The 143,832-nt window shown below is 48.7% G+C and overlaps 1 protein-coding gene and 1 long non-coding RNA gene across 2 annotated transcripts; both read right to left on the bottom strand.

Annotated features, from left to right (window-relative positions):
- Positions 1–49,672: 49,672 nt before the first annotated feature.
- St3gal1 (ST3 beta-galactoside alpha-2,3-sialyltransferase 1) lies at positions 49,673–57,510 on the bottom strand. The gene is made up of 6 exons (XM_059247185.1): positions 56,656–57,510; positions 55,693–55,889; positions 54,316–54,495; positions 53,148–53,193; positions 51,687–51,806; positions 49,673–50,294 (listed from the first exon to the last, which is right to left on the bottom strand). Exons 1-6 carry the CDS (start codon positions 56,956–56,958, stop codon positions 50,121–50,123), a joined length of 1,020 nt encoding a protein of 339 aa, XP_059103168.1. The 5' UTR covers positions 56,959–57,510; the 3' UTR covers positions 49,673–50,120.
- Positions 57,511–73,023: 15,513 nt separating this feature from the next.
- On the bottom strand, positions 73,024–123,945 carry LOC131897196 (uncharacterized). Its single transcript, XR_009375588.1, has 3 exons — positions 123,781–123,945; positions 102,648–102,784; positions 73,024–73,080 (listed from the first exon to the last, which is right to left on the bottom strand). It is a non-coding gene; the product is annotated as an uncharacterized LOC131897196 (long non-coding RNA).
- Positions 123,946–143,832: the final 19,887 nt, after the last annotated feature.

The raw sequence follows: 143,832 nt of genomic DNA, 5'->3' as shown, positions 1-143,832 counted from the left end.
GGAGATCCGTGGTATCTATGTGCTGAAGGCTAAGGGTCCAATCTAAATTCCAGCCCCTATCCAGCAATAATAAGCTGTTGTCACTCAATGGAGGAAAATGAGGAGATGTCAATCAAACCAGAAGTGTTAAATGTCATCCAGAGTCTAACAATGTGAGAATGCTCTGGGTTCTTTTCTTAATCACTTATCAACATCTAGAAAGCATTTACACTAATCAATAACAGATAATCAACAGATACTGTTGCCAGCAGCAGAGGTATCAGAATTCTCTGGCAAAGATTTTAGAACAGCAATGATAAAAAAAACCCAAAAAACAAAAAATAAAAATGCTTTACCAGGGCCTCAGAGATGGCTCAGTGGATAAAGCATTTGCTGTTGCAAGGGTAGGGGTCTGGGTTCAGATTCTCCGAATTAATGTAAAGCTGGACTTTGGTAACATGCCTGTAATCCCACCATTCCCACAAAGATCCTGTCCTAAACAAGGTGAAAGGCAAGGACCCACACCACACCCAAGACTTCCTCTGATTTCTATGTCACAGCATTTGCGCTATGACACATACACATCCTTAGTCCCACACATGAGCATGCACACAGATATACACACATACACACAAAGACAAAGTTTTTAACCAGCAATTACAAAAACAATGGAAACAAACAAACAATAGAGAGCCTTTCAAAGCAGTGATTTCACGATGAGACAGAATATGCAGGAAAGGAACAAGTGGGAATTCAGAACTGAAAAATACCACAACTGAAATGAAGGGGCACATGGGTGGACTCAAGATCAGATTAAGGATGTGTGGTATGTGTGTGTATGTGCATATGTGGAGTGTGTGTATGTGTGTTGTGTATGTGTGTGTACGTTTACAATGTGTGTGTAGGTGTTTGTGTATGTATGTAGTGTATGTCTTGTGGAGGCCAGAGGTCATCACCATGTGCCTTCCTCAATAACTCTTCACCTTACTTTTTGGGAGACACTCTCACTGAATCTGGAGCTCCAAATTAAGCTAAATTGATCGGTCAGCAAGTCTCCGAGTCCTCCTGTCTCCACCTCCCCAGTGCTAGGGCAACAGGTGCGCACTGACATGCCTTATTTTATCAGTGAGTGCTGAGGATCAAACTTGGGTCTTTTTGATTGCACAGCAAACTCTACTGACTTAGTCACCTTCCCAGCCCAGGGACATAATTTTAACCTCAGGGTTAATCTCCCCTATATAATTCTGAGCAGGGTGGTGGTGGCCCACGCCTTTAATCCCAGCACTCAGGAGGCAGAGACAGGTAGATTTCTGTGAGTTCGAGGCCAGCCTGGGCTACAGAGTGAGTTCCAGGAAAGGCTCAAAGGTACACAGAGAAACCCTGTCTTGAAAAACCAAAAAAAAAAAAAAAAAAAAAAAAAAAATCTGAGATATCCCAAAGGGTCTGGAAACCTGAGAACTGAGTGACCATCTCTGCATCCTGAGGATCCAGACCCAGACCAGGCTCCAGGGCTTCTTGGAGTCTTAGTGGAATGTGGTTGGCTGTGAGGTCATAATTCACAGATAAAGTATATGCAGTGGAAAGCTCCTCATCCTGTGTCAACTTGCAAGGGGGCACAGTGCTAATACCTGGGTTGGGGACATGGTTTCTAATTCAGGCTGGCTGATCATGGGGTCATTAGAAGGCCTTATCTAACAGGGGCCTCCTCTAGGGGATGCCAACCTACAAAGAACAATTTGGAAGATACCACCTGCAGGGGTGGCTGAACCATCACAGAACCTCAAATCTGAACTCCATTTTTCATCCAGGAAAACTGAGGCACCGAGGGGCAGAGACTTAGCTCAGGGCCAGTTTGAGTGGGTGTTGAGAGTCAGAGTGAATCTAGGTCTTTGGGTTAAGCCTTCTCACCCTGAAGTAAATGTGTTACAGATTGGGCTGAGATTCCCAGTTTCTGGGACCCATCTTGACCTAGATAGAGAAAAAAATGGCAGGAAGCTGTCGCTAGCTTGTGTTGGCCACTTGCTCATGCTGAGTGCTACAGGAGGCAGAGACGGGACATGGGACGAGAAGTGAGGCTGGGTTATAAACTTAAAGGCTTCCCAACCCTGTGGCCCTCATCTCTGAAGGGTTGCACAGCTTCCCAGAACAGTGCCATCAGCTGGGGACCAGAGATTCGCTTACACAAGCTTGTGAGGGACAGTTCACAGTCAAACTGACTAGTTATCCAAGAGCAAACTAACAAGTGAAGTCTACAGAAATAACAGCTCAAGAAACAGAAACGAAATCGGTTCTAAGATCCATATTTTCATTAAGATTCCTAGCGTGTGTTTCTGTGGAACCGTTCCAAACCCCAGTGGCCTGCACCCAGAGACATTGGACGTGGTCCATAAGTCCATGGGTCAGTGGGCGGTTGTGGACATGGAGTCAGGCTTGACTGATCTTGGGTGAGCTTTCTGTTACATCAGTAGGGGGTAAGGAAGAGTCTTACTCACTGGGAGCAGGCTGTGCTCTACTCTGTTACTCCCTAAAACAGTGGATTTTCAGGATGTGGCTTGCCCTAGGAGACTCTTAGAAGCAGCTTTTGACTCCAGTTTGAAAAAAGAGGAAGACTGAGGCCCCTGGGGCCGGGACACAAGCATTACCACCTGCCCAGCACTACCCATGCAGCACAGACTGGCAAATGCCTCTCTCCTGAGAGTAGAAAGGGACCACTCTATAAATGTACCAGGGTGAATTGAGAGTATAATATAAGGACATGTGGGCATATTAAAATCCTAACTGGGGAACCCGGGCTGAGAACTTATTAGTCACACCAGACCACAGAAAGAGTGGTACTCCTTTGCTTGAGCCCTACAAAATGGTAGCTACTTAAGAGCCCTGTGAGAACACAGTGCCCCAACCTGATACCTAATGTGCTTCAAGGGCTGACAGACGAAGAAGACCTGTCTGAGCCTGGAGCTTCAACTTGGGTCCTGCTGTTGACTCAGCCTACCTGATTGCCTGTTTTCCACCCCTTAACTCATCTGGGCCTTAGTACAGCTCTCTCTCAGTACTCGCTTTAGGCTCCTCCTCTTGTCATTATAGATTCTGGTAAAAATTTTAATCAGCACTTTTGAGACTTTTTGAATTCTGCTATAGATTTTTAAGCTTGTATTTATTTTGTAAATTACAAGTATGCATGCATCTACATATATATGTATATATGAGAGGTTTATTGTGTGATATGTGCTGTATGATATGAGTTAATATTGGTAATTAATATTGGAATCAAAGGATCTGCATCTGTCTTGGCCAGATCACCGAAGTAGGTGGGGTTGTTTAGCAAATGGCTGCCATTGACAATTTAGCACCTTGTGAATGTACTGTTATCCAATCAATTCTGACACTGTGGAAAGATATAATGGTGGTGGTTTGAATGAAAAATGTCCCCTCTGGGCTCACATATTTGAACACGGGTCCACAGTTGGTGGTGCTGTGTGGGGAGCTTATGAACTTCTAGGGGATGTAACCTTGCTTCAGGAAGCATGCCACTGTGGGCAGAATTTGGGAGTTTATAACCCCACCTCTCTTCTGGTTCACTTTCTCTGCTCTCTGTTTGTACCTTTTTATTTATTTATTTATTTTTTGAGACAGGGTTTCTTTGTGTAGCTCTGGCTGTCCTAGAACTCTTTCTGTAGCCCAGGCTGGCCCCGAACTCACAGAGATCTACTTGCTTCTGCCTCCTGAGTGTTGGACTTAGAGGCGTGTGCCACTACCACCAGATACCTTTTTTTCTTCTTTTCTGCTTCCTGTTTGTGTTGAAGATGTGCTCTCCCAGCTTCCTTATTATTAGATTGCCTGCTGCCATGCCTCCCACCTTCAATTGTGGACTCTCTCTCTCTGCAACCGTAAACCCAAATATACTCTTCATTTCACAAGTTTCTTTTAATCGTGGTGTTTTATCACAGCCATGAAAAGTAACTAATACTGGAAACCACTGGGCCTTGGGAGTTTATCGTTATTCAATAAATTCTGACCTTGTGGAAAGATACAACTATGTTCGTTTATGTTTCTGACTTAATGTGTTCATGACACTCATGTGGTGGAGGTGTCGGGGTGACTGGACTGTCTATGTATCATTCTCCAGTAGTCTAGTTCAGGCTTCATGTTGGACAGGCCCTGAGGGGACAAGTGGATATGCAACAGTTCAAGGCCTCAGAGCCCTGTTTCCAGCTTCGCAGCCTCACTCTGCATATTCTTTTGGCCTCCCCGTAACAGGACCTGTCAAGACTCCAGGCATGGGAAGTCCATTCCACCTCAAGATGGTCAACTACAAACTTCACTGCCAAGGGGCCTGGATGCAGGGTGACTGACAGCTGTAGTTAGTTTTGCACTCATCCTGGAGCTGCTTCTAAAGACTTTGCTTCCCTTTCTTTCTGGTTCTCCAAGGCTGCGATAAATGCTTTCGTCAATAAGATGACACCTGCCACTTTTGAGTGAGACCCTGGGTGTGTGTGATTCCCCACATTTCCTTCTGCTGTCCATGGAGAACAAGGCCACAGAGGGGGTCTCTACCAGCCTGAGACCCTGAATGACCATGACATTCAAATTCTGTACCTCCCACACCGTCTCTCACATACATATGTTGTGCACGTAGTATTGGAAACCATTAATGAAAAGCTATTTTCTTCTGGCCAAAAAAAAAAAAAAAAAAAAAAAAAAAAGGAATCTGTCTGTCTTTGGTGAATGCATAAGATTTCAAGCTATGCAAACATAAGCGTTTGTGCAGCTAGGCCTGTCAATCATCTGGCTAAGAGACCATGCCTGGGGAAGGCAGATTTAACTAACACCATGCTAATGACATGCAAAGAATAATTATGCTTTTAATGAGATGATAGACTTTTCCTTCCCACAAGCCCTGCTTTGGTGGAGCTGCTATGGAGCTGCCATGAGGCCCTACTGGGTCTGCTCACCTATCTGAGTCCTAGCTTGGAAAGACGTGACCTTTCCTTTTTCTTCTTTTCCATCTTATTTCATTTCCTGGCCGGAACCTAAATATGCTTTCTCTGGGATTTTTTTTTTTTCACTGTTTATCTGAGGCCACCTCCCTTTTGCCATGGGGCTGCTTGCCAAACCTCAATGCCTAACTTAAAAAGACACGGCTTTCTAGCTTCCTCTTCCCTGTCTTTCTCCTCTGGGTGGCTTCTGGGGTGTACAGTTTGCCTGCCCTGTTGTTTTTTGTTTAAACGCTAATAAAATTGTGCCCAAGCCTTTTCTGAGTCCATTCTTAAAGGCTAAGAATATTGAAAGGAGACCCCAATTTCCTAGTAAGATGTAATACCCCCAAATTTCTGGTGACAACGTGACAAAGAATTCCTTATTGTTTTGAGTCTCTGGGATCTGAGGGTGCTTGTCACCGCTGCATATCTTAGTGTGTCCTGACTGATATAAACCCCGACCCTATGCTACACACCATTCACTCGCTGGCTGTGAAGGTTAAAAAGGAAAAGGAAAATCCTTGTCTCTTCCAGCTCCCATCCTCATAACGACAAAATGCAATAGAAAGTCCGTGAGCAAACTAATATGTCTTCAAATTGTGATTGATATGGTGAAGGAAAACAGTAGGACCTGGGTGACCACGCAACTTCGTCACTGGTTCAAGGCCAAGTTTCTGAAGGAAACATTTAAACCTAGACGGGAAGGTAGAAGGAAGGTCTCAACCATGTGGGAACAAGAACAGCCTTCTGGGGAGGGATTGGCATGAGAAGAGGGCTAAAATGGGCAAGGCCTAGCTCACTAGAAGAAGGGGGGGGCAATGTGGCAGGAAGAAGTGAGAGATGATCCTCTGAGAGTAGGGTATGTGCAGGGAGGATGTCAGACCACCAGGCCTTGGAGCTGTGAGAGCTATTCGGGCTTATTGAGACATCTGTGGGGCTCCACAGCCCAGCAATGTGCGACCCAAAAAGCTTCATATATCTTCCGAGGGAACAGGGCAGGTAAGGCTTTGCCTCCTTGGCATAAACACAGATTCTAAAACTTGGTCCTGGTGTTATGGGACCTCATAAAGGGAAGTGTGACTTCCCCCACAATGTTTACAGCAGGGTGCCGCTAACTCCTCTCTCTTCCGTTCTGAAGTTGGAGACCAGATTGGGGGCTGGGTAGGAAGGTATCTTAACGAATCCTGGTCCAGCCTGGAGCTCTCAGAGACTAAAAGGTGATGAGCTGTTTGCCTTTAGACGCTCACTTCAGGCCAGAGACGGGCAGGAAATGTAGGCCTAGCTGGGGGCAGGGACAGGGAAGAGCTAGGTCAGTTGGACTTGAGGGAACAACAGTGGGCCTGTTAATCCCACTGGATGAGACTGAGACCACTACCACAAGTTTTGAGCCAAAGCTGAAGCAAGTTTTATTAAATACTGGCCAGGACGATGGACACTGGCCAGGTCCATACCTGACGTTCCTAGAGAATGGCCACTAATCACATTAGTCTGGTGCTTATAAAGGCACAACCCACACTTCCCTCCTTCATCCCACCGGGGCAGGTATACATCATGACACATTTCCTGCCTACATACCTTCCACCTACATGTGATCAAGCACATCCTGTGCAGTTGGGGCAACCAACCTTGTTTACAGGGGTGAAAATACATGGCTTGTTATCTTACATGAACAACAGTCCCCAGCATTCCAGGAAGTTATAAGTGGGGTAAGCAGGTCTTACAGCTTGGAGGCACTTTGGTTTTATAGCTCTCTTAAGCACATCTCTTAAACACACTAACTTAAACTTAAAACATAACTTTAGCCCTCACAGGTCTTGGTTCAAGTTTTAGCTCTTCCTTCCTACAAGCCTGTTAGCAGGTAAGGGGAACCTAGCCTGAGAGACTCAGGCTACCTGCTTTGTCTTGTCTAGGCTGTTGGCTCAGTGGTTCATGAAGGATGCACATGGCCTGAAGTGGGCAAGGCCTGGTTCACTGGAGGAAGTGCGAGGAAGCCAGTGTGGCTGGAAGAAATGGGAGATGATCCTTCCAGGATAAGGACATGAAGAGGGAGGAGGTCTGACCATGGGCCTTGGGGCTGTGAGAGGGACTTGAGCTGAGCCTCCCTATTCCAGTCTGTTCAGATGCACACACACACACACACACACACACACACACACACACACACACACCATGTTTCCCATACTCCCATGAATTATACTAGATACATGCCATAGCAAACATGCATTGCACTCACATATCTTACACACCATACCACCCCATAACATACCCGTATCACATTTTCTTGTCATATCATACATATGATATATATTACACCAAACATGCACCCCACATTATACACATCTCATACACTCCACGAATCCACAAATGCACAAGCACCATATGAGCCACACATAAGCCATGTCATAATATATACCATATCATGCCATGCCACATCATACATGAATACATAGATATGCATACTATACATATATCTGACATGTATCACATGTAGCATATATCATACCACACTACTATTAACTACTACTACTACTACTACTACTACTACTACTACTACACACAAACAACTCTGTATCTCAGATATAGCAGGAGCAATGGAAAAATCAAGGTCTCTATAAGGACCTAGGGAGGGTTCTGAAGAGGACTTCAGGAGGGCATGGGGTGGGTACTGATTTCCAACAGTGTTCTTTACCAGGGAAAGCAGTACATTTTTAAAAACACAGTTCTGACAAGTGCCTGTGTTAGCATCAAGGGTTATCATAATAGATGCCCCAGTGAAAGAAGAATATTCTCTCCCAGCCATGGAGGCTAAGAGTCTAAGAGGCTGGTTCTGAGGAGTATCTGCTTTTTTGTCTCCAACTTCTGCTAGCCTTCTTTGGATGGTTGGACATACCCCTCGGAACACTGCCTCCATCTTCATATGGCACTCCACCCGTGTCTTCTTGTTATTCTAGTAAGAGTTCAATAAGACCAGAGTGACTCATCTTATAGCCATTAATTAAATCAGCAAAGATGCTATTTCCAAATGACGGCTCTGGGAGCATCCACTCAAACCATATCAGGTCACAGGCCTTTCTCAACTTCCAGGGAAGGTCTTTGAAGAGGAACACCATGACTCTGGTTCAGCTAACTGACTCTGTGCACTCACTGTGTCCCATCCAACTAGTTGGAACAGTAGGGACCCTCAAGGGTGACATGTACAGGGTTTATTACCTTGGAGAGCTTCATGGTTGTCTGAATTACTTTTCTATGACGGTGATAAAAAAAAAAAAACCCTATGGCCAAAAGCAACTTGGGGAAGAAAAGATTTATTTCATCTTATACCTCTCAGGTCACAATCCATCACTGAGAAAAATCAGGGCAGGAACTCAAGGTAGGAACCTGAGGCAGGAACTGAAGCAGAAGCTATGGAGGAATTCTGTATGCTGCTTATTGGATTACTCCTTATGGCTGGCTCAGACTAATTTTCTTATATAACCCAGGACCACCTGCCCAGGGATGGTATAGCCCACAGTTAGCTGGGCCCTCTTACATCAATCATTAATCAAGACAATAGCCTCCAGACTCACTTATAGGCTAATCTCAGTGAGGCATTTTCTCAAGAGTTTCTCTTCCAGAGGAGAGGGATTATATGAGCAATGGGGCGGGGGCAGGGTGGGGGTGGGGGCATGTCAAGATCTTGATGGGGAAACCTGCAGAGACAACTGACCCAAGTTCGTAGGAACTCATGAACTTTAGACCGACAACTGTGGAGCCTGCAGGGGACTGGACCAGGCCCTCTGCGTACAAGAGACAGTTGCGTAGCTTGGCCTATTTGAGAGAGCCCTGGTAGTGGGATCAGGATCTATCCCTGGTGCATGAGCTGGCTTTCTGGAGCCTGTTATATATGGTTGAATGCCTTGCTCACCCTTGATGCAGGAAGGAGGGGCTTGGTCCTGCCTTAACTGAATGTACTAGGCTTTGCTGACTCCCCATGGGAGGCTTTACCCTTTTGGAAGAGGGGATAGGGGGTGGGTTGTGGGGGGAGGCTGGGGAGGGAGCGGGAGGAGGGAAGAGAGAGGGATCTGTGGTTGGTATGTAAAATGAAAAAAAAAATTTAATTAAAAGAAATAAAAAACAAAAAAAGAGTCTCTCTTCCTAGATATGCCTAGGTTTGTGTCAAGTTGACCAAAACCAACTATCATAGGGCTCAAGGAGTGCCTGAGTTCTCTTCTGTCAACTCCCTTGGCTGACTGTGCCCTCTCAATGACAATGGGAGGTCCTGGTTACAATTGCCAACATTCCTGTGGACAGCAGAGGAAATAGAATGTGTGACAACCAACATTATGTTTTATTTGAATTACCGTGCCTAAGAGATCCATAAAACAAAAATGCTTCTAACCTGTAAGCCCCTTGCCCAAGGACAGATACTTCCTGAAATGCTGGGGGCTATTGTTTATAGGAGATAATAAGCTACAAGTTTTTGCTCCCTCAAACAAGCTTGTTGGACTTTACTACACTGGATGTGCTTGTTCACACATAGGCGGGAGCTACATAGGTAGGAAGTATGTCAGGATGTGTGCTTGTCAGAATATAGGAGGAAGGTATACAGGCAGTAAGTACATCAGGATATATGCTTGGCCCTGATTGGACCTGATGGGAAATACAGTGGCCTTGTGGTTTTGGCTTTTAAGCCACTGTAAAATGTGACTTGTGGCCATTTCCTGGGAACCCTGGAATGGTCCTGGCCAGAGCCCATCATCCTGGTCAGTATTTAATTAAAGCTTGCTTCCAAGTTGGCTCAAAAATTGTGATAGTGGTCTTCTTCTCGACTGGTGGGATTAACGGATGTCTCAGGAGGATCAATGGAGCTTTGTATTCTCTGGAGGGCACAGAGTTGAGGTGGGGCTTGCCTATTTTAAGGACTTGAAGAAAGAAAGGTCAAGTGGAAGGCCCTAGCAAAGAGATAACATTGTATCATCTGGGACAGGGCAGTCCTCACCCTACCACTGGCTCCTATCACATGACCATGTCCACCTTCCTGGAACAGAACTTACTTTCCGAAGAGACCCAATGAACCCTTCAGGCTGCTGACTTTCAGATGCGCAGGGCTTGCAACATCAACATCATCAGGCAAGACAGGGACAGCTATTACAGCCCTCTCTTTACCTTCGTAGCCTTCACAGTGTGAGTGTATAGTGTGTGTCAAAAGGCTATCAGAAGGCTCCATCTGAGGGGTCGGTCAGTAGTACCCCTAAGATTATTTATTACCTCCAGTGGTCCTTTCCTTCCATCCTTGTCTAATCTCATCCTTGAGAGTGTCACATGCCGTTTCTGCAATAAACTCTTGTCTTCTTAGTTCTGCGTCTGATCTGAATCCACTGGACTGAGGACCCAAGGAGGCTAGAGCAAATCCAGATAACAGTGTGGCTGTGAGTGAGGAAGGGTGAAGGCTGTGCCCCACAGCAGCCACCAGCTTGTCACACTGACCACTTGCGGCACACCAAGAGTCAGTCTGTCATTCCTCAAGATCGATGTGTCTGTCCTTAGGCGAGACAGAAGATCTTATACTATTGTCTTTTCATACCTAGGGAAACTGAGGCTGGCAGACCATTCTTACCCAAGTACACCCAGTTGGTAGGTTGACAAGGACAGAAACGCAGAACCAAGGCATTCAAATCTTTTCATAGACTCTGGTAAGGCTCCTTTGTTTTGGCTTGTCTTTTTTGTTTTCCATGAAATTCAAAGCTGGGTGGGTAAAGAAAGGAATTTGATAAACTCCTCTAGTCTGGAGCTCTTCCCAGAGGTCTGGGGGCAGAGAACCATGTTCTGCTGGCACACCTTCTCTGCTGGAAAAGCTTTTAAACAGCTGTCCCTGCTCTCTGGGTTTTTGTTCATGGCACTGGATAGAGGAAGCCTGCTGTGTGTGGTGTGTTCAGGAACCGTTTCTCCTGGATCCTCATACTCTGGACAGCCTGAGTCTTCCTGGATTCCAAGTGCAGAGGCTTCAGAGCAGAGTTAAAGAACCTGCTATACCAGCAGAGAAAAGGGGATCCCAGGATACAAAGTAACTTCTGCCAAACCACAACCAGCCTCCAAACAGCTTTCAAAATAGAGGTGGCCTTAGGATCAAGGGTGAGGAGCAGAGGCTAGAAGAATGGAGGCTTCTTGGACTCCAGACCTACAGAACACTTCACCTTTCCCCTAGTGTGTGTGTAGCAGCTTAAATTTCCAAACAAGAACTTCTCCCCAGGATCAACAACTCAGCCCTGCCCTCTAGAACTCTGCCCCAGGGAACCTCAGCCAGTGAGCAAAACAAGAGTCCATGTAACACGTTTGTTTTTATTGTTCCCTTTCCAAAGCTCCAAGGCACATTCAGCAGCTTGCTCCGCAGTTATGAGAGCTATTGACCTGGGAGGTCTTTACAGGGCAGCTCTTCTCTGGAAGCAGTGAGAATACCTTCAGGAAGCTCCAGGCTCGAGTCTTTGACTCATCACAGCCTTGTCCCATAATGGTGGCAAGCATAGTCCAAATTCCTCAATGACCTTCAAGCCTGCTCATTAAATAGTTGCCTAAACTTGTTGTCTTACAATTGTTATTCTGGTTCCTAGGCCATCTAGAAATTTCTTATTTAGGAATAATTGCTCAGATATGCACTTATTGATGATCTTGTGGGAAATACTACTCTTACATTTTTCCCTTTATTTTTATTTTATGAGTACAGGTGTTTTCCTGGCATGTACATTTGTGCACTGTATGTGTGCAGTGCCCTCAGAGTCCAGAAGAGGATGTTAGATCTCTTGGGACTAGAGTTATAGATAGCTGTGAGCTGCCACATGGGTGCTGGGAATTGAATCCAGGTCTACTGATAAGTAAAAGTAACTGATAAGTCTCTCTGCCGACGCAGCAATCCAAATCAAACCAAATCAGACTGAATTAGAAAAAGCCCTGGTTTAATGGGTAAAGCATTCCCAAGTGATTCTCTGTCCCCCACCCCCCACCCCCCAACCCCCAACCCCCACCCCAGAGAGGAGATGGGGAAGAGGGACTGGAAAACCACTTGTCTGTTTTCGGGGATGCAGCTTATATACCCTGTGGGAGTGGTCTAGAGCCTCTCTGGGGGAGGAGCTGTGTTTGGCGGGCTTTGAAGGGGCGGGTTTGGGGAAAGAGATGGGGGAGGGGAGTTGAGGTGGATCTTCCACCCGAACATTCCAGAGTCTTTGGGTATAGAGATGCCAGGGTGCCAGGGGTTGAGGTGGAGCTCTCATCACACAGTAACTGAATGAAAAAAATGAACTAAAAGAAGGAGGACACGACTACTCCTAAAGTATGGGAAGATCTTTATTGTAGATAGGAGGGAGAAAGCAGGCAGAGGTGCTGTGGGATGTTCTGTATGGCAAATGTGTTGCTCTGATTGGTCAATAAATAAATCACTGATTGGCCAGTGGCTAGGCAGGAAGTGTAGGAGGGACAGGAAGGAGAATAAAGCTGGGAAGTGGAAGGCTGAGTCAGAGAGACACTGCCAGCCGCCACCATGACAAACAGCATGTGAAGATGCCGGTAAGCCACGAGCCATGTGGCAAGGTATAGATTAATGGAAATGGATTAATTTAAGCTGTAAGAACAGTTAGCAAGAAGCCTGCCACGGCCATACAATTTGTAACCAATATAAGTCTCTGTGTTTACTTGGTTGGGTCTGACGGCTGTGGGACTGGCAGGTGAGAGAGATTTGCCCTGACCGTGGGCCAGGCAGGAAAACTCTAGCTACACAGAGGGAAGAGTCCAGGAGAAAGGAGAAAGGGAGAGGGAAAGTAACAGAGGAGTCACTGACCAAGAGAGGTGGCCAGGGCCAAGAGACCAGTGTGACCAAAATGGCTTACACAGGGCTCAGGCTGGGGGAAGGGAAGCGGAAGTCCAGCCCCTGGGAGGGAGAGGTTTAGAGTGGGGGTGGGGTGGGGTGAGAAGTGCTGGGAGGAGCCACGCACACTGAGACTCATCTTGCATTTGAGACCTAACAGTAGCCAGTGGTCTTCACTGCTGAGCCACCGGTCCATCCCCCAAATATTACAGTCTTTAAACCTCAGCTTTCTCCATTGAGCAAGAAGGGGTTCATCCAGCTGTGACCCTCAAGTCAAGGTGGCTTTTCTTATTTGTAGATACCTACAATGTCCTTCCCTTCCTCTTCTCTAGCTCAACAGCACACATGTGCCATCAGCGTCTCTGAAGACTAATATTGGTTGGCAACTTGACAAGACCTACACTCATCTAGCATGTGGCTGGCGGCTTCTTCAGCCATGTCAGTGTTTGCTTAATATACTTAGGGACTGTGGTAGTTTGAATGCAATTGACACCTGTAATCTCATAGGGAGTGGCACTAGTAAGAGGTGTGGCTTTGTTGGAGTGGGTATGGTCTTGTTAGAGGAAGTGTGTCACTGAGGGGGAGGGCTTTGAGGTTTCCTGTGCTCAGGATACTGCCCAGTGTTTCAGGTAACTTTCCTGTTGCCTTCTGATCAAGATGTAGCCAGCACCATGTCTGCCTGCACACCACCATGCTCCTTGCCATGATGATAATGGACTGAACCTCAGAACTGTAAGCAGCCAGCTCAATTAAATGTTTTCCTTTTTAAGAGTTGCTGTGATCATGGTGTCTCTTCACAGCAAAGAACACCCTAACTGAGACAGGGACCTTGAGAGTGGATACATAAATCTTTTTAATTGTTTTGGTTTCCTAGTGAATTGATCCCCTATTATACAGAGCCTTCTTTAGCTTATGGTAGTTTTGTTTTGTTTTAATAGTCTTGGTATATAATCCAGGCTGGCCTCAAATTTATGACCCTCCAATGACAGAGTCATGAGTGCTGGGATCACAGGACTGCACTACCATGCCCAGCCATTCTTGTGACAGTTTTTGACTCAAATTCACTTTGTGTGGGATTAACATAGTTATTCCTGCTTTCTCTGGATTACCATCTGCAGAGACTGTGTTCTGGCCTTTCATTTCCAGTCTGTGTGTCCTATATCTAAAGGGTTTCTTGTAGGCAGTGCCTTGGTGAATCCTAGGGTTTTTTCCCCAATCAACTACATTACACCTTTTGACCTTGGATCATAACATGGAGAGTGGAGTGGAGCCAACTTTGACTCTTTCTCTCCAGGGTTGGTGGCTTCCTCTTGGTGTCTTTGGAAACTTCACAGCTACTGCCAGGCACTGAGACCACTAGACTGTCTTATAGCTCAACATTCCATGTAAAAGTCAGTGGCTCTTTGCCCTTCCCCTGACACTTTGCAAATCATAGTGCCAAGCATGAAGAAGGAACTCTGTTCCTTCTCCCGAATGAATACTGTTAATGAGCATATTAACATTTATCAAACTCTTGCATTGGGTCAGGTGCTGTGTGACACATTTTGCTTCTGTCTTAGTTACTGTTCTGTTGCTGTGAAGAGGCACCATGATCAAAGAAACTTATAAAAGAAAGCGTTTAATTGGGGCCTTGCTTACAGCTTCCTAGGGTTAGTCCATCATGGCGGAGAGCATTCTGGCAAGCAGACATAGTGCTGGAGCAGTGGCAGAGAGTTTACATTTGATCTGTAAGTTACAAAGCAGAGAGATAGAGATAGAGATAGATAGATAGATAGATAGATAGATAGATAGATAGATAGAACAAGATTGGGCCCTGCATGGGCTTTTGAAACCTCAAAGCTCATCTCCAGTGACACACCTTCTCCAATAAGGCCATACCTCCTAAATAGTCCACCATGTTGGATCCAGACATTTAAATAACTGAGCCTGTGGGGACCATTTTCACTCAAACCACCACAGCTTCCATCATCTCTTTTCATACTTCCCACAGGTTGATGAAGTAAGGGTAATGATTAATGATTGCTTGAATACAGGAGAGTAAAGGAAATTTCAGTCTCTCTCAGCTGGGAAAAGTAGACCAGTATTCAAACCCAGGTATCCAAATCTGGTTACGACCTCATTATTGCCTCAATTAGTATCTCATTTTGTTCCAAGTGACAGAACACTCCAAAAGACTAACAACCTAGATCAAAAGGAAATTGTGTGTCTCTCATTTGGAAGAAGACTAAGACAGGCAGCAGAGATGGGCACAACAGTGGAGCAGACTCATCAGGATCTCAGTGTTCTGTTCTCTGTGCTCACCCTTTGGGGAAGCATCCATCTCTAAAGCCTCATGGTCAAGACAGCTACTGCAGTTCTAGCTAAAGAACACATACATATTCCAGGCCTTTGAGGCAACTTTTTGAAGTTTATACATGTTCACATATTTTCTTTGTGTATGTCTGTACTGACTAGTATCATGTCAACTTGACACAAGCTACAGTCATTGGAGAGGAAGGAGCCCCTTGAGAAAATGCCTGCATGAGATTGGGCTATAGGCAATTACTTAATTAGTGATTTATGGGTGCAGTGAAATAGTTCTCTTGTACACTGTAAAGATTTGTCACTCAAATTTTTTTACTAAAAAGCTGACAGGCAGGTAGCTGGGCAGGAAGTTAGGTGGGAAAGCCAAACTGAGATTGCTGGAAAGAAGAAGGGTGGAGTCAGGAGTTGCCAGCCAGACTCAGAGGAAGCAAGATGAGAATGTTGTACTAAGAAAAGGTACCAAGCCAAGTGGCTAAACATAGATAAGAATTATGGGTCAATTTAAGTGTAAAAGCCAGTCAGTAACAAACCTGAGCTACTGGCTGAGCATTTGTCATTAATATAAGCCTCTGAATGATTATTTGGGAAGCAGCTCCTGGCTATTTGGGAGTTGCTGGTGGGAGAGAAACTTCTACCTACAGATGGGGTAGGATCCAGCTCACTGTGGGTGGTACCACTTCTAGACAAATGGTCCTAGGTTCTATTAGAAATCAGGCTGAGAAAGCCATGAGGAGCAAGCCAGTAAACAGCACCCCTCCATGGCCTCTGCATTAATCACTGCCTCCAGGTTCCTGCCCTGTTTTGAGTTCCTGTTCTGACTTCCTTCAGTGATGAAGAATGGTGTGGAAGTATAAGCCAAATATGTTTTTTCTTTTCCTCCCCAAGTTACCTTTGGTCACAGTGTTTCATCACAGCAATAGTAACCGTAACCAAGACAGTGTACATGTACATGTTTATGTGTAGATGCACGTGCATGGTGCTTGTGTGTGTGTGTGCACATGCATGTAGAGGCCAGAGAAGAACTTCTGCTATCATTCCTTAAGCATTGTTCATCTGTTTTGGTTGTTTCTATTGTTTGTTTGGTTTTGTTATTGTTAAGACAGAGTCTCTCCCTGGCCTGGAACTTACGAAGAACAAGCTTGGCTGGCTGGTCAGGGAGCTTCAGGAATCTATTTCTTTTCACCTTCCCAGTGCTAGAATTGCAAGCATGCCCCTCCTCATCCATATTATTTGACATGGGTTCTAGGAATTGAACTCAGCTTCTCATGCTTGCGAGGCAAGCATTTCACCGACTGAGTTACCTCCATAGCCCTTAAATACACTTTTTGTTACTATACAGTACACAACTATCAACCTAGCAGCATAGAAAATACACAGCTATGACACCAATTTCCATGAATCAGGAGACTAAGCATGATTCAGCTGTCCTTAGAGCTTTATGATGCTGCAACCCTGGTGATAATGGCACAGATGTCATCAGAAGATGAGGAAAGTCTTGCTTCCAAGCTTGCTTGCCAGTTCAGACTGTTGAGAGGATCTCACTCCTGTATCTGGAGGAACAAGGGCCTCAGTCCCTAGCTATCCTTCAGGTAAAGCTGCATCATCTCCTAGTTAATGTGTAAGTCCTACCCTGTGGATTCCTCAACAAGGTCGTCTGTGTCATCCAGTGAGCAGGAAGAGACAGTCCCTGGCATGATGAGCCCTGTGTTCACTGAAATGTGCCCACCAGAGGTTAGTAATATTTGGATGGTTCTATCAGACTCCCATGACATCTCATACGGCATTTTTACTCTGCTCCTACTGGCTGAGACTTACTCATGTGGTTACATTAGACTCAAAAGACATTGGGACAGAAGTTCTTCAGTTCTTCTGCTATGTCCATTTAGAAGGAGGCTTCTGCTGCACGAACAGAGGAATATTCACAGCTGGAGTCACCTCCAATTTAGACAGTTCTGCTGTTTTCTGTGACCAAAAAACAAAACAAAACAAAAAAATGATGGATAGGAACAGCTTTTCTTTTTCTTAGGTTGCCTGTTGTACTAATCTTACAAAAACAAAAAAACAAAACAAAACAAAAGACTGAAGCAAAGTCATGCCTGCTGTTCTTGAGAAGTTTCTTGTATATATGTGTGTGGATGGATAGATGCACTGTTAGGACCCTGTACATGCGCGGCTCAGGATATTGCATCTTATGTCATCAATGGGCACTGGTGACTATGTACCCAACTCATGGTCATGCAATCCCTGCCTTAAAAAGCCTGACACGGACCTCCACCCTCTCTCTCTGTTTTCTGTTTTCTCTCTGCTCTGCTCCTTGTTTCCCTCCCCTACCAGGCCTGGCTCTCCTCTCTTTCTGCTCCATGCTTTCCCTCCTAATAAAGCTCTAAAACTAGCACTGGGTTCTGTTGGGACCATGACCTTTCCACGCAGTAACCAGCACTGCCACCAGTGCCACCAACCAGTGCCATTTATTATAACCATCATGTACTCATCCCATAGAGAACGTGTGAAGGCCAGAGGATATCTTGTAGGAGTTAGTCCTCTCCCCCCCAGTATGTTGGTCCCAGTAGTCAAACTCAGGTCTCCAGGCTTGGTAGTAAGCACCTCTACCTGTTGAGCCATCTTGACACCTCTTCTCTCTTACTCAGCTTTATTTCAGGTTCACTATGTGCTTTAATGTAAATTCCCATTACTCAGGAGTCACTAGGAGGGCTGGGATCCTAAGGAACACGTCGAGGTAATTAATAAAATAACAGAACATCTGTGGATGCAGTGTGGTCACTAGAGAGCTTGGTCTAATGACTGACATTTGCTACAACTTAGAACTCCAAGTATTATGAACCCAGCAGATGAGATAAAGTTAAGTGGCACGTGGGAATAGTGGCCGCCATAAAGTTTTTTATGATGTGTCTTTAGAAAAAGAAGTGCTCGAGACACATTAGATTTTTAAAGATGCAGGAAGGATAGGTGTGTGTGCATGAAACTATGACTTCTTCAATAATGTAAATATATGTGATGGAAATAATCACATAATTAGATTATAAAAATGTCGGCAGTGCATATCTTCAGCTGAGGAGACTCAGGAGAGGAGAACTCAAGTGACGGACGGGATCCTCATCAGCATTTTTGCTTTTGCACATTTTTGCCTCTTCTCTACTTTAGGAAGCAGACATCACTTCCAGAATCCCTTCCAGGGAGAAGTGCGCTTCTGCACAAGCACTAACGGGAAACACAGTCTCTCCTGGTTAGAAGGGCGTGGTAGGGCACAGATGAAGTGGCAGCTAGCTCTCTAGGGAAAGCAAGATGAAGCAAGAGGGTCCCCGATCCCTGCACTCTGGCACTTCTCTTGCCCCAGTCTCCAATGTCAGGTCCCAAAGAAACCCTGGACAAGCCTCATGCAGTCCCTGCAGCTCCTCCCTGCACTTCTCACCTTGCCCTCTACTCTAAACCTCTCCAGCTGGACATCCAGGATTGTCAGGAGTGGAGGAGTCGGAGGGGGTCTGGGGAAGCGATGGAGGGCACCTTCGGGCCCACGGAGTTTCCGTGAACTGACAATAGCATCCCGAGGAAAACCTAAGCATCCTGCCTGCAGGTGTCACTGCCACTTTCTTGTTCCTGTTTCCTCTGCCACCATATGCTTTCTCCTTGGAGCCTGCGTGTCGGCGTGAGCAGGAGCTGCTGGGGCCTGTGTTAATAATCTTTCTTTTTGCAGAGACATTGTGACAAAATGCCTGAGAAAGAAAGGGAGGGAGGGAGGGAAGGAGGGAGGGAAGGAAGGAGGAAAGTTGCATCTGTTTGGTTCAAGACTTAACATTACAGTCTGTCACAGCAGCAAAGGCACCAGCCACAGAAGGAACACGAGGAGGCAGCTGGTCACACTGTGGAGTCAGGAAGCAGAAAGAGAAGAAGGCTTGTGCTCAGTTCCCTTTCTTCTTTTTATTCGGATCAAGACTCTAGTCCATGCTGCTGCCCACATTTAAGGCTGATCTTCTATCTCCACTCCCTACACTCTAGGGAAACTCCCTCACAGATGTGCATCGAGGTGTGTTTCCATGGTGATTCTAAATCCTATCAAGCTGACAGTCAAGACTGACCATCACAGAGCTCATACATGGACCAGGCTGGAGAAGCAGGAAGTGGTAGGTCTAGGCCCAGCTCCCTTGTCCACCCTGTGTACACTGTATCACCTTCCAGCATGGTGATGGAGTCCCAGTGGTAATCTTTCCATCTCTAGCGGGGACGTGTCTCTTTATGCCTGCTTTCCTTCCCTTGTCCTACAGTTCTCGAGGTCATTTCCAGAATAAAATACCTTCTCAGACTCCTTTTAGTGTCCAAGTCTTGGAAAACTCAGCCTAAGGCATCATGTCTCTCCAAGCCTCTGCTCCAGCATCTGGAATATTCTTTACTTCTGCATCTTACTCCAGGGACACAGCAAAGCAATGATCAACACTCTGAGCATGGGTATGGAGGAGGTTTCATAATTAATATTAACCTCTGTGTGTTTGTTTGGGTCTGAACGGCTGCAGGACCAGGTGGGATAGAAACTTCCATCTGCAACCCAGGAGGTGGGAAAGGACACGAGAAGCATATGAAAGGCACAGACTTCTTCACCTTGCACAGTGGGAAATTAACAGATGCTTGTTGACCTTGGACCAGGTAAGAGAGCAGAAAAATCCCAACATCTTTCTTTTATGGTATACAGTCATGCAAACTGAACAGGAAGGGCATGTTCTGAAAGATGTGGCATTAGGGGGACTTCCTCATTGTGTGACTAACTTAGTGTGCACTTATATAAGCCCACATGGTAGAGATCAACCACTTAGTATAACCACATGATGTAATCAAAGGGATGCTGTAAACATGAGATGTGCAGTACACTTTAAAAATAACCCAAAAGCATGTGCTCTGACACATGATGAAAACTGTGGTATAGTGATTATATAAATCAGGGGGAATGTTAGCTTGATTGGATTGAGAAATGCCCAAAAGATCAGTAAGGCATACTTTAAGATGTCTCTGAAAGGACATTTACTGAGAGGATTGGCATGCAGGACAGCAAGAGAGAGGGACCCCAGAAACACAGACAGTACCAGCCTACAGGCTAGGGACCAGATGGGACAAAACAGGAAAGAGGAAGAAGCCCACTAGCAAGGGCTCATGGCTGTACTTCCTGCTCCTTGGCTGCCACATGGTGAACAGCTCAGCTGCAACACACCCTCCCCACCATGATGATTCTGCCTTGCCACAAGTCTTAAACAAACAAACAAACAAACAAACAAACAAACAGAAAATGCAGTGAGCCAACCATGGACCAAAACCTCTGAAATCATGAGCTATGGGGAGCAGACGAAGTCCTGACCTGAGCAAATGTGTACTGCTAACACAAGCATGTCTACGTCAAGGACTCCTAATAGGCCCAAGAAATATGCCTCTTGCTAATCTTTCTGGCGTCTGTGCCTCATTCCATACCCTTTTCTCATCTTACCCTCTGAAGCATTTATCTAATTATCCTTTATCAATAAAAACTCAGGAGTCAGATATCTGGGTAAGAATTTGAATGATCAGAGAAGTGGCTGAGAAGTGACCAGTGACCTCTCTATCTCCTTCCTTGATGTAAAAGGGCAGAGAATCTTTTTAACCCCCATGATACTACTTCCTGTGTCTCTCTATATGTCCTTGGTCCTCCAAAACCTCTATGGCTAATTTTGGTCAGCTAGTAGATAGCTCCACCATCTGATTCAAAGTAAACTTGATTGGCAGTCTTGGGAGTTTCAGAGTGCAATCAAAATATCCCCCAAAAAACCCTCACTATACCCCACAGCTCAGCATTCTCATACTGTATGCCTGCTCTCTGCCAAGTCCTTGACCTCTCAACCTCTCTGTTCTCTGTTTCTGATGTTGTTCCCATATCTTCTACAAAACTGCTTTCTCCTTGGTCTGATGAAAATGCCAATCTTCCTGCCAATAAGAACTGGTCCCTTCTGTCCTTTGTCTGCCCAGAGGCTCATGATAGTAGCTGAATAAGCATTCAGTACAACATGCTTTCCTCATGGTGTGGCATGGGACCTTCAGCTTTGTGTCCTAGAGACCTAGTGCATAGCCCTGTATGTAGATAATATATATAATATATATAAAATAGGGATCAATATTTTAAAGGTACAGTCTGTGTGCCTAGCATTGTTCCTGGATGCAGTCTATCCCTAAGATGTGCAGTCATGTCAATATATCTTTCCTCCTTTTAGTTGGTTTCCTCAGGAATTTTGTCAAAGCAACAAGAAGTGACCAACACAATTAATAACACACTTAATAATTACAACTATCCACTGTTATAGACTGTACATAACTGTATTGCTGTGTTTTTATGAGACAAACAGCACAGGACTTTTGTTTATGCTTACGTCACTACGAAAGTGGGAATGGATAAGAGCAAGGATGGATAGATGTACATGTGGAGGAAGAGGAGGCAGATGAATGATATAGTAAAGAGTGGATATACAAAGAATTAAATGGATAGATGGATGAATGTGCACTTGGGTAGATAGCTGGATGCTGAGTTAAAGAATGGAGAAAGATTAGTTGAATGAATGTATGGGATGCAGGTATGCATGCATAAATAGAAGAATGACCAGATGATTGTTGGAATGTATAGATGATGAGTAAAAGAATTCATGAACAGCTAGATGAGTGCAAGAATGGGTGAGTAAATAACAAGCTTTGGCTCTCTTTGGGCATACACTACAGTTTATACTACACTGTTCATTAGAAGTCTCCATGATTTAATTGTCATATCTTCATTTTATAAAGTACTGAGTTTTATAGTGGCATTTTACTACAAGTATATGATTTATTTATACCATGCTTCTCCATACCTCCTCACCCTTCCCCTTTCTCTTCACTCTCCTGTTCATCTCCTTCTTTCTTCCAGACGGTTCTGTTTGTACTTTCATGTCTTACATATATATGTATGACGGTATGTATCTACATCAATTCTAGGACCTACAAATGAGAGAAAGTGTCTCTTTTTGAGACAAACTTAATTTTCTTACTATGACTATCTCCAGCTATGTCCATCTTCCTATAAATGATATAATTTCATTCTTCATAGCTGAATAAAATTGCATCATGTGTTTCTTTTTTCTTTATTTATTCTCTTGTTGATGGACACTAGTCAGTTCCATAATTTAGTCATTGTTGCAATAAACTTAGATGTGCAATTATCTCTGTGACATGTTGATGTGGAGTCATTTGGGTAAGTACTCAGGAGTGATATAGCTGGGTCCTTTGGAAGATCTATGCATTAGTGGTTTGAGGAGCCTCCATACTGACTTACATAGTGGTTGCATCCTTACCAGCATTTATTGATATGTGTTTTCTCAATGACTCACTCTGACTGTGGTCAGATGGAGCTCAGTGTAGCTTCAATTTGCATTCCTCTGCTGTCTGGTGACACTGAACACATGCTTACATATTTGTTTCCATTTGTATTTCATCTTTTAAGAACTGTCTGTTCATTTCATTAGTCTGTTTGTGTCAACTAGAAATCTAACCATGTCACACCATCTTCCCTCCATGGTCTACTAAACAAACTCCGACATTTTTAGTGTGGCATGTGATTGGCTTCCTGAGCAGCTTTCTTCCTTTCTCCTTAGATTATTTTAGCATAGAAACTCACCCCTGACTCAGCGCCTTCTATATAAGTATCTGCATATTCTGAGTCGCAATTGCACTGAACCCCCTGCCACAGCCTCATCTGCCCACCTTGTGCTTCGACCTCCTTTACCTGGGACTTGCTGTTTCTTCATTTTGGTCCTCTTCTTCCCTGGACAGCATCCTGCCTCTGCACCTCAAGCTCTTTAATTTGTTTCTTTGCTCACCTGTTTATTTCAGCACGAGCCTGTGAGGTCCCTGAGAATCGGAGTAAGGTACCACACCTGGAAAAGAGTGGGTATTACTAAAAATATATGTTCCAATATGAGTGTGGTGAGGCAGGACAATGGCCTGTAAGGATCTGTGTGTTTTCTTCCCCAGAGCCTGTAGATATGGAGAGGGGACCTTGCCAGCATAACAAAGGGAAGGGTTCTGAGAGAGGGAGCTGGTCCTTGTAGATGAGACAGAGGCAGTCCTCAAAGTGCAGAAGCAGGTGACAAGAGAGTCAGAGATGGAAACGGGACATTGGGAGCTGGGTTCGGTGGGATGACCGCTGATGCTGGGGGTGGGTGACAGGCCACAGTTCATGATGCAGGCAGGCTCTCAAAGTCTGAAGAAGCAAAGAGATATACATCTCCTTGAGGCCAAGAAAGAGCACAGCAGCCAGCTGACACGTGATTTCAGCCCACCGAGTCCACGTTAGAACCTGCAGTAACAGAACTAACTGTAAGACTATGCACTGGGTTTGGTTTCATTTGAATTGGTGTGTCTGTGTGTTTCTCTGTGTATATGTGTCTGCGTGTGCATGATGTGCATGTGTATTTGTGTGCACGGAAATGTACACATGTGTGTATGTTTATATCTATGCATGTGTGTGCATTTATGCATGCGTGCGCGCGCGCGCGCGCGTGTGTGTGTGTGTGTATGTGTGTGTGTGTATATGTGTGTGTGTGTGTGTGTGTGTGCGCGCGCGCGCGTGTGAGACAGAGGTCAATCTTTGGTATCATTATTCAGAAACTCTCCATACTGTTTTTTGAGACCAGGGACTCTCCCTGGCCAAATGCTCACAAGTAGGCTAGGCTGGTTGGCCAGCTAGTCCTGGGGATTCACCTGCCTCCCTAACACTGGATTACAAGTGTACACCACTAGGCCTGGCTCTTTTAGATGGATTCTGGGAATTGAACTCAGGTCCTCATGCTTGTAAGAGAAGAACTTCAGCACCTGAGCCATATCACAGCCCTTGTGTGTGGTGGTATTATATTCCCCGAAATATTGTGCACCCTAATAAACTTATCTGGGGTCAGAGAACATAACAGCCACAATATTAAACATAGACAATAGGCAGTGGTAGCACACGCCTTTAATCTTAGCATTCCAGAGGTAGAAATCCATCTGTTCAAGGATACAGCCAAGCATGGTGACTCACGCCTTTAATCCCAGAAAGCGAGCCTTTAATCCCAGGGAGTGGTGGTAGAAAGCAGAAAGGTTTATAAGGCGTGAGGACCAGAAACTAGAAGCATTTGGCTGGTTAAGCTTTTAGGTTTTGAGCAGCACAGTTCAGCTGAGAGCCATTGGGATGAGGACACAGAAGCTTCCAGTCTGAGGAAACAAGATCATCTGAGAAGTTGGCCAGGTGAGGTTAGCTGTGGCTTGTTCTGTCTCTCTGACCTTCCAGCATTCACCCCAATAACTGACCTCAAGTTTGATTTTATTAATAAGAACTGTTAAGATTCCTGTTACACTTGTGTGATTGTTCCAGGAACCCTAGGATAGCAAAGCACATGACAGCGCTAGCCCTTACTGAACCTCACATGCTCACCTCCTCACTGCACTGGTTTCAGCTCCCAGGACAGACAGACAGAAGCAAAGCAGACAGAAGTTCAACCTGGAAGCTGTTGGACTCCAGTGCTTTACTTTCAGCCCCTCTGAAAGAAAACGCTGCTAGTGGCTTGCCCTCTGTGGTCCAGACACCCGGTGCTTGGTAACAAAGAATGCAGCGTGCCTTACTTCTTCAGATCCCAGAGGCAGGAAATCTCTGCTTCCCCTTCCATTTCTGTGGTCAGCTAAGAATACAGCCTGGCAGGGCACAGTGGCCTAGCCTGTCATCCCAGAGATGGGGTTGGGGTTTCAGGGTGGAATCAGGAGGATCAGGAAAGCATGGCCAGTGTTGGCGACCTAGTGAGTTTGAGGCCAGCCTGGGATACATGAGACCCTGGCTCAAACAAAGGAAGCAGCCGGGAGTGGCAGATGTTCAGGTTTAACGGAAGCTCCAGGAGCTTCAGGCTGCACCTCTGCCTCCATCTTTTCCTCCTACAGTCCTGACCTCCCACTGAGAAGAAGAGCCGGATCATTGGGTCATCATTAGGATGCCAAGTCAGCCTCCAGCACCAGCCAGGTGGGCTGTGGCTTTCCCAGAAGTCTTTGTGCTGTGCCAGATTCTCCTGGAAACTGCCTGTTCATGCTGCCAGGCAGATTCCTGTTGTGTGCTCTGATCTCCTCCAGGGGAGCCAACGGTGTGGGTGGGGGAGAGGCTGTGCTGCAGCTAGGGGGCAGGCAGCCAGGCATGACTGCCAGGGCAACGCCAGAGTCAGCACTCACTGGAGGTCTGCACCTTTGGCTCCAGAGGGCACAGAGGGCCCCCAGACAGAGACAGCAGGCTCCGGAGTGAAGAGGGAAAACAACACATCTTAGCTGTCTACCGAATCCTTGCAGCTATAAAACTTACCTGTGGGCACTTACTGTTCTCGACAGTCCCGAGACACGTTTTCTAAATGCCAGTTTACTGTTACAGATTGCTCTAAAAATGCCTTCCTTCTGCTCCACTCCCTACACTCCAGGGAACAAGACAGACAAACAAATAATACCAACCAGAAGAAAACAAAACCAAAGCAGCCATTTGGATCATTATTTATGTTTTAAAACAAGTATCACTGTAGGATTGTTTCTATGAATAAATTTAAGAAACAGTACAAATCAAATGGCAGGATATCGGATAAATGAATTTTGGTAATTCTGTATGCTGGTAGGCCAAACTGGCTGCAAGCTGAAGGTTTCGTGACATTTAAAACAGGGTGACAAGAAGCAAGAGGCAAACCTGTGAGACCGTGTGATTCAGCAAGGATGTGCGTGCAAGTGGACACACACACACTTCCCAAAGAATGCTCCAGAACACTCAGCATGGTTGTCTCTGTGGCTGAGGCATAGTTTGTAATTTTCTAACTTATAATTATCTGTGTTGTCTAAAATAACACGTTAGTTTATGGGTCCCCTCCTCCCCGCCAGGCAGGGTTTCTCTGTGTAGCCCTGGCAGTTCTGGAACTCACTCTGTAGACCAGACTGGCCTTGAACGCAGGGATCTGCCTGCCTCTGCTTCTCGAGTCTTGGGATTAAAGGCATGAACCATCACACCTGGCTATATGTTATATTTTTTAAAGGACTTTTTTTTTTTTTTAAACAGGTTTAGCTCTGTAGCCTGGGCTAGCTATGAACTCCAGCATCCTGCTACAGAAGTGGCTAAAGTGTTTTTGTAAACATTTATTTATTTGGTGAGTGAATATGTGTGTATGTGTGTGTGTGTGTGCACGTGTTCACATGCTCATGCCATGGTGCACGTCTGGAAGTCAGAGGGAACTTGTGGGAGTTAGTTCTTTCCTACCACCTCGTAGATACTGGGGACCAAACTTGGGTTGTCAATTTTGCTGTCCAGTACCTTCACCTGCTGCATCATCTTGCTGGCCCAAAGTACTTCTTTTGCAATGAAATAAACCCAAAGGATGTGCAGTGAGCTTGTGTCCTTTGCCGTGGACGGAGAAGAAGACAGCAGAGAACTCATGGCAGTGGAAGTCAACAAAGCCCAGGCTGGACCAGCCACCAGGGGCATTCTTCTGTAAACCTCTAGGGCTTGTAGACATCAGCCAGGGCACAAGGGCAGTCACGGATCTGTACTAAGTTGACTTGACCTTTCCCTTTTATGATGTCCCTCACCTTCTCTTCTTTAGAGGCCCTGGCTCTCTAACTCTTCTGCATGGATGCCCTTGAGCTCATGGGAGTGAGTGTTCCCTTTTGGGTACTTAGATAGTATCTCAGATTGTCTTATGTGTTTTCTTTCCATCCTAACACACATTCCACGTGCTCCTGGTTAACACAGTCCCCTGAGCTTATGTGAGTCTATCCCTCCAGATGGATTCTGGAACTCTTAGAGGCTGTTTGATGGTGATCCCAAAGCTAATAAAGTGAATGGGGCTTGGGCCCATGGCCAGCTGGCTCAGGACTAGGGAGGGCTTCTCTATGCAGAGGAGAACATGTGTTCTCAGGCAGGTCAGATCTTCCCCCAGCCCCAAGTCCCCAGGGAGCTGGGGCCTATCAGCTATGTTTATAAAAGGCAGGTGGAAGCCTCAGGTCCCTGGTTATTCATTACACTTTATGAAACGCTGATGTCTCAAACCCTCATAAATAGGGTAAGGAGCCATGAGTCACCCAAAAGCCAAACCAGACAAACGAGGCCCTTACTGATTAACCAGCCTTGCTGCCACCTGCCAGCTGCCTAGCAGCATGGAGGAGACTAGGGCCCATGACTTGCCAAGGTGGCCAAGGGTCAGAGGCTGCCCTTGTCTCTGGGGCGTGCTCATCAGGAAACTAGACATTGCCCTTGGATTTTGGCAAGTCTTAGGTTCTTTTATCATCTTAAAGGCCCAGAAGAGCTGTCGATGGAGCCCTGCCTTCCTGGACTCCATGAGGCCCATTATGGGGATATGGACATTATTCGTGTCCTACTAAAGACATCCGGGGACTTTGTCACCTCCCCCCTCACTGGGCTTAGGGCCTCACCTTGAACGTCTACTCTGCTCTTTAAGCTGAGGAGAAGTGGAGAGAGCAGGCAAACATTCTTGGGCACCGCTAGGACAGATCCAACAACTCTTCTCTGCTCAAAGTGTCCAAGAATAGTCTTTGTGCCAGAAACAGAAAAAGAGGAAGAAAAATGACCCCTGAGACCTCTCAGGGATGTGGACCACCAGGGACACGAAGTTTCAGAGACACCGTCTTCATTGATGGTTGGAGGTGGCTATAGTTGAAATGTAAAATCTCTCTCTGAACACTTGTTTCTCAGCTGGTGGTGTTATTATGGGAGAACACTGAATCTCTCCGATATAGAGCCTGCCTGGCAGATGAAGGCCATTAGAAGGCTGGTCTTGAGAGGTAGAGTCCATCCCTGGTAACAGTTTGGCCCTTGGTTTCTTAATACACCAGGATGTGAAGAGCCTTCATTACAGGCTCCTACTATCACAAACTCCATCAAGCCTTCCAACCGTGAGTGGCTGTACCCGTGGGCTAAAAACACACCCTTCCTATTCTTAAGTTGCTGCTGTCATGCAATTGGTAGGCATTGAAACTACTTGCCTCAAAAATCCAGAATAACCTCCCCATCTCAAGATCCTCAATTCAGTCATGCACGCCAAGTCCCTTTGGCTATGCTGGGTGAAGTCCTCCCTGATTCTGGGGATGAGAAAATGGCCATCTTTGGGGCTAAGCTCTTTCTGCAATGGTCAGCTGATGGATCCTTTGTTCTAACAATCCCCTAGTTTCCCATTAGCCCAAAGACATAGCATTTCAGATTTTTCCCCTTAGATCTTTCTCTAGGGCTGGTAGAACACACCCTGGGACCCTTAGGGTGACAAGGGAGGAGGACTTCATGCTATAAGGCTTTGGCTCCTTGACAGAGTCCTGTGGATACCTCCCATATTTGGATCCTGAGGGACCTTGGTTCCTCTCTTGGTTTGAGTTGGAAACCAGCCTTGGCCAAGACAAGGCCATGAGACAAATGTATTAATCACAATAGAATCTAATGATACCCCATCTCCATGACTTTTATGGGAATAGCCTGAAATGTTGGTTGGTTAACTTAAACACCAGGAACAGTCTCCTCGCCCCTTAAAATCAAGATGAAGTTCTAAAAACAGCTCAGATTCTGGTCCTCACTCACCCTATCACTGTAGGTCTTTCAACAGGTTCCTGGAATACATCCACAGGTAAGAGTCAGAGTCTCTTCTGAGGGATATGAGCTTGCACGATACCAGGCCCTTTCTAATCACAGCCCAACACATCCCTTCTTGGCTGTGAGGCAGCAGCTACACTGGCCTAAAGTTTATTCCTCAAGCACACCAAATGTGGTCCCCCATCCTGGAATATGTACTTGTTTTCTGCCCCAGAGAACTCTGCCTCATCCACTGGGCCAGCTGACTCCTGATTGTCCTTCGCCTCTTAGCCCATGCTCCTCTCCTCCTCCTCCTCCTCGGCCTCACTAGGAGTTACCTTTTGCACTGATTCTCTGTCTCCATTCCTTCTCAGTCTCCTTCCTATGCTCATCGCGTCCCTTCCTTTCCTGAACCTGACTGGCTCTGTATCCAAGATACGTGTTCAGTGGGCTGCAACCTGGGACTTCTTTGGGCCCTGGAATATGATGTGGCCTGTCTCTAGTCCCAGTTCATAGCTCTGAGATCTTCGAGCTCACCCTACTCAAGCAAGGTGTCAACCATCAGGGAAGACTATGGACTTCCTATAAAAGGAAAAGTCATGAGATGGTAGAGCCTGAACCCTCAAACGAAGGCAAGACCTCTGATAGATACCCCTGTCAGATTCTCTGTGACCCAAGCACACATTTCTACTGTGATTCCAGCATGGAAATTCTGGAGTTGTTGGTTGGTTGGTGTTTTCACTCTTCTTGGTTTGTTCATTGTCTTTTTTTTTTTTTTTTTTTTTTTTTTTTTTTTTTTTTTTTTTGAGACAGGATTTCTCTGTGGAGCTTTGGAGCTTTGGAGCCTTTCCTAGAACTCACTCTGCAGCAAACGTTGGCCTCGAACTCACAGAGATCTGCCTGCCTCTGCCTCCTGAGTGCTGGAATTAAAGGCATGCACCACCACTGCCTGGCCTTATCTGTCTTTTCCACAGAAATACAAATTCAGGAGGGGAGAGCTTGACTATCATGGTCTTGTTGGTCAGCACCAAGCGTGGTCTCTGGCCCATTGTAGGTGTCTATCCAAAGCTTGCCGAGTCAACAAGCAAGTCCAATGACCCAAGTCCCCTTTCTAAACTCTGTGGATGTCCACCCCCACCCAGACCCCCATCTCTCCAAATGCCCAGGGATTTGAGCCCAAAGGCTCAGAGCTCTGTTTTTATTTCCTTTTCTGTTGAATTCATCAGGTTCAAGGATTTTCATTCCATCTTTCTTCCCATTACAATAAATCACACATGCATCTTCATCCTTGTCTGTCACATACATAACTGTACCACAAGACACACACACACACACACACACACACACACACACACACACACACACACAGCGCTTCCTGAGGCCTTTGTGTACAGGATATTGAATGCAAGTTTAGGGAAGGGTGTTCACGCCACAGCAATGCCTAGCATTGCCAAATGAAATCACCAACCAATTTTCAGCTCCCAGGCCTGTTCGACTCCACTCCCCCACTGGCCTAGGCATTTTTACAGCCATTTCCTTCCAGTATTGTTCTTCCTGCAGGCTATTTTTCCTGTTCTTCCTTTTCCTCTTTGGCCTCCCTTCCACCCCCTCATTCCAAATATACTTTCTTTCAAGATGAATTGCAGCCCTGCCTCCCACCTTGCTCGCTCTTCTCCAGCATGACCCTCTTCTTTGTCTCCTTCCCATGGCTCTGATCAAGCCTGTGGCTGCTCCACATAGACAGAATAAGGAGAGAAGGGGCTGCCTATGGTCTCTGGGGCATGGCGGCTTCTTCCTGGTCTACTAAAATCCTGCTGCTATGGCTTCAGCGTGTCCTCCAAGATGTGTGCGTTGAAAGCGTAGACTGTAGCGTGACGGTACGGAGAGCTCAGGGCTGCCCTCGTGAGTGGCAGTGCGGTGCTGTGACTGAAAGGTTGGGTTACTTCTATCATCCTCAGCCAAGGATGAGTTTGGCTCTTGCCTTCCCCTTCCCCACTCCTTCCTCTTCACCTTTCTTTCCATAGTCTCCTCCCTCCCCACTCTCTCTCTTTCCTGTTCTCCTGCCTGTCTGCCTTCTGCCATGGGATAAAATATTAGGAAGACGCTCACCAAATCTAGCCTGATTTGAGCTCTTGACCTTTTGATTTCCCAGTCTCTCCCCACGGTGGTAAGAGACAAACCTCTATTTATTTATTCATTCATTCATCTATTTATTTATTTTGTGTGTGTGTGTGTGTGTGTGTGTGTGTGTGTGTGTGTGAGAGAGAGAGAGAGAGAGAGAGAGAGTTTACAGAAGTCAGTTCTCTCCTTCTCTGTCCACCATGAGTTCTAGGATTGAGCTCCAGTTTAACAGCAAGAGCCCTTTACCTGCTGAACCACCTTGCTGGCCCAAATCTATTTTTATTAAATGTTCTAACCTCAGATAGTCTGTTATGGTGACATAAGACAGACCACAACACTTTGTTTTGGAAACCTGAGCTGACATGTCAGAGCCCAGCTCTAGCTGTGGTACTGTGAGGAAGTTCTGGCCACAGGATGCTCCTTGATAGATATCCTGGTCACAAGCCCCAGCCAAAGCTCTCTCTGTGAAAAGGCTTAGTGAAGACACAGTTTGATGAATGATTTGGCTCATGCAACAAGCTGAGACCCCCAGACATCATGAGGCATCCCTGCCGGGCCCTGTCCTACTTCCTGACCCCCAGAATTTGTGAGCATAATGAAATTGTCCTTTGACGTCACTAGCTCTTTGGAGCATTTTCCTTTACAGTAGAACAGAAACCAAGAGGTCCCTTCCCTGTTCTCCACAGGCAGAGTGACTGTTCCTTTTCTTAAACAGTGCTGTGTGGTCATTTCTTTTGTTCTCTAGGCCCTTGCCCACCAGTCAGTCTCACACACTGCCCTAGGGTGACTTATCAAGATGTTTTCCTAAACAAAGCCCTCCCAGGGGTGCCTCTGATGCCAGCAATTAAAATAGCGAAGACTTTTTCCTCTGCCAAGGTTTTGAGTCCTTGGCACAGACACAGGGACACTCAATTACTGTTGGTTTTGTTAATTCCTGCTTCTCTTTGAACCTGAGGAGCAGGGTGGATAGGAGAGTGTGGGGTGAGGGAAGGACCAATGCTAAGGACTGCAGAAATATACCACTGGCTCACGTAGGCCAGCCCGCACGTCTCTCTGGCAGGATTCAGTCCTAGAAGATCTCCCACCAGGCAGCTTAGTAGGGAAATGCAACACAGATGAGCCCGTACAAAGCACTGGAGGCTCTGAGAAGCCTTAGGTGCAAGGTTGCCAGATAAAACACACGGGGCAGCTAGTTAAGATTCCATTGCAGACAAAGACGCGCCCCCCCACCACCACCACCACTTGAGCACTTGAGCGTGCACGAGCACACACACACACACACACACACACACACACACACACACACACACACACGGTGGCGGGGGGCGGGGGGGGGGGAGAGAGAGAGAGAGAGAGAGAGAGAGAGAGAGAGAGAGAGAGAGAGAGAGAGAGAGAGAGAAATGTTTGTCCCATGCAAATTTGAGAATGATTATACTTTTTAAAAAAAATGATTTCAGATTTGCTATTTCTCTCCATGCAAATGTCACCATAACAGAGTTTCCTGTATTTTCATTTGCTAATTTGGGTAACTCTGCTCTGGGGACCTACTGGGAAACCAGAGGTTAGAGCAGCAGGGAACTTCCTTCCCCGGGCTGCAGGATGGGTGGCGCCTGAGTTCAGGGACCAAGGGTGTCCTGTTAGGTGACCCAGGCAGGCACTGGCTGGCAAAATCTGGGATGAAGGAAGCACCACTGGTCTCTACGAGGGAGATGTTGCCTGGGCTAGCAACCGGCAGTGTAACTCAAAGCCCATTCCTGCTTCTTGCCCTTCTTGCTGCTGAAGCCAGCAGGAGCCACTGGCAAGGAATCCTTGGAAATGTAATTTGTAGAAGTGACTCCTGTGGGACCCAGCAGGGCACAACAAAGGCACTAATCTCTGCACTCTAAATGTTATTATATTAACGAAAACTATTGTATTAGATGTCTAAACCACTTCTTCAACCCTCAAGGTGTTTGCAACACTGTATTAAGCAATCTTAACACGTTCTTTCAAATTCTCCTTCACATTCATCAGGACTTCGAGGCTCAGAGAGATTAAGAAATCTGCCCCGAAGTGTACACAGAAGTAGGTGCGGGACCAACCCTTCTTACACTCAGCATGGCCGCAGGAGGGAGAAAGAGCAGAGGACAGGGGCCCACTGGCAGCACCATTCACCACACCAAGAGGGTCTAGAAAAGATGCTATCATGATCCCCAACCGCATACTTTCCTACCAGTGCACCAGAAATGGCCTCTTATCCTCACTCTTCAAAAAGCGCACTGAACTTTCGGGTTCTTCCTCCCCAGTTCTCAACAGGCATGTGTCGGCAGCTATGTGCGTTTTAGAAAAAGCATCAGGGAACCCAGTAAAGCTCGAACTGGAGTCAGGTGTCCAGTTTGGGTCCTGGCTGTCAGTTACTAGATCTGGACACTGGACAAGTTTCTAAGGTTGTCTGTGTCCCCAGTTCAGTTTTTTGTGGACACAACGGAGCTGGTATGACAAGGATGACACTCACGGTGATGATAATGACATCTTCATCACAGGCGGGCCCACCAAATGCAGCCATACTTGCACACAAGGTTTGGGTTTGTCTGTGCAGTGACCTAGCAGCTGTCCGGCCTGCTGATGTGAAGGGCTGATGGATGGACACATCCATAGGAATCCAGGCACAGTACCAGGCACCCAGTCTGTACCTTTAAAATATTGACTCCTAGTGTATACATTATAGAACATCTCTGTGCAGGTCTCCAGGATACAAAGCTGAAGGTCCCCATGCCACGTCATGAGGAAAGCATGTTGTCCTGAATGTTTATTGAGCTACCATCATGAGCCTCTGGGCAGACAAAGAACAGAAGGGACCAGTTCTTACTGGCAGGAGAATTGCCATTCACCTCAGACCAAGGAGAAGGCCATTTTTTGTAGAAGACATGGGAACAACATCAGAAACAGAGAACAGAGAGGTCAAGGACTTGGCAGAGAGCAGACATACGGCATAACAATGTTGAGCTGTGGGGTATAGTGAGGGCCAGATGAGAAAGCAGGATGTAACAAAGGCTATTCTTACTCCATATATCTGTGTCCCATAGCAGGGGTGACATGAGGCCCAGGCACCAGAAAGGTTAGCAAGAGGCATATGCTGTGAGCCTATTAGGAAGGAGGACTTGTCTTCAGAAAGAGAAAGGTTGCTTTGCTTAGAGCTGATTTGGGACGGGGTGGATGGGAGGGAGAACAGGAGGGAGCAAGCTAGAAGGAAAGACTCCTTTCTGCCCTTGGGTGCCAGACCCCCCTGCTCCCCACTCCATTGCAACCCCTCCTCAGCCTGCACTTCGCCGTTCCTCTGACCTGACGCCCCCAAGCAGCATCCAATCTTGCAGGATGCTGCATTCCAGAGCTCCCAGCCCTGCCTACCTCCTTCCAAATAAATCTGACCTCTGTCTCCCACCCTCAGGACCCACCCTGCTCTGCCCTGTGGTTAGCTAGGCAGTGCACACAGAGGTCTCTGGCATCACAGCTTGTTGAATTCCTCCTAGGTCTGTTTTGCATTGAACAGAGAGACCTTCGTGGTCTCACGAAGGCTATCAGGGTTGTTTGTTGTGAGCCCTTGGACACAACCGCCGTCTACACCTTCCCAGTGAGGAACTTGTGGCCTCTGCTCCTTGGCTCTCAGCAGGGTTGTAGGAAATAACTTTTATTATGGACTCCGAAGTACACAGGAAAGGTCAGAACTTGGAATACTTTACAAAATTCCTGAGCACACTTTGGTCTAGCACAAAGGGCTCTTTTGTTCTAGGCAACAACATCAAGAGGACATTCTGTAGGAGGTGGCTGTCTACAACTCCCCTCTGACCTGAGCCTCTGGCTGTGGTCCTTCCCTTCCATTACACTTAAGACATAGGCTCCAGAAACACTAGAATCAGAGTTGGAAAGACCTTCAGAGCCTCTGCTATGTGTTTGAACCAGGCATGCCCACAGCCATGGAATCGTAGGCCCAACAGCTTGTAGTTCTATTGGAGAATGATGGACCCGTGTAGAGGGGTGAGAGTAGGAAGATGGCTCAGTTGCTTTCTAGAGACCCAGGTTCGGTCCCCAGAACCCACATGGCAGCTCATAACTATTTGTAATTCCAGTTGCTGAGTACCCAATGTCCTTTTCTGTGGGCACCAGGCACATGTGTGGTGCACAGACATACATGCAGGCAAAACACCCATACACATAGTATAATGAAAAAAATAAATAAATGATTTTTAAAGGAGGAGCCTCACGTAAGGAAGTTAAGTCACTGGAGACATGCTGCAGAAGCAGATGCTGTGACCCCCTCCTGTTGCCCCCTCCTCTTTGTTCTAGGCACTATAAGGTGAATGATTAGATTCCCCTACAAAGTCCTCAGTACGATGTTCTGTCTTGCCACAGTTCCAAAACAATGAATTGAAACCTCTGAAAAATTAAGAACCAAAAATAAACATTTCTTCTAATTGAATATTTTTTTTAATCTCAGGTGTTTTGTAATAGCAACACAAAGCAGACTAATATACCCCTTAAGCCCCAGATGAGATCCTGGAGTGGGCTTACAGCTTTCTAGTGGGTTGGGGATGACACCCTTTGTCTTTGTATTTGGTGCCAGCACTTCCTTTCACTTATGTACATACCCACCCAACTTCTAGAAATTGATGGCTTTCTTCATTTGACCAGTGCTTGCTGAACACCCACTAAATGCCAGGCACTGTTCTAGGCCCTGAAGATACACAGAGAGTTCCCAGAGCAGACGAAGAATAGAAATACAGGTATGAGAACTTGGGGAACATTTTTCTTAGGGCTAGTGTTTGTACTGTGAGCTCTGGAAACCTGGAAGGCTGATCCTCCTGATGAAGATGGAGAGGACAGAGGGATATTCCGGAAAGCCAGCAGGCTTTTCCTGTCCCCAAGAGACACAGCAGCTAGCCTCACTGGGCTGAAGGACAGGTGCTGTAGGATGGGTGGCTTTTCCACCACAGCTTGGACTTTATCTTGGGCACGAGGGCAGAAGGAGGATTCTGTTCATTGCTAGCTTTCTAGGACATCTGCCTTCAGCTGTGCCTACGTGCGTTAGGACATCCAGGTGTCTGCTGTCCACACCACAGTGGCTTCAAGTGGCTTCACATCGCATATTTTCCACCTTTGTTCATAGAGTTTGGCTGACAAAGGGAAGCTGGTTTATATACCAGGAAGCCCATTTCCAGGACGTGCAATGCAATCTCAGCTCTATTTTTGGAAGTCTCCTACGGGCTCCGATGTACTCAGAAGCTCACACGAAGCCTCTGCAGGTCAACAGGCAGTGAGAGGGGCTCAGCTTCCCGGCGTAGTGTGCCTGGATCTGACTTTTCCTCTTCTTCCATCCCTAAGGCTTTCAGCCCAGAATGTGTAGCCTGGACTCCACCTTTGGGGCTCACAGACTCCACCTTTGGGGCTCACAGAACACAGTCCTTGACTTGAGATTCAGGTACTCTCTGGCCTCCCACCATACTAGGAAATGACAGTTGGCCCCAGGTTCTCCCCTAGAGAAGGGAAGCTAAGGAGCCTGAGTCTACTCCTTCAACCCCTGCAGAGGTCCCCGAGAGACTTAACAAATCTGTTAGCCTCCCAGGGCCTTCCTTGGTTTCCACACTCTTGGAAAAGGATCAGCGTGCTGCCTCTGAAGGAGAACATTTTATCAAATAAGAAGAAATCTTTAAGATGCCATCATTTGTTATGTTATGGGTTTGAAAATTGAGCTGAGATTCTCATAGCACACGAGCAGCCACTTGGAAATATAATTCTGACCAGCACTAGTACATTCATGATATGTTATTGTCACCGCTACCTAATTGTAAAAATAAATAAATAAAAACTATCATCCAGTCAGAATAAAACTCTGTACCCATTAACCAGTTCTTTACCATACTCTCCAACCTACTACCCTCTCCTTACCTTTAGCCCCTGGAAACCACTGTTCTGTCTTTTTATTTTGGGAGACAGGGTCTCATGAGGTCCAGACTGGCCTCGAACTTACTTTATAATCAAGGATGACCTTGAACTTCCGATTCTCCTGCCTCCATCTCCCAAGTTTATATTGTGCTGGAGACCCAGCCTACGGCTTTGTGCCTGCTAGGCAAGCACTGTACCGACTGAACTACATCCCCAGCCCTTATTCTGCCTTTGGTTTGTATGAATGTGCAGAGCATGGACACTAAGGATTCATACAGTGGACGCCTGGATCTGGCTTCTGGCCCTCAGCACCGTGCTCTGGGTGGTTGTCCATACCGAAGCGTGAAACTGAGTGTCATCCCTTCAAAGGCTGAATGGCACACCCCTGAGTGGATGGGGCAGCCATTCCTCCCTCTGTTCCCCTGCTGATGGATGTGGAGGTCGCTCCCTCGTTTCACCTGTCAGGAATACTGCGGTGGTGGGCATGAGTATTTTTGAACTTGCTTGCATCTATCTGCAATGCCTATCGAGGGAGAGAATTGCTGGGTCACGGGCTAACTTGGTTTAACTTTTTGAGGATCTGCCAAACTATTTCCTGCAGCAGCCATGCCACTTCCATCCCAGCAGCAAGGCCCGAGTGTGCCAGTTTACCGCCCTCCTCACCAGCGCTGGGTATTTTCCACTGACTGTGCTGATTCCAGCCAAAGCTGGCTGGTGAGCGCCGTGTATCTCCTCAGGGTGGTTGTGAATTTGCTTTTTCCTAGTGACGAATGTTCTCGAGGATCTTTTCTTGTATTTGTATGTCTTCGTTGGAGATCATGCACTCAAATAACTCCTCCACTTTTTATATTTATGTGTTTTTAAGATGGCGTGTGCGTGCGTGTGTACGTGCGTGCGTGCGTGCGTGCGTGCGTGTCTGTGTGTGTGTGTGTGTGTGTGTGTGTGTGTGTGTGTGTTGTGGTGCATTCTTGTTGTGGGCTTTTGTAAGGGCCCAGACTACTCTAATGGCTGTAACAGCAGGTTCCAGCCCATGCAGATGCAGGCAGCCAAGCTCTCCCCTACAGGCGTGGCAGTTACCAGAAGCCTCACCGGGGGAAGTACTTCCAGGTCAAAGCTGGAACAGCTACCCACTACAGTGCACTGGGGTGGGAGTAAGCCTTTCCATGTAGTACTCCTGCCTTCCACATGTGTGTGTCTGCTCAACAACTATGAGAACAAGTAGAGAAGTCCTGGATCCCATGCCGACAAAAGCCAAGTGCAAGGGAGCCAAAGCTGGTCAATGAAAAAATTACAATGCAGCGTAGTCATGGCAATAGATGACTGATACACTTTGGTGTGGGGTTTAGACAGAACTGTCTGTATACAGCATGCAGAATGGCGTGTAAGTGATGAGATAGATAGCAGAGAGAGGAACTGATAATGAGTTGACTCTGATATTATCCGACTGGAAGATAAAAATACCCTGAATACATGCTGAAGGAACAGGGCTGTGGAGGTGTGGATATGAGCTGTGCCTCCTCCAGAAGCAGAAGGGCTGGGCTGATGATGTTGGATATGTGTAGGGTGGAGGTGGCATGGTAAAACTTCTCAGGTCTCTGCTTTGAGATCTGGGCACATCTCTCCTGTAATGAAGACCCATAGAGGAGCAGGGGCAGAGGAGGGAAGGAAGACAAGGTTAGCTGTGGTTAGGTGTGTGGAGTGGAAGGGACATTCAACATGCCAGGAAACATCTTAGAAGTCACATGAATTTGGGGACCTAAGTGAGGAGAGTTTGTCTCCAGAAGTCAGGAGAAGTGTTGTTAGTTTGTCAGAAGTAGAACAAGGGGGGGATCTTGAGCCGTCCTAGGAGATGAATGTAGTGTTGGGAGATGAGGAACCTGTGAAGTGTCCGAGAAGGATGTAAACAAGGACAGAAGCAAACCACAGGAAATAATGGAGAGCTTCTGGGCCTTCAGCAGAGAAGACCCCTTTCCCCATTTCCATGCTCTGGTGAAGTCTGACGGTGCCCCCAGCATCCAGCTTGGGGTACTGGCCCTTCTGTTGTTTCTGCAAAATGAACCTCTTGGATGCCCCAGCCTTCCCTGCCTGGCTGGCTCTCAGGTGATGCACCAGCCCAGTGGCTCCTCTCCAAGGCAACTCTGTGTGGAGCAAGACTTAGAGATCAGTTCCCCTGGCCTCGAGGGTGGGGCAGTTCTCACCATTAACATGATACCACACCACACTCAGCCCAGCTTCTCCCTGGGAGTTGGACCTTGACTTTGCCCACATAGTTTCAGGTGCCTTGCCAGTGTGTGCACCTGATAAACTAGTCCAGGATAAGGTGGCTGGACAGGGAAAGACAGTGTAGGTTCGGAGCCTGAGTGTCGTGGTTCCCACTGAGGTCCACCACTGCTGAGCTGTGCTGTCCTGGGCCAAGTGGCTCACCTCTTAGAATGCTAGATTTCTGTAAAACGTGTATGTTATTGAGGCTGCCTGACTTGGGTCATATGAGAAGCAGTGAAGGTTGGCTTAACATCTGCCTGGAATGTTTAAGCTCTCAGTACAGGTTAGCATTCATCCTTTCTAAACAAAACGTTATGTGGCAATCAACATGATTCTGATTCATCTGCCTACCAGGCACCCGGCACTTTGCTAGATGCTGGGCATTCAGAAGGTAAGACACTTCTAGTGTCTTTTGCCTTCTAAGGACCCCTGGGAGTGAAACAATGGGGTCAGAGGGAACCTTGAGATACAAGGATCTTGCTCAAGCCTTCCAGTGTGTAATTTGGGAACGAAAGTGCTGAAGGCAGTACTCGGAAAGAGCCACCCTGAAGTTCCCGAGAATGGGAGCAGCTTGGATTCCTGGGTGATCGATCCACTGTCTTTCCACTGTATTCTCCCACGCTCACTGTACTGTTGAGCATCTCCACCAAGTGCTCTCTGCCTTTGCTTGCACACAACGGCAGCTAGGGTGAGCAGCCTCGACCTCCATTCTCTGATGCTGGCCCTCCTGTCCCTTGGGATGCCTCTCTATGGCCTGTACTCCTGCCTGCATCCTCTAAGACTTTGGATCTGAGCCTTCTGCTCAGGTTTACCCAGGGCAGACCTGCTGAGTTGTCACTAATTGGCTCTAAGTCTAGGACAGTATCTCTGTCATCACGGAAAGATTTTGGCAGAAGAGGCCAGTTGCCCTCAAGAATTCTAGAAGTTCGACCCCACCATTTACTTTCCCTTTATGGTTTTGTTTGGGCAACGGGGCTCACGCTGGTCAATGGACCTAGCGTGGGAGTGATGGGTATCAGGTCTGACTGGAGCCATTTGAGAGCTTATGAGCCATTACCAGCTTCTTGTACAGTGACCTTGAGGGCTCTGTGCTGAAGGTGAACTTGGCAATGTCTGTCATGAGACAAAATATACAAGGCAGAATGGCTCACCCATGGCAGTGGCGGCAGCTGGGGGGGGGCGGTGAGGGGGACACACAAAACCCTGAAACTGTCTAAGAAGAAACTAGCCTTGTTGTTCTAAGTTAGTGGGACTTGGAGCTTATTTAGTTTTGCAGCATTAGCCTGTCTTAGCCTGGTGGATACACGATCAGCTCTGGTCCTTATTCTTGGCTGAGTCATTCTGAACGGTGTGACCACAGGCAAATGGCACTACCATCCTGAATATCTATGCAGATACCACTGCCATCTAATTTTCAGTCTCTTGTCTACCACGTCATTACCCCTTTTACAGAATAATAAACCAAGACGCAGAGAGCCCGGGCTCCCTCATAGGCATATGATTCAGAAGTCATGGAGAGCCAAGAAGAGAGGAGAGTGGGAAGCCAAGGACAAATTCCAGGTCTGGGGGAGCCCAGTGGACCTAGGTTTCATGGGACCCAAGGGAAGAGGACACCACAGAGCACTTACGATCCTGTCCACACTGGCTTGGGACTTTGGCTTTCTCCTACTGGGCCCAGACCTGTTTTCTTGACTAGTTTACTTAGTTAAATGACAGAGATAGTGATCTTATCTGAAAGGTGTGGGCTTGCTCACCTCTATAGCGAAGTCCTTTGAAGTTCTGACTTTGTTCACAGGCCAGTGCCTGTTCTGTGGCTTTCAAAAGCAGGCAATCCACACAAAGGTGGCTCTGTTGCACCCTCTGGTGGCCACCAACCCAGAGCACTCTGGGTGGTGCTCTAAGCCAAGGCCAGAAGGACCTGGGCAGCCCTGGGTGGGGTCTGCTTTTCTGCCCCAAACCACTGTGTAGGGCTCGTGTCCAGAGTTCTTCTGCTAGGAACACCACCCAGAGTCCTTGTCCCCCATGTCACAAGCGTCATGCTCAGCGTTCGGGGTGCAGTGCCCCAGTCTTCACTTTTGGTGTGCTTGCTGGCTCCACCCTCTGACTCAACTTCCCACAAGTCTTCCTGCGGATGCGCTTCTTCCTCAAGGAGCTGTGCCCCATCAACATGCATAGAAGAGGCCATAAGCAAAGGCACTTTCTTGTTTTTATCATGTGACTGCCATCTGGCTATCTGCCTGTTACCATGGCTTCTGACCTTCCAGCAGAGCCCTTGTCTTGCCCACAGCTATCTTTAGGGCCCACTGCCCTTGCTGCTCTTGTGGTAGATGGAGCAGATACCAAGGCAGCATTTGCTCACAGCATAAACTGTGGCAAACTCTACTCTACAGAGGCCCATTTCTGGTAGCTGGATTTCTCCTGTCCTGCCCAGGCCCACAGCAGCTCAGACCTAAGTAAACACACGGAGGCTTATATTAATTAAAACTGCTTGGCCATTAGCTCAGGCCTACCACTGACTAGCTCTCACATTTAAACTCAGTCCATTTCTGTTAATCTATATGTCTCCACGTGTTCTGTGGCTTTACCTGTTGCCATTACATGCTGCTCCCTGGCTGGCAGGCTGGCGTCTCCTGACTCAGCCTTCCAGCCTTTTCATAATTCTCTTTGTTTGTTTATCCTGCCTATACTTCCTGCCTGGCTACTGGCCAATCAGCATTATATTTATCAACCAGTCAGAGCTTCTGACCTTCTGGCAGAGCCCTTGTCTTGCCCACAGCTATCTCTAGGGCCCACTGCCCTTGATGCTCTTGTGGTAGATGAACCAGATACCAAGGCCGCATTTGCTCACATTGTAAACTGTGGCAGCCCTCCGACTCTACAGAGGCCCACTTCTGGATGCAGACCTTTGACTCCCAGGACATTTGGGTGTCTTTGGTCCTACCACAGCTCCCCTTGGGGTAAGAGACTGTTCTTTCATGGACAGACCCAGATTTACTTGAGCTCTTTGCTTGGAACAATGATTATACAAAGCCAGTCCAAACATTAGAAAGCATGAACAAAGAGTGTCTCAAAGTCCAAAGGCAGCCAAGGAGGCCCCCAGATGAGCCTGAGCCTAAGAGCTCAAGGCTAAGAAGCCCACAGCCCACAGAATGTTTCATTTCAATAGTTTTCACGGAACCCTGACCTTCTCAGGTGTCTCAAAGCTGACACCAAGATCTTTTGCTTCAGGTCTGCCGTGGGCCAGAAGTATGTCTGTGCTGAGCTCCTGAAGACCAAAGTGGAAACAGCTGGACTCCCTGATCATAGAACACACCTGCAGCATTCCAGGGATCCACAGGTCTGTCCTTTGCTGCTTTTCCATCCTAGATCTAATGACACCACCCAGAAAAGGACTCCACCACCCCTTTCTCACATGAGAGCTTCTGACCCTCTTCCTGTGCCATATGCAACCCAGCCACTTTGCCTCAGCAGGCTGTTCCTGCTGCCACTGCCACTGGCTGCCTGTGTTCCCCTGTCCTTCGGGAGCTGCAGGTGGGTCGATGTGGTTTGACTCAGCTTGAAGCTTTAGACTGATGTCATCCATGTCCCACTGCACTCACACACATCCCTGGGGACTGGTGGCCTCTCTGGCTTTCTTCTGTTTCTTGCATAGTTGTCCCTGCTTGGATCATTCCCCTGCCTGTAGGCAGCTGTGATCTAGACTCGGGGTGTCATGACTGGCAGCCTGACTAGGCTCCACTGCTGTGACCAAACAGCTGGGACTCAAACCCTGCCTCCCACTTCAGGACCACAGCTGGAGTGATGGAAAAGCTAATTCGGGACTCAGTGGAGACAAAGCATATTCTCTTTTGCGACAGGCTAGAACGCACAGCTCAGCATTGGAAGGAGCTACGGGAGGTCCTCTTCTTCATCTTGACCAGTTGAAATACTCATCTAGCTTCATGGCAGTACCTTGCCCACAGTGGCCAGCTCACCTGGAGAGTGGCCCTCAAGGAGGTGGGAGGAAGAATAACATCTCTGCCTTCTAGAAGGGATGAGTAGGGTGGGGCATCCTTGAGAACCTCGAGGCCATAGGTCCAGTCCCACCCATCATGTGTCTCCACAGCAGAGATTTAATTGTTCAGGTTCTAGGGGTGAGAGCTCAGAGACTGGGGTGGATTCTGGTGAGGGAGGGCTGTCCTGGTTTATAGGTGGCTGTGACTTTACATGGTGGAGACAGAGAGAGGAAGAAAGAGATGGAGACAGAGAGGGAAAAGGGAGGGAGGGAAGAGGGGAGAGAGAGAGAGAGAGAGAGAGAGAGAGAGAGAGAGAGAGAGAGAGAGAGAGAGAACATTGATATTCAATGTCTCTTTGTTTCTTGTTATAAGGACACAACCCCATCAGAAATGTCCCCAACCCTCCTTTCTCTTGAATTTTCTCCCAAAGTTCACCAAATGCCACAGGGAACTACATGGAAGTGAACCAGAGTTTCATTATAGGCTCTCTGTCTCTGCCTGCCTGCTGCCTCTCTCTCTCTCTCTCTCTCTCTTTCTCTCTCTCTCTCTCTCTCTCTCCCTCCCTCCCTCCCTCCCTCCCTCCCTCTCTCTCTCTCTCTCTCTCTCTCTCTCTCTCTCTCTCTCTCTCTCTCTCTCTCTGTGTGTGTGTGTGTGTGTACCTTAGCCTGCAGTATTGTTCAAAGTTTATACAATACTGAAGAGAGAACCGGTGACAGCCAACCTCTGTGAGGTGACTGAGGATTAGGAGGACTGGGTTTAGCATGACAGATGGAAGAGGATTCACTTTGCTCTCCGGTTCAGGCCATGGGTAGTTCCTGTGGGGGAACTGAGGGGTAGGGAAGTGAAGGGAAAGAAGTTGGTATGGTGTAGGAGTACCAGGTCCCGATCCTCTGAGGTTCCTATGGCGAGAATAAGAGGCTGAAGAAGCGGAGGCCGACCCCTCCTCAACAGCCCCTACTCAGCTTCCCCAGCACAGGTGAGGCCTCTACAGTCCACTGCCATTTGGCAAGTGACGGGCCTCTGAGGACACAGTTGTCCCTGTATGTCAGGAGGGGTCTTGCTCCAGCACTTTGATGATTTCAAAATCCAGCGGTGTTGAAATACCTTGTACATTTTCACGGAACACCCACACACCTGATACTTTAAGCCCTCTCTAGATTCCTTATAAGCCTGAAGGAGTGGAAAAGCTATGTGGATAGTTGTTAAACTGGACGGTTCAGGGAAGAATAACAGAAAGGTCTGCGAGGGGCTGAGGGGATGGTGAGTGGGTAAGGGTACTTACTGTGCAATCATGAGGACTCGAGTGTGGATTTCGGCATCTGTGTGACAATCCTGTGTCTCACTGGCCACCAAATAGCTCCAGGCTCAGGAGAGACCCCGTGTCCACATGAATAAGGTAGAGAGTGGGGTAGCAGGACACTTGAGTTCCTCCCCTGGCATCTGTGAGCAACCTGTACACATATACACCACACACATGCATGGAGCTGGGCCTGAGATCTGTCATGGGTGGTGTACAGGGGACAAAGGCAGGAATGGCTCCTCAGGGACCAGCTACGGTATGCTGCCACCTTGTGGCTGCTCGTGCATTGTGCAACTGAAACTATAAGCCAGTCTAAGGGCACTGAGTCTGTGTGTGTGTGTGTGTGTGTGTGTGTGTGTGTGTGTGTGTGTGTGTGGTGTAGTGTAAGTGTGTGTGGTGTGATATATGTATATGTGTGTGGTGTACGTGAAATGGTGTTTGCTGTATTGTTTGTATATGTGTTGTGTGTTATGATGTGTGTGTGGTGCAAAGTGTTTTGGGTGTACTGTATATGTGTAGTGTGTGTTGTGTTATGATGTGTTTACGTACTGTATGTGTGAGATGTGTGATACGTTATGGTATGTGTTGTATCTGTGTGCACTGAGTATGTAAAGTATGTTGTGTGTATTGTCCTGTGTTGTGTCTATTCATGTATGCGATATATATATATATATATATATATATATATATATATATATATATATATATATATATCGGTGTGTAGTTTGTATGTAGAGTGTGTGTGTTATCTGTGTGTGTTGATAATGAATAAGCATGACCTCTGGTGAAGAAATAGAAGTGATAGAAGAAAAGAAATTCTAGAGATGGGGAAGATGCATGGTGAAGCCTGGGAAGGCAGGAGGCAGGGATGGATACACAGGGAGCAGGGGGAAGGTCAGACAGGGCTGGAGTCTGGCCACCGTTTCTGGTGCTGCTGAAGTTCCTCTGTCCAGTGCTGGGTTCCTTGCTAAGCCCATTGCCTGTGCTAACTCAGTGCTTAATGCATGTGTATACTCTGGTGCATCACTATCCCAGCTTTATCTATGGAGGTCAGGCACAGTGAGGCTCAGCAATCTACTCAGCCTTATACGGCCAGGCAGTAGACCCCCAGACTGCCTGGCTCTAGGGACCATGTGCAGACATCCATACATATTGCCTTGGAACCGGCGTCCAGTGAATTCAGGGGTAGGGCAGCAGGATGGACCAGGAGGCTAGGCTCACCTCTGCCTTCCCCTGTTTACAAGCTGTGGTGAGTTGTGTTGGAAGAGCAGCCAGGACAAGTGAGGTGACATAGAAACTGTAAAGTGTCACGCCTGTCATGGGGGGCCGGGTATCACAGACACACGCCAATCTCATATGGCAAAGCTCCAATTCAAGGCTTCTGGAAATATTTCTTTAAAAATCCAAGTAAGAGTGACTTATCAACTTCAGACCTGGTTCGTGCTCCTCCCAGGGTGTGGCTATCTCCTCTGTGCACACTGGGCCCTGGCCAAGCCAAGATCAGAGCCACTGGCCTGTGTCCACTTCAGCCTTCTGGGATGTTTTGCTTCTGATCCCAGCCCCCTCTGAAGATTGGCAAGGTCAAGTCCGTCTGGCGGATGACAGCAGAGGTTCAGGGAGGTTAGGTAACTCACCACAGTCACACAGCAGGGGATGGCTCCACTCTGTCTCCTGAACCCCTCTGAGGAGGGCAACCATCCCAGGGGACCCTAGGAGATGACTCATGCAGCCATTTCAGGACTGAACACAACCACCATCCCCCCACCACCCCGAATAGAAACTTCACCAAAGGAGAACTCTGAACAAACCCAAACAATAAAATAGCTCTCTTTACTCACTTTGATTTGGATCATTGGAAACATTCAACAATAAATAAAACAGAGCAGGGGCTGGGGAAGGCAGACTTGCTAACGTCCTTGGAAATGCATTCAGACCAATCAGGAGGATTACAAGACGGAGGCACGAGAAAGAAAGCCAAGTATTAATGGGTGACACCGGGCCATAGGAAGCAAGGAAGGGAAAGCTTGTGGGAGCAAAAGTGCTTGGAAAACTTTGGCTCTGAAGGGGCCTTGGGAAAGGGCTAAAGTGATTGTGCGGGAGTCTGGGGGTGCAGGGGGCACCCACATCCACCTACTAGAGTGAGCTGAGCAAGGTGCAGGTGAGGTTCTGGGAAAAGGACTAAAGTGATTGTGCGGGGGTCTGAGGGTGCAGGGGGGGACCCATGTCCACCTAGAAGGGCGAACAAGATCCAGATGAGGCTCTGGAGAAAGGGTTAAAGCTGGTGCCATGGGGCAGACCCTGGGCAGGAGGAGCTGAGGTAAAAGCTAAGGGAGCAGAGAGGTTGGAGAGGTGATGGTGGGGTCCTCCCTTAGTGGAAGCAGGCTGGAGGCTGGGCCCGGCTGAGGCCACATGCTGTTTGGGTCACGACGCCATTACTCTATTCTGAGGCTGAAGGCATGAGACGATGCTCTGTCGGTCTCTGCCATCTCTCCCCACCCTCTGTGTTTCTTACAGGTATTGGGGAGCACCCGGGGCACAGGAAAGCATGACAAACAAGAAGAAAGCTGAGTAATCTCAGAATTCACTAGCCAGACCATGGTGACCGAGCAGCCAAGGCCACATCTTTCTCACCTCAGGTAACAAGGACGGAAGCCGTGGCTTTAGCTGCCAGCTCCCTGAGGGCATGCAGCTGCCACTCTATTCTCTGGAGAAGAGTGGGCACCCAGGGCCTCTCTCGCTCTGCATGTTGGGGCTACTTTGAAGGGCACAGGTAAAACCAACCTCTGGGTTCTCAATTATCCACTGAGGTCCTTTCCATATTTGACAGGGAGGCCCTATTCCCGGAAGGTGAGATGGGCCGTTAGCAGCCCCATGTGGCCACACTGGAGACTGCAGCACCATCTGTACTCTATGCCCTTTGCCCCAAAGCAATCTCCAGACCTTCAGGGCCCTAGCCAGTCCCTAGCCTCCTTAGTCTATCCTGTACTTTCTTGGGTCTGTTCCGAGAGGCCCACCCACACAGTTTATCGGATGACATCCAATGCCTAAAAGCTAACCTAAGGCATCACTGTAAGGATTTTCTTCTCTGGCTTGTCTCTTCCGGGAACTAAAGGCTACAGATCTGCTTCTCTCTCCCCAAGGGGCTGAGGGCAGGCAGGGGAAGCCTGCCACCAGCACAAGAAACACCAGTGTCTTGGTTCACTGCAGGCTAGTAGTCTAGGGTGCTGCTGAGATGGTCCCCTGGACTTAGCAGCGTCCTGATCAGCTCAGGCACTGCAGCCCAGGACCAGCTCTGCGGTCAGCAGCCAGCCCACTCTCTTTGGGAAAGGCCCTTCCTGTTCTCAGCCACCCAAACCTTAAGGAAAGCTACAATTACCTTAAACTAATTGGTGCACTTAATTCTGGCCACAATGGACTGTATTTCATTCAGTTAAGAGCCCATTGCTAAGCCAGCGAGCAAAGCACAGGGGAAGGCTGAGGGTTATGGGAAAGAGAAATGCTGGTTCCCTGGCTGGAGAAGGGACAAGAGGGAGAGAGAGAGAGGGAGAGAGGGGGAGAGAGAGACAGAGAGAGGGAGAGAGAGAGAGAGAGAGAGAGAGAGAGAGAGAGAGAGAGAGGAGGAGAAAAAGAAGAAAAAGAAGGAGGAGGAGGAGGAGGAGGAGAAGAAGAAGAAGAAGAAGAAAAAGGAGGAGGAGGAGGAGGAAAGGAGGGGGGAGGGGGAGGGGAGTGGGAGGGGCCAGATGGAGACTAGAAGAGCTTCCTGAGCGGCACTCAGCTAGAAATGGCTACACTCTTAAGGCAGGCACTTGCTCTCACGCAGTAGAACCCAGGTACACCTGAGCTGTCACCCCTATGCCAGTGTCCACTCATTCTGACTTGTCCTAGGCACTGACCCACTGACGGACAGACAAAGTCTGCTGAGTTCCTCACACTTGGACCTCTGAGGATGCCTCTCCAGAGCAAGGACTTCACAAGTGTTCAGCCTTTTCAGCCCAGGATCTTAAGTCAGAAAGGTTTTTTTCTTTAAAGCAGAACATCATATTCTTCCATTAAGAGCCTGGATTCTGAGTCTTGGAGAATTGAACAAAAGCTACAACAAAGCCACTCAGGACAGACTCCTGGAAAACGGCAATCTTGGTGTCTGCTCTTTGGTGATGCCTGTGAATGGCCCAAAGCTGTGTGTGGCCCCTGATTGAGGCCCCTGAGCTCTTACTGTAGAGGGGAACCTGAGCAGGGGGACATCTCCCAAGCCTCAAGAGACCTCTCTCATATTCTGCCTTGATGAAGCTGCAGTGGTCTTTAGCGAATACTTTCGACAGAAACAGAGGTTTCTCTTATGGAACATCTGTAAGGAGGTGACACTTACCACCCAGTGCCTGTTCACCCTCGTCTCAGTTCCCTCACTAAGGAGTCATCAGTGAGGCCGGAGGTCCCAGCCTGAGGGAGTCCCTTCTGCAGTAAGGAAGAAGGCAAGTCAGCTGTACCCGAAAAGGAGGTGACATGGATTGTACAAAGGATCATCAGTGTCACAGGATCTGCCACCAGCAAGCCCCGAGTCCAGATGTCTCAACATACACATCCAGGATGCTCAGAGGCTTCCCTTTCTATTCCTGCTTCCACTTGCCAGGCAAAGCAAGAAAAATACTGTGAGCAGCAATGGGAAAGAGTGTACACAGGGGTCAGCTAAATTAACAAATCAATAAATAACAGGAAGTCTGTAGAGGGAAGGAAGAAGGGGAGAATAGACAGGAGTGAGGAGAAGAGGTACATGCATTTCAGCTGTGGTCCTAGGATGTCCCCATTGGGACCCCAAGGACTCCAGGAAGGTGGCTACAAGGGACTTAGCCCAGTGTTCAGGACCCAGGGAAGGATGCTGGTTGTTAGTGGTCCTGAACCCAACAGTCTGAGGGAATAGAAGTGAGCACCCATCCCATGCTTGGCACACTCTGAGTGGTGCAGAGTATCATCTGGAAAGAGACTCAGCTATGCAGCAAAGCGGGGTGCTGGTGGAGGTCCCCCTTTTCCAGTTGGGGATTTTGCTTCACGTCAGCCAATGCATGCATTTCTTCCTCAAGTTCAAAGGCACGTGGAAGTAGTCAGACCTGCTCCGGCCATCTGAATCACCATGGAAGATAATCACACAGGATGGTGAAGAGGGCTTCCCACCCGCCAGTAACACATGGCGAGGTTTCTACGGAAGACCTCTGGAATCAGAAGCTTTGCCCAGCCATCATTAGTGAGCTTTTGGAAGAAAGGGACAATGGGGATGTCATATCATGTGACAGGCCGGGCTTCATGCAAAGGAGAACAGCATCTTGTCCCAGTGCTGGTGGAGCCCAGCTGGGGCTCTGCTCTGGATGTCACAAACATCCCAGCCAGAGTCTGAGTTGAGCTTGAGGCCCACAGTTCAGTGTCAGCCTCTAAATGACTTCCAGGAAATGCCCACTTTTTTGAACATAGGAATCTTCAGGATTTAATTTTCCCCACCCCCCACCCCAGAAGTCAAAATACTGTCATTATGTGGATGTTAGACTGTTCCCAGTATCTTCCCACCTTCCTCCAGCTAGGAGACAGCAGTTGAGGAAGCGCTCCCACTTTAGACAGGCCTGAGACTTGCTCTGTACCCTGGGAGAGTTGGACAACATTGCTAAATAGATGCTACCAAAATGAGGGTGCAAGAGGCTGCCAGCAAGCCTGGGAACACCCCAAGTTCAGCCCTGGAAGCTTCCAGAACAGAACGGCTCCAGTGCAATGCTGGGGCTGCAAGTTGAGAGGTGAGACGTGGTGTGTCCATCCTTAGTGGGTCGCAGCGTCATCTCCCCTTGAAGATGCGAATTTTGTGGATGGCTGCCAGGGTGGTTGTGACATTGTACTCGAAGTCAGCATCATGCACCCCCGTCTTTCGGAATGCACCCGCAGATGGGTTGTTTTCCCAGTAATGGTGCCAATTCCCTTTGCTGTCTGCCCCAAAGCCATACAAGTCCACCTGTGGGGCGAAGGCAAGGTGAGACCCAGATTGCATCAGCATGGGGGCAGGGTGCGGGATTCAGGAAAGGCAGTCTGCGGTTGTCCCTGGAATGTTATGGTAAACATTAATGGTTCAGAGGAACCTTCTTCAGAAAGCCAAAGCAAAGCTAAGTAAGGCTCAAGTCCAACTCCAGCCCAAAGGCATCTTGGGGGGACCTCAGGTAGGTAGTCCTGAGGGGGACTGGGCCTGCCCTGGAGCTCTCAGGGATCCTGGAGAGAAGGTGAGGAGAGGGGCTTAGGAGGCAGGCAAACTGTCCCTCATCCAAGCTGACTCTCGATACACCCCGTCATTTTGGAACCTCGTTTTCCCATCTGGAAAGGAGGCCAAGAGGCATGAACGCAGAAGGTAGGTGACAGATTTCAAACCCTTCCTTCCTTCTGAGGCCAGCATCTGAGGCTGGGGCCCAAACACACATGACCAACACCAGTGGCTACTTAGTCTGCACCTAACATCTTTGGACACGTCAAATGCAGGCAGGCCTACTTTCTTTAGATGCTACCTGGCAGGTACTGAGGACATCAGGGACATATCCATTAGGCCTCAACCCTTACAACTTATGGCAGTCATAGACAGGATATCACTTAGAGAGGGTGTGTGTGTGTGTGTGTGTGTGTGTGTGTGTGTGTGTGTGTGTGTGTTAAATTCAGGGTTCCCAGGGCACTGTGGAAAGGCTGTAGACCCAAGGTAATAGGAGGCCGTTTCAAGGTGGGGACATCCGAGTTGGGTTTTAGCTAGTGAGTAGTTGGTGACCAGTGGGGAGCATTAAGGGAAGGCATACCATCTAGCTGTGGGGTGGAAGACAGATTGGAGCTAGAGAGGGGTATGCACAACAGAGCAGGGCTCTTTGGGTGGGACAGGAGATCAGAGATCTGAGCAGTGTCTCTGAGGGTCCCACTCTGGTTCTCCCAGTTGGTGCGAAGTGGAAGCCCCTTATGCCTGGTTAGCTTCCTAGAAATTCTGGTGAAGTGAGTCAGGGTTTGGCCCAAGTATTAAATATAGGTCTCCTGTGGCTTTAATAAGCAACCTGAGGGTGGTAACTGTGGCCTTTGTAGCTCTCCCTGTCTAAGCTGGTTAGAGCCTGCTTCTTCATTCTGAGCTGAATCAGAGCCTAGCCACCCTCACTGAAATGTTCCAGAATTCTTGCTCTTGAGAATGATATCATATGGCTGCCACTCTTCCACATACCTGCTGACATGGGTGCCAGAAACCCTTTGGATAGATGTAGTTGGAAACTATCTTCTGCTCGCTCCCCTACCCTGGACTCCCATGGAAACTTGGCAGTGGCGAGGGTGGGGAGGGGCGGGGGATAGCCCTTGTCCCTGTGGCCTGCAGGAACACAGGCTGGCATACCTCATCACAGACATGAATGGAGAAGATGACGGAGAGGATGCCGGTTGATGGGTACCGCCCATGCCCCTGAAGCCAGCTGTCAAAGACATACTTGATGAAGGCTGGGTGGTAGATCAGGATCTGCAGAGAGAATGGACTGGGTGAGTACAGCCAGCAAAAGACACAGAGCATCTAGTGGGTGCTATACTGCTGCGGCCATAGGACATGGTCATGCAGAGCTCTGACAAACATCCTTGTATTTATGGACTTCGTGCTGGGGACACTAGAGATATCCTGCATCGTTACCAGGTAGGGCTGAAGAGCAATGGGGCTACAGGGAAGAAGAAGCATCAACAGCTTCACAGCACTGGGGGAAGCCTTGAAAGGGACAGTGAGTGGTATTGAAATAAAAATCCTCTGGGGGCAGGGAGTGTGACCCAAGGCTCCAGAAGTGCTCCAGGGAGCAGTGTGAGGGCTCATGACAGTGTCCCACACATTAAAAACATACCTGTGGGCCACCTATTCTGCCTGGCACTGCCTGGCATCTCTGACCTAAGGTAAACTATATGCATGGCTTTCCTTCCCTGTTATGAAGACACCAAGGTACAGAGAGGCTAAGCAACATGTTCAGTGTTACACAGCCATGAAGTTCTCCCTGTGCCACGCATGGCCTTGGCCTCATTGCCTGTGACTGCCTTGGGGACACTGATGGGGACTTTGGGAGCAGTAAAGGGTATAGGCAGCCTTATCCCATTCATTAGAGAAAGAATGGGTTCACAGGTCTCTGGAGGGCTCTTCATTTCTCAGCTTTCCTTCAGGGCATTACAGTCTTAGGAAAGAGACCCACCCTACAGAGATTTGTATGGCTTCTTTCTGGGATTGTGGTGCTCCAGGCCAAGGGCAGCCTGTTGCAGGCACATGGGGACTTCAGCTTGTCCTATCATGATCTAGGTTATGGCCCTGGGCATAGTACAGGCCTTTCTGAGCCTCCTGAAGTATGACAGTGTACGCAAAGATCCAGTGTGGTAGGTTTTTCACACATGTTCCTGCTTTGGCCCATGTTTGGGCCAGTGCAGTATAGGGGTCCGCTGGGAAGGATGGAGGTGTGGAGGCGTGGGAGATGGAGGTGTGGGAAGGTAGAGGTGTGTGAGTCTAGCTTTGGGAAACTCCCAGGAATAGTTAAAAAAAACTGCAGCCCACACTCCCCCTACCCTCCAGGGGCTTGTGAGAGCTGGACGGCTAGTGCTACCCTGGGTTGGCTGTAGTAGGTTTGGGTAACTCCTGAAGAGTCACATCTGTGGCAAGTTCCCAGGTCGTGCCCACTATGAGGAGACCCACTATGAGGACCTGTCAAGCTCCACGGGCGCCAGCAACCACATCAAGCCAGGGCCCGGGCACTCTGTGTAGCTCAGTTCTGCCACCACAGCACTAAATCTTGGAAAAGAAGTTGGCAAAGTTAGAGGGTCCTAAGCTGCCACTTACCTTCTCCTGTTTCACTTTGATCTTCGGGGGCACCGGGACGTAGGTGCTGTGGATCGGGAAAGAGAAGGGATTTAATGTGGAGAGGGGGCACCTGGGCACCAGAATCTCTGGAGAGTGACATAGCCATATGAGGGTAGGGAGGCTTAGGTTCTCAGAAGCCACCTTCCTGTGGGAGCACAGCTCCTGCAGTAGCTCCAGAGTGGCACCAGGGGGTGACGCTGGCTGACTTGGGACAGAATGGGGACTTGCTCCAAGCACACAGATTTCAGGGGCCTAGGGATAGTTGTCTCCATCTTCCAGAGTCAGAACATCTGTGCCCATTAGTGGGGCTCAGCCTGATGCTGGGGAACTGACAGGGGTGACCTATGGCTGCCTCCAGCTCATGCAGGCAGACACGAGCTACAGCATCAAGGTGTAAAATCCACTACCACATGGAACATAACCGCCCGCAGTTCAGGCTCTCCATGTGCCTGGGCACCAGGGAGCACCTTGAGCAGGCAGCCTGGCCCAACCGCTTGCTGAGCCCTTTCCTTACACTCTGTCCCCCGGAGGCATGGAGTTCCTAGAACCCGCAGTTCTTGGCTCTGGCTCTACTCCCGAGAGACCTGGGCTAGGACCAGGAGTTATGCGGACATCTGGAAATGGAAGCCACTCCCCCTTCGAGAAAAGCCAGGGCCTGAGGAATTAGACTCAGATGGTTGCATGGGCTCTGGGTCAAGTTCAGTGTTGGGCAAGTGGTTTGGGCCAGCCGTAGTTGCTCCCTGGAGGCCAGAACTAATGAGAAACCCTGCTGTGAGGACCAAATGAGATGCCAAGTTTCAAATGATAGGCGCCATGCCTGGGGAGCAGATGGCAGCGCTTACTCTTGGAGAGCCAGTGTTGACTGAGGCACAAAGTATGTGCTCAGCAGCCCCTGCCTGTTCTGTGCCGGCTGCGGTCTAGTAGTAAAGGGATCTCGGCACTGAGGATGGACGCGGAGCTACCACCACCCGGGGCACTCAGAACCGAGGCTGGACAAGTCAGGCAGGATCAACCAAGGAGATGGATGGCAGGAGCAGCCCCATATGTACCAGGAGGCTCGGAGGAGAGGAATCCCAAGGGACAGTCCAGCAGGGGTGAGCCATGGCAGGAGACAGATGGGCACAGGGCAGTCACTAGAGAAACTCACTGAGTTATGGTGCCTGTGGTGGTGGCACTGACCACCCACTGCAGGTCGGTGGTCTTGAAGGGAACCAGGACCATGCTGACATTCTCTCCCAGCTCCCGGAAGCTCTCAGGATATACAAGATGGTGGGTGGTCCTGCTCCCAACATCCCCCTCAAAGCCCACGGTGGGTGCCCTGTTCATCCTGGGAGGAGAGGAAAAGGGGCACACGTTAAGGGTGCTGGAGATGGAGTCACCCATGTGGTAACCATGGGTGAGCTTCTTGGTTCCCTAGGCCTTAGTTTCTCCATGTGAACAATGGGGACATTGTAGACACAGGCCAGACGAGCCTGGTAGAGCAGGTCTGAAATCCCAGCTACTTGGGAGGCAAGAGCCAGAGGATAGTAAGTTCAAGGCCAGCCGGAGCAACTCAGTTTTGGGGGACATGGAGGAGGTAATTCAGTCAGGAGAAGACAGCTTGCCTAGCATGCACACAGCCAAGATCCATCCCTTGTTCATCAAAACAGAGGCCAAGGCTTTTTTTTTTTTTTTAATAAAAGCAAATGTGGTAGGTCTTGCCCTCTAATAATCAACCACCCACGTCATGGGTAACTGTACCTACTAGGTGCACCTTTTTAATGATCCAGAGCCCAGACAAGCTGTCTACCAAGCTACAGCTTTGAACTCAGGTCTGCCTGACCCTGAACCCAACTTTGTGTCTCATCATGTGCATTCCCACTGATACTAGGTACAGTGAAAGCCAGGAAAGGGGCCTATGGGCATGAAGTCAAGGATGCAGAAATAAGGTCATTCTAGATTCTAGATGCACCATTTATCCATCCATCCATCCATCCATCCATCCATCCATCCATCCATCCATCCATCTATCCGTCTGCCTGTCTCCCTCTCTCTCTTGCTCTCCCTCTCTCTCTCTCTCTCATTATATATATATCTGTCTGGGGGATACTGAGTCCCATCTCTAATTATTCTCTCTGCTCCAGAACAATTCTGAGTAGGGATGAGGAAAAACTCATGGGAGACATGGTGCTTTTTCCTGAGATGCCAATTCCACTTGGGGACAGAGGAAGCAAAGCTGACATGAAAAGCTTCTGGTTCACGGTCTAGACTATAAGCTGCGTGTGGATTTGAGCCACAGAAGCACTGGCTACAAGTCAGTTTTGCCCACTCAATAGCCCTTAGGTAACTCACCAGCCTACTGAAAATCTTTAGCCAAGGCTTTGCTGTTGCATGTCACCTTGCTAGGGAAAGATGGGGGAACTGAGACCCAGAGGTCAATCAGTACTGGGACCCCAGGCCTGGGATCTTGTTCTTCTGAGCTGAGCCAAGGTGTTTCACACATCTCTGAGGTTCCCCGAGCTTGGGTTCAGGGTCCAGTGCTCACCTCACCACAAAGTCATGGCTGTCAATGTCGGGCCCATACGAGGAGTCCTTCAGGTTCCCGGAGTTCCCCACGACTGCACAGCGTCGGCAACCCACCAACCTCTTGTCCAGCGCAGGATCCACATTCCCAGGCACCACACGAAACAGTTCCTTGATAGTGTCACTCAGGTTGTTAGGTTTCCTCTCCCGCTGGAGCCTCTGGGGCAGAGAACCGAGGGGGTGGTCAGCTTGGCTCCATCACTTCTGGCTGGGTAGGCTGGCTCCCTGGCCACCAAACCCAGCTACTAACTGTGAAGGCACAGGTGGCTAGTGACAGCCACCCCCATCCCAAGACAGGAGTCAGGAAGAAAGCTCATGCACGCATTCTACAGATACTCCCTGGGTACCTACTGTGTGTGAGACTAGGACTTTAGTTGACCTTCAGGTATGAGGGAAGGGGTCAGGGCCAATCCCCAGACACGGAGGACTGCGATATTTATTACATTTCTCATTCACATCACCTGCTAGGATCTAGTCATGTTACTGGTGGCAGGTATGGCCAGCCTGAATCAGGGGGCACACTAGAGCCAACGCCACATGCCTGTTCCAGGAGAGGACACCAGAGACACAGGAAAATCATGGGATATTGGGAGCAGGGTCTGGGTACCACAAATGGTCAGCAGCAGCAGAAGCAGGAGAAAGGCATGGGGGGCAAAGACCCTTAGCCTCCAGGACTGTGCCATGTGATCACTTCCGACATCTTAACCCACCAGGTCCATGGCGATTTGTTATGGGAGCCACAGGAGGGAAAAGCAAGTAGGGTTTTTCTTTGGCTTACACATAATAGCTGCTCAATAAACAGTTACTGAGTGAAGGGATGCCTGAAAAAAAAAACGACACTCTGAATGCTGCCAGATGCTTGGCGGGTCCCCCAGACCTAGCATTTACCTCCCCTCCCCCTGCTCCCGGCCCCTACTCTGCTCACCAGCCACCACTGGTACGTGTCCTCGTCCATCAGAGCATTGTGGGCTGTCAGCAGCGGCTGCATGGTCTTGTTGAAGCGCTGGTCGAACCAGTAGGAGACCTTGCCCTGGCTGATGCAGTGTGTGCAGGTGCACGGCTGGGCCTTGATGAGCTTGCGTAAGTTGTCTGAGAACCCCAGGACCATCTGCTTGGAGAACCAGGCGGCGTGCAGTCCCGTGCTTGAGTAGTTCAGGACAAAGGATGTGAGGAAGATGAGAAGCAGGAGGAAGGTGAGCCACTTGAGGGTCCTCTTCCTCATGTTCATAATCTTCCACCCTTTGCTGGGCCTTCTGTGTTATTGGGAGGGTGGCAGAGATGAGACCCTGCCTGGAGCTGAGGAGATCCCAGAGACACAGGAGCAGGTAGCAGGAAGGGGAGGCCTCCGAGGCAGCTAAGGAAAACTTCAGTCTGTTGGAGACACGCCTAGGCCTGTGCTCTGGATATCTCCGTGTGGCACATGAGGGTAGTCCGTGAGGTGCAGTCACGGCTGTAGTGTCTTCCTTTTGGTAAACAGCGTGGTCTACCTCTTTTGCAACCCCAAGCAAAGTCGAAAATGTGGCTCGATGACGTCAATGAAACCTGGGAAGAGCAATGTTCTCCCCCACGCAAAAGGGATCAAGGTTTAATCCTCAGCCTGCGTGAACCCCCGGAGGACCTGAGGAAAGGTCTCGGTGCAGGATGTGGGGCCGCTGCTTGGCCGCCCTCCTCCAGAAAGTGCGGTTTGAGACAATCCTTAATGAGAGCTTTGTGCTTCCCAGGCTGTCACCAGGGATGGGAACTTAAAGGACATCTCGGAGAAGGTACAGAGGTTGATTAGCATCTGTGGAGAAAAAGAGGGAGAAGTGAAGATGGAACTTGGTGACCTTGATATGGCACTGTTTCTCTCTCCACACCTTTTCCACATGCCTCAGGGGCTTCCTGTGGGCTTTGATAGCACCTGTTTTTCCTGCTTCTAGCCTGAACTTTGCCCCCCACATCCACCAGAGTATACCACTGCTATGCCAACACTCCTGCCGCTATAGATGAGTGGCTTGGACCGCCATGCTCTGCCCACCACGACAATACATCTACCCCCCCCCCCCCCCGGCAGGTATTCTATCAGATAAAAAAATAATAATAATAAGACTTAATACAATGTCAGGAGCTCGAAGCTCAGCTTTTTAGTCTCTCAATTACTGTTTTCTGCTTCTTAAACTCTGAAACTATGTCATTCACATATGAGCAGATTCCCTCCAGTGAGGGAAAATGGTTCAGAACCTAAGTCCCTCCCCCAGATGTTTCGTTTGCCATGGGCATAGCCTCTCAGTGTTTGACTCAGTGACCGATGAACTTAATCCATCTGTCTGTCCTTCCAATCAGGTCTCCGTTCGGCCCCTTGCTGTTCTTGACTCTACCTCCCGGGAGTCAGCACCCACGGCATGCAGGAGGCGGCTAGCTTCATGTCCATTCATCTCCCATCTTCACCCTCCATCATCTCCCATCCCTCAGGCATCTCCACCTTTCAAGCCTTGGCTGGAGTTCTCCACTTTGCAGCCACTCTGGTCTTTGGTGGGAGAATGGATCAGACACGAGAGGCCCCACTGAGCTCCAGAGTATCTCCGCTCTCTATAGACCTGAGCAGGAGGCTGGGCAGGAAGGGGCAAAGGAAGAACTGGGGCCTCAAGAGCCCCCGTCCTGCCCAGAAAGGCCCAGGAACAGTTCTTTTATTATCTCTGTGTCACACATTTCTTTCACAACCACCTTGACTCATGGCTAAATCTTGTCTTTCTCATCACTGAAAGGCAGACCCTCTCTAAGCCTTTGGGTTCTGGCTCACTGGCTTTCTGAGGCAGAACCAGCAAGCCCAGTAAGACCTGGGCCAGTGGAAGGCCTCTAGCATGCCAGAGAGAGGAAAGAGCCTTCACTAAACTGCTCAGCAGCCCTGCCCTGGTCAGTGGATACTTGGTGCCGCTTAGTCTTTATTTACTTTTTATTAATTAAATTTTTTCATTTATTTTACATCCTGACTGGTTTCTCTTGCCTCTTCTCCTCCTGCTCCCCACCCCCACCCCCGTCCCTGCCTCCCCTCTACACTCCCCATCCACTCCTCTTCTGTCTCCATTCAGAAAGGAGCAGGCCTCCCATGGGTGTCAACAAAGCATGGGTGCCACCTATTCTTACTATGGAGTGGAGCCTGGCCAACAGCACCAGAGTGAAAACTGTCATAGAGAGCACAGCACAGTTCCTGTGTGCTGTGGGCTGGGCCCGTCCCCTCTCTGGCCCTTGCTCCCTGAATCCAGAGACTAGAACGGTGCTCCTCCGGGCCTGTACGGAAAGAATGACCGGCACAAAGATGACCAGCTCAGGGCACCGAGTACGTGTACTACACCAGTCATGGCTGATTCTCTTCCTCGAATCCCAGATGCTTCCTGTGTAAGATACAACCCAACTAGATACTTGGACTGTCTCAAGCAAGGTTACTTAAAGGACTCAGTGACACCAGGCATCAAAGAATACGAGTCAGGGTAACCCCCTGCCTCAGGTGCCTCAGCTCCTCCAGGTGCTTCCTGGGGTCCAGGGAGAAAGGGGTCCTAATATATGGTGTGTGGGACACAGCAAACAGTCAACCTGTGAGGACGGTCACTGTGAGCTCCCAGGCTGATTCAGTGAGCTAGTAGCTAGTTTTGACACCCCAGGGCAGTGGTTCTCATCTGTGGGTCGCGACCCCTTGACAAACCTCTATCTCCAAAACTATTTACATTATGATTCCTAACAAAGCAAAATTACAGTTACGAAGTAGCGACGAAAATTATTTTACGGTTGGGGGTCACCTACAGGGTCACAGTGTTAGGAAGGTTGAGAACTACTGCCCCGGGGGCTTTTTCATGGTGGCTCTGCTCCCACTTTCTCACTGGCCTCTCCCTCCAGATTCCTTTCCCTCATGCTTGGGAGTACAGATGGACTGCCCCTTGGAGCCTGTGACACCTCCTGAATCAGAGGCCATCACCCTGATAGCTCTGGGCAGCAGTGCTGGATGGGGCCAGCCTGTTCTTGGTGCTTTGCAACCTGTTCTTGGTGCTTTGCAATTTAGGATCCCAGCTGCCACCTGTTAGAGCTCTGAGCAGCCCTGTGTACTGGACTATAACTAGAGTATAGCCTTTGTGGGTGGCTAGACCTGGGTGTGAGTGTTGAGCCTTTCTTTCCTTGCCGAGAGACCCTGGGTAAGTCAGTCTACTGCTCTGGACCCAGGTCTGCTCTTTAAGACAGAGTGATCACATATCTTTCAGTTTCTCTCTGTCTGTCTCTCTGTCTTTCTCTGTCTGTCTCTGTCTCTGTCTCTCTCTCTGTCTGTCTGTCTCTGTCTCTATCTCTGTCTCTCTCTCTCTCTCTCTCTCTCTCTCTCTCTCTCTCTGTGTGTGTGTGTGTGTGTGTGTGTGTGTGTGTGTGTGTGTGTGGTGTTTTCTAAGGGCCTATAGAAATTCAGAGCAGAGTTTCCTGGCATCTAACATGCACTAAAACAAGTTAGCTCCACCAATGCATAGATAATGGGATTGAGACTCAGTGGGAAAGCCCCTGACTGAGTTTACACACTAGGAAATGAACCATTACCTGAACCTGGGTCCTTATTACCAGTTTCTCAGATTTGAGAATGAAACGTCTAGACACCACGCCCCTTTCCTTCCCTGTGTCTGGCACCTCTACTCTGTGCTAAGTAAGAAGTTCCAGGAAGAAGATGCTGGCCCTGGAAATAGTGTCCCCTGAGCAAAAGCTGAGGTTGCTGTGTTCTCAGGCAGGGGTGTGTCTTACTTCTGCTTTAATACCTCATTTGGAAAACCCATGGCTCAGTGAGTCAGAGCTGGAGGCTGCCGCCTGGAGCCCAGCTGTGGAGGGAAATGTGGCCTGCCCCAGCTCCTGCACCACCCATAGCCTACCTCAGCTCCTGCACCACCCATAGCCTGCCGCTGAGGACAACTCAAGGCTTCTTGCTACTGATGCTAGGTGACTAACTTCCTCCTGAAGATGTCCCCCACCTACCACTTCCTGGGGAACTTGGGAGAGTGGAGATGTTCACAAATCTTCCAGAAAAATTCTAGGCTCCTGTAGTTAAGTCAAAGTATGGGGATGGCCAGGGGCTCCATATTCCACACTAACCTCCATCTCCAGTGATGGAGGGCCTGGAACTAAAAAAAAAAAATCTAATTTTTGAGCTTTTCTTGCCCAGAGAGCTCTGCAGGCAGTCTGTCAATGATGCCTGGGTAGACAGAAGAGAGAGACAGGACTTTCTTCTGCCCAACCTTAGTGGCGGAGGCTGCAGGTGGCTTTGGATAGGACTGGGGGGACCTTCCCTACCTAAAGGCTGAAGGTAGACTTGTGTTTTGTGTTGGCTTCCTGGTCTCAGGGTCCCAAACAGAGCAGGTTCCCTAAATACCTGAGGCCCACCCTTCCCTCAACTTTGCAAACGACTGGTCCATGCCCTCACCTCGATTCCTCGGTGCTTACCTTATAGACAGCTCCCTAGAACATCCCAAACCAAACCTGGCAGCCAGGGGTTATGTCCCTATTTATTCCTTTCCTGGCAGCCCATCTGACTTCCCATTTTACCTCTACTCGGTCTGCCCATCCCAGACAGACCGACCACCTAACAGACTTTGTGTATATTACACCCTGTGTATATTTTCATTATCAAGTAGACTGGGTTTAGGATTTACCATGGAAGTAAAATAAATCTTACAGGGGTGGAAGGAGGTGGCAAGGTGGCTCAGAGGTTAAAAGCACTTGCTGCTCATGCAGAGGATCGGGGTTCGGATCCCAGATCCCATACTGGACAGCACAAACCTGCCTGTATGCAACTCCAGTTCTGAGAGATCTGATGCTGATTTCTGACCTCTACAGGCATCTGTATGGGTACACATGCACACACACACACACACACACACACACACACACACACACACACGCACACACACACAAAATAAAAATAAAAGTGAATCTTTTTTTAAAAAAGAGGATTATTATGAAAGAATTTTTCTCGAAAGGCTTAACTGAATTGGGAAGACCTACACTGAATATAGGTGACGCCATACTGGACCTAATAAGGTGAAAGTCTGCTGAGCGCCAGCATTCACTACTCTGTTTCCTGACTGTGGGAGCCATGTGCTCCACCACTCACGATCCTTTCACTGCACCACCCCTGCCGAGATGATCTGCCCCCTCCAACTGTGAGCCAAAACAAACCTTTTAATGATGGCTTGAATGAAAAACAATTCATGTATTTGAATACTTGGTTTGCCGTTGGTGTCACTGTTTGGAGAGATTATGGAACCTTCCGGAGGCTGACGCTTGCTGGAGAAAGTCCATCGGTAGGTAGCTGGACTGTTGAGAGTTTATCCTCTCTACTCCCAGTTCACTCTGTGCTTCCTGCAGGCTGTTATACAAAGACGGGACCCCTCAGATTTCTGATGTGGCCATCTGCTGCCATGCCTCTCCTTGACATTATGGATCCCCCCGCCACTCCCCGGAACCATAAATGAAATACACCCTTTTTTTTCTGTAAGTCACTTTGGTTGTGGTGTTTTATTACATCAACCCAAAGTAACTCATTCAGAAACTGGTAACGGGAGTGGGGTTCTACAATCAGAGGACAGCCCCGAGAGGCAGGCAAGCCCTAGGAGGCCATTGTGGGACCCTATAAAAGTAAAGCCTGAGTTGTTGTGGAGACCTCAAGATACTGGAAATGCCAAAGCTGTGAAACGTCTGTCAAGGAGTTTCATACAGAGAGAGAATGGAACCAGTCAGAGCAAGGTCCATGTTGCAGATAGCAAATGTGAAGGGTGCAGGCTGAGCCATCTAACTCTTTTGGAACTAAATTCCCGTATACCAGGCATTGAGCTACAGGATCTGGGGTGTTTACCCTTCCTGGTTTTGGTCTTATTTTAGTCCAGTACTTCCTCTCTGTGCCTCTATCCACGCCCCCCACCTTTGGAATAGTACGCATATTCTGTGCAATTATATGTTGGAAGTATATAATTTGCTTTTTCATTTTTCAGGGGGTGACAGTTAAGGGATTGCCTTGAGTTTCAGAAGACACTTTGAACCACAGACCAGTGTTAAAACGGTTGAAAGACTGCGGGGACTTTTAAAGTTAAACTAAACGCATTTTGCATTATGAGATGGCCATGAGCCTGTGAGAGTCAGGGTGTGGAATGTGACGGTTTGAATGAGAACCGTCCCTCAGAGGCTTACATAGTTGAACACTTGGTCCCTGGTTGGTGGCATCGTTTGGGGGAGGATATGGAACCTTTGGAAGGTGGAAACTAGCTGGAGGAAGTACATCACCACAGAGGGCGGGTTTTAAGAGTTTACGGCCTCACTCCACCCCTAGCTCTCTCTCTCCTTGCACTGGATAAAGATGTGATTTCTCAACTTCCTGCTCCATATCTCCGCAGCCATTATGGGCTTTCCGTTTGGAATGACAAGCCAAAATAAACTCTTGAATCAGTTGCTTTTGGTCACGGTACTTGACGGTGACAAAAAGGAGCTAATACACCTGCCTTCCTTCCTTAAATTGCTTTCGTTAGGCACTTTGTCACGGCGATGAGAAACGTCGCTAGCATGTGACGTTCAAGCAGGCAGCAAGTCTCTTAGTAGGTTCTTGGAACCCTGCTTCATAGAGGAGGAAGTTGGGCTCTTCCCAAACCACATGGAGCTGGTGGGAACAATCAGCCCCATTTAACATCGTATATCCTACTATGCAATGACGTAAAAGCCCTCGACAAAAGGAGCTTGCTCTGTGTCAAGGCTAGGAAGGGCTGAGTTGGTTCCTAAGCCAGCCCTTCAGTGTCACACTGTCATCCCTGTCCCCTGGAACCCTGTAGTACTCTTCTGAACACAGTTGGTGTGGTGGTTCGAACGACAATGTTCTCTATAGGCTCTGGCTTTGAACATTTGGTCCCTAATTGGCGGCACTGTTTGGGGGAAGCTTAGGAGACACCTCCTTGCTGGAGGAAGTATGTCTCTGGAGGTGGGCTCTGAGAGCTTAAGGCTCTGCCCTAATTCTCGTTCACGTTCACCGTCTCTGCTTTCTGCGTGTGGTTCAAGACACGAGCCCTTAGTTTCTGTTCCAGCTGCCATGCCTGTCATCTGCTGCCTCTGCTCCACAACTGTGGACTTTATCTAAAACCGTAATCCCAAATACACTCTTCTTCTGTAAGTTGCCTTGGTCAACAGTGTTTTATCTCAGCAACAGAAAAGTAGCTAATACACCTGTGTGTTTCATCTTCACCATCAGATTATAAAGCCAAAGACTGGGGCCAGAGCCAGGAAGTATCATGACGGGTCCCTGTGTTAAATCTGCTCAGAGGGGCCAGTGCCTCCCAGAAGGCCTCAATAAAGACTTAAGTGACTCTGAAATGGCTGACCAGTGATAGCTCAAGAAGGGTTCCTTGGAGCAAGTGACTCTGCAGACATCTGAGGCTTGGTATGGATTAGAGATGAGACGTAAGATTGAGGGTCGCCTCAATATGTGGTACTGGCAATGGGACAAGTCAGGATTATGGAGAAATGGATACCCTCGGAGTGTCTGAGCCAGTGCACACAGCCTAGTCATGGAATATTTGGAAATGCAGACTTGAGATGAAGGCCAAAGGGAGCCACAGGCAGTGCGAGAAAATGGTCAGGACTACAAGGCTGGAGTGTAGAGAGGGTTCAGGACACTCCAAAGGAGGCTGGAGAGCAGTTTTAGTACGTCTCAGAGACCAAGGAAGCTTATCTCTTTTGGGGCCTCATGTTCCTTGTCCCTTCCTGAACACTCTCTCATCCATCTCTCCATAACCAAGAGGTGCTGGCAGGTGGAAGAGCCCTTGGCTACACTTGTGAGTCTCTTTCCTGACTCTCCCACCTGTCTCCTTGCCAGTTTCCTTGCTGGGAGGATGGGGAGGAAAAGACTCCATTCAAACACAGATAACAATTCAGGACGCAGTTTTCAGACTCCCGAGAAGCCTGATTAACCAGGATTAGAGTCACATGGGGAGCGGTCAGGTTATGTTTCCATATTCTCAGCAGCACAAAAGCAATTTAAGTCCACAAATCTTCTTACGTGGATGGAAGGGTGCTCCACCTGGAGCCTGACGATGTGCAAACAGCATGAGAAGTGAAGAACCAGGGTGGGACCTTGCAGGAGCCTGCTGTTTGAGTACCCAGGCACACAGGTCCTCCAAGGGTGTCCGGGATTTGGATGGTATGGTAACCAGAGCACAGGAAAGGCGGCTTAAGGACCGCCCCCATCCCCCCACCCCTCCCCACCCCTCCTCCACCGCTCCAGTGTCCCGGGGCTGTCAGCTGCTTCTGAGGAGCTCCACGTGAGTGAGATGGGGCAGCCAGGCTGCTGGGAGCTGAGCTTCAGAAAGCTGACATGTGACTCCAAGAGGGTCCTTTCTGCATACTTCCTTCATTTCCACAGGAATAGCTCTAGCTGCCTAAGCCCCTGAGGTGAAAGAGCCACCCTTTCATGAGACAGCTTACCACATCCAAGTTGCCTGTTGGCACCCCTCCCAAACTCAGGAAATGAGGGGCACTGTCCTAGGCAGGGGACTGCTAAGCAATCCTCTTGGACTACTGGGGTACCAGGCTGGATGGACTAGAGGCCTAAGGACCAGCACTGTAGAAGCAGAGGACTCAAACAGCAGCAAAGGCTGGATAGCCCTCCTGAGGTCTGGGGTGAAGACAGGAATAGATAGATGGTGGCCTGCCAGGCAGTGTGGGCAGGCAGGCCTAGCAAGCAGGGAACGTGATGACTAGTGGATCATGGAATGTGCTTCCTGGCCCTAGAGTAGCCCTGGAGACAGGGGCACCACAGCCACAAGAGAAATGCTACTGTTAAGTCTCTCCCCATGTGTACCCTTGTGAGAGAAGCCTGAACACAGCCATGCAGCCCTGTGCCGGGGAGGACCACACAGGGGACCTGTTTTCAGTATGCAGCCTGCTCTCCTGGGTGGCTCTGGGAACTGCAGCCTTGCAGCTCAGGGCTAATTTTTCTGTGTGTACTGGAGACACGGAGATAGCAAGGGCCGAGGCTATAACTCACTGCCACATTGTGAGTGACAAGCCCCCAGTCAAAGCCAGACATGACTCCTGGACTACGATGCCCATGTCTGTGATGGATACCATACGCTGGGGGCCAGAGACACCGTGGATCCCTGGTGCAGTGTGTGGTCAGAGAGGAGCCTCCTCATCAATCATTACATGATCACAGGGCTTCAGGTTTCACGGGTCAGCTGCAGGACCATAGCCTGCCACCCTTCCCTATGCATGAGGCAATGTAACACCTCAGAGTGGGAAAATGCAGGCCTTGGCCTCCAGAAGGATGTTACCCTGTCTGCCCCTTCTCTGGCTCCCTGTGCACTTCTGTGCCTCAAGCCAAGCACCAGTAGCGTTATTCTGCATTGTCCAATCAGCCTGTCAATGTGTCCACTTTACACATTAGGAAAATGAAGCCCAGAAAGGGGAAGTCACTTGCCCCAGTGTGGAACAACTTATAAGAGTTAAGCTAGGGGCGGGAGAGATGGCTCAGGGGTTAAGAGCACTGACTGCTCTTCCAGAGGTCCTGAGTTCAATTTCCAGCAACCACATGGTGGCTCACAGCCTCCTGTAATGAGATCTGGTGCCCTCTTCTGGCCTGCAAGGACACATGCAGGCAGAATACTATATACATAATAAATAAATAAATCTTAAAAAAGAAAAAAAAGGAGTTGAGCTAAAAGGCTGCCTAAGCAGTGTGGCTGTAAAGCCGCAGCTCTTCCTGCTGGGTTTTGCTTCTCAGATCTGGTCTTGTGCTAGGTCCCTTCCTGGGGCATAGCAGCCTCCTGCCCCAGAGTGTCCACACAGGAAGGTGAGGGTCATCCCACCCAGTCCTGCACTTCCCAAAGTGACCACAGATGCTACACCCTCCATCTAACTGAGGAAGCATGCATGGAGGAGAGAGGCGCCCTGAGCTAATACCAGTGATGGCTGGAGATGCAGAGAGAGTGGGCCCACAGCTGGCAGGTGGGTGGTCAATACAGACATTGCCACCCATTCCGCCCCGTGACCTGTTATGAGTATAGGGGAGGGGTGAGAGGACTGGATTGTGCATCTCCTGCTGCCTCTTAAAGGACCTCTGCATGGGGAGCGCAGTTTTAAGAGCACCATATTCTGGTCCATTTGTTTTAAAATATACAGGTATCCTTTCATCTCCTCCTAGCACCAGTGATGAGAGGCTGCTCTGGAAAAGTCTGGCAGCTCCCTTTGGCTCTCGGAGAGATGGCAGAGTTGGAGGGTGGGAGGGCACAGATGTTCCAGGCGTGGGGAAACATACACAGGTTGGGGCTGGAAACCTCGGCCTGAATCCGGCTCTCAGATGTGGCCAGTCAGTGCCCTCTGCAAGGCCTCTTCCACATAATGCCTCATCTAGACAGTTCAAGGTACAAATCTTTCCCCTGAGAACACTAACATGGGTACGGGGGCACAGCTATGTGACGGAGGGGCACTGTATGGTTGTGTAAAATAAGACACAGATCTAAGTAGGCGCAGCCCTTAACATTTCCTTCCCTTAACATTTGCTCCATTGTGCTGACCCCTGTCACCTTCCCTCTCTTGATCCATCCTTCCCTTTGTTAGGAACTAAACTGACAGGTGGAAAAACTGGACTTTGACATTTTCAAGCAGAGATAAGTAAGTCTGTGTGAGTGTGTGGGTCTACGTGTTGTACACTGGAGTTCAGACCAAATATCATTCTCAGTAAAGAAAATAAATAATCAAACCCTGTAAGGGTGAATTATGTGGGGGTGGACTGGCTTTCCCTATGGGTACAGATAGTGACCATTTACAAGGTTCACAGTATGACCCTGCATAGCTCTTCCATTGGGCAGCAGGGCCTTCTCCCTGATCTACAAGTGTCATGTCCTGTGCCAGAATCTGGAATTATCTACAGCCTGACTGGTTAATTCCCAAACATAAAACAGAATCTACCCCCAGACTCATGCTTTCTTTGCTTCCTGGGCTGTTCTTTGCCCCAAAAGCTCCATGACCCCTCAACTCCTGGAATTCAATGTCAGCCCACATCACCTCTACAAGATCCTACCTAAGTGACCCTCTGAGCTACAATAATGACTACCCTGGCAAGATATGCCATCAGTGCAAAAGTGGCTTCACAGCTATGGGGTAACCAATCGCTTTCTGGTTGGATTTAGGGCTCATTCCACAGCTCAGAACTCAGACCTGGTCAAGAATCTATGGCTGAGGAATCCATAGGCCCTGGGTAAGAACTTATTACTATTATTTTGGTAAATAGACATAGTATCAAACTACTCTTTAAATATTCGTTTTATACTCATAGGTTAGTATATCATCTACATCACACATTTACATGCAACATCTATATCACACCAAGATGCAACATCTGTAACACACTTTCTCCCTTCAAAGGTTGAGGGGGGACGGAAAAACTGTAAGAGATAGAGGCAATGGGAGACGGGAGAAACAGTGTTTTCCGGACACAACAAGACCACTGCACTCATCAATTCATACCAGCTGTGGTTGCCTGCACAGAATCAAGCCAGTCAACATGTGCAGCATGTGTGTGTGTGTGTGTGTGTGTGTGTGTGTGTGTGTGTGTGTGTGACAGAGACAGAGAGACAGATAGACAGAGACATATACAGACAGAGACAGAAATACACACACACACACACACACACACACACACACAGAGAGAGAGAGAGAGAGAGAGAGAGAGAGAGAGAGAGAGAGAGAGAGAGAGAGAGAGAGAGATCATGAGGCCCCACCTCTAGCTGAGAGCTATTGGCACTTGGTGGCTTCTGGGGGAGGGGAAGACAATTTTCTTCAGGGTGTGACCTCTGGTAGGTCGACCATGCTTCAGTGGATGGTCTTACACCCATCCAAATAAGGCAACACTAATTGAACATAGTAAAAATTTTAAAAATGTAAAAAGAGGACATGAAATTGGGAGAGAGACATGGTGGGGTAGTCTGGGAAGAGTTAGAGGGGAGGGGGGTAGATATGATCAAAAGGGGTTATACGCATACATTAAATTCTCAAAGAATAAATGAAATATATTTACAAATCTAAAGGTTACTTCACCACACCTTGAATCACCATGTTGGCATTAGTTCCATCATTGTGAAAGTGTCTGCTGTAGCTCTGCCCTGTCTCTGCAGTGATATGTGGTGGGATAACTGGTACATAAAAGAAACGCCTCGCCCTGGGAAAATGCATTTTATTTTATTTTTATTTTTTGTCATCAGGAAGACAAGCAGTGACTAAGAAACATAAAAAATGAATCTCATCCAAGCTGGCTCTCTTCCTGTCTGGCTGCACCTCTCCTGCTCTCTAGAGTCACCATGGGACTCCTCAGGCCAACAGGCCCAGGGACTTTGCACAGTCTCTCTGCCCTGCCCAGGGGCTCTTCCCTGCCAGATTACTCCTCCATTCAAAGCAGGATGCTGGGTCCGGGAATGATGGTTTCTTGGACAACCTGTCTCTGTCACCTTTGCATCTCTTCACCTTTGTGTTCTAGATCACACAGTCGCTAGGAAACATAAAGGGTTGTTGTGCAAAGCAGAAAGGGTGGGCCTGAAGCTTAGCATCCGCCACTTCCTCCTTTCCGCCCTTCCCCCAGCTCTGGCTTTGTGCCAGCTGTGCTCCTAGAAGAGCGACCAGGAATGCCTTTAACAGTCACCTGGACAGCAGGCACCGTCTGCATTTTTACAAATGAGGAAGCTGAGGCTGTGATACATCTAGTGAGGTTCCATTACTCAGTCTCTACCTAGTCACTGGTTTTTCCAATGCTGCCGTGGTTGGAAGACTTCCTGCGTTCAACAGGCACGCTTGTGTGGACACTCATACAAAAGCCAGGATGGAAGGCTCTGCACCTCTATTGCAAAATGGTGGCACCCTACATTTGAGGTTCCTGTTCCATACTGCAAAGCACTGCATGTGCAAGCCTTGGTCCTGGCCTTTATTTGCCTCTCAGAACTTAAGAAAGTAAGACTGGAGCCTATGTCCTCTGAAGCCTCGAGGAAGCAGAGATTGGGTAGCGCATTTCCTCATGAGTGGGATAAAAGTCAAGTCCGAGATGACGTGCCATCATTATTCTGCTACCTACATGTCCAAATATTTTTACTAACAAAATCACTCCAGGTGAGAGCAGATCTTTGTCCCTAGTTCCTCCCAGATGGAGTACCCTAGGTCTCAGCACCACCTTTCCTGGAGCTTTGGGGGGTCTCCAGCTCCACAGGATGCTTGGGCTATTGGATATAAGGCACCAGAGGCAAAATCGACCTGACTGAAAAAGACAAAATTGGCTATCAACAGGACCACGGTAAGCTAATGGATTCTGGGCAGATACTGGGGGGAAAAACACACAAGACAGTGAGGGGTAATTTCTAAACATTTACATTTTGGAGCCTGCAAGAATGAATTAGCTGAGAACTCTCTGTACTTTGCCCAGTAGGGAAAGTCTGTTAGGATGAAAGATCCTCACAAAGAGCTTCCTGTTAGAGACACTTTTGTCCTGCCCCCATTGGACTGATATATTTCTCTTGTCCCCTGCCACAGTCCAATTCAACAGGCACTTGGGGATGACAGACAAAGAAAAAGAGAGTGCAGTGTGACTGTGATGCTTGAGAAGTGAACACACACAGAGTCAAGCTGGAAGAGGGCAATGGGGTACCAAGCACATTCCCTGCCTCTGGGCCTTTGCACCTACTGCTGTCTACACAGCAGTCTTCTTACTCCAGGGTCTCTTAGGAGGGTATACACAGTGTCTGAGTCTGTGCTGGAGTCTTATACTGGGTTCTAGGCCTTCATGAGGATCTGTTTCATATCAGGCATATGGATCGGGACACTCCGATGATGCTCAATGAAGCAGGCTAGCTGACAGAGCCACAGCCTGCCCCTTGAAGGGTGCAGCAGGGCTGGGCTGCATCCCACAGGGCTGGAGTTTTGGTCCATTCCTTTACAAGATACTTATAGGTGCTCCAAGCCTGGATGCAGGCAGAATGGGCTTTCTGATTTTTCTTTTTCCAGCTGAATGAAATTTTAGTTCATGGAAGGTTTAATAAGTCCATCTGGGCCCCCAGGAAAGAACCGTTCAACTGTTCCCATGAATGAGTTTCAGCCTCTGCATCCCCAGGCCCTGGAGGGTCTGGGGATACAAAGCTGGTCCAAAGGTCCAGCCTGGAAGCCCTAGGCAGTGCGAGGGTTTGAGGCTCCCAGGTTTTCTTTGCTAAGAGCCAGAAGCCTGGAGATAAAATGGGGGATTGCTGCCACGGGGCTTGTCCCCCCTGCTCACCGCTGCTCACCTCAGAGACAAGCTTTGTCACATTTCAGGGTTAGAGAAGCACCCCACTGCCACCACCTCCCTGCCTTAGCATCTGAGGGGATGCCACCAGCCTAGGGATGTCCACCAGTCTGTGGTGACGTTGAGGCTAGGACTCGGGGTCCCTGACTTTCTCAGCTCATCCCTTACAGTAGGAGCAGCTGTAGGAACTGTACAGCGGGGTGCCTGGCAGGTGCCAGTGTCTCCAAATGTTGGAGAATTAGACCTGGATAGAGGCCATGCCTCTGCACCCTTCTAGCTCCAGTCTCTGCCTACTGGGCTTCCATCCCCGAGGCCAGCACCACACAGCAGCCCGGCCTTGCTTTCTGAACGGGGCCTCCTGCTCCACTTGACATCACGGGCCTGACTTAGTCACGTGCCGAGGGCTCACAGCCCAATCTCTGAAATGCATCCTGAGAATAAATGCAAAGCCACAAAATGAAACAATTTCAAATTTCACTGAGAGCCAATGGACTAAGGACGAGCAAACAGCTTCCTGTTACAGACACTTTTGTCCCGCCCCCATTCAACTGTCTGATTTTTCTTGTTCCCTCCCAGTCCTATAGGCACTTGGAAAAGACAGACAGAGGAAACCAGAGAGGAGTGATGACTGTGTTGGGGGTGGGGAGCGGGTACTGAACACACAGAGAGTCAAGGTGGAACTGGGCAATGGGGTACCAAGGACATACCCTGACTCAGGGCCTTTGCACACACTGCTGTGTAGACAGTCTTTTTTTTTTTTTTTTTTTTAAACCCCAGAGTCTTGCTCTTTCATTCCATCATCTACTTTGCTTGTTATTTTGTGTCTGCTCAGGTACATGCGCATGTGCAGATGCATGAGTGTGCACAGGTACACATGTGGAGGCCGGAGGGCAATGACAGATGTCAATTTTGTCAGGAGCCATCCACCTTGTGTTTTGAGACAGGGACCTGAGCTGATCAATTAGGCTATGCTGGATGGCCAGCGAACCCCCAGAGATCTGCTCATCTCAGTGTCCCTGGTGCTAAGGTGGAAGTATGTGTCACTATACCCAGCTTTTGAAAATGTGAGTGTGGGAACCACACTCGGGTCTTCACATCTGCGAGGCAGGACTTGACTGAACTGAGCCATCAAGCACCCTAAGCCCTCACTGCATTCGTGACTGCCCAAAGGCCCTCCTGGTCCCCTTAAAGTCACCTTGCTGTCATTTCCTCTGGCTCGGTAGGTAGGCAGCATTTCCCATGCCTTAACCATGAGATGGCACTGCACCAGGGCTCAAGTTACTTGTTTTTCTTGTGTCCCCTGCTGACCTGGGAGTTCACTAGTCTGCCTTGCCCAGGGCCCCCAGTTGAAAACAGTGTCTTGGGACACTGAGGAAGACGCAGGGCTGGAAACTAGGTTCTTTCTGACTGGGCTCACAAGGGGAAGGAGGAACCTGTCAGGCAGCAGCCTGTGACCCAGAGGCCTCAAGTCAGGAGTTTGCCTTTTCTGCTTGACCCCGGACAAACAAATTATCGGTTCCTGGGAGGGACTTCCTCTGGTTTCGCAAAAGCAAATAACCAAAAATAACCAGGTGGTGTAACCGTCCAACCACCCATGACAGTGTCACTTGAGGGTGAGATGCGTCTGTGGGCACCTCTGTGGCTGAGGCAGGATGTGACGCAGTCTTGAGGAGGCGCCTGGCCTCTCTGATGCTCAGCGTTCTGCTTCCTAGAGAGCTGGGTCCTCAGAGGGCCTCTTAGGGAGGTGGATACACTTCTGCCAGTCACCTAGGACTCATTCCTCAAATCAGAACCCTGGAGCTAGGGAGTGTCCTAACCACAAACCAACCCCCTTCTCAGTTCAAAGCCCCACAGCACTTTCCTGTAAGCCTACAGTTCTGCGTGAGGTCACCAATTCGCCAAAGCCACAGCTCAGCTTTCGGTGGAGGCAATCAGCCCAACACCATTCCAGACAACTCAGAGTGCAGTTTCTAGAGGCAAGGGAAATAGAGTGCTTACCTGCTGTGCCACCACATCAGAGGAGTTCCTTTCCTCTCTGAGTCCCAGTGTCTTCATCTGAAAAACAGAAACAAAAGCTCAGCATCACCAGCAGGAAGATTGATGCTGTGGGGTCAAGGAGGGATTTCCTGCAGTTTGCACAGCAAACACGAACTTCTAAAGTGGAGTCACGGCCCTGTTAACTGTTGAGTGCCAGGGAAGAACACACAAGAATCTAAAACAGCACTAGACAGAGCGAGAGAGCTGCCATGTCTCTACTTCCTGTCCAAAACGGAAACAGCAGAGCTCTAGAGACCAGGCCTCTAAGATCATTTTCAGTTCCAAAGTGTTAAAGGTGGAGCACCTGCCCCAGAGTCTGAACTATTGGGGGTGCTGGCAGGTCCAGCTCTTCCTACTCCCAGGGGGATGAATATGGCTGGAAGCAGACCTGGAAGCAGAGAATAGCCCTTTCCTGTGGGCCCACGAATAGAGGCTGAGCCCCGCACACATCCCAATCTCAGGGCAGTAGATGCCGCATGGGGATGGGCAGCAGGAACAATGTGAGCTGCACTTGAGGGACCATGAGGATAGAGCCTCAGCTGGAGCTAAGGTCCCAGGTCAAAGGCCGTAACCTCTCTGACCCCGGTCCCTGCAGCAAGTTGTTGTTAAGGGTCTCAGAAATGGGGTCCAGAGACAGGCTGTCCTTTCGGGTAAGAGATTTATTGGGTGAGTCCTTAGCACTACAGAAACCCAGCAAAGGATGGGGGAGGGGCTCTTACAGGTTTCAAAGGTGGGGGAGGGATTCCCCTGCCGGGTAGTTGATAAGTAGCCCATAGTACGTGCCTGCCTTCAGGTTATCTCTGATTCCCAGGGAACAGAGGAAGGCAGATGTTCTGCCCTAGAGTTAATGTGTGTCCATCATGTGGGATATGTGACGTGCAGCTCCTTTGCTTAGAGTCTTGGCAATGTTCCTTCAAGGAAGGAAGACTGTCCCGGAGTCTATCAGTGCCTATTACTTCCCTGTAGAAGTGGGAATTACACAGTCAGCTGAGTGTGGAGGCTGCTGCAGGTGAGCACGGCGTGGTAGGCCCCTGACACAAACTTAACAGTCATGAGTCACACTGGGGCAGGAGGCAGAAAGAAGCTCTGACTCGAGAACATTCTTCTGGAGCCCAGGCTGGCCTCGAACTCACAGAGATCTGCCTGCCTCTGCCTCTCAAGTGCTGGGATTAAAGGCGTGCGCGGCGCCGCCGCCGCCGCCGCCGCCGCCGCCGCCGCCGCCACCCGGGCCTCACCAGGATTTCAAAGACCACCACATCATCACGATCACCGCCTGTCTCAGTGTGTCTTCTGATGCTGTGATAAAACACCCCGACTAAAGCAACTTAAGGGGGAACGGGTTGATTGGGATCATGATTCCTGATTACAGCCCATCACTGAGAGGAAGTCAAGGCAGCAGAAAACTGAAGGGGCTGGTCACATCAGCATCAGTCAAGAACAGAGAGCAAGAGACTGATGGATGGACGCCTGTGGTCGGCTTGCCTTCTCCAGTCATAAAAAGTTCAGGGTCCCTGTCAAGTCCAGAAGACACTCCCTTCCCCCAACTTCTCATTCCTATACAACCTTGCCTTTTCAGTCACGTGCTCTCTTGGATCTCTCTCTCTCTCTCTCTCTCTCTCTCTCTCTCTCTCTCTCTCTCTCTCTCTGTCTTCCTTTCTCTTCCTCCTCTTCCCCTACCCCTCATGGTCTGGTCCATTCTACTAACCATGTTTTGTCTATTACTTTCTCTCCCCATTCTGGACTCTTCCAGATGCCTCTGGCTGTTCTCCCCCTCCTATCTACAATAAAAACCTCCTCCTCAACCACATCTTGGAGTGGTCACGTTCTCACTTCATACATCTGGTGCCTGAAGGAAAAGGAGGAGATGACCTCGTCTAGCTATGGTTGAGGAGGAGGGTTTTTTGTTTGTTTGTTTTTTTTAATTTTTATTTTGCAATACAATTCAGTTCTACATATCAGCCACAGATTCCCTTGTTCTCCCCCCTCCCGACCCCCTCACCTTCCCCCCAGCCCGCCCCCCATTCCAATCTCTTCCAGGGCAAAGCCTTCCCCACAGACTGAGATCAACCTGGTGGACTCAGTCCAGGCAGGTCCAGTCCCCTCCGAGGAGGAGGTTTTTATTGTACCTATGAGGGAGGGCACAGCCAGAGGCATCTGGAAGACTCCAGAGTGAGCATGGCCAGCAGAAGAGACTGGAACATCAGAGGAGAGGGAGGGAGGGGGAGAGAGAGAGAGAGAGAGAGAGAGAGAGAGAGAGAGAGAGAGAGAGAGAGAGAGAGAACAAGTGGGGAAGAGGAGAAGGAGACAAAAGAAGACCAAGAGGGCAGAGAGAACCAAGAGAGCACATAGCCAAAATGTCTGAGCTGTAAGGAAAGCGGAAGATGAGGAAAGGGACGTGAAGCTTGGCTGGGGGGGTGGGGGGCGGGGACCGGGAGGGGGTTGGAGAGGTTTAGAGTAAGGGGTAGGGTGAGAAGTGCAGAGAGGAGCCAGGACTCTGTCACAGGTACTTTGAGGCTGAGAGAGACCGGCAGCCAGAGTCGGCTTTGATATGTTAATAGGCCTTCAGCCTAAGGAAGGCTGAGAAAGCTCCCAGAGCAACACTGAGCCAGGTTGCAGCTCACAGAGTTCATTCACCTGTTACATGAGCAAAATCCTCTACAAGAGCTAAGCATAGGGTATTGTCTGTTACGCAGCTCAGCTTACAGATCCAGAGTCCCTTCTGCAAAGACTGTTTGTAAGAACGGAGGAGGGGGTCAGGGGGTGTGCTTCTATCCACTGTGACATTAAGCACCTCCATGGCTGTGGTGGTATTGTGTTCCCCAAAATATTGTGTACCTTAATAAACTTATCTGGGGTCAGAGAACAGAAAAGCCACAAGATACTTAGGCTAGAAAATGTTAGCACACGTCTTTAATCCTACCATTCCAGAGACAGAAATCCCTCTGGATCTCTGTGAGTTCAAGGCCGCATTGGAAACAGCCAGGCATGGTGACTCACGCCTTTAATCCCAGAAAGCAGCCTTTAATCCCAGGGAGTGGTGGTAGAAAGCAGAAAGGTTTATAAGGCGTGAGGACCAGAAACTAGCAGCTTTTGGCTGGTTAAGCTTTCAGGCTTTCTAGCAGCAGTTCAGCTGAGAGCCACTGGGATATGAGGACACCGAGGCTTACAGTCTGAGGAAACAAGACCAGCCGAGAAGTTGGCCAGGTGAGGCTAGCTGTGGTTTGTTCTGTCTCTCTGACCTTCCAGTGTTCACCCCATTACCTGGCTCAGGTTTGATTTTATTAATAAGATTCCTACTATACACGGCCATGAATAAAGCCATTTCACTTCTCTGATCCTTTGCCTTCACATGCAAAATAAGGGTGGTGTTAATCATTAGGGCAGGTTCACAGAAAAGAGCCCACACAGAATTACCCTTCAGAGCTTTATTGGGAGAGAGAGTCTTGTGACCATGGGCAGATATGATTGGGCCTTGAAATGGGAGAGAAAGAGAGACAGTGTCCACATATAACATGATGGAGGTTCTGAAGGAAAGAACCTTGAATTCCTGAGAACAAAGCAGCGTTTAATACTCTTAAATTAATAGAGCTGTAGCAGGGTGTGGCCTGATTTCTAGGAGAGAGTAGGAGAGAGGCAGTGGAGGGTCTGTGATGTAATGGGAGGTATATGTGTGTTCTTAGGCTGTTGCAAGGATTGGCTGAGAGACACATGGAGTTCTCAGCACTGTGCCCAACAAAAGACAGCTGGAGACAGACAGGGTGACAGCCTGATGTACGAGGGTTGAAGACAGGCACTAAGGGGCTGGATCTAAATCGAAGTTGTAGTCACATGTGCTTACAGCAGCTACTCTGGGGCCCACAGGGTGGGGCGGGAGGTTCACATCATCCAATGGGGGGAGGGCAGTTGGGAAGGGGAAGTTGACATCTTTAGGCACACTGAGGCACAGAAGGGACGGTAGGGTGGGAAGACACATGTGGGATGCAAGTGATTCCCCCTTCCCATCTGTTTCTTAAAGGAGAAATAGAGACTGGGGAATGTTTTCTTCCAGGTTATACAGTAGGCTAGCCTAGGAATTTGGACGAGGACGCTGGTCTCCTGGGATCAGCCAAGCACCATCCTGCTGCCTTCTGCTCACACGGGGGACGCAAGTACCCTCACCCCCATGCTGCCTTCAGACCCATGTCAAATGTCACTGCCCTCATGAGTGGGCTGCCAGAACTTTACACAACGCACCAAGTTCTGAGTTACTTCCAACTCCTCCTTTGCTTGGAAAAGAGTGATCACACTTGGCATCTCTAGAACAATCCACAGGACCCAGGGGATCTGGGGTAGCTGGATCCTAACCAAAGAAAGGAACACCTGAAACCTGCCTGTCCAGTGTAGTGACCCCAAGGGTCACTGGATTCATTTGCAACCTGAGGAATGTCCTGCCCGGCTCCCGATCATCAAACCCTGCCTGCTCCTACTTGCTACTCAAGTTTCCTGCCAAATAGGAGTTGCTTCATGTAAGAAATGCCTTTCCCTTCCCAACCCACCAACCCAGGAAGCTGGTCCCTTGCTTCCATATGGAGCCATCCCTGTGCTATGGATCAGAGTCAAGGCTAGCCCCAGCTGGGAACACACACCTGCTCTTCAGCTCCTGCTGTCTGGCCCTGTTCCAGGACCCCTCTGGAAACACTTCATATTTAGTCCACATGCACTGAGCCCCTGCCTCAGGCTCCACTGGGAGGAACCAAGACACACAATGCGAGGTTGGTCTGAGCTATGAGCACGAGAAAGACCCTTCCAAATTCAGAGAGATTTTTCTACAGCAAGATCCTCAGCACAAAACTGGTCCAGTCCACTGGCTTCCTATGCTGCGCCAGAAGCCAGGGGTCTCTTGGCAAAGAATTACCAGGTCCCCGGTACATGTCAGGCCCATTTCTGTTCCTGGCAATGGTTCAGTGAAAAAGATGACATCTATTCTTCCCTGCATGCTTGTGAGTCGAAACAGTGAACAGGTTTATAGAAAAGCCTCAAGTGTCTGAGGCAAGAAGAAGGATGGTAAATGGGAAGCTCGGGCCCCCTGCTGTGACGTGCCACACGAAGTCCTTGTCCCTGGTCCAGATGCTAGGGTCTTTGGAGCATCTGCCAGAGGAGGGATCCATTAGCGGGCCTGACAGTCTCTTCCAGGGCTTCAAAGCTGCTGGTATCATGCAGCTAATTCTAATTAAAATTCAACCTTAGAATTAAAACAGCTCCTTGGTTGCACTAATCAATGAGCCAATTAGCACTACTAATTCAATAAAGTAATTTGATCAAAATAAATATAAGGAGAGTCCCTTGGTGGCAGCAAATTTCAGGTGCTTATTAGCCTGGTGGCTAGTGACTACTGCCACAGACTCCACTGCTGTACAACTCACTGTCACAGGTAAAACTCATAGGTCCTAGGAGAGTTTGGGATGAATGCCTTGGGTGAGGTCTCTGCCCTACAGCTCTCTAGCTGTGTGGCCTTTTTCTTTGGATGACCAACTCTTTGTGAGTTGTTTCTTCACCTTTAAGAATGGAACAGAACAGACACCTTGAGCCCTGGTGAAGATCTTCTGAGTCCGTGTGGGGGTCTGAGGGAGAGGACTGGGTCGGGGCCCCGGAAGAACGTACTGCTGAGTTCCAGAGTGAGACATTCAGAAAGCACAGAGACGCCTGGGCGGTGGTGGCTCACATCTTCAAACCCAGCACTCTGAGGCAGAGGCAGTTGGATCTCTGTGAGTTCGTGGTCAGTCTGGTCTACAAAGTGCATTCCAGGGCACTGTGTACAGCCAGGGCTACACAGAGACACACTGTCTTCAAAAACAAAAACAGAAAGCACAGAGAGCAGGGACCAGGAAGACTGAGGGTCAGAAAACCTCCAAGTGGAAGGGACCTGCAATGCATGGTGGGGCTGGTGGCAAGCTGAGCAGATTGTAGACTGACATAAGAAGGTTCAGGGACGTTCTCCCATCAAACTACTCAAGGATGAAGCCTCTTCGTATACCCATTTTCACATCCCTTCTCTGTTTTCCTCTGTCCTTGAGAACCTGTACACTCTGGAGTCCCCAGGCCAAGCACATCTTTTATACTAGCTGTTGCTATGCCAAGATGGAGGAAGTCCTAGAAAGAAAAGATCAGTGGCCTCTTGAAAACCAGCTCTATCCAAGGGCTTCTCTGGCTCCAGGTGAGGATCCACATTGGACCTGAGCCAGGAAGCAGGTCATCATTGCCTTAATCTTTTATTGGCAAAAGGTTGGCTACCATGGTGGGGTGCACCTGCAGGGCCTGAGACAGATGCTGGGAGATGGAGCTGAGCTGTGAAGAGGCTCACTGTGCTCAGAAGACAAGACTGTATGAACCAGCTGAGTACGTGGCATGGGTAAAGTGTTCAGAGCTTCAGTAGTGACCTCTTTTAGCAGGCACTTAGAGGCTTCTTTTGCTCAAATGTTCTGACTCTTCGCTTGGGCCCACATGCAGGGGAAAGCCAGGCACATCTGCCTGTATTTTGCAATGACCTCTTTTACTTTGAGTCAGCCTGTGACCTCTGATGCTCAGGAGGTTAATTACTCAAGGAGGATCCATCTAGAAACCAGTGACCTCTAACCTCTCTATCTCATCCCGCTTTAAGAACCTAGGTACTTGGGTCAGGATTGTAGTTCAGTTGGTAGAGTACTTATCTAGAATGCTCGATGCCTTGGGTTTGATCTCCAGCATCTCCCCAACTGGGTACGGTGGTCCACCCTCACAACCTCTGCATAAGTGGAGGTAGGAGCATCGGAAGCTCAAGGTCACCCTGGTCTACAAAGACAAGTTCGATGACAGCCTGGGTTAACTGAGATCTACTCTCAAGCAAAACAGAACAAATGGAGGCGAAAAGATAAGTCATGGCCCTAAACCTGCCGCCGTCACCTTGAGTTCCAGGAATAGCAAGGCCTGTGGGCAGACAGCCCACCCTCAAGAAGAGAACAATTATCTTTGAAGGAGAGGCTGCACCCAGGAGCAGCTCATCTGGAAGAAAACAGATTGGTCCCCTTGGGCAAGGATGGTGAAGGCAGTGAAGACAGAGATTAATAACTTATCGATCACCTTGCATGACTGAAGCTGAGACAATGATGAGTGAGACTACATCTCACGCAGGAGTAAAGCTCATACCAGGACCCCCGCAGAAAGCCAACTTGGGGGTCACTGAACCCCTCCATCTCTTTATCTTTCCAAGCTGCGCTGATGAAATCTCTCAGCTTTTCAGCCTTTCTCACTCTTCACAGGCGTATTGGGGTGGGGCTGAGCGGAGACCGCTGGAGCTTCCAGGGATGTGACTTTGGGCCTAAAATTGCAGGTGCTCTCTGGGATGAGGAAAGCTGCCGTAGTAAGAGTATAGTACAGGGGATGTGCAAATCTGTCCAGGCTTTCATCAGCACGGCCAGCATCCCATGCTGGGTCCACAGATGCTCTCCGTGCATCTGCTCATCAGGCAGGCGTCCCAAGCCGAAATGGGGAAGAGGGCAGAGCGTGAGGTGGCCAGCTCCCTGGTCTTTATCTCCAAGTCCCGGCAGCAAGCTTTCCAACTGGGATTTGAAGGGATAAACGTAAGTGCTCATCACCGTAGCAGAGAAGGGGTGAGGAAGGGTAAGCCTTTCCATTTCCTTCTTTAATCTCCAGCCTTCTCTCAAGGTTCCAGATTAAACTTGGACTTCTTGGCAGTCTGCACTCATCTCAAGAGTTTGCAAAGATCCACAAACATTTTATAAAAATTCCTGTCTAGCCACCATCTGCTGAGGACAGAAAAGCAAAAACGGGGAGTTGGGGTGGGAGGGTTGGGGTCTCAGGTAAATGAGGTTGATGGGGACAAGGTGTCTGGTATCTTAAATTCTTGCAAAAACAGAAAAAAAAAGAGTATAATGAGACTTTTCTGGTTCACCTACCAGCAGATGGGTGGTACACTTATTGATCACCTACTGTATGCCTAGGACTTTCTATGCTAGCAAATGCTAACTACTTAGGTGTACACGGTTTCAAATACGTCATGGAGGTTAATCCATTGATCCTTGCAGAGGAGTCATGGATAGGTGACTTCCTGTCATCTCAATTTTAGGCAAGCATAGAGAGGTTAAGCTCCTTATGGATCGCACAGCTCTGTGAGGGCAGTACCAGCTCCTGAATTCAGGTCTCCAGGCTCTGGAGCTAATGTCTATAGACACATATGACTGTATGTTGCCTCACTTCACCTTTGACTCAGACTTTGGGTGCTACTCACAGTCCATTGTAACAAGAGGCCATGGAGACTAGGAAGGAGACAGGGCTCCCCAAATGTGGTCCATGAAGGCTCCACCCAGCTCCTCAAGCCTGATTCTGTGGTATGTCCCCAGGTCACCAAGCATGGCAAAGCCAATGGGAAAACAGCTGCCCAGAGAAACCACTGCAAAGCCAAATTGGGTTTTCCAGTTGAGGATGAAAACTGATGCCACAGGCCTGGCTGCAGGAACATCTCTGAAGCTGGGTCAGAAGGGAGAGGAGGTGCTTGGCAAGGTAGAAAATTTTCCTATGTTCTTCAGTCAGACTAGAGATCAGATAGGGTACCTGTATAGCAGTTTCCTCTGAGATTGGAACACTCCACTCCTCCTCCATAGACACTTAGACAGGAAGTAAAGGATTCAGGATGGCTTCAGGAAGTCCCTGAAACTGACCAGATTCCCTAAGGCCCTCTCTCCCCAGGAGTAATATAAACACTAGAGATCTCACCTTAGTCTCAGCTCTTTGGTGCCACTCACAGTCTCTTCCATTGTAACAAGAGACCAGGAGAGAGACAGGGATCCCCCCCAGATGGGGTCTACGCAGGCTGCATCCAACTCCTGAGCCTGTTTGCTTCTCTAACATGCCAGCAGGTCACCAAGTGTGGCAGAGCCAACGAAACAGCCACCCAGAGAAACCTATGCAAAGCCAAACTGGGTCAGTCTCCGGTAAGGCCACCCCACTGGAAGAAGCGGAGTCCAGCAGAGCGGCCTGGAAGAGGCTCGGAGCAGCTCTAACACTCTCTAACTCATAGCAGGCCGTGCGGTGTGCTCCAGGTTTCCAGATTTTATGGCTGTCATCTATTTTGCTTTGGTGATGCAGCTGTCTTTGAAACATTTCTGTTCCTGTAAGTAACTCCTCACCCAGATTCCTGCAGCAACTCCAGTAAAACTCAGGGTCACCAAGTTGGACTTTGATGGGATCCATACTTTGGTCTATTTATGGTTCCCTATTTGGGGTGTGTAGACATGCATGTATGTTGCATCTCTGAGGAAAAGTTTTTCTCTCAACAGTACTCTCAGCCATTCAGGAAGGGAGGGGATGAAAGGGCGGGTGACTTCCATGGAGGGAAGACAGGATCCCCCCTTGTGGTCTCACTGGGGCTGCGAAGGACCAGGTGTTTGATTGGGCAAGTGTTTCAAGCCTCAGGAGGCCCAATGTCCCCCGAGGTCACACTTTTCAAGAACAAGGTGAGAGCTTGGGTCAGGAGAGGCACAGTGTGAGGAACCCTATGAAGAGCTTCATCTCCTAGTGCAACCCAGTGTGGTACCTGATTGTCTGGAAAGTCCTGGGATCCTGGACTTTCCAGTGCAGGTTCTAGGTTTCTGGTACCATCTTGGCAGGGCATCCTCAGCCACCAAAGAAAGACTGACACATTTAATGCCACACATTTCTTTCCTTCCTTGGTGAGTGCCCCCTGAGATGCCTACATCGTTCCTTGAGGAAAACCCTATTTATGTCACAGCACAGGTGACCCACTGTTGCCCTCTTAGGTGACTTTTGGAATGAGGTGACTCCCTCTGGTGTCTCTGTTTTCTGGACTCCTCCACTATCCTTGTCCTGTCTTGGTCTTAGTGGAAGGGTGTATCTCAGAGAATAAGCTCCATGCCACCATCATTGAGAAAACAGACTGTCCACCTCCTGAAGACTGGGTCCTGTTCTTGGTCCTCCCCTTCTGGTACTCCATAGCTCTCCTCTCTCTGCTCTGCCCTCACATTATCCTTTGATCTTCCAACCCCAGGCATACTAGCTTCACATCTGCTCTTCAGCTCTCTAAACACATTCCTGCCCCAGGGCCTTTGCATCAGCTGAAACTCTGGCTCTTTCCTACCATTCTTTCCTCAAATGTCATCCTTCAGGAAGAAGAACACAACCTGCATTTCTCTATCTCTTTCCTGGACAACTTATAGCCACTCTACTAGACGCCATGGTCACTGTGACGTTAACCAGGCAGTGATGACCAAAACGGCCAGCACAAGGGCTGGAGAGACTTCTCAGTGACTAAGACTGTTTGCTGCTCTTGCAGAGGACTCCGGTTCAGTTCCTAACACCCATGTCTGGGAGTTTACAACCACCTGCAACTCTATCTCCAAAGGGTCCAATGCCCTCTGATGCCCCCGACCCCGAGAGAGAGAGAGAGAGAGAGACAGAGAGAGAGAGAGAGAGACAGAGACACAGAGAGAGACAGAGACAGACAGAGACAGAGACATAAATAACAATGTGGCCCTCACAGAGTCATAGCCATACTCTGTTGTAAATGAGAACTGTCCATAGCTCCCACAATCCCAGGTCTAGCTTTCTGTGCTCAGCTATAGGGCTGCCCATGCAGAAGGGCACACAGCCCTCCCAATCTGAGCTTTTCAGGTAGCCTCTTCAGGAATGGGAGCCAGAGAAGGATCTTCAGGTGGACTCAAGCACAGAATTTCCAGAGCTCTCCACAAAGAGGCCTGGGTTGTTGTCCCCAGGACTCTGGGAATTGCCTGACTTTGGGGCTTCAGTTTCCTCACACAGCATTATGGAGCTCAGTTGAGGAAAGTTTCCATCTTGCCCCCATTACTCAGCAAATGATGAAATGTCCAAGTGGCAGACATTTTACATACAAGCCCAGAGCCTGGCTGCCTTTGAGAGAGGAAGGGGATACTAGGAGCCCCAGTGTCCTTTGGGGTCTGAGCAGCAGCCTTGCCTGTCACCAGCTCCTGCAGGCTCTCCCAGTCCACTTCAGGCCCCTGCTCCCTCTTATCTCGCCCAGACCCGTCACTCCTGTACTGTCCATTTGGCCCCTACAGATGTAACACTGTGATCCTGGGCAGCCCTGTTACCCTCCCCTTCCTGATCCCCTTGACCCCCTGACCCCCCCATCATCCTTAGGGCAGACTGAACACTCAGCTTGAAGCTGCCCCTCTCACCTCTTGCTGGCAGGATCACCCTCCCTACATTGGGACCCACTCAGTGGCCAGCAGGAAGACAGAACCTGGGGGCACACCCCGAGCTCTACCACCAGCAAGGCCTCCTATAACTACCTTCGGCCAGGAATCAAGGTCCAGCTGAGAAGCTTAGGAAAGCTCCTGCAGGGAGCTCCCTCCTAGCAATTTCCGGCTTGTAGAATTCCAGGGGTGGAAGGGACTTGAATAAAAGCAGCCAAATTAACCTAGCATTTCATGCTACACTCTCCTCCAGGAAGGCTGGTGACTCCTCGGAGGTCTGCTAGGCAGAAGTTGTGACTATAGATACGTCCCTGCTGTGAGGCACACCACCCCAGAAGCCCAGCAGGGAAAGCAAAGCCTTTCAGGTCAGGTCGGAACTCTCCTCCCCTGCTCAGCTGTATTATGTGTCAGGTATGCCTCCTAATTCCCAAGAAAACTCTTCCTGCGGGTGCTACTTTAACCCTCAGCTTGCCGGTAAAGACTCGAAGTTCAGAGAGGTGGAGGCCTCCAGTTGAGACTGTACAGCCTGTACGGACTGGAACAGGCTTTCACCTCAGGAACGCGAGACTTCAGAGGCGGGCTTGTAAACCCTACTTCAGCCTGTTCAGCCAGAAGAGCAGTTGGATTGAATCCGTCCAGTTAACATGTGAAGGACAAGAAGAAGTGGGTGGGGTGGAAGGGAAGTTGAGGCTAGATGGAAGGCAGGGGAGGCAAAGAGCCCTCCTCAGCTATTGGAAAAAGGCAAATGAAGACAGAAGGTGACATCTTGCGACACCTATCAGCTTGGTGGAAACGAGAAGGCACTGGGATGCTATGGGCAGGCTGTGATGCATTGCTGTGACTTCATCCTTACTAATGGGAGGGGGGGGGCGTTAGCGATGCGGGGGAACCCTCTGGAAGTACTAAGGCATGTTTCATACAGGCTTGTGCAATATCCCAGCAATTCCCCACTTGGGAGAATCCCAGAGCTGCCCAAATTATCAAGCAGTCTCCAGGAGGTTGTCATACATTTTCAAAGAAGAAAAATGGTTGCCTGTAAAGAATTTATAGCAACATGGGATGGCATTGCTATGACACCATTTACAATGACATGAGACTGTACTGCCATGACAACATTTACAATGACATGGGACTGTACTGCTATGACACCATTTACGATGACATGAGACTGTACTGCTATGACACCATTTACAATAGAATGGGACTGTGTTGCTAGAGCGTCATCTGCTACGGTGTCAAAGTGGCAGGAATCAGGAAACAAGGAGATGGCCACTACCCTTTGTCACTCATAGTTTCTGAAAAGGCATAGAGCACACTTCTAGAACTGAAAAACTGAACTAGGTGAAGGACTGTTACTGTTAACTATCACATTTGGGGACCCCGTGTGGGTCTCCACAACTTCACCTATTTATTCTGTATTCATTCTATCCATGAAGACTGAGCCCTTACATTGGGTCAGGTGATGTCCTAGGTGCGGGAGGGCCACAGCAGGAACAAACCTGACCACAAGGTGAAGCTGAGATTCTAGGAAAGACAGAGAGTAAATGAAGGCAGGAATGCATGTCGGGCTGGATGACCCTTGTGGTGGTATTGTGTTCCCCAAAATATTGTGTAACTTAATAAACTTATCTGGGGTCAGAGAACAGAAAAGCCACAAAATACTTAGGCTAGAAAATGTTAGCACACGCCTTTAATCCTTGCACTCCAGAGGGAGAAATCCCTCTGGATCTCTGTGAGTTCAAGGCCGCATTGGAAACAGCCAGGCATGGTGACTCACACCTTTAATCCCAGGAAGCAGCCTTTAATCCCAGGGAGTGGTGGTAGAAAGCAGAAAGGTTTATAAGGCGTTGAGGACCAGAAACTAGAAGCATTTGGCTGGTTAAGCATTTGGCTGGTTAAGCATTTGGCCTGGTTAAGCATTCAGGCTTTTGAGCAGCAGCAGTTCAGCTGAGAGCCATTCGGAGATGAGGACTCAGAGGCTTCCAGTCTGAGGAGACAGGACCAGCTGAGGATCCGGCGAGGTGAGATAGCTGTGGCTTGTTCTGTCTCTCTGATCTACCAGCATTGACCCCAATAACTGGCCTCAGGTTTGATTTTATTAATAAGGACTTTTAAGATTCATGCTACAGACCCTAAGGCTATTGAAGAAGAATGCAGAATAGGACTGGAAACAGGGTTCAGAAGGGGTAGGTTCCCGCTGGCAATGCTTTGTGGTCTTCTTCAGGGAATTCTATCTTGCTGGAGGTTGCTCCTTTCCTGGCCTGGAAGCTTCTGTGCCCAGACACTCCAGGTCAGCCTTCCGAGAGCTCTGAGTCATCCCAGCCCTAAGACAAACTTGATATGATCATGAGGGCTCACACAGCTGCCAAGTCATCAAGGTAGGATGCTGAGTCAGAGCCCAGCTCTGCCTTTGCTGAGCCCAGGAGCACCTAGGGTTTGATCCCTGCTCAGCACAAAAGATCCAAAAAAACTCCTGCCAGGAGGCCTGGTCCTTGCCAGGTCTCCTCTACCACAGCCTTCCATCTGGCACAAAAGAACAGTCACCAAGATATGAAAAGCCTAGAAAAAGGCTGTCCCCTTGCACCCTGAAAATCTCCTAGGAACCTCTTCCAGGAAACAGCTCCGTGTACCATCATCTTTGTGTGAGGAGATGTTTATCATCCTGCCACTTTAGAGAGCACCATGCCAGAGTGCTTCTACCCATGCTACTGTGAGGAAATCATCAGGATGGGGTGAGGTGGTGCATGGTGCAGGCTGCGATCCCAGCACTCAGGAAGTGGAGGCAGGAAGATCAGCCCTTCAAGGCTAGCCCCAACTATGTAGAAAATTTGAGACCAGCCTGGGATATGAAAGATTCTGTCAAAAAAAGGGGAAGTCACCAGGTAGGTAAGTCACAGGTTATCAGATGGACTATGTAACATCATCATCCTCAAAACACCCTTAGGATTTCCAAGAGCACCAGAAGTATCTGCCGTATTGTGCAGTGTGCGCCATCAGGTGAGCATGAAGAAACCATTGCTGAATCAGAACTCTAGGGAGCAAGAGAGTTTAAAACACTGGGGACAGGCAGGTACTTCCTGGGACAGGCAGCCTATGAGAATCTGGGTATCTACTGGTTCTGTTTTTTGTTTTGGGGCTTTCATAGTTCTCTTACCTTTTCCAGATTTCTTTCAGGGCCCACAGAGCAATTTTCTGACTGGAAAATGTAACTGTCTTAACCAATTTAAAACACTGAAAACTGGTGGTGCCCAATGCTGGACAGGGAGTCCCCACTCTAAGGACCTTGACCTAAGTGAGACCTCCAGAAACTGAGTATCAGGGTAGAGGTAGCCTAGGATCCCCTTCAGAGGCTCAGCTTGAAGTCGATGGAGCAGTGAAGGACACCCCCAGGAAGTTGAGCATAATGCTGCCCCAGCAACACTTAAAAATCAAAACCAAAGCACTTAAGGTGCCTGGTGACAGAGGCTATGGGATGCTGCTCTGCATCCTAAGACTCCTCAAGGAGCCCAGCGCAACTGTTGTCATTAAATCCCAACCCAAACCCACCAGAGACAGGGTGTGTTCCAGAGCACAGAGGTCTCTTTGCTGCAAAGCAGGGTCACTGGCAAGGTGTAGTCTGCAGTTGGTTTGCTGTCTGTCCTTGTGGGGGTGTGCTGTGACTGAATGCCAAAGTTGAAAATCTCAGGCTCAGAGGAGGCAGCCACCTTATCCAGGGCAGCGCAGCAGGTGTGGGACAGAGCACAAAACGGCCCATCTACCTTCTGACCCAACTTTCGTGGTACTTTACACATCGAAGGAAGGAATGCTTGAAACCTGGGTTCAAAATCCCAGCCCTGGCATCTTGGTAGTTACCTGTTGGGAGCGCAGGTATGGCCCTCGCTCCACTACCTGGCCACCTATGAACTGCTCTGCTCTACCAAGTCTTCTCACCATGATGGGCTGAACTCCACGAAACCATAGACCCAGAAAAACCCTTCCCACTTTAAAATCATCTCCCATAGGTCTTCATCATAGTGAAGGTAAACAAAGATGGCTAATGGGAACAACCGGAAGCTAGTTAACAGCAGGTGATTATCAGCGCCCCAGAGAGGTTAGGTTTTCTTCTCCTCGGAGCCTGGGATCCGATGTGTGGGACTCTGAACACAACTTTGGACCAACTTGTAAGGCAAATGGCTCCCAGAAAGCGCAGAGATAAGTAAGCAGGGTTAAAGGACTTGATGGGAAGATGAAGGGCGGGGCTTGCTTGAGGCTGACACAGCCTTGAACGGCAGACTGAAAAACACACCCATCCTGTCTGAGGTTCTCACAGTGTGCCTGGCTATGGAAAAGCAGCACTGAATTGGAAGGCTGGGCCCAGCTCAAGGCGTTGATTTCTCTGTCACACGTATCTGCAAACACAAGAACCCTGCCCAGCTCTGTCTGTAGACAGCCCAGGTCTAGACAGCCCAGATCCTTGCCCTCAGATACTGTTCATTACCACCCAGGGCCTGCAGGCTGTTCTAGAGTAGGAGGTGGGAAGGTGGGAAGAACTGATGAAGACTGTTAAGACTCCCTAGCTATCTAGAGTCACCAAATTCCCACGGGAGGCCTCCACATTAACTTTGTCCAATTGCATGGTTTGCTTCAAGCTGCCCATGGCTTCCTTTCTACCCAGACTTCTGCCTTTTTTAACAAATTATCTCCAAGGACCTGGGGCCCAATGGCTGTGAGTTCTTCGAGATGCAACTAAAAGTCAGAGTGGAACAGAGAGAATTCTGGGCTTCAGTCTGTAGAGAATACCATGAAGGTTTATGATTACAGGCAAACATGAGTTCACAGCCAGGGCTCTGGACAAAAATAGCCCATCATGGTTTCCTGGACTAAGAATTCACAGGGCTAAGAGTTCAGAAGGCTCTTACATGAGCATTCCGGCTCAGCATGGAAGGTGGGGTCCTCTTGGTTCCCGGAGGACTGAGGGAACCACACAGGGAAGGAATGAGGAGAGGTACAGGAAGCCATGTGTGTAGAGGGTCAGGGCTCAGCTATGGTAGCGCTGCAGACACATTGTGAGCTCAGTTCTCAGAAACAATCCAGGCAATCAGGCTCTGACTCCCCACTGGCCAGACAAGACAACTGAGGGTCAGAGAGGTGGGAAGACTTGTCAAGTCCCACACTAGCACCATCTTGATCCTGGGGTTGATGATTTGAGGCTCAGGGGCCCACCCAGGCTCACTCAGATGAGGATGTACTGTCTGTCTGTCACCTGCATTTTAGCAAAGGGCAGATTGAGAGGATGGTTTCATTGTCAGCAGAGAGAAAGAGAGGTGAGCTTTTGCCTGTTTGTCCGCAGTCAAAAACGAGCTTCTCTTTGGGGGGCAAAGCCTTGAAGCAGATGTGTGGAGTTTCTCACTCTGCATGCTGTGTGCTCTAAGTCACTTCCGTCTCTATACAACAGTGTTCTCATCCGGAGAAAGGGCATGGAGGTGGGAGAGTGAGAAAGATCACCCTGCTCCCTTGGGGCTCTGAGTACTTTCCGGGGTGTAGCAACATGCTACTATGAGCAAAGATCTTGAGATCAGATTGCCAGGTGCAAATCCCAGCTTGTTCTCAGCTTCTATGTGACCTCAAACAAGGAACTTTCCTGTGACTCAGTTTACTCTTTGGAAAAAGAGGGTTAAAAACAATACCACTTATCTTATTAGTTGCTATGACAACTAAATAAGAGGATGTATATAGATCCCTTAGTATAGCACATGGCCCACATAGGCACTGTTGAGTGAAGACTGGGAACCAGGCCCTCTCCCCCCCCATGCCAATGCAGAGCCAGGCTGTCTTAAGGCAGGAACAGCTTCCCCTGGGGGAGCATCAGTACCTCTGAGTCCCAGTCCCATCACAACTTTCCAGAGAAGTCAATCCTAATGACCCCGAGCAAGGCTGGGGACTTAGAAAGCCAGGGCCATTGCCAGGAAGGAGTATGGCATTCCCAGACACAGGAGGCTTGGCAGCTGAGGTTGAATCCCCTTAACCAGCCAGCTTAGGGCACTAGGCCAACCCCTGGCCACAACTCCTTAAACCTCTCCAGGATTTAATATTGCATATGAAGAGGGGCTTTAGTTTAACTCCAAACCTGGAAGGCTGCAGCCATCCCTACTCAGCCTTTATGCTAGGCTGGTATTCCCTAGGCATGGTACCCACAGGACAAGCACTGGTTCACTGACCCATTCATGCATTCAACTGTGGGGAGCAGACTGTAGTCCCTGTGCAAGCCACTGAGGGTGCCATGGTGGCAGCAGCATGGTCTAGGGCCTGGAGGTGTCTCTGTCTAGCGATGGGGGCATAAAGCATGAGTAAGAAGAGGTACACTGGGTCACAAAGGTTAAATATGGCTGCTACCTGTGTTTGTAATGCAGGTGTCTATTACTAGGGCACAGCCACACCCTGTTGTCTGTGTACTGTTATGGCCACTTCTAATCAACCTAACCAGGAGAGAAGGTCTGGCCAGCAAAACCTCATCTATTGACTGCACTGTCTTTCTCCATAACTCTACTCTGAAGCATGCATAAAAGCTGGAGTGTACCACCACATGGGTCCCAAGTACCTCCAGGTAGGACAGGACAGCCCAGTCCAGGGAGGCATGAGGACTTCCTTAGAGTCAGGGAGTGGGGCAGCTGAGCCTGCAGTGATCTCATTAGGGGTGAAGGGACAGGGTAGGGCTTCTGGGCAGGGAGGCTAGCCTGTGCAAAGAAAGAGCGCTGCAGAGTGAGCTAGTGATGCCTCTGGGGACCCGCTGGAGACAATATGTGGCCATAGGAGATGAAGCACGTGGCAGGCAAGGCTTGGGGCCCAACCCTGTTCTCGTAGGCCTCAAGCTGCTAGAAACGGGCCACCCAGGAATGGCGTTCTATGTTTCTCTGGCCACAGTAAGGCAGAGGAAGTTGGTGGAGTGGGCACGGGCTGCAGTTTCTGAGGCAGAACTTGGGGAATCTAGCACCTACCGGGGAAATCTGACAGGCATATGGCAGCTGGCTTGTGATGGGTTCTCATGAAGGAGAGAGATGGGTATATTTGGGGACAAGGGTTGGGGGAATGAGAGTCTTTGAGGGGATTGTACTTAGGAAGGTAGGGGCTGACAGTGGGGAGCTGCTCCTAAATGAAATTAGAGTTTATAAAAATCAGGACTTGCCTGCTGTCTCCCCCACAGAAAGACCTAGACATTGTGGGAGGCAGGCTGACATGGGAGAAGGCCCCATCTTGAGGCTCCAGGTCCACACAGGACACTATAGGCCCAGGCTGGTTAGGTATTGGGGTGGTTTCTGATACAGTGTGAACTCAGAAGACCCCAGAAAGTGGCTGACATTCAGAGAAGTGTCATCTTTGTATAGGCAGAATATCACCAGAGGCCACCATGGCCTTTCCAACCCATCCACTGTCCTGTTCTTTGCCTCATCTACTGCTCTTGCCCTGCTGTCGGCTAGCTCTGCCCTTGTGTTCTCCAGGGACCTTCCTGGGTCCCCAGTGCTCACAACGGCCCCCTCTGCCACACAGCTCTGCTCCCTTGATGGTCTGACTCTTAACCCACTCCTAGCCTGTTAGACAACACCCCCAAATCCTTTCATCCTCTGTTCCTCACACATTCTTGCATGCCAGGAACTCTCTGGACTCTCTCAGTAACACATGAGTCTCCAGAGGATCACCGAGGCTTCCCGAGTGATTTGGTTTGTAAACGTGAGGAAGCACCTTGGTTGTCTGAGCCCTGTCTTCCCCTCCCAGCTCTCCAGTGGATGTTGTTAGCTGAACTTATGAGAAAACACAGCAGGAGGCCAGGCTCTCCAGCACAGGCCTTCACAGAATGTCTTCAGGCAAGTGTCACTTCAGGACCTCACCAATGGCCTCTGGGGATGTCCCTCCCTTCTCCCAAGATGCAGCTGTGTCAGAAGAGGAAGGCCAGCCTTGCTTCTGGTCCAAAAGAGTCTCATGGGTGGAGGCATGTGCACCTTTGCACAGCTCACACTGTGGGCATGCAGGCGGAGAGCCCTGGGGAAGTGTTCCCAGGCCGGACTCTGTAGGTCCTGGGCTAGTGCTGGGTTTTCCTGAGCTGATTTCTACAGTATCTAGACACTGAAGAAACAGCAGCAAAAAGCAAGAGACAGAGAGAACCAGTCAGTCAGGAGCTGTCACCAGCCTAAAGAGGAGTTTAGGGAAGCAAAGGGGAGCAGGGCTCTTATCAGTTACCACCTCGGTAATGACATTCTGTACAGCATGTCCGAACACACAGGTGGCTGTGATATTATATACTCTTAATTTCAGAAAAGACGTGGAGTGGGTGACTTTTGCTAGAGTGACCAGTGGGATTTGTTTAAATTGGCTTTAGTATATGCATAGTACATTTAATATATTTGTAAGTACATATGATATGCATAACAGAATGGTATAAAGTAGTGCATACTATATAGTACTTATGTATATGCATATCATGTAGTACAGTAAGTACACACACACACACACACACACACACACATATATACACACATGCATACAATGTGAATGTGTATATAGAAATACATGCACAGATACATACAAGTTCTGCAGCATTTCCGATCTCCTTGCCTCCTGGAGTTTTATACTATTAACTTGCTAACTCTCATAATTACCCTCTAAGTAGGTGTTGTTATCTCAGTTTTTAGAGAAAAGGAGTGAGGCACAGGAAACTTCAACAGCTGGGTGTGTTTACTGGACTCACTACAGCTGGATGAGGGATATGGCCCCTCCCCACCGAACCCAAGACAGCCCATGTTCCTGTTCTTATATCCATCCTCAGGACTGCAAAGGAGAGGAAATGGGGGTGGGGGGTGGAGCTCAGATTGTGCTCCAAGTAGAGGTCTTCAAGGATCCCAGCCCCTCTGTGGAGTTCATAGTCAGAACCATTCCACACTAACACCAGGCTTCCTGGTCTCTCACTCATACCCTCAGGAGCAGATGACATCCGATCTCGCGACAGATTAAAGCAAAGGCAGAGACTGGAACTCCAAAGTGTCATCTTAGCCAAACACTGACGAGATCTGCCCAACACTACTCTCCCCACTAACTTGATTCCTAAGCATTTTTCCTTAAAATGCTGCGGTTGCCACCTTATAATCAATTATTACTATCTGGGGACAATGAAATGAGCATTTCAAGAATTCTTCAATATTTTCATCCAGTGCAGTGTGTATTAACAGGTCGGCATTATGCGAGCGATACGGTTGGGACCATCCAGATACAGTTCGGAGGGGCAGCCTATGACAAGAGGAGTGGAGAGCTTCCTTACGCAGCCATGCCATACGCCGGGCACGCCATTTCTCAAAAGGACCTCTTGGCTAGTGTTCCAAGCTGCCCTTCCTGCCACATGCAAGTCTGTCTCTGTGGCAGTATGTATGGTGTGCCTACAAAGTGCAGGAAGTTTCCTGCAGCTAGACCAAGGGACAGCTTCCAGGCCTTGCTGGGTGTGTGTGAAGGACCCCTGCTGTCCCTTCCTCCATTATTCTTTCTCACATCAAGCCAACGACAGCTGATGAAGTGTGGCATACACTACAAAGTCTTTCTGGACTTCAGGGCATTTAGCAGAGACAGGGCTATCTGGATTCCATCTGGATTCCACCGGATGCCGGAATCTTGGAAGCCCCTGAATTTCCACAGAATGTGGGCATTCCCTCCATCATGGTCCAAAGGCACTCACAATTTCATGGAGCCCTGAAGTACTGTCACCAGGTACACATGGCCTGCAGGCCCGGCACACACTCAGAGAACCATGAGCCATGCTTCTGCTTTTTGCCCTGTAGAGTGTCAACAATCCAAGCTGACCCAAAGTGGGTCACAGTCCAGTGTAGCTCATTAACTGCTAGCATGCATCCTGCCCCCTCCACGCAGTAGCCTCTGAAGAGTGTAAGATTGGAGAATGGGTTCTCTTCCTATCAGAAACAAGCTCCCTTCACCCCATTTCCTGCCTCTTTGCCTGACCCCTTCTTGCTCCTGTTCCTCTATGACCTGGACACTGTGACCCACAGAAAAAAGATCCATTTGCCTGTCACATGATGCCACCCAGCTGTGGAATCTCCTTGGCTTTTGCCCTGTCTCTCTCCCAGCCTCTTGGGATCATCTTCCAGCTCTTGTTCCCAATCTTCCTGGCTTTGTTCCACAGCAAGGTCACAACTGCAAACAGGAGGCAGAAATTCTCAAAGCAGTTCAAGTGCCTCACCCCTCCCGGGAACTCATTCCAGGAACACAGTGCAAATAAAGGAAAATGCTCACAACATCACAGGGCTGGTGACAGTGACCATGACCATGATATACATTGCTGTGCATGGCATATAAATACGTAACAACAGAGAAGGATGGGAACTCCCAGTCTCTACAGCTGCTTGCTGGAATATTACACAACAACCATGAAGTACAATGATTCCTCAAGGTGATTCCTGGAATACTCTCAGAGTGACTCTCTTTGACCCAAGCACAGGATTCAAGGCGGGGAGAGATGGTCCCTGACTCTTAGAGGCCTCTTTTGAGCACACTGCCCATCTGTAGAGGCTGCTACGTGCAGGGAGCAGATTCTGTTCAAACTGACAAGGAAAAAAGCAAGTCTGTGTCTCCAGCCTTAAAGGTCCCTTTCCTGTTTTTTTTTGTTTTTTTTGTTTTTTTTTTTCCTTCTGCTGGCCTTTACTCTTGCTCGACACAGAGGGTAACTTTAGTGCTTGGAAAAAGCGTTTACACAAAAACCATTGAGCAACACAGTGACGTGTCTTCCCCGAACGGCCTCTTGGACGTGCTGTGGAGCACAAAGGCTTGCCAAAGGGATCTCAGGCAGGCTGTCTCTGGTACCCTCCCTTCTCCTTCCTCCTCCTCCTCACCCAGTCATTGATTTCAGAAAGGGCTGAAGGCTGCTGGGGTGTGTTTGCTTAAGAAAGTGGGAGGCATGCAGATATGTGAGCGGCGGCTATTTGGGCCAGTATCCAGAAAGAGCAAAGGTTCCCAAAGTCAAGACCCCAAGCCCACAAGATACAGGATCTTCTTTTTCTGAGGCCCTAAAACTAGGTCTGAGGTGGCATCACAGGCTAGCGGGGACCTGAGGAGGCTGAAGAGGAAAGATAGATCCCCTGGAGACCTGCCTGACCCTCACCCACTCAGCTCAGTACACTCTAGATGCTGTGTTTATGGCTCTAGCAGGTGGGCCAGCCTGTGGCACTGAGAGCAGTGTGAAACAGCCTGGCTTTGGATGGCATTTTCTAGTGCGTTGGGAATGCCTAGATGTGCCTGGCCCATCACCCGCCTCAGTGCGGGAAAAGGAAAAGCTACATTTGTACAGGTTAGCGCTCACAAGGGAAGAGGACACACCAGCCCTGCTCCTCCAGGAGCCTGCACAGGGCTGTTCAGGACTGGCCAGGGTGACAATAGATGCCACAAGGGGGATGGGAGATGGCAGAGGAGGAGGCCTGGTTGAAGATGGGGTGGAAAGGAAATGGGAGGTGAAGATTCCCAAAAGACTGGGCATCTGCATACACTGAGCTTTGAAGAAGAGATGATAAATGACTCATTAGGAGGCAGGGGAAGATGTCCCCCAGCAAGGAAGAGGATATGCAAACCATAGGGGCTTGAAGTCCCTGAGGCACAGCATGTTCCCATGGGGACTGGTCACAAGATCTAGGACATCACAGCTATATCTCTACCCAAGGCCACCCCTTTGTTGTGGACTCAAGTTCACAGAAAAAAAAAAAAAAAAAAGAGGCCACATCTATGTTGAAGGTTTTGCAGACCAATCAGTGCTCGGTAATTGTGGGTAGCTGAACTGTGCCATCAGAGAGAAAAATATCACGGCCTGGGCTGGGGGTGTAATTCAGGTGGTAACTCAGTGTTCTCTTAGCATGCATGGCCTGGGTTCCCTAGCATTGCAGAAGCGGGCCATGGTGGTGCATACCTGTAATCTCAGCACTGGGGAAGCAGAGGCAGGAAGAGTAGAAGTTCAAGGTCATCCTCAGCTACCTAGCAAGTTCCAGGCCAGCTTGGCTACATGAGACCCTGTCTCATACTCCAAATATTATGGGCTATGTTTAAGTCTTCTTTATATCCATTTTTTCAACTACCCCTGCTATCTAAACTAACATTCTTTTAATGTCAAGTGAAACCTTCAGTATGTATCAATACACCGCTAGCTTCCACCATATCAAAGGCTAAGCATGTCATCAGACAGCCTCTCAGGTCTATAGCAGAGAGATTCCACACCGTTTGCTCTCACCTGCCCACCTGATGATCCCACTGAAATCTTGAGTAAACACACTGTTTTATGACTTTCTTTTGTTCTGTGGCTATAGAGTTCATGTTGTCACTTGATGGGGAACCACATCATTTGAGGCAACCTGAATCTGTGTCCCTGATCCATAGTCACTTACATTTGGCTCAGAATAAACTTTGCTTTCTTCTGGAGCAAGAGCTGTACTTCCATCAACGCCGCCTAATGAGTCTTCTGTCTCTTACTGGCCATCTGAGTGTGCTGTATCTCAAAGGACTCAGCACTTTTCTGTATATTAACTAATTCAGGCTGTCGTTAATGATTCTGCCCATTTCACAGATAAGGACACTGAGGTCAGGATGACTCGGTGAGTAGCAGAGATGTGATTTGCACCCAGACCACACTAATCACTGCTCTGAAGGTTACACAGACGGACGCATGTCTGGGGCTAAGATTATCTGAATATGCCTGAATACCTACCATCTAGGCGTGAGCAGCCCCAAAGCTGGTCATTCATGAAGAGTGAAAGACTTAATGTGCGTGGTTGGCTTCTAAAAGCACCTGTGAAATTTCCACGCCCCTGGTGGCCCTCTCTTCCTGCGACACTGGGCTTGGCCACAGTGGTTGGCTGGAAATATTCGCTCCTCCATGAGGGAAAGTGGTGGATCTAAGGGAGGCTGGTGTGACAAGAGGGAAGGGGCGGGTGACAGCAGAGAGGCCACAACAAGTGCAGGAACACCCCTGGCCCCGACCTTTAAAAGCTGTTGTGTCTTTGGGGACAGGACAATGGAACAGGTGCTCGGATGTGTGGGCAAACGAGCCTGCTGTAACAAGCCCAGCTGAGGGGATCCAAGCCAGAGCGAGAACTCAACATCGCCAGCCCTCACTCTTCATTGTTTTCTGTACATACATGGGGCTTCCCCCTTAGGATCTAACACCCGGAACATCCCAGAGTCCTAGGAAAAACTCTACATGGACTCATGGTGAATAATTCCATTCTAAGTTGTATTTCCTTTAATGCTGTTCCTGAGCTTGGCCATTCATGCTATTTTCCTGAGTATTAGAAGCTATAAAAGAATTAGAAACAAGGATCCTGGAGGGGCAGCAGAGCTGGTGGGCAAGGCCCTGGAAACATACTGCAACTTCAAAGCCCAGCTCAGTCATGTATGTGCCTGGGGGTACGTTACTCAACCACCCTGTGCCTCTGTTCCATAAAAGGCTTATGCAGTCTGGAGTTATCTCTAAGGAAACGCTATACAAAGTCACATATTTAAAACAAAATACAAGCGCTTGATAAGTGGGGGTGCACCTGGCTTATTCATAGCTTGTTCCCACATTGACGGACCATGTATTTTGAGAAATGACCTCCAACCATGCCTTTGTAGGTACTCCCACATGCTCTACCCCTACTCAGCTCAGGACCTCTGTAGTTCAGCTGGTCCTTAGGATACAGCCCAGATGTGGGATCACCAGGTCAGTGTCTTAGATACTTTTCTGTTGCTATGAACAGACACCACGATCAAAGCAACTCCTTTGAAAGAACACATCTAATTAGAGTTTGAGTTTTTAAGGGTTAGTTCATGATCATCAAGACAAGAAGCAGATAGGCATGGAGATAGGCATGGTGCTGGAGCAGTAGCTGAGAGCTTTATGTGCTGATCTGAAGGCAACAGGCAGAGAGAGAGAGAGAGAGAGAGAGAGAGAGAGAGAGAGAGAGAGAGAGAGAGAGAGAATCTGGGCCTGGTGTGGGTTTTTGAAACCTCAAAGCCCACCCCCAGCAGCATACTTCCTCCAACAAGGCCACACCTCCTAACCCTCTTCCTTCCTTTTTTTTTGTTTTTTTGTTTGTTTGTTTGTTTTGTTTTGTTTATCAAGACAGGGTTTCTCTGTGTAGTTTTGGCGCCTGTCCTGGATCTCGCTCTGTAGACCAGGCTGGCCTCGAACTCACAGAGATCCGCCTGCCTCTGCCTCCAGAGTGCTGGGCTCTCCTAATTCTTCGAATCCTTCCCAAACAGTTCCACTCCCTGGTAACTAAGCATTGAAATACATGAACCTCTGGAGGCCCGGCCATTCTCAAACTACCACGGTTGGCCTGAAGACGGACTGTGTTGCTGAACAGCCCCATCAGCACAAAGGGAACAAAAGACTTTATCTCATCTCATCAGCCAGAAAATAAAGACAGGAATACCCATGTTACCAAACACTAGTGTGGATGTTCCTGTCCTCCCAATAACCTTCCTTCCGAGCATATGGCCAGGCATTAGCTGATAACCTGTTCCCCACCTACAAGCTCCAGAGACCCAGGAGAGAAGGCCTGATAGTCCCTCAGTGGCAAATCCACTGGAGACTGAGACTGGCCCACACCAGGAAGAGTGGTACCCCGTCCCCAGAGAACCCCGCTTATCAAGGCTTATATTTTATTTTAAATCTATGACTTAATATATTATTTCTTTACAAAGAACTCCAAACTGTCCATGGCTCAGGCTCCACAAAGCCAGAACTACGCCCTGTGCCTGCCACTAACGGATGGATCTATCTAGTTCTCCCTGCCTGGGTTATCAGCATGCCAGGGGTGTGATGCCTGCTGACTCCTTTCCAGTGCCCAGCAAAGCCTCAGGGCTGGAGGTGCCCACCAATGCTTGTCAAGAAACTGAGGAAGCACAGACAGAAACAAAGGCTATCTTCTTTTTCTACTCACTCATCCACTGGCTTCATGCATTAAATCCCCTGTACAAGCTCCTTCGCCATCCGACAGCCTTTTGGACATGCAAAGATGCGCCCTCACTTGTGTCTCCCCTCTTCAGGGAAGGGGCACGTACTCCTGACACTCCCACTTTCTTCTCAAAGGCTATCAACAAAGGAAATTCCCCAAGGTCCACTCCACCCAGGTCAGGATCTGGGGACCGCCACTATGCCCTCTTATCTCAGCTACTGGGAGCCTGGCCTGCAGGCTGTCTCTGGTCTGGCTGATAACACAGCCTATTGTTTTTAGAGGAAATAGCTTAGCCCTGAGAGCTTTCGTGCACGTGACCCTGCCTGAATGTGTGGGGGCAGGAAGAGGCCTGGATCTCTGCAGGGCCATAGTCCCTACTAAGGAAGAAACACTTCTGTCATGAGATAGACGGTCCTTGTCTTCTCTCCAGTGTTTCTCACCCATCAGCAGTGGGGTCAGGCTCACCACAGGCACCTGCATAGACCTCTGCTGCCCACACACTTGCAGTACTCCATAACTGTGAGGCCCTGCCCATTATCCTGCCACTTCTATGCACACTTCCTTGTTCCCCTTTACCACTCCTGGCTTGGATGTGAACTCTCTGTGTCTTGGTCTAGAACAGCACCCGGCACATCCAAGAACTCAGAAACACTTGTGGATACATGAGGGAAACTAGTGTTTGTCAAGTGATGTTGGGAATACAGCTGTGCTTAAGTTAAGGCTTCCTTGCTCAAGCAGCTCCACCAGGTCAATCCAGGACAAGGGAAGAGAATCCTCAAGTCTTTCTCCCACTCTGAGCTCAGGACAAGAAGCTACGTGCTGCGCTCACACAGTGTTCATACATGGCGAGGTGTGGTCTGTGTAGTTTCCTTTACAAGACCGTGTCTGGGTGCTCTGGACCATATACATGGGTCATATATGGGAGAGGTGTCCATCAACAGGGTCCAGATGGCCACTGCCAGGGCCTGAGACCTGTAAGCATGGGGAAAAAACACTTTCCCACTTGTGGTAATGTGAATGGAATTGGTCCCCATAAGCTCACAGGGAGAGGCACTATTAGGAGGTACGGGTTTGTTGGAGTAGGCATGGTCCTATTGGAGGAAGCGTGTCATTGTGGAGGCAGGCTTTGAGGTTTCCTATGCTCAAGATATGCCCAGTGTCTGAGACCATTTCCTGTTACTTTCTGATCAAGATGAAGCCAGCACCATGTCTGTCTGCATGCCGCCATGCTCCCCGCCATGATGATAATGTGCTGAACCTCTGAACTGTAAGCAAGCCCCCCAGTTAAATGTTTTCCTTTATAATAGTTGCCATGATCATGGTGTCTCTTCACAACAATAGAAACCCTAACTAAGACACCATTGTTAAAGTTTGGAGGTGAAATGGCCTCTCGAGTCATACATGTTTGAATCATTGGTCCTCAGCTGGTGGCTCCGTTTGGGGAATTATGGAACCTTTAAGATGTGGCTGTGAAGGCCGGGCGGTAGTGGTGCACGCCTTTAATCCCAGCACTCAGGAGGCAGAGGCAGGCGGATCTCTGTGAGTTCGAGGCCAGCATGGGCTACAGAGTGAGTTCCTGGACAGGCTCCAAAGCTACGCAGAGAAACCCTGTCTCGAAAAACAAAAACAAAAACAAAACAAAACAAAAAAAAAGATGTGGCTGTGGAACCTTCTGAAAGATACAGCTTGATAGGAGGAAGTGGTGGTGGCACTGTGTATGGGGGGGTGGTGTGTGTGGGGGTGGGAGGTATGTGGGGGTGGGGGTGGGGGTGGGTGGGTGTAGGTGGTGGTGGAGAGTACATGTATGTATGTGTGTGGCGGGGGTTATAGGTTACAGCTCAGCTCTAGTTCCTGCCCTGAGTCTATCTCCAGCTTCTAGGTCTGCCCAGATGTGAGCAAGCTTCTGCTGCCAGAGCTGAGCTGAAGCCATTCCTGCCATTTTGTCTTCACCACCATGGTGTCCCCGGAAACCATAAGCCAAAATAAATCCACCTTCCCTTCGGTCGCTTCTGTCGGGTATCTGGTGACAGCAAGAAGGGACGTGTCTGTGACACTCACCCCCTGCTCTGGGTTTTCTTTCTCATCTGTGAAGCCTTCCCGGGCCTTTCCATCCGAGCACAGCAGCCAAGACGGGTGCTCACTGTGCGTGGCTGCTCTCCGTGGCTGTGCAACGTGGCAGGACTGGCAGTTCAGTAAGTGTGGTAGTTGGGAGTAGTACTGAGCCAATTAATATCAATATAGACTGGAATTTCATGGATGTTCCAGCTTCATCAGCAAGAACTCCTGACGCGGTGACTATGCAGATAAGTCAATGCAAAGCGTAACTCGTCAACTTGATGAGGTTTAGAACTGCCATAGAAACAAACCCCTGGGCATGTCTTTATTGGGGTGGGAGGAGCTTCTAGGTTGAATTAGTTGAAGCGGGAATGGGTATGTCTACCCTAATCGTGGTGGTACCCATGCATGGGCCGGAGTCTTGAACTAAATCAGAAGGAGAAAGCAAGCTGAGCACTGGCATTCATCTCCCGCTGCTTCCTGACTGTGGATGCCACGTGACCAGCTGCCTCATGCTCCTGATACCATAACTTCTCTGCCACAAAAGACTGACTATACCTCAAACCGTGAGATAAAATAAGCCCTTTCTTAAGCTGCTTTTGTCAGTGAGGAGAAAAGTTACCAGTAATAACCTGGATGATGTGTACAGATGTGGATGTGTATTCATACGTATATAAACACATGTGTTTGTCTTACACAGATATACACATCTTTGCTAGCGCTCTGCTTAGAAGGTAGGGTAGGAATTCATACACGCAGGACCTCACTGTGGCTGCCACACCATTCTCCCCTGAGAGGCTTCAAGGCACTGACAGAACACTGATTCCACAGAACAGACAGGCCATCTTCAGATCTAGATGCCCAGGACAGAAATCAAGTGGGTCTCATCAGGTTTGTCCTCAGAGCCATCGCATAACACTTGATATAGAATGCAGCAGTGACAGGTCAGGCCTTATTTGTAGTGACAGCCACTTGTCATGGAAGAATGTTCACAGTTCAGGTGTGTCTTGTGAGTTTCCATGAGAACTGCAAAGCTCTCCATGAGAAGCCAGCTCGCTTTGTACTTCACAGGGAGGATGCGTCCCCTCTGTGGGCAATGCTCCACATGGCAGGCAGGCCACACTACAAAGAGTCTAAGAAAACAGGGCACCACCCCTTGCTCTGCTACATAACCCACAGGAGAGCCTGGAAAACACAGCACATGTCTCATCCCCAATCCAATCCCTCAACATAATTCCAAGTGTGGAAAAGACAGCCTATTTTTTCTCATCCCCCAATGCAACCCACAGCATAGCCTCGTGGGAGAGTTTGGAAAAGACAGCACATCTCCCTCATGTGGGGGACATCAGTCACTCACCTCAGGAGGCTGAGCCACTGTCTGCCTCTGGCTCACAGATACAAATGTCCGGCTGCACAGCTCTGCTCCGTTCTCAGCACAGCCCCGGCAGGTGCCAGTTCCTTCTTGAAGGCATTTTCAGTTCATCAAAGTCAAGTCTGGAAATGGAACGCAGAGAGGAAGTACAAGTTAGTGTTGGCATTAATCCCATCTGAGGCCTTTCTGATATGACTCAAGTCAATGACAAGGACTCCACTCACTGACTAGCCCACCCAAACATTCACACTACACAGGGGATTCCAGCAGCACTATTGTCCCATGATCAGAGTAGGGAGAACAAAACAACTATCTCAGACCTCCTGCTTGCAAGGGGTGGGAGACAGACGACAGCACAGAAAATGCCAGACAATAGGACACAGGTTGTAAGGGACACTTGGGAGAATAGAGGAGGAAGTGACCAAGTTGGCCTGAAAGAAGGATGTGAAAGGAAAGGGGCATGGGATGTTAGCCACGACCACACGTGAGATGTCACTTTTTTTTTTTTTTTTTTTGGAGACAGGGTTTCTCTGTATAGCTTTGCGCCTTTCCTGGAACTCACTCTGTAGCCCAGGCTGGCCTCGAACTCACAGAGATCCACCTGGCTCTGCCTCCCGAGTACTGGGATTAAAGGCGTGCGCCACCATTGCCCAGTGAGATGTCACTTTTATAAGTCTTAAGAGAAGGGTCCACAAGGACCAGGAAAAACAATGCAATCGTGAAAGTTTAAGAGGATTATTGGATAATAATGGGTAACAGTGGAGACTCACTGGGCTTTTGCTGGTCTCCAGCTCTGCAACGCATTCCTGACATCACCAAGGTCATTGTCCCAAAGATTCCCATATTATGAATTTGGAGAGCATGTAAATTAGTCTAGTACAACAAGGGCAGTAGAGAGCAGGAACCCGTCTACACTGTCCCACCATGGCGGTCATTGCAGACAGGGTCCCAGTTTTCCCAGACCATCGGTATTCACAGAGGTTCTGCCTTCTCTCACAAGTAGAGGCCATTTCTCCACGTTTTGATCCTGAGATTGACTTTATAGCAGTAAATGGATGCAGATGGAGCACAAGGGCTCAAACACAGAATGAGACAGGAACTGGGGTGTTAGCAGTAGAGCACATACTCAGTATCCAGGAGGCCCCAGGTTCCACCATCAGGATACATACACCCAAAACAGTATTCATGCAACAAATCCACTTCCTCACTGGAGGGGTTGATTCTGCCACCACATTAACTGGCCTGGGACAGCCCTAGGGAGGATATATAAACCATCATGGAGAAGCTTTGGTCTCCCCCACTAGCCCAGGTAAACATTAGATTTGCTCATAAGGATGTCAGATATAATGAGTCCCGGCCAAACTAAGTAGATCAGAAGTATGCATCCACCCGGAGTCAGGAAGATGAGAGTAATGGGCTGGATCAGGCCCTGGGGTTTGGACTATGTATCTTTCTGGGAAAAACTGCTAACCACATACCCACCCTGTACTTCTCCATAGCAGTTCGTGGCAAATTAGGAAGGAAGCTAGCCTACAGACGATGAGGAGGAGAAAAAGCTGGGACCAGAGGAGTGGGGAGGAGATTCAAGAGCTGTTTCAGGTGAAGAATTGGCAGATAACTGATCAACAGAAGCCAGCTGTGTCTAAAGGCTTAGGTCTGGTTCTGGAAACCACATACGGTGTTGACTATAAACAGTCTGTCAGGAGCTGCCGCTGGGGCAGGATGTTTACGGGGAAGACAGCGGAAGGGACATAAGCAGAAGGGCTCAGAGTCTCAATAGTGGAAAAAAAAAACCAAAACCTTCTCCTTCCGACCTTATCCTGAGTGAGCTGCAGGGGCGGGGCCACCAGCTCCAGCCCCAGGCCCTTGACTATCCGGCCACCATGACCTCCACTGAGTGAATCTTGCTTCTCATCAACAGCTGGAGGGGCCTTTGACTCTCAACAACAGCTGGAGGGAGCCGTGGTTACCAGTAAAAGCTAGAAGGACCTTGCTTTCCAGCAACAACTGGAGGGAGTCTTGCTTCTTAGCAAATGCTGGAGGAAGCCTCGACTCTCTATCTAGAATAGGTCTTGCTGACCTTAACCTGATTTCCACACCTCACCGGCTGGCACGATCTACTTTATTTTTGCCCTTTCTACCCACCCCTCACATTCCAGTACAAAGGCCACTTCCCAGTACCCCTCTCTCTGATGACTCCCAGACAGAGACATTGCCACTGTAGCCCCTGGCATCTGTACTTCTACAAAGTGCTTCCCTGTATCACTAACCCCTGAAGGGAGGGGGTGTCTGACTCTCCCCAGAGTCCCTAGTGTGGTATATAGGGAAGTTAATTACTATTACTTTTTCCTTCCTTTTTTTTTTTTTTTTTTGCATTGCTGGGGATCAAATCCTGGGTCTCATGCACACAAGCTGGCCTAGAGGTCTTTTTCCCTTACCCTGGGCTGCCCATTGTTCCCTTTGTTTCACCCACTTATTGTTTATTCACTTTTTTTTTTTGAGACAGGGTTTCTCTGTGTAGCTTTGCACCTTTCCTGGAACTCACTTGGTAGCCCAGACTGGCCTCGAACTCACAGAGATCCACCTGGCTCTGCCTTCCGAGTGCTGGGATTAAAGGCGTGCGCCACCACCGCCCGGCCGGCCATCTATTCACTTTTTAATACAGCACAGGTTTACTCGACACCAGGCCTCTCCTCAGTCTGCTGTCACTGTTCTCCCTAGAAGGAGCCCCTTGGTGGAGGAGAGGCCATACTTGGCCAGCAGCAGGTTACCTATTAGATGCATATACAATTTTATATATTTTATATACAATACTGAGGAGTCACTTGGTGATTGTTAAATGGATGAATGAACAAGAGACGAAGCTCCAAGTATCAATTAGAGTAGGGCCGTTTTACACTGTAATAGATGCCTGTACTTGAGTTTGGGCCTTAATATAGGTTATACCTTACTGAACAGTTGAAAAACATCATGACAGAAAGGCCTGCATGTACATCATATATATACATATGTATATATATATATATATATATATATATATACATATATATATATAAAGATACACACACACACACACACACACACACATCCTTGGAGATAATATTTGATTGTTCTAGTTGAGAATCACCTTAAGATGTAACCCTGCTCCCCACTGAGCCTCTTTCTACAGACTGGCACCTGTAGGCACCAAGCCAAGACCAGGGATCTCATGGAAGCAATGCAACCCACCCAGATCCAGTTCCTTCCTTGGCCTGGACATGGCTGGTTTGAATCCAAAATATTTCCTGAAGTCTTATAGGTCAAAGGCTCCGGTATCAGCTGATGAGACTTGGGGAAGTGAATGGATCTCAAGGGGCCTGGCTTTATCCATGGATACATCCACTGATGGATTTCTAATGTGATACCCTTATTGGGAGATGATGGAAAGTAGGACATGGGGCCTGGTCAGAGGAAGGAGGTCACTGGCAATGTGCCTTCGAAGGCCATACCTTTCTCTTCCCCTTCCCCTGTCTCCCTCAGCTTCCTGGCAGCCCTGAGCTGAGTGGCCTCCTTTGTCCCATGATCCCACTGGTTCTGCCTCACTGCAGGCCCATTGCCATGGAATCAGCCACAGTGGATGGAAAACTCAGCAACTATGGGCCAAACTAACCCCCCCACTCATGTGGCTCTTCTCAGACATTTCCTCAAAGGGCTGAGGAACGAGAAGCATCTCTGGGCATCTGAGCTCCGTTCACGTCCCGCAGTCTCAGCAGCTCAACCTCGCTGTCCTAGTACTGAGTCGCAAACACAGAGAAAGCCCGCTGCTGACGCCAAGAACAGCCAGTTCATTACTGTGACTCCCCATGCCCGTATTTCTTAGCACAAGTCCCCAAAAACACTTTGCTGAAAGGCCACCTTGCAACTCTGTCCCCACCAAGCCCTGATGGCATGTCTCTATTTGTCCAGGCTGAAGCTTCCAGGAGGACTTCCAACAAAGATGACAACTAAATCCTCACAGTTGAAACATCACTGGTGGGTGTCCAGACACTCCACATATGAACCTCACACCCAGGAAAACTCAGACATAATACTTATTCTCTTTGGGGTCAGGAACAACTTCCCAAGACTACAGACAGGAAATCCAAGTTTGAAGAGAGTGGCTTCCCCAAGGCTGAAGACTGGCCCTCTGTTACCCGGCTGGTTCACTGAGTCTGTGGAGTGAAGAGTGTAGATTCCAGGTCGCGTCAACTTGTTCCAAGCAACTCATCTCTTCTTCCTGTCCATCTCCCATGGACAGGAAGTACCAACCCAAGCTGCTGGATTCCAACCAGGACAGTTGAAAAACATGTGAGACAGGAAAAACATTTACCGACTAACTGGAGCACAGATTAGGGCAAATTCCAGCTAAACAAATCATGGTTATGTTCCTCTGTGTTCTTATTCCCTGCCCTGGATCCGTAAGTCATTCTTTCTTTGACCCTATTAGTGCATCCACCATCCACAGCCCCCGCGCCTCACCAGACGTGCCTTTCTACCGCACAGTATTATACAGTAAATCTCACAAGAGACTGTTCTCCAATTTTGTGCCTTCTCAGAGTAGGGCAGGAAACTGGAAATAAAACTCAACATCATTCCCGGAGAGACAGAGACAGTTCATTTAATAAATCATAACTCTTTCCCTCCAAGCAGAAAATGATTGTCTGGATAACTTTTAATGTTGTCTGGCCCGATCCGATCGCTGCATTTATGAATTACAGGACTCTTTACTCAGGGGGCCATGGGCATGTCATGTTCTGACACAGCATGGATGCTTCGGGGTGTGCCACAGGGAAGGGTAGTCCAGTCAAGTGTGTGATTTTTAGAGAAGCAGCTTTTCTCAGATTTACTGGTGGGTAAGATGCGAAGTACGCTTGCTTCACTGGTCTTTGCAGGGCTGTGTGGAAAAGTAGATGAATGAACAAGAGCTTGGGGGCCTGGGAGATGGCTCAGGGAGTAAAGGGCTTTCGGCACAAGCATGGAGACTGACTTTGGATCCTCAGAATCCACATAAAAGCCAGGCACTGTAGTGTACGCCTGTAACCCCAGTGCTAAGCAAAGATGGACAGGTCTGCAGGACTTGGTGGCCAGCCAGCCTAACTGAAATAGTGAGTTGCAGGTTCGGTGGGAGACTCTGTCTCAAAGACTGTGTTGCTACATCCAGGGAGACAACCAGCATCAGCTCTGGCCTCCACATAGAGGCGCACGCACATGAATGCACAACCAAAACAGAAAATTTAAAGAATTAAAATTATGTAAAAAGAACATGAAATCACTTCGATAAAACTAAACAAAGCAGTAGTGGGAATAGCAGGCGGTGTCTTTAAGTGCTGACTGGCACATGGTTAAACTGTCCTTCATAGTGTGTGTGTGTGTGTGTGTGTGTATGTGTGTGTGTGTGTGCATGTGTGTGTGTGTGTGTGTGCGCGCGCGCGTGCGCGTGTGTGTACTGTCAGTTTTTATCATTTTTGAGCAAGAATATATATGGAAGCTTGGGATTAAGCAACTTGCTCATATGACTAGCACAGTCAGGAGTCCGAAATAGAAACCAATGCATAGCAAAACTCACTTGTAAAGGCCAGAACCGGCATAATTTACTTCATGTGACCATTTATAAGGCTCAACTGGGCTATGTCACACACTAGTTTGCCCTAGTGAGGCCACCAGTAGACTTTTGGGCACTGCCTTCCAGAAGTGCACTGTGGAGGGAGGGGACACAGACTCAGACACAAGGAGCTGTATCATTCTCTACCCTGCGGGAGACTATGAATGGACAAGTCATTTCCTAACTGGAGTCCTGTCCCAGACATGATGTTCCTGGACAATGGGATCAACATGATGATGAGTGTCTGGCTGCATCTGAGTGCAAAAGGGATGACTTTCTGAGGAGTGAGTGCAGACAGAGAAGCTAGAGAGAGCTGGGGGGTGGGGTGGGCAGGGAGACCTAGAAGTCAGGGTAGGTGCCACAGGCTGATGCAGAGGGTGTAGACAAGCTGCCCAGAGAGCAGGAGGACAGCTCTCCTCTGGGTGTGAGAGTGACACTCTCACATGAATCTGGACGAACTTCAGGTAAGAAGCCACAGACTCCTTAGCTTGGGAGTGCTGTTTTCTAACTTGAAGCCTCCATATCTAGAAAAGGCTCCACACACTGGACTCCTCACAGTGATGTGTATTTTTGAATCTGATAGTCAAATGCTGAGGTCTGGCTACTTTGAGGGAGAAATGTTATCACTAACAACAGTGGCTATGGTTGAGCCTGGCTAGGGAGGCTGGCGCCGTGCTAAACACTTCATGTGCATAATTTCCCTCCACCTTCATTATATAACTCTGAACCTTTCTAGTCCAACCCTATTTCAGAGATGTGGAAAACTGAGGATGTGAAGTAGCTCCATAATTTATTCAAGGCCACACAGAAATGGGTGGAGGTGAAATTCAAAGCCAGGGCTCCGTTGGACAGGATATGCCAACATTCACATTCAGAGCTGAGCCTTTACCCTGACTTCAATTGCAGAGACAGATCTATAGAAACACAGCTGTGAAGTGAAACCTGCTTCATCCCCCAGCTCATGACCTCCACCTTGAGTACGGTGCCCTGTCTATCTACTCATTCTGCTGATACTGGCTTTGGTATGCTAGGAAAGTGGGTAGAGACCGCCAGGCCAGGCAGCCTATCTAAGAGAACACTGAAATAGCCCATTTATTCCTCTAGCAGCTGGGCAGGATCCCAGCTCCAGCACCCAAGTCTCTAAGTCCTGTTTTGAGTGTCCTCTGACCGCTCCTACCTCTTAAGCCTGACTTTCTTTGTCTGCAAGGTAGAACAGGTGAGAAACAGTGGTCATAAAGAAGGAAGGATGCATGCTTTTCTCTGTTGTCACTGGCCTGCAGGCAGATAGACGGTCAAGAAACTCGGTGCCTCAGCCTACTCCTCCTCTGGAGATTTGGGGGGATGGAGGAAGTCCCAGACTCCGAATAGGACATTCCTGACCTGAGTTGGTTTCCAGAGGAAGTGGCAGCAGCCTGAGTTGTTCTTCTCTGGGTGTCAGGTGCAGCTCAGGGCATGTCCTCATCATCTCCTGAGGATGCTGGGGAGCTGCAAGATGCGGGCAATGTTTTCTAGCCAACCTCTCTTTAAAGGAGGAGCTTTGTGAAGCCAATCTTGTGAATGGGAGAAGATGGAATAAGGAATGGGGAACTAAAGGGAAGGAAGAAGGGGGGAGGGAGGATGAGAGAGGGAGGGAGAGAGGGAGGGAGGGAGGAGGAAGGAGGGGAGGGAGACGGAGGGAGGGGGAGAGAGGGAGGGAGGGAGGAGGAAGGAAGGGATGGGGGAGAGGGAGGGAGGGGGAGAGGGAGGGAGGGGGAGAGAGGGAGGGAGGAGAGAGGAAGGGAGGGAGGGAGTGGAGAGGGAAGGAGGGAGTGAGAGAAGGAGGGAGGGAAGAAACCTTTGCCTATGACCAGGGAAACCTTGAACTTAGCCTCTGGTGCAGGTCTCCTGGAGTGCCACCACCACCACCCTACTTTTGGTTCTCAACAGTAGAGCTCAGTAGATGGGGGAGGAGGACTGTTTGTCTCTGATCCTAATCTGATTGAAAGAATGAGGTGCAGAGAGGTAGAGATGTATAGGGAAATGAACAAGGGGGCGGGGAGGGGACTCAATACAGCAAGAGACGGTGTTACTGCCCACCCCCCTTCAGACTGAGTGTGTTAGGAGACAAGTTGATAGAGAAGGTACGCAATAGCCCCAACTCCCTGTCCTGCCCCGGAGACTAGGGTTTTGACTGGTTTCCATGCCTCAGCCTCTCACTGTGAAAACACCAATAACAACTGTGTCCCCAACCCTACCCAGAAGGAGAAACGAATGAACCACAACAGCCAACCAGTGCATTCATTCCCTGGTAGGTGCTTACAGAGATAAGGGGCAAGACAGAAGCAGGCTGGAATACACAAAGGCCAACACAGACTCGCTCAGGGGGTGGAAGCGTCCGCTGAGAAGGGTCACTGGGGTGGCAGCCTGGCAGAGCCACATGCAGCCTGCTCCTAGGCCCACTCTGATGCGTGAGGCAGGCAAGACTGGGATACTGACATTATCACTAACGGGGAGGAGCAAGCGCCCCTGAGGGTCTGGCCTGAGCTGAGTGAAGTGTGCAGCCCTGAGGCTGTTTGGCCCTCTTACCTGCCTCTGACATCAGCCAACGCACTCTGAAGTCTTAAACCCAGGAGGGCCCCAGCCTGCTGCCTCCTCTGGAAAGTCCCCCTCTTTCAAAAGATGTTCACTGAGGACTGGTTTTCTACCTCATGGAGCCTCTGTGGACAGAGAGGTCCCTACATGTAGAGTGTACAAGCCCAGCCAGGATGTCCACAGGGAGTTTAGCCAAGGAAATGGCCCCAAAGTGGTTAAGCAAGACGGCTAAGGCGCTACGATGCTGAATGAGGGTGTCACTCAGAGCTTGGCTCCAGAAACCCTTTCCAAACACTTCCAGAGTAGCAACTCCCTTGGCAATCGCCTAGCACCTTCTGGAAGACGGGTACTACGAGGACCTCTGTTTTACAGATGCAGAAAAGGAAACACAGAATAGCACGACTCGCTCCAGGTCACACAGCTATGAAATGGCAGAGCGAATACTTTTAACAAATGAGCCGATGAATCAGTGAGTGACTCAGCAGATGAATAATTGAACTATTGGGAGGAGAAGGTTGAACAAGGGCACCCGTTAGGATTTCATAACTCTTGTTGCATGCTATCTTAGCATGCAACCTCTGGAACTTGCCATCATTACATCAACTCACGGCACCCTCACTCAATCCAGGTAACAGTTAGGATTCCACAGCTCAGGGCAAAAGACGAAACCTCCCTGACTGCATGCCAAGGATGGTTTCTAGCCATATGCTGCTTGTCCATTTTCCAAACTCGCTCCACAGCCTCCAGGGCTTGCTTCCTCTGCTTTGTGGGTTTGGCATGGCATAGGGGTCAGTTTCGTCTGTAAAATCCTGTACGTACTTCTGGGCACACAGCTGCTTCCTTCAGTCGGTTCTCGGTCACAGGTACAGACAGGGAAACAGCACAAGGTTTTATGTCAGAGCCAATGCTTCCACTACAGAAGGTATTCTTTTTTTTTTTTTTTTTTTTTTTTAATTTAGTGTGTGTGCCTGTCGGGGGTGGGGGGTGGACACAAGCGTTCACATGACACGGCATACATGTGGAAGTCAGAGGACAACTTTTCTTTGGGAGTCATTTCTCTCCTTTCACGTGGGTTCTGAAGATGGAACAGGTCTTTGGGCTTGCCTGAAGCAAACACTTTTACCCACTGATCCATCGTGCCAGCTCCAGGAAGGTATTTTTTTTTTTTTATCCAAAGTTCCTATTAAGTGGGTGGAAAGGACAACTAACAGCCCTTCTTATCTTCTCACTTCATTTTAATTTCCTTTTTGGCCAAAAGACCACATTTTTTACATTGAAGATTAGCCTTTGAAACTTCCAGCTCTGCACCCCACAGAGCGGCCCTTGCCTGTGGCAGCTAATATATTTCCCAAGCAACAGGCTTTATCCTTCCGACCCTCCACCAGGTGGTGGGATTAGCAGATCTTCCACGAAAGGAACAACGCATCTTCCTGTCTTTTGTGAAGATGTTATTAAAAGGAGGGTTTTCAAAGTCACAGGCTTTCACTCTTCAGTTCACTTGAAACAGGTCGACCTCCCAAGGTGCTCGGCTAGGAAGCTGGGGGACGTTCTCAGGCTGGCTTGCAAACTAGATGCTTAGCCTTGCTGATAGGTCCTGTTTCCAGTTCTGGGAGACTCACCATGGCCTTGGGCATCGCTAGGTCCCCAGGCACCACAGGCTATCTGGATTCAGTGCATGCTGACACCAAACAAACGAACAAATAAATAAATACATAAATAAACATAAAATTTTAAAAAAGCCATTAGAGGCATGAGATGGAAGTAAAGATGGCAAAGACAAGTGAGCCCAGAACCAACCAAGTCAACCCACGAAGCCTAATTGGAATGCACCTCTTGGGGCACACTGACAGCAAGCACCAGTCTACCAGAGAGTGGGGTTGCTGGTCTTAGACCCAGGATAGGGAGACTCAGGACTTCCATCTGACTAGGTAGGTAGTCAGAGCATTGAGTCCATGGCCACTAAGGAGCATGGCTCCGATGGGGTAAATCTAGGGGCTTGGGCTGGGAGCTGATGTCCCGTTAGATGTAGTTCTGCTTCCCCATATCCCCCAAACCTCTACAATGCAGAGCTGCAGGGTACAGGATCATGCTCCTAAGTACACTGCATGTGGTCTGGATCTGGGCTCTGAAATTTACTGGGCTCGGAAAGTGCCAGGAAATTCCAAGTCCACCGCTTTTGGCTACGGAACACTATCTACATCAGTGTCTTAATCTCTCTGACTCTCAGCTTCCAGTTTCTGAATTGGTGAAATGAGGTTAGAATAAAAATACAGAGACCACCCAGGCTGCTGTGAGGATGAGGGGTGCGATGTCAGAGGGGTCAGAATCTCCTACCAGGGAGCCTGCTTGTAGGCTAGAGCTGGCTACCTGAGTTGGATCTCCAGGACCCTCCCAGGGGAGGGAGAGAATAGAAATCTGAAAGCTGTCCCCTGACCATCATTAAAGTGCTTTTATATGTCGACACCTCACAGTCCCGTGGTCTGCATGTTTATCAGCAAAGCAGGAAGAATCTTCATGAAATGTGACCCTCAGAAAGTAACCCAGGTACAGATACTCAAGCCCGAGGGAGCTGGGGCTCTTTGTTCCCGAGATGATTTAGCTCTCAGACACTGGAGGCTCTTTCAGGCCCTGCGATAGCCACAGTCCACCAAAGCCAGGGAGGGTCCCATGTAAGAGTCCTTCATTACATGGCCAGTGAAATCAGAAGATTCAGTTGAAGCTCCCAGCTAGTGTTCTTTGGCTCTAAAGAAAGAGTTGTGTTTGTATTTTCTTCCCACTGACCCCTTTATTTCTGAAAAAGTAAATGGCCAATTAGATGAATTGCCATCTTTCATGTGGGCCTGTTGAGCATGACACAGTATTTTGGAGTTGTTCCATCTCAGTTAGAAAAGTCACAGGTTTGCTTTGTTTTTATTTTTTAAATATTTATTTATTTTACTTACTTACTTACATACTTTAATGATGGTTTTTTCTCAAGAGCTCTCTACTAAGTAAATATGCATGGAGGTAACTTTTAGCCAATTGGCTCCATTAGTGCCTGGTGCGTTCAAATGGGTTTTTGTTGTTTTGTTTCAATGAAGCCAAATCTATTACAATTCAATCATTTGGGTTAGATTTTTTTTAACTGTATCTGGTGAAATTTAGAGAAAGTACTTTCTCTGCATATGCCAGCTGTCCCTTCCCAATGTCACTTTTTAATTCTACCAAGTCACTTGGAACTAATGTTCTATTCAATTGTTCTATTCAATAATAATGTAATGTAATGAATATATTCAATAAATAGATTGATCTGTCTATTTATTTATTTTTGAGAAAATGTCTTACTATATAGTCCTGGCTGGCCTTGAACCCAGAGATCTACCTCCTTTGCCTCCCAGCTACTGGGATTAAAGGCATGTGATTTCAGGTCAAATTGATTTTGAGTTTTTTACTTTTTATGAGCATTGACTGGTGTTTTGCCTGCATGTATGTCTGCGTGAGGGTGTCAGATCCCTGGAACTGGAGTTACAGAGAGTTATAAGCTGACATGTGGGTACTGGGAATTGAACCTGGGTCCTCTGGAAAAACAGCTAATGTTCTTAACCATTGAGCCATCTCTCCAGCCACAATTTTGATTTTTTTAACCCTTACTTTATATTCTCTTTAAAATTTTCAAGTTATAGATGGGAGAGCACATATTGCTCTTCCAGAGGACCTGACTTCAAATCCTAGCACCTATATCAAAAGGCTCACAACCACCTGTAACTTCAGCTCCAGGGTGATCTGATGCCTCTGGCCTCTGTGAGCACCTGTACTCATGTGCACATACCCCCACACAGAGACGCATAAATATACACAATTAAAAATAACAAACATAAATTTAAAAAAAACCTTTCATACTTATATGGCTGAATAACTTCAGTATTTTAGAGGAAAAAAAAAAACCAAAAACATTCATAGAAAGAATCAGAAAAAAAAAGTTCCAAATAACCCCAGACTATTAGAAGACACTTTGAACATGCAAATATTCTGGTCTTATTATGTGATCTTTGAATGGGTTTTTTAAATGCCATTGTGGGGGCACAACCTGTCCCCATACCAACCTGTCCAGAAATTAACCTCCTCAGGAATGAAAAGCTGGAATTTAGGGAGTTAGGAAGATGGATCAATGGGTAAAAAGGCTTCCTTTTTTTCAGAGAAGGACCTGAGTTTGAATTTCCAGAACCCATGTAAAAAGCCAAGCACGACTGTACACACCTGTAACCTCAGCACTGGGGATCAGAGATTGGTGGACCCCAAGAGTTTGCCTTGACAAAACCGTTAGCTTCTGGCTCAGGGAGAAGCTCCATATCAAGGCAATAAGGTAGAGAATGATAGAGGAAAACACCCCATGTCCTGCTTTCACTTATGAATGTACCACTGCATAAAAATATCATTGCATAAAAATATCACTGCATGTGCTTTCATGGGCATGTACCCACTCAGATGTATGCACCACACACATACACAAACACACATACACAAAACCCCCAGCATTTGTTGGGTAATTCTTATAACCCAAGATGTACAGTGAAATTATTAATAAATAAACTTGTTTTTTTTATTTAAGAAATTTTTTTATTCATTTCTCATACCAGCCACAGATGCTCCTCTCATTCCTCCTCCCCACAACCCACCCTCCATCCCCTCCTCCGAAAGAGTAAGGCCTCCCATAAGGAGTCAGCAAAGCCTGGTACATTCAGTTGAGGTAAGACCAAGCCCCTCTCCACTGCATCAAGGCTGAGCAAGGCGTCCCACCACAAATAATGGGCTCCAGAAAGCCAGCTCATACACAAGGGATAGATCCTGATCCCACTGCCAGGGGCCCCTCAAACAGACCAAGCTACACAACTATCTCCCATATGCAGAGGGCCTAGTCTGGTCCCATGTAGGCTCCACAGCTGTTGGTCTAAAGTTTGGAAGTTCGCACAAGCTTGGGTCAGTTGCCCCTGTAGATTTTCCCATCATGATCTTGACCCCCGCACCTCTGCCCCCTTGCTCATATAATCCCTCCTCTCTCTCTTCTACTGGACTCCCAGAGCTCCGCCTGGTGCTTAGCTGTGCATCTGTACACCTCTGCATCTGCTTCTATCAGTTACTGGATGAAGGCTCTATGATGACAGAATATTCACCGATCTGATTACCAGGATAGGACAGCTCAGGCACCCTCTCCACTATTGCTAGTAGCATAAGCTGGGGTCAACCTTGTGGATTCCTGAGAATTTCCCTAGCACCATAAACTTGCTTCCATATTGGTTGTACAAAGTATATCTTTGTGACAAAAGAGGAAACTGAGGCAAGGAACAGGTGAGTGATCTGGTCCGTGAATGGAGTATCTAGCTGAGGTGCCCTGAGACTTCCCATTGAGATGTGAGTAGAAATAAGACAAGCTGAGGGTCTGCAGCGTTTCGATGTGGTATTAATGGGTCCTCTAAGGATTCATACTGGAAACTTGGTCCCCAGTAAACAATGTGAAAAGAAGGTAGGTAGGGCCTAGGGGGAGAATGTTAGATTAGACCACCCCCATTCCAGCCCCCTTTTTGACTCCTGGTTATCTCTTCCTAGTGTGCACTGCCCTTAATGGTGTTCACTAGGACCTGACCCAGCGAACGTCCCAAGAGTCAATGCCATGCTGCTTGAATTCTCAACTCCCAATACTATAAACTAAATAAACCTTTTCTCTACAATTTCTCAGCCTCAGGCATTTTGCTTTATCAACAGAAAATGAATAAAGGACCTTGCTACTATCTCTACTGTCTCATCTTTGATGCACTTAGGGGCAATCTGATACAATGGGTTAAACCAAGACTTCTAAGAACTCTGTGGCCTCCACCTAAGGGATTTAGCCTCTGGCTTCTCACTGACAGTCGGGTAATCTTTGGACTGAAGTACTACTGCCTCAGGCTGTGGCAGAGTCAACTGAGACAGCAGGTGTGGGATGGATCTCCTCAGTCGACCCAATTCGGACTCCATCCAGTTCCCTTCTCAGGTGGATACTGTAAAGACACCCCCACCCACCCTCTGCCGCCTCAATTCCCTGCCCCATGCCCTGCCTGCATCCCTGGCTTCTGGGTGGCTGTATTTTCAGAAGCTTGAGGCTGTACATAGGAGGTCAGACTAGGGCAAAGTGCTTGTCCTTCTTCTCCAGCGCCCGTGGTTTCTCCCTAGAACCTCTGCGGATTTGTACTGCCATGCTCTCCTGGATCCCAGCCTCTTCCTGTGCCTCCTTTTCAGAGGCAGAGAAGGTACCGTGTCATTTCCTGCTGATTTCCCCCAAGTGCTGCCCCAACCTCTGGGGGTGGGAAAAAAGTCCTTTATGCAACTCTCCACTTCAATTTCCTGTCTGAACCCAAAATGTCAAGATGTTTAAAACACTATGTACTTTGGGGCATACACTAAACACTTAAGAAAAAGTAGATGCTACTGAAATCCTTCTCGGGGGGCAAATAAGACATACTTACATAAACTCTTGTCTCCTAGGCCCCTCCTAACTCCTGGAATAGAGGCAAGGTGGGCCTTTTTCTTTACTATCTCCTACTTAGGACATGGAAGGTCTAACATGTGAGCTGGGACAAACCCAAGACCTTGGAGTTCTAAGTCCCAGGCACCAGTTTTCCCTTCTTGGATTGGCCCTTCGACCTGGGAAACATCCTGACACCAGACCCTTCCTGTTTTATTTTCCTCCCTGTTGCCATGAGCGATACCCTGACCAAAAGCAACACAGAAGATAGAAAGGTTTATTTCCATCTACAGTTCACCACTGAGGCAAGGTCTAGGCAAGAACTAAAGCAGGGACAGTAGAATGCACAGATGCCGCTGGCTAATTAATTTTCATCTATCGTTCTCTTGCCTCATATAGCTCAGGACCCACTTACCCTCTCCCCCTCCCACTGCCCCCTGCCTAGGGAATGATTCCACCCACAGTGGGTTTGGTCTTCTTATATCAACTAGCAATAAAGACAGACAAAAAGAAATGGCCACTGGCCAACCCCATCTAGGCAGTCCCTCAACTGAGGCTCTCTTATCAGTTAATTCCAGATGTGGCAAGTTGACATTTAAAACTAACCATCATACCTCCCCGCAGGATCATGGTGGCTAGACTCAGTCCTTTCTGGGCACCTTAAACTTGATCTAAGTTATCCTTCTCCCGGCCAACCTACAGTGTTCTGGAACCAGGCTACTGGCCCTGGTAACAGTGCTTTGGGGCCGCTTCTCAGTCCCTGTTCTGACTACTTTGTAATTTTGCACTCTTGCTCTTCTTTAGAGATGAACATCCCTCCCCCCACCCCCTCTCTCATCCCTCCCCCCACCCCCGCCTTCTCCCCTCCACCCCTTATCCCTTCCTCCAACAGGGTAATTTCTCCCATGGGGGGGACAGCTAAGCTTGGTACATTCAGTTGAAGCTCCTCCCCGCTTTATCAGGAGTGAGCAAAGTGTCTGACTATAGGTAATGGGATCCAGAAAGCCGGCTCCTGCACCAGGGACAGATCCTGATCACACTGCCAGGGGCCCAGAAGAAGGGGTTTTTAAAGGTTTTATACAACTCAAAGGAATGAGAAAGGCAGACTCCTCTAGGGGCAGCATGAGGAACGTTCAGAGAGGTTAAGGAGCTGTTCTTCTTTACAATCAGCTGCCTCTTTACAAGGTTTTCCAGAACTTCGAACGCCATTGCACCATTTAGAACAGGCTCATGCCCCGGCCCAATCTCTTTCTCTGATAGACTTAATTCAACGGGAACTTGGAGGCTCTGGAGCTTCCATGAGAGAACGCACACTTTCATCTTCTCCCTGTCGCCACAGTCCGGTGGAGAGGCCCATGCACCCACTCAACGTGGAGCACAGCGGTGCAAGGCCTGACCTGTTCACACAGCTGGCCTGTGGCCCTGCCCCCTTGAAAGCCAGGACTCCCTCCCACCTCTGGCTGCTGGGTCCAGGCTTTAACTCCGCCTCCCAAATCTGCTGTTCAAATCTACACGGGAGCTATGTGTGCAGGTGTGAAGTCAGACACTCACAACGGAGCATTAAGATGTATTCTCAAAGCAAATCCAGCGCAGCCTCTCAGCTTCCCACACAATCATGCCGAGGCCCATCGTCACACTCTCAGAAGCTTGCAGTGGGAGTACCACAGGCTCTAACCATCCTAGCATATAAACCAGCCAGAGAAAAGGACACAGTGAGGGAACTGAGGCCCGATCACCTGGTTCCTGCGACCTTCAGTTCCCTCACCTCTTTGTGCACAAGCCAGAGGCAGCCTCTCATCTTAGGAGCTCTATTTCCTTGCACACCCAGGGTGGAAGACACTTTTGATATCTGTACGACACCATTCAAGGAAAGACATCTGTTCTGCTACAGACCAATAGTTAGCAGAAACCCTGCACTCCCGAGGCTTGGTACCTCCCCCCGCAGGATTCCTTCTGTGGACCCCTTAAGGAAGAGGGGCTCACCATCTGGTGGCCGTTTCAGCACCAGTGGCTTTGGTCGTGATAAATACCACACACGGCACGACTCTTTATCATCCCATGCATCTCTCCCAGAGTACTGAGACCTCTGGGACAGCAAGAGTTCAAGGACTGTGTGTTTTTCCACTCCTGGTATCTCCAGCACCCTGTGAGGTATCTGGAACAAAACAAAGTCCCCGTAAACACTGGCTCCTATGGAATCAAAGCAATTCAGCCGTCTCCACCAACGTAAGCAAAGAAGCAGTGAATTCCAGACTTTCCAATGATATGTGATGTTGGGTCTCCAATTAGACCATCAAGATGCGGGTGGATAGAAATGAGTGGGTCTGGAGACGAGGGAGCTTAAAAGGTTAACACATCACTCTGGTGCTATTCCCCTGGGGCTCACAGTTTTGCATTAAAGCAAAGGGGTGGAACAGAATAATGTCTAAGGTCACTTTCCATCCGCGGACAAGGAGGTCACCCTGGTGTCTTTGCAGTCTGCCCACAGGAGCCCCAAGACATCACAACAAATGCACTGTCAGGAGTCAGAACTCATCTCAAAACCCAGTGTTGAGAACTGCTGGCAAACGTCTGACCTGAGAGAGGGCTGAGCCCTGAGAGCTGAGCCCTGAGAGAGGGCTCAGAAAGACAGGAAGTCACCCTGTCAGGGAGAAGGGAGGGGCTTGTGGACTGGGGGGTAGGTAACATGCTCCAGTCTCCCCAAGCAGACTAGTTCTGAGGAAGAATCTAAGTAAGTGTTGAGGAGGTGGGGACTGTCTTCACAAGGAGGCCCCAGGTGACTGTGGGCAGAGCACCACAGCTTCTTGTTTTGCAGAGTGAAACCGAGACCCAGGACCCAGAATAGCTTGGGTGCCTCATTGCAAAGCAATTGAGCCTTGGCATTGAGACTCAAAGGCCGGCTCTCACCGGGGTCACGTTTGGTTTGAGTTCTTCTGACCAAATAAAAACAGACAAACTCTTGGGTTCTCAGGCCGGTGATGGGAAGTGCAGTTTCCATGTGGGTCATGCAACTGCCCAGAGGGTTCTGAAAGTCTGATTGTGGATTTCTTCTGACCAGGCCAGCTCTCCATGCACCAAGCAGCCGTTGGGAAAGTACCCTAGAAGTCTCCCTCAGTGGTCTCACTTTCCAATTTTCAGTAACTTACAATCAGCTGAAGTCCAAAAAAAATACTACATAGAAAATTCTAGAAGTTTTAAACGGATAGGTTTTAAAGCAACTTTAATTGCTGAATATTGTTATAGTTGTTCTATTTCGTTGTTAGCTATTGTTAACCTTTTGATATGCTCAGTTTAAAATTTGGACTTTGTCATAGCACTCCACGGTAGCCAAGGTCTTGGATATCTGCGTGGATCTTGGGAAATATCTGTTGATAAGAGGCCATTGTACAAGGACAAGTTGACTGACTGACTTTACTTTTTTTCTTTTCTGTTTGCTTTCTGGAGACTGGGAAGGGCTTGGGATAAAAGTTAAGGTTTAGCTTCCACAAAGCTCCGTCTGAACACAAACCCCTTGAGTCAGCAACTGTAGCTAGGAAAACTGGTGGGGGCGGGTATCAAAGGCAAACATCTGGAGAGTCCTTCGGAGGTCTGCCTGACACTTGTTTCTAGGGTAGAGGCCTAACAAGACCGGCTGCTTGGGGGAAGGAGATGGAGATTCATTTGTCAAAAAGCCGTATGAGGATCTAAGATCTCCAAAGCATCCTTTTCTTCCGGGCCCATACATGGATAATTTCCCAAGCCTGAGAGGAATCAAGTACTCCTGACAGAGGTCCCAGCCTGAGGAGCAGTGTGGGCCGGGCGTGGTAGCAGCTGGCACCTGCAGATTAGACCGTTAGACCTCAGAAAAAGTCAACTCGGGGCTGCAGAGCCCAGAAGAATGGAGCTCACACCCTTAAAGAAAGCCCCGTGGTCAACTCCGTGGTGAACTCCGGCAACACTTCCTGTTTTCTAGCTCCAGATCTGGTGGGATGTTGCTGCCCGAAGCGAAGCCAGTGTGGGGAAGCCCCTGCTAAGCCCAGGCCCTGGCTTTGTTGGTCAGTATGACTTCAACAAAAAAATGGCAGGAAGAGGAAATGTCAGAGAGGACAGAGAAGAAGTTCACTTTTCGTTCCTTTGGTCAGCTCGTGTCCACGTACGCACACACGCACAAGCATATTGTAAGCATATGTTTGCGCAGTATACATCTACACACAGTTATGCATAGTATCTATTTCGCAGGGCTCATTTTGGAGCCTGTTGTAATGGCTCCACTTTACAGATAAGGAAACTGAGGCTCAGAGAGGCTAAATCACATGTTTACAGCGAAAGTCTCCATCCTACTACATCCAGTTTTAGGCACACGCAGGAGACACAGAATGGTGGATTTTAGCTGTTTTTTTTTTTTTTTTTCAGCCATTCGCGGAAGTTCAGAAAATGACAAGGCTTTGGTGTTTGGGGCAGGAAGGGGAAGTGCGTGGAGGCTCAGGGGCCCAGCCAGACTGAGTCTTTAGTCTCCCCTTCTCATAGCTTAGCCTAGCCGTTGTTTCCAACGCAGCCAGCAGGCGGCAGTGCATCTCTCTTTTTCAAACCTGGGGGCGCTTTGGGCCATGATCCAAGAAAGAAAACCAGGGGACACCGCCCGCAGTTTCCAGAAACATGCACACCGGTTTAGCGAGGGAGGTAGTAGGTGCTCAGCGCGCTTCTAGAAGCCGCTGGATGAATTTAAATGTAGTAGTAGTGATAAGGGACGAGGGGCGTTCCGACGGCCAGCGCCTTCCGTCCTAGAGGCCTTTCACTGAGTACAGTATCAGCACCTACCATGTGCCAGGAGCGGCGGCAGAGACTGTATAACCCCGTCCCCTGCTCCTAACAGTTTTTCTTCTGGGGAGCACCCCTCACCTGCCGCAGAGAGGGGTGGGCGCTTCATCTCACCACAAGTCCATGAGGGCATGGGGACGCGCGGCAGTGATAAGCTGGGAGAGGAGAGGGCTCCCCACAAACACAGTGAAAGTCAGGCTAATGCCTGATGTAGCGATTGAGCAAGCTTGTTCCAGTGCTCGGGGTCACTGATGTCTCCTGGGACTCAAGCTCCGAGATGCCGTGGCCAGCCCAGCCCCCACCCACTCGCGCGCTCTTGGGCGCGCACATCCTCTCATGGAGTGCCACCAATTCCTACTGGCTAGGACCCTTGTGCAAGAGGCTGGAGAAACTCCAGATTCCAGCAGACGGGGAATGCGGGGGGGAGTGGGTCCGGGCACTCTTTCCAGAGACCCCGCCATGCGGCAAGGCGAAGACGCCTTACCTGTACCACGAGGAGGGCACCGGTTGACTCAATGCCCATCTCGAGTTCAGCTGCGCAGCCTCCCGCAAGGTCACGCTCAAACACTCACGCGTAGAAGAAAAAAACAAAAACTCCAAGGGCTGAAAGTTGCTTGCGCAACGGTCCGATTTGGAGCTAACAGTACTCCAACCAAGTCGTCTTGTCTGGTGTCACCGTTTCCCCACCCTGGTACACTTATCAAAGGGGCGGACCGTGCCCTGCGCAGGTCACACTACTGAGATGCAGACAAGTTGCTAACTTTTGTCACATTATTTCTTGGCAGCTGCGGCGCCTAACGGGGTTGGGGCGGACTCCCAAGTTTCGAGTTGCCACCGCTGTGCTCCCTCTGCCCACGCTAATCCACCCATTTGCCAACACACCTCATCCAGTTGTCCTGTCCTAAGTGCCAACTTCTCCCGGAGATCCGGAGCGGCGCGGGATTAGAGGTGTCCTGGGGGCCAACAGCCTCCTCCCGGGTCTGCGCCTGCTCACAGCGGATTGGGAGACTCCATCCGGATACTGTCCCACTATCTCTGGTCTAGATAACTAAGGGCTCCAAGAGTCCCTACAGTGTCCCAGCCCAAGACCTCGGCTTCTCTACAGAGTGTGGGCCATCAGCGCCTGATGGAGTCTCCTACCCACGGCCCGGGCGAGGATCTACTGCGGTGCTGGGTGCAATGTCACCGTGGCCGCTCTGGCAGTCTCTGCCACAATCACCGTAGGCTCCCCACTGAGCTCCGGGAGCCTTCTCCAGTAAGCACCAAAGAGCCTGGAACCCCAGAGGTGGAATCTCCTCCCTGACACTCTTCCTGAGACCACCGTGGTGGCCTGGCTGAGACAGAGATCTCTCTCCTCCTCGTGTCTCCCTCTTGGCGCCAAGGGTCTTCGGTCCCACATCCACTGTCATACCTTCCTAGCCCCTTCCCCACCCCTTCGGTTCTGAGGTCCGGACGATCACCTCTGTACTCAGAGAACACATGCGGAATTTCCCGAGCTCCAACTCGCGAGGGGGCACCGACCCGGGGGCACCCGGACAGCGACCAGCTGGGTGCGCACTCACCCAACGCTGGAGACACGCCGGAGTTGCCCGGCTTGGGGGCACTGAGGAGGTTCCGAGAGGTATCTAAGGAGATGTGTCCGGGATACTCACCCCAGCCAGCTCACACCTCCGGGTCCTCTTATACCTCCTCTTCTGCCTCCTCCTCTCTCCTCCCTCCGGTCTAGGGCTCTTTGTCTTTGCAAAGTGTCGAAAGTGTCTGGCATAGTGGGCTCCGCCGGCGGAGGCTAGCGCCGGGGAAGCGGGAGGCGGGGTGAGGATGGGAGCGGCCTCTGGAACACCTTCCCCCTGGGTGTAACGGGAGTCGGAGGCGGGGCGTCCGGGGAGGGGCCACCTTCGCCCGCCGGCTGGGACCAAGCGGCGACTTGGGCGCGCCCAGCCCCGCAGCCGCCTCCACGGCTCGTAACCCTCCCCTTCCTCCGCCCAGCGCCCGCCCCTCGAAGCCCGGGCTCCCCTGCGCCCCTCCCGCCGGCTTCGGCTCGGCTTTCCCCTTGCTTGGGGCTTCCTGCGAGCCCAATATAGCTCTGCCGAGCCACGTGGACCACAGCGGACTGGGTGGAGGCCGGACCGGCCTGAGAGATGCCGGAGGAGGCGGCGCAGGGACTGGATCACCGCCCCAGGAGAGGGGCTTTGCGGGAACAGCGGGCGAGGCTAGGGAAGAACTCCCGAGCGGCCTAAAACTCGTGGGGTCAACCCCGGGGACGAGCTGATGGCCGTGCACCGAGAAGATGTGGCTGGAGGTGTCCAGAAGAGCCCCAGTCGGGTGCGCAGTGGAGAGAGGTGGCGATCCCCTTACGGGTGACCCGGCAGAGCCACCAATTCCTCTAAGGGCGTGGGACTCGAGGTGGGATTTAGGGAGTTTGGGGGAGGGGCATGGCGGGATTAGGGATCGCGGATACCAGGGCTTTGGTCCGTGCAGCCCGGGCTCAGAGCCGCAGAGTCTGGCGCCGTAGCATCCACATCCCTGCCCTTCCCGCCTGCTCGCCGCGGGTTTTCCCCTGGTGGATGGACAGGCCGCAGCGCGGTCCCGAGCAGAGCTAAGTGGGAACCTGAGTTAGAGCGGTCCCCAAGGTAGTTTGGGGCTGGGGATTTGCTTTGGGGATTAGGCTTGCAGCTTTTCTGTCCCTCTCTGTTTTAATAGGGAAGTGAGGCTAATGGATACGGAATTTACCGAGCGCGGGTCGTAGATCCTAAATAGTAAGTTTAAAAAGCATTTATAAAATCTGGGTTGTCAGTTTGTATCCTCTCACTGGGACTATTTCTTCTGCAAACTTTTTCGTGGAATGTTAAGAGGAGAGACAGGGTGTGCAGGAGTCTCCGTTTTCAGCCGAGGCTGCTTCAAGGGATAAACCTTTGCAGTGGAGGAGGCTAGGGCTGCCTAGCTGTTCACTTATCAGAAGGAGATTGTAATGTAGGAGCGAATTTGCTGCGCTTCTCCACGATTGTGTGATTTGGGGCTCGTTGGGATGTCCTCTGTTTCCTAGGTTTGGTTCCTTAACGTCCTCACTTGCAAATAGTCCTAGTCACGGCTTCTGTTTGCTAGGGTGGTTGTGCTGAGCAAGTGGATACAGGCATGCAGAGATCCTGAAACTGTCCTTGGCATCTTCTGAGAGCTCAGTTCAAGCCCTCTGCTGAAGGAGGAAGGAGTGGTTTTAACTGTGCTCCTGGCCTGTCTAGATAGGGTGGAGGCATTGTGTAAGACCTGGGGAAGTAGAATTGATTAGAAAGGAGGCAAACAAAGAGAAAATAAACTACTAGAAAAAAAAAGGGGGGGTTGAGACCCACAAGTTCCACTTGTCAGGGGGTTGGGGAGTACTGTGCAAGGACTCCTTCCTTCAATTAAGCCTCATTGGGGCCTTACCTGCCACTGGATTGCCTCTGTCCTCAGGAAATTTGAGAGAGGGGTCTCCAAGGTGTCTATGACCTGTGCTGGATCCTCTGCCCTGCTGTCCTAGGTTGATTTGGGTTTCCATGCTAGACAGGGGGTGAGGTCCTTGTCCCTTGGAAGTTTCTCTGTAAGCTTTGTTGTTTCTGAGACACCGGTCAGACCACAGCACCTGGCATTCTTTTGTGTGTATGGGAGAGGAGGGCAGAGTTCCCATCGTATCAGCTACTGGCCCTCCATAGCCCAGCATCTTCCAGCCATATCTGGTGTGGGCCACTTAGATTCTTGGTACCCAGAGACACAGTTTGGAGCAGGCACGCACACCCTGGCGACTCTCAATCCAATGCAGTTTAAATGGTCACCTAGCTGGGCCTCACTGCCAAGAACAGCGCCCTGTGGTTTGCAAAGCTGTATCTGCTGGCTGTGTGCCTCTTGATTTGATGAGGCTGTCTGTGGCTGAGGAACACTGCTTCCTGATGACTGCAGTCCTCTCCCTGTGGTTCACAAGGTAGTAAGGAAGTGCTGGATGAATTAATGGTCGCATTCTTGCAAGGAACCATGAGTGCATAGGGAATCACTTAGAAAAAGGGAACCATACTATGTGAATAGAAGGCTGCTATTATAGTCTAATGGATTCTGTGGAGGGAGGTTTAGATTAGGCAAATTAATAGCCCCCAGGCCATCTAGCTATTACACTACGTTGTTGAGAGCCCACACCAGCTCTGTTTCCACTCCAGATTCTTAGTGGGTCCCTGGATGATTTCACAAATGACTCTGGTGAACTATAGTGACTGTGCATAAAACCATTTACCTTACCTACACAAAATGCATCTACTTCTGGTAAGGAAATGCAGGTGGGACCTTTTTTTAATCCACCTGCTCCCTGTCTGGTACAACAAACTTCTTTCTAGGTAACAGGATAGGCTTCCTATCTCCTTTTTCTTCATTTTTTTTTTTTTTTTGAGTTGTGATGTTCCATGCACGCAGCACTTTAGACACCCTGGACCATTTCCAGAAGCAAGGGGAACAGGCTGCATACGAGGGGTGCATTTCTACTTGTTACCCTGATCATATCTCCCAACATGCCCTGCTGGGGAACCACTGGAAGTAGTCATTACTGGGAGTGCCTGCACAGCGGGTCTCCTGGGGAGCCCTGACATGGATTTAGTGCATACTGCCACCTCCCCATGAGTTCAGAGCACAGCAAAGCTGTCGTACTGATGGCTGAGGAAATTGATTTTCTCTTTCCCCTTCCCCCTTTGTTGGCACACCAGAGTGGAAAAGTACTAATGGGTTCCAATCCCACTGGGCGATTGTGCAGAAAAGAGCAGGGTGATGGGGCTTGCCGGAGGCTTGCAGAAGGGCCAGCACATGCTATTTTGTGTTTTGGGTGGTACTTTCTTGGGTCTCAGGGCTATAAGGAATTACTAAAGTCTTCTTAGTGGTTTATGTAGAAATGTCCAAACTAATGCGGCTTAGGAAGCTGGAAGGAGAGACTGCTTGTTGCTGGCTCACTTGCTCTCTCTCTCTCTCTCTCTCTCTCTCTCTCTCTCTCTCTCTCTCTCTGTGTGTGTGTGTGTGTGTGTGGTTAATTTTCCTAGGGAGATGCACAGAAACCTAGTCACACCCAGATAGAGCGGTCACTGACAACCTGAAGAAATTATTCCATTCAAGTTTAGCTCAGTGAACCAACCCATTGATGGGGTTACTTAACAGGAGCCTGAGTGTTAGAAAGATAGTGTCACTGGAGTTCCCTACACCACATGCAGATAGTTACTCCACTAGAGTCCTCTCTCCCCTGCACCTGCTAGCTGCTTATGTAATCTCAGGGAGGGGCCCCACAAGACCTATAAACTCCTTATGGATTTCCTGAGCTCCCCCTCACCTCTCGAGGGAAGGTTTCCAATATGAAGGAAACAGTTACACAACAGTGTGTGTGTGTAAGTTTTCTCTCTTCTGGAATATTTCTTATACTTTGGATGAGTTGGAGTTTTTTTGTTTGTTTGTTTTATTTGTTTGTTTTCCCAGCCTCTGATACCACTATCACAGCAGGGACAATTATTTCAGTCCCACCCCCTGGCTGTTGATCCCTTCAATATTTGACCTTGTTGAAGGGAGGAATCCAATTGACAAGGCCATCCAGGAGTTAATGGGGTCACCAATGCAACCTGCACAGGCTGCCAAGCGTTGTGTGTCCATCACCGAGTTGACCACGGGGGAAGAAAAGCCCTCTAGATTTGGCACTTCAGGGAATGTAGTGAACATGGCATGTTAACCCCCTCCAATCCTGGGAAACCTGGAGGGCGTTTGAGCCAGCCAGACCTGTGTGATCTACCTCATTCCCAGACCTGGTGTCCGATTGCTGTCAGATTCCCAGACCCACCAAGCATGCTGATTGGTGTCAGGCATTTGTGACTACCCAACAAGGAATTCCTGAAGGCTCCTTAGGAAAAGCGGTTCATGTAGAAATGTCCAAAGTAGTGCGGCTTGGGAAGCTGGAAGGAGAGATTGCTCATTGCTGGCTCTTTGTGTGTGTGTGTGTGTGTGTGTGTGTGTGTGTGTGTGTGTGTGTGTGTGTGATGAGTATTAAAGTATTAAGGATGAGCTTTAATACTAGTTAGAGCTATCAGAAAAGGGAGACAAAATGTGCTTGACTTCTGAAGAGTAAACTGGGCTGGATGTATGTGGCTCCGTGGTCGAGCACTTGCCTAGCATGTGTGAGGTCTGGGTACAATTTATAGTACTGTATAAAGAAATGGAAAGAAGGAAGGAGGGAAGGAAGACAATCTCTGAAGTACACTCAGAAAGCTCTTGCCCACTTACATAAAAACAACACATTTATTTATTTATTTATTTGGGGGGCACTCATGGAGAGGTAAGAGAACAACCTGCAGAAGTTGATTATCTTTACCACGTCAGTCCCTGGGATCAAACAGGTCCTAAGACTTGGTGGCAAGAGCCATTGCCAGCTGAGTCATCTCACTAGCCTGAACAGGAAACTCTTAATTCATTTTCCCTGTTAGATCCCTTGTGTTCATGAAAGAAGCCAAATGGAAGACCAGTTGTTGTCTGGGCGGTGTTCATCATTTAATTATCCCCCTAGGATCCTAAGTTAAGGTTTGATCACAGTATGGCAATAGTGAAAGTGCTCTGTACCTTTAAGAGGTGGGGCCTTGTGGGAGGCCTTTAGGTCATTGGAGAATGCTCTTGAAAGGACTGTGGGAGCCTCTCCATTCTCTCTGCTCTGTTCAGATCTATGCCTGCTCCCTCGTGGGATTCAAATACAAAGTGTTGCTATCAGCTGGCCTCTCCAGACAGCCTAACCAGTGGTACCACCTGATCTTGGAACTAAATAAATCCATCTTCACTTTTTAAGTCTACCGTGTTAGGTATTATGTGGCAGTTACATACTACATCAGGAGATCCAGGCCTTGTCACACTACCGAAACCTATGCCCAGACTTTCTATCGCATGAGTGACTTGCAGCCAGCCGAGCACTGAGTTACTGTAGCCCGGTTTATGTTTCAGAACGACTTCCCTACCTTCTTCCAGGTCACTCCCAAACCCCAAACCCTTAAAACTGAATGGATCTCCATCACCTGGGGGAATCAAGTCATAAGTTTCCAGAGCCTGTCAGTCACAGACCTTCCTGGTGTGGGCCCATGTGCGCCTCAGCTGTCATCTAACTCTTAGATCCGAGGTTAGCAGGTGTGTTGGTTAAGTTACATGCTGTGTTCCTGGCAGCAACACAGTTTGCTGGGCACACTTCAGTGTCGGCTAGCATGGATTCCCCAGCCCCCGGATGTCTAGAGGGCTCCTGCAGGGTCTGGCTTCTTGGTAGGCCTCACTGCCTTTGCAGCTTTTCCGACTGCTGTAAGATGTCCAGGGACCACGGTTTAGAAGCATCCTTATCCTAGGGCCTTCCCACCCAGCTGAGGGAGCTGATTTGTGCTGACATGGATGCTGAAAAGAGCAATCCAGGAAGTTTGATCTAACACATAGACAGAACGGGGCCTTTTTAGGGTAATGAGACGGAAACCACCCCATGCCTCTGACGAATGGCCATCCTTGATGTTTCTTGGCTAGTGGCTCAGTCCCTACTTCTGGCATCCCAAGGCTGTGTGTGTGTGTGTGTGTGTGTGTGTGTGTGTGTGTGTGTGTGCTTGTGAGTGAGTGAGTGTGTTGTAAGCCTACCAGTCTTTGAATTTAGGACCTACCCTAATCTGGATGACATCACCTTAAACTTAGTTAATTGAACTTGCAGAAACCTATTTTCAAAGAAAGTGAGATTCTGAGGTTCCTGTGGGTCATGAATTTGGGAGAGACAACATTTGACCCACGGTGTCCAGGATACTTGATCTCCCCTGTCAGCCCTCTCCCTGGAGCTTCTCTGGTTCCTTTTGCCAAAGCAGCCCCTCATGCCCAAGCTTGGACACAGTCTTTTTTTTTTTTTTTTTTTTCTTTTTCTATTTTCTTTTGGTTCCTTTTTGTTTCCAAGAAGCCAGACCCTCAGCCACTTCCTCCTGTGAAGAACATGAAGGGCCTGACATCAGATTTAAGATGTTAATATGTGAGAGATACCCTCTAACATGTAAACCAAGTGTCCTTGACACCCGTATACACATATCATTAGAGCACTCTTCAGTCCTTCTAGAAAACCTACGACGAAGCTGTGTATATGGACCATTGATTCCCTGGAAGGCTCCAACCTCTTAAGTCCTTCCCGTCTGGTGTACACCTGAAGCAAGGTGGGATGACTCCTGTCATCCCTGGCTTTTACTACTGCCCACTACGCACTCATTCTTCAACTTCCCAAATCCTGCTTATCTTTTGAGACTCTGGTATGACCTTGGACCTTTATAGTTACTGGGCCATAAGTTTAATTCTCAGTAAGTGGACAGACTTGAAGAAGTACAATACTTCACTTAAAAAAAATGTGGTAAATACGTACTATGTGCCATATACTGTCCTGGGTGCTGGGGATGTGAAAGTGGACATCCTTTAGACAATCCACCACTGGTAGAGAACTGGTCAGTTCGGCACTCTGGGCAGGACTATGATATGGTGTTGAGGGTAAAACGCGGTCACCTGAGGGTCCAGAAAGGGGTAGCCAAGCAAAGGAAGTACTGCGGGGGCTGAGATGTTCATCTGCATTTCCCCCTTGCCGGGATTTGTAGTCACCCAAGAAACACTCCCCTCTGCGTGTGTCTGAGGGTGTTTCTACAGAGGTTTAGCTGAGGAGGAAAGACCCATCCTGAATGTGGGTGGCACCATGCCAAGGCCTGGGGTTCTGGGACCAATGGGAAGGAGAAAGTGAGCTTCCTTCATGCAGATGTGATATGACCAGTTGCCTTAAATGTCTGTCCCCACAGTGGAGAGTCTTGCTCACCATGGTGGTTTCCCCACCTTGATGAACTGTGGTTTGACAAACCAAAGTGACCCCATCTTTGGGTTGCTTCCTGTCATGTGTCTGGTCATAGAGATGAAACGGTAATGGCTATGACATCCCTGGCTGGAAGGAGCAGAGAGGAGGAGGGAAGAGCTGATCCTTGTTACACCACCAAGCAGAAAGGCATGAACGGTCACACTACCTCAGCTTACATTTCATACTCTTGTCTTGCCAGCAGACTCTCACTGCTGTGTTTCGGGTTTTTTTGGGTTTTGTTTGTTTGTTTGTTTTTTGAGACAGGGTTTCTGTGTGTAGTTTTGGAGCCTGTCCTGGATCTCACTCTAGACCAGGCTGGCCTCGAACTCAGAGATCCGCCTGGCTCTGCCTCCTGAGTGCTGGGATTAAAGGCACGCACCAGCACCACTGCCCAGCTTTGTTTTGTTTTTTAACATGTGTACCATCTGGAGAGGCCACAGCCATCTTTGATGAGAAGTTTAGAATGACAGAGATCAAAGATAGAAAGACCTTGCCCGTCACTGAGTGTCAAGGCCTTGACTCCGAGGCCATCATTGAATGTCGGATTGCACGCCAGCAGCTTACCTCAGACTCTCTTGCTCTGTTAAAGAAAATATGCCATCTTAAGGTTTTCTGTTACTATATCACAAATGCAACTGACATTGGGGGTGAGGATGGGGGTGTCAATCTCCACAGTATGTTATCTCAGGAAAGAGGAGTTTGGATAGGTACTGCTCTCATATCCACATGCTAATTTTTTATTCATTTATTTGTTTGTTTGTTTACTTTTGCGTGTGGCTCATAACTGCCAGTCTCATAACAGCCTCTCAGAACATTGAGGCAGAAGACAACCGCTCGTGACCCTGGGTCCGGTGGTTTGGGATCAGGACAACCCAGTAAGGTGCCTTATCTGCCCACCATGTCTGAGAGATCTATAATCTAAGCAACCCTCGGGTAACCAAGGACCCTCCACTCAGTCTAGCCACGGATGACTCAAAGTGCCGGGCTCATCAAGTGCCGCCTACCTCCAGTGTATGCTGTCACTTCCCCATACAGATGGGTTCCCTGCAACACGGGAGCCTGGATTCTAAGAGGCAGCACCACACAGCCAACAAGAAGCTATGGCTTTTCTGGCCTCTCTTTAATGACATAATATCATGCTATGGTCCAGTTGTCCTCGATGTGTACTAGGACTGAGCCCAGGAAGCCATCTTGGATGCCAAGTACTTGCTGAGGCTCTGATCCCTTCTATCAAGTGGGATAACGTTTGCACATTATCTGTGTATTCTTTGTTTTGAATCATTTGTAGGTCTTACATAGTTACCATGCTGTATTGTTTAGAGGACTAGATAGAAAAGTGTCTCTGCAGGTTTAGTACTGGTACAGATTTGAAAAATCTTTCCAAATATAGCTTTTGGATCTGCTCTGTGTTCCCCTGGACAGGTGGAGGGGCAAGGAGTTTGTGACTATGCTTTATAAAGCCACAGACCGTTGCATACTGAGGATGTGGGTATCAGAATGGTTCATCTAGAGAGAGAGAGAGAGAGAGAGAGAGAGAGAGAGAGAGAGAGAGAGAGAGAGAGAGAGAGAGAACACACATCAAACACTGCATCTGCCCTCGGAGTCAGATGCTGTGAGGCACTTCAGCCCAATAGCAGTAAACATCATAAAGGGCGTCAGAGGAAACACACAAATGCATGAGGTGGACTGAGACAAAGGTGGTGGAGGGGAAATGTGCCAGTTGTGTGTGCACATCTGCTTGTGCTACTGTTTGGGTGAACTGTTCGCCTGGTTGAAACACCGGCTGAGGTGAGGTATTGCAGCCCTTGCCATAGAAACCTTTGTGTTCTGTGATCTTCTCCCTGACTGAAATCAAAACAGGCAAGAGGAAATGACTGGATTTGGCATCTGCCCCAAACTGTCAGGTCGATGCCTTCGTTCTTGAGAAGAAGAGGTGGGGCTCCTCAGGGGTGAGAATGCTCTGTGTCGTAGTTCTGTTGACAGTTAACAGAGGGGTGAGCCCATCGCTGCTGTTACCAGTGTGTCTAGACAATAGCCTGAAGCCTGAAGGAAAGCGTCTACACAGTGCCTTACACCGGAGTCTTCGGGTTCCGTCCTCAAAACTGGCATCTCAGCTGCTCTAAGGGGAAAGATGACACAGAATTGACTAGTTCAGTGCAAAGTATTCTGAGAACCTCGGATGATCAATGGCCATTACTAATTTAAGTATCTTTCTGATGTATATTATGCTTGTCACCATATTTATGAATGTTTTGTAGATGAGACTGGAAAAGTACACAGTTTGTGAGTTGCCAAGATGTGCCAGGTCTCTGCCAGGCTGGCTGCATCTCTTTGGGGAAAAGAATTTTCCAATCATTTATATATATATATATATATATATATATATATATATCATATATATATATCATATATATATCTATATCTCATATATATATATATATCATATATATATCCTCTTTTTGTTTTGTGGGTTTTTTTATTTGTTTGTGTTGTGCCAACAAGAAAGGTAGCATTTTTTTTCCTTCAACCAAAACCAAGTGTAAAAATATCTAAATCTGTAATAAAAGATTCCCATGCATGAAAGGGATGTAGATGGTATCTATATCTGTTCCTGGAAAAATAAATAAGAACTCCTTAAGCAAATTCTCTGGTGTTTTGTTTTGTTTTGTTGAACCTTAGTAGAATAGGTTGACTATTTATCCTTGAGACAAGTCCACCAAGCTTTGCCTTTCCCTTTTGGTAGCTGAAACAGTACCCAGAAGGCACCAGTGGGGACATCTCTGTCATTTTGTACCCTGTCAAGTGGAACTGTTTTCTACACAGTTTAGGTGTCTGGAACCCAGCTTACTGGCCTCTAACATGAAGCATGACGGAGTTAACCTAGGATTGCCAGGAAGATTTGGTATCATGACACATTAATGAGCATCTTTGTTTTCTCGCTGTGGGGACCACATACCTGGCAAGCAGCAACTTAAGGTTTCCTTTGGCTCACAGTTGAAGGGCACAGTCCATCACAGTGAGTAAAGCATGACAGCAGGGCTGTGGCAGCAGAACTCTTAAGACTGCTTTCTCACATCCTAGTGGCTCAGGAAGCAGGAAGACTGGGGCTAAAAGCAAGGCTGGACTGTAAACTGCAAGAACTGTCGTCCAGCAACCCAGTTCATTCAGCAAGACCCTATGGTCTGAAGTTTCAACACCCTTCCAAAACAGCGCCACCAGCTGGAGAATAGTATTCAAACACATGAGACTATGGAGGATGTTTTCTATCCAAACCATGACTACCGAGTCATGTAGAAGCAAATTTCTCGCTTTTTCAGTTTTTTTTTTTTAAAGATTTTTTTTTAATTTATTTATTCATTATGTATACAGAAGAGGGCGCCAGATCTCATTACAGATGGTTGTGAGCCACCATGTGGTTGCTGGGAATTGAACTCAGGATCTCTGGAAGTGCAGTCAGTGCTCTTAACCTCTGAGCCATCTCTCCAGCTTGCTTTTTCAGTTTTGAGAGCAATGTTGGTATGGCATTTTATAGTTTGGGGCCTCAGGCTTCATCGACCTTGGTCTACAACAGTTAATAATAAGATGCCAGCCATCCACAAGTTTACCTCATAGTACAAATTGTTCAAGCTTTAAGCATCAGCTCTTTATTGTGGACATTTGGGGAGAAGAGTACTCCCTTTATCTTTTAAAGACACTACTTATAGACTCCCTCAACCACTTGCACTAATATCTCCCTGCTTGGGCTAGTTTCAATTTTGTACCTTTGAGGGGTGCTGAATAGACATTTTTATGTCAAGTATCCAGGTGCTGAAGGCAGTGGGCATGGGGGCGGGGGCATTAAGAGTCTGTGCTGCACGGTACAAGAGGCTAAATCACTAAACTTAAATCAAGGCCAAGGGTGTGAAAATCAGACCCATCTATATTTGTGGGCTTGTAGTTTCTTGTTGCCATAGTAACTAGAAAATAGTCTGTGAAGGGGAAGGGAACTGCCCTTGCACTCCAGCCAGAACCCTCAGGCTGTTAAGTCCTAAGTTCAGGATGGAACTTGCCTGTGGTACTAAACTCAATTTGTTTATTCCAGCTCCAAGTCCCTGTCCACACTAGAAAAGTTCAGAATTTTATAGAGCGATTTGGAAACTACAGGGATGGCTGTGGGCGAGAATCAGCCCCTCTGGGGTTGGGGAAGGTGTCTTTAAAGATGTTTTCAATGGGCTCAAGGTAGATTAGTCTTCGTAACTATTTCAAATGTGACTGAGTTGTCCCTTAATTTAGACCTAGCATTTCACCGAGGGAATTTAAATAAGATATTACCAACCTTGCCACATTTCATTAATTCAAGGAAACTGGTAGCCCCTCCATTTGTAAGTTTCCTCATTTTCTTGCTTTAGGCTTGAATCTTCTGGCTTGGCCTGTCAGTTTAAACACAGGGGGAACATTTAATGAATTTGTTATCTGAACTCTGCTGAAAGTGAGCACTTACAGGAGACCTTAAGGGGAATAGTTAAGATTTCATCTATGTTGACAAGGATTTGCGAGTTGAGTTCAAAGACCAAAAGGAAGCTAGATTTGGAAAATTCCGGGACTGGAAGGATGGAAAACTTGGGAGCTAAGATCACTTGCTGCTTTTGCAGAGGTCTAGGGCTCAGCTCCCAGCACACACACAGTGGCTCACAACCACTCTGACATCCTCTTATGGCCTCTATGTGCATAGCATAAACATGGCATACATACATGAATGCAAGCAAAAGCACTCATACTCATAAAATAAAAACAAATAATTTTCACATGAATACATCTGTAACATCGAATTAAATATTTTATATATATATGGATGCTGCATAGATAGATGATGATGATGATGATGATGATGTGTGTGTGTGTGTATACCCTGTGTGTGGGGGGGGGTTAAGTGTACTTGTAGTGTCAGAGTTTAGGAGTCAACCTTGGGTGTCGTTCCTCATGTACTGTCCTCATTGTTTTAGACAGGGTCTCTCACGGGCTTGGAGATTGTCATGTAGGCAAGACTGGCTGACTAGCAAGAGTCCCGTCTCCACCTCCTTGACTGGAATTGCATGTGTGCACCATCACATTCAACCTTTTATATGAGTTCTGGGAATCAAGCTCAGGTCTTCAAGCTTGCAACCACATTACCAACCAAGCCATCTCCCAAGCCAAAGGTGTGTTTTAAATGCACACTGACACAATCACCTTTATCTTAATTTATTAATGTACAAAATAAGAAGGCTCTGGGTTTGGTTTTGTTTTGTTTTCTTTCATAAGCAGCGCTGTTTTATGTGAAGTGCTGTGTTGATTCTGTTTGGGGAAATGACACTCCCTGTTGTCAGTTGTCTGGAGAGCCTGTAGCCAGGACACCTCCTCTTCATTTCTGCAGTGGTCCTCGGTAGGCCCATCATATCTGGTATTCACTGGAACCAATCACTTTACCACCTTCTCTCCAGATCCCAGGCCTTCCTGCATCCCGTCTTCAGCAACTTATCTAAGTGTCTGACCCGGAAGCCAGACTTTGTGTGTTATGCTGCACATAAATGAATTTCCAGATTTTATTTTTCCACATTACCTTTGTAGAAGAAGGTCTCTCATTGCTGAGTTTTTCTCTCTGCTGATCTTTCCCCCCATCCTATTATGAACCTGCTCCCAGCAAACAGAGTGCTCTAAATATGCAGGCTGAAAAAAAAAAAGATGCAAGCTGTGTACAAGTCAGTATCCATAGTAGGAGCAGGGCCCAGACCCAATCTCTAGACTCCCTCTGCCTTCTGCAACAACTAAAGATCCCTCCAGTGTCAGGGACAAGGATCTGGGTCTGATGAGCATCCACTGAGATTTCCGGCACCGTACATCCTAGGACAATATTTAGACAGGGATGTGTGAATAGTGGTAGAAGCAGAGACTGCTTATTAAGAAAGGGGGCACTTTTATGGACTGGGGAGATAGATTAGGTGGCAAAATGCTTGTCTTGTAGGTGCAAAGACCTGAGTGGGCTGTCTAGAGCCCATGTAAAAATGCTAGAAATGTTGGTGAGACCTAATGGATGTAGCTTTTGACATTACTAAGAGACATAGTCTCACAGAAAACTCCCTGATCCCATGGCTCTTACAATCTTTCTGCCTCTTCTTCTGCAGTGTTCCCTGAGTCTGAGGGGTGTGAGTTACTTTGTAGATGTAGCCATTGGAACTGGGTTCCACGACTGTGCATTTTGATTGGTTGTGGTTTTCTGTAATGGTCTCCACCTGTTGCAAAGAGATGTTTCCTTGATGAGAGGTGTGGACTATACTGATCTGTGGGTATGAGGATAAATATTTAGAGTGTATTTAGGGATTATGCTGGCTTAGTAAAGTGTTGGTTGTAGGTTCTCCTCTAAGACCCATGACTTCCCTAGCTCTGGTTAGCTGCCCAACCATGAACGGAACAAGGACAACAGCAAACGATATGCCAGAGTGGACCTCAGCCCTACACAAAGAACTACAGAATGCTTGGAGTGGGAGAAATAGTCTTCAGGGAAGAGCCCATCAACAGTTATCCAATATCAAATGGCAAGCCCTGAAAACACACATGCCTGCAGCATTATCCAGACAGTGGGTATATTTACAAATATATACATACATATATATGTATACACACACATATATAATATATATTATATAATATATATACATATATATATATGTTAGGTTTCAAATCTAATCTAATGGCTGAGGTTCCTATTTAACATATCAAAGCAGACTCTGGCTACCAGATTCTCCCTGCATACCTTAGTCCCTACCTGTTACAGGGACCTCTTGGCTGGCATCCCCCACCTCCTGCCCTAAACTTCTCCATCCCTGGGGATGGCATGCCCTTCCCCCATCTGCCCTTCTCTATGTAATTCAACCATTTTGGTTGTCCACCCTCTGTATCTTTGGGCCCCCCCCCCACCTCACATGGCACAACTCAGTCTGACCATGTCCACTCTGGACTCTCCCAGAGGTCCCTGCTTCTGGCTATACTCTCCCACATATTTATTTTATAATAAACTTTCTCCTTTAGCATACCTAGGAGCAGTCATATTTCCTTTCCTTTTCATTTCTTTTTTTCATTCAATATATATATATATATATATATATATATATATATATATATATATATATATACACACACACACACGTAACAAAAATTAATGAAAATAGAGGCCATGAATTTGAAAGAGAATGATATACAGGAGGGCTTGGAGGAAGGGAAGAGAAGGAAGAAATGCTGTAATTATCCTTTTATATCAAAAATAGAAGAAAAACTATGGGCATGGTGGCCATGTTTATTTGTAATCCCAGCACTGGGGAGCCTGATACAGATGATCCCTAGGTTTCGCTGGTTACTTAGGCTGGCCTAGTCAGCAAGAGTTAGATCATATCCTAAAAATAAGGTAGACAGTATCTGAGGCATGACACCCAAGGTTGACCTCTGCTCTCCATATGTGCACACGATGGAGAGAGTAGGGAGAGATCACTTCCCAAGAAGGAAGTCTACCAGAGCTGGGGGAAATGTCAGTGGTTCAAAGACAATGGCTGTACAAAGGACTGGGACTTCAACATGCCCGTACTGAGGGCACTGGGATCATTCACCCAACCCGCATTTGAGCATGCTGAACTGTAACACAGTTCAGTCTATGCGAGAAGCATTTCCAGTCTTCCTCTCTGCCACTGGCTTTTCTCCTAGGTTGACCCCACTCTCTGCCTTATTGCCCTATTCTTACTCAGGACAGGGTTCAGGGCGTCCAGGCAGCACACTCAACCTACTGGCTGAGATGACGTTAGAGGTCCTGGTTTAATGCACTCTCATGGCTCTGATTGCTTTGCCCAAGAATGTCTGTCTTTCCGGGCCACAGGATCATGTGGGCAACAGGGTCTTCAGACTGGGAGCATGAGGGGTGGATGTCCATAAGACTCTTGTTAAGACAGGAAATCAACTCTTGAATTGAAAGGATGGTTAGCAAGTCTCAATATAAGAAGAAGCAGAGGATAAAGAGGAAGTTGTAGAGAAGGAAGAGAAGGAGAGGAAGAAGAAAGAAGAGAAGGAGGAGGAGAAGGAGAACAAAAGTACCTGTAATCATTCATGGAACCATCTACTGTGACCCCTGTACCTCTCTCATCTGTGGAGTGTAGGGGACCACTCCTCAGCAGGATGTCTACAGAATCTTGTGATCTGCACTTGTCCCTTCCCTCAATCAGCCACTCATCCTTCCTCCTCGAGGTGGTTCCAGTGAGAAGTGTCCCCTGTAATCTTGGGAATTTGAACACTTGGTCCCTGCTTGGTGGGGTTTAGGTGGTAAAGCCTTGCTGGAGGCAGGCTTTGAAAAGAAAAAGCCTCATCTACTTCTAGTTTACTCTCTCAGCTTTGCGCTTATGTTTGGAGATGGGAGCCCTCAGCTTCCTGCTCCTGCCACCAAGTCTGCTGCTTCTTGTCATACCTCTAGTCTACCATCATGGACTCTTATCCCTTTGGAACCATAAGCCAAAACAAACACTTCCTTAAGTTGCCTTTAGTCATGATGTTTTATCATAGCAGCAGAAAAGTAACTCACACACTCCATCTCATCCTGTGTCCAGCAGAAACAGCTTCAGTGCATGCTACTGATCCATGCTCCATACACTGCTAAACATTTGGGCACTTCTTTCCCTCTCCATCCTATCCCTATATCCAACCTCAGCAGCCTCAGCTCAATTGCATTCTTCCCTGGATAAAGCCCTTGACTTTCCAGCACACTATTGGATCTCATTGTTTGCTGCTAACTGGGCCTCAGATGGACCCAGCTTCCTCTTTGACCACAGGGCCCATTCCTTCACATCATTTTGTGCTAACTGTCAGTATAGTCCCTGACACAGAATCCATGCCTCTTAATGGTTCCTGCACTTCCTTTGCCCAGCCGTGCTGTTTCTCATAGGGAGATTTTCTTCCAGTGTCTGGTGGTAGAACCTTTCCCAGTAGGCTGGCTTCTGAGTAGGGTACTGGTTTAGTGTTTGCAGCTCTGTTCAGTGAGGGGACACTACTTCCTTTTCTAGTGATGAGTCCCCAGTGCCAACATGAGTAAATTAAGAAGACTCTAAATTGAACATTATTTAGATAAAACAGCAATCCATGTATACACAAACCTACAGATCCCTGAGTATAACCCTACCGGAACCTTAAGGACAAAGGTGATTAATTCCAAGTAGACAGTCGGACTGTCATATTTGTCTTTCAGGGAACGCCTGTGAGCTGCAGAAGCATGGCCCTTGGACTGTGCCAGCACTCAGGTCATGATGAACTGATTTGGGCTGAGTATCAACCAGTAGTGTCTAGTTCTACAATAGGTGAGTGAGATAACATCAGCACCATTCAGTGTCAAAATAATGAATAGCAAATTCCATTAGCTTGGACTGAGGGAAATGCTAGGACATTAGCGGAAACATGACTTGCGGCCGGAAAAGAATGTGGCAGGTGCCAGGTTCTTCAAGTCCTGTTAGCCATGACCTCTTGTCCGCTTTCCCTCCTGATCAACAAAGGAGTGTGTAGGCACCTTGTTCTCCATTGCCGCTCTTCTCTGAAGGTGACAAAAAGCATGTTGTTTGTCTTGTGTGCTCATTTAATAATTTAATAAAATATGAGATGCTCCACGATCATAAAATGGCAGCTTCTTGCCAAAGATCAAAAATCTTAAGAAGCACTCATCCATCCAGAATCATTGGGAAATCTGTAGTGGCCACCTGCCATCTGCCAGACTTGACATTGTCTGTGGCAGGCAGAGGAACAGACACCACAGTGACTTTCACCCCAACTGGAGTTCCCTACAGAGGGAGACTTGGTTGAGTTCTCACTGAAGCATTTGCTCTTCCCTCCTGTCTCCATCTGCCCCAGACCCTGGGACAGTTGTTACCTTTTTGGTAGGATCCATTAAGTACTCCTTTGATTACCTAAAACTTGAAAAAGGACAACCAGCCTGTGTAGTGGTTTGAATGAGGACAGCCTCCATAAGCTCATATGTTTGAATAGTTGGTCCCCAGTTTGTGGAACTGTGTGGGAAGGAGTAGGGGGTGTGGCCTTGTTAGAGGAGGTCTGTCACTGGGGGTAGGCTTTATGTTTCAATTACCAGTGTCTTTCTGCCTTGTGGTTGTATCTCAAGAGGCAAGCTCTCAGCAACTGCTCCAGCACTGTGCCTGCCTGCTGTCATGCCCCTGGCTATGATAGTTACGGACTCTAACCCTCTGAAACTGTAAGCCCCAAATAACCCTTTTCTTCTATAAGTTGTCTTGGTCATGGTATTTTGTCACAGTAACAGAAAAATAATGTAGACAGCATGCTAGTCACATCTTCAACACCAAAACTGGGCTCTGTACTGGTTCACTTAGCCTGAGCAGGGTCCAACTGTGCATTTGCCCTACAGTTTACTCTGTGACCACAGAAAGGAATTCCCGTGGCTTCGCCATTCTTTCTTTTCATCATCAGTACCATCCAAGGGATTCTCCTCAACCTCCCACAGATCTTGGGAGAAGTCGCCCTACATAGTTTGTGTAAATCTTTATAGACCCCCTGAGCCATGTGTTGGGTTTGTATCTCTACCTGGCTCCCCTACATGCCTCCATATCCAACTTGTGGTCCATGGGCTGCATGGGACTAGGGACAGCTATAGATGTGGCCCAACACAAAATCATAAATGTACTCAAAACATGAAACTTTGTTTTTTCCAGTTTTCTATAACTTGACTGGGGGTGTGAACTTTGTCTAGTGACAGTGTCGTGGCACAGTATCAAGAAGCTGGCATTGGACCTATGACACCAGGCATGACAGTGTCAGGCATCTCATTCAAACCTTTCATTTTGTTGCAGAACAGACCAAGGCCCAGAGAAACTACTTGCCTCTTAGAGTCCTGAGTGGAAATCCATTCACATGGAGTCCTGTGTTGATTTATTTTCTTAATAAATACTTAGATAATGCTTATCAGTACTGGCTCAGGTTATTTACACATACTAGCACTTTTTCTTGCGTATGTTGCTGGAAATTGTACCTGGAGGCATTAGACATGCTGGGCAAGCACTCTCCCACTGAACTACCTCCCCACCTTGACCCCTTTTGTATTTTACTTGGAGTTAGAGGCTCACTAAGTTGCTCAGGCTGGCTTTGAACTCAGTCATGTGACTCTCCTGTCTCAGCTGCCCCAATAATTTGGATGCAAGCCTGTGCCACCAGGTTCAGCAATATCAGCATATGCAGAAACTCTGGGAGATGACTATGTCACTAGCCACACTTTATAGCAGGGAGGCAGAATGCTAACTAACCTACACAATTCTGACTGTGTAGCTATAGGAATACAGAGGCAGACCTGATTAAAATGGCTCTGGACTCTGCCTAAAGCCACCACCCCAGTCTCTGTTCTGTGACAGTCCTCACTCTTCCTTGATAGCAACCGGAAGTCCAGTGTCCACCCTCTCTGTTTCTGCTTTCCTCCGCCCCTCCTCCATGCTCTTCCTCCTTCCCCCTCTCCCACTGAGCCATCACAATGAAAAAAAATGGAGTGGAAGCGATGCTTTAGAGGGATCTTCTAGATCTTTCCAAGTTTCCTTTACAAAGCTCTACTCTCCCATGGAGGATGAAAATGGAGGATTTGCTTGTGGGGGGGGGGCGTGCAGGAGAGGAAGAGTGAGGACGAGTTGGAGTTCATGTCCCTAGGCTGACCATTGGTCACCCCATCTCTTGGTGTTCTCCCCCAACATCCTGCAGGGTGGTGGTGGCAGGGAATTCCTCCTGGGACTCAATCCCCGTGGACTCAAAGCTGTTCTTGGGATGTCAGTCCAGGCCACTAGATGTGGCCACGGACAGGCTTCCAGTGTGTCTCAGAAAGCAGGAGCAGAAGGACCAGTTCTTGAGATTGTCAGATTGAAAGGTGCCAAGCTATGAGAAGCTGGGTGAAAAAGAGGCCAAGGTGTAGAGACCAGGTAGCAGGTAACCTCATACACCTGCTTCTTCGGCTTTAGGGGCTTCTTAACCTCCAGGTGTGGGCAGGAGTTCCCAGGGCTCATGATTTCTTTTGCCTGCCACTTGGAGGTACATCTATTAATTTCTGTCTCTCTTCCACCTATTAAATGAGATCAAAGAAACTAACAGGACAGAACTCTTCCAAGGTGATGCAGTGAGGGGGTGGCGAGCTAAAGACAAGCCTAGCTTTTCTAAGGGCAATTGGATGCTGTCCAAACAGCACTGTTGAGGAAGAAAACTCAGAGCAATCTCCAAGCCAGGCCCAGGAAGCAAGACCAGTTCATGAGCTTCAGCCCTTCCCACCTCTGCTGCACATCTGGAAGCACAGTCCCTGGTAGACTACTGGTCCCGAGGTAGTAGCCATCGGAAAAAGCTTTAGACTCAGTTTATCAGTGGATGTCCCCTTCTTCAAAATGGCACACTACATGACAGCAATGTGCCTTCTTTGCCTTATTGGAAAATAGGTTAATTGAGTACTCAAGAGATTTGGAACTGATGGATAAAATGTGTGATTTCTATGAGCCCTGAGGCCGGGAGAGGTTGTTGGAGGTACTCAGTGTCTGTCATAACTTTATGCACCTCTTAGGTTCCAGGCACAGTTCAATGTGGGACAACAGACATGTCGCCCTGAACCTTCCCTGTAGACCTGAGACAGAGAGATTCTCACGAATACCTCTGTTTTGTAGACAAAGAAAATGAGGCTCAGAGAGGTCTGGGGTCTTTCCTTGTGTCACACAGATGACTTGGAGTGGCACAGTGACTGCAGATCAGACTCCTGACAGTGGGAGTCATGCTCTAGGCTTGTCTTGCCCCTTAAGAAGTGCCCTAACCC

The sequence above is a fragment of the Peromyscus eremicus genome, chromosome 20, assembly GCF_949786415.1.
Source record: "Peromyscus eremicus chromosome 20, PerEre_H2_v1, whole genome shotgun sequence".
Lineage (NCBI taxonomy): Eukaryota > Metazoa > Chordata > Mammalia > Rodentia > Cricetidae > Peromyscus > Peromyscus eremicus.
Note: the sequence above shows the minus strand (reverse complement) of the source record. Positions and strands in the feature narration are given on the sequence as shown.

Bases quoted from the DNA above. Each gene is read 5' to 3' on its own strand.
- St3gal1 (XM_059247185.1), bottom strand. From the start codon at position 56,958: ATGAACATGAGGAAGAGGACCCTCAAGTGGCTCACCTTCCTCCTGCTT. The intron at 55,890-56,655 runs GTGAGCAGAGTA...TCTCTGCCCCAG, and splicing joins ACACGTACCAGTGGTGGCTG to AGGCTCCAGCGGGAGAGGAA. The intron at 51,807-53,147 runs GTAAGTGGCAGC...TTCTCTCTGCAG, and splicing joins TCAAAGTGAAACAGGAGAAG to ATCCTGATCTACCACCCAGC.